This window comes from Mustela nivalis (genome assembly GCF_964662115.1).
Source record: "Mustela nivalis genome assembly, chromosome: 1".
Taxonomy (NCBI): Eukaryota; Metazoa; Chordata; class Mammalia; order Carnivora; family Mustelidae; genus Mustela; species Mustela nivalis.
In genome coordinates, this window is record NC_139020.1 from 64,428,885 (window position 1) to 64,543,959 (window position 115,075).

The 115,075-nt window shown below is 39.5% G+C and overlaps 2 protein-coding genes and 1 long non-coding RNA gene across 11 annotated transcripts; 2 read left to right on the plus strand and 1 right to left on the minus strand.

The window, feature by feature from the left end:
* Positions 1-841: 841 nt before the first annotated feature.
* On the minus strand, positions 842-58,821 carry LOC309842070. 3 transcript variants are annotated; one of them, XR_014299475.1, is made up of 5 exons: positions 53,569-53,601; positions 38,388-38,448; positions 11,330-11,497; positions 10,469-10,552; positions 842-1,020 (listed from the first exon to the last, which is right to left on the minus strand). It is a non-coding gene; the product is annotated as an uncharacterized lncRNA (long non-coding RNA). The 3 variants fall into 3 exon arrangements; XR_014299477.1 differs by lacking the exon at positions 842-1,020 and adding an exon at positions 58,699-58,767 and having other exon boundaries at positions 10,435-10,552; positions 53,569-53,610; XR_014299476.1 differs by lacking the exons at positions 842-1,020; positions 53,569-53,601 and adding an exon at positions 58,699-58,821 and having other exon boundaries at positions 10,435-10,552.
* TEX55 (testis expressed 55) lies at positions 58,662-79,749 on the plus strand. Of its 6 annotated transcripts, none has more exons than XM_082685857.1 (4): positions 58,662-60,340; positions 60,986-61,132; positions 63,359-63,421; positions 79,277-79,749. In XM_082685857.1, the coding sequence occupies exons 1-4, from the start codon at positions 59,090-59,092 to the stop codon at positions 79,283-79,285; spliced, it is 1,470 nt and encodes a 489-aa protein (XP_082541983.1). In that variant the 5' UTR covers positions 58,662-59,089; the 3' UTR covers positions 79,286-79,749. The 6 variants fall into 6 exon arrangements, with proteins under 6 accessions (XP_082541983.1, XP_082541984.1, XP_082541981.1 ...); XM_082685858.1 differs by having other exon boundaries at positions 63,362-63,421; XM_082685855.1 differs by lacking the exon at positions 79,277-79,749 and adding an exon at positions 73,199-74,102.
* Positions 79,750-83,639: 3,890 nt separating this feature from the next.
* On the plus strand, positions 83,640-112,432 carry UPK1B (uroplakin 1B). Of its 2 annotated transcripts, XM_082711597.1 has the most exons (8): positions 83,640-83,965; positions 95,086-95,173; positions 96,196-96,396; positions 98,843-98,917; positions 99,625-99,747; positions 102,167-102,346; positions 107,270-107,353; positions 111,636-112,432. In XM_082711597.1, the coding sequence occupies exons 2-8, from the start codon at positions 95,105-95,107 to the stop codon at positions 111,684-111,686; spliced, it is 783 nt and encodes a 260-aa protein (XP_082567723.1). In that variant the 5' UTR covers positions 83,640-83,965; positions 95,086-95,104; the 3' UTR covers positions 111,687-112,432. The 2 variants fall into 2 exon arrangements, with proteins under 2 accessions (XP_082567723.1, XP_082567724.1); XM_082711598.1 differs by lacking the exon at positions 96,196-96,396 and having other exon boundaries at positions 83,769-83,965.
* The last annotated feature ends 2,643 nt before the right edge of the window (positions 112,433-115,075 follow it).

Sequence of the window (115,075 nt, forward strand, 5' to 3'; positions counted from 1 at the left end):
AAGTATGGATGTTCTCATGGAAGCATTTGTGCATGGAGAAGGAAAATCCATGTTAAGAATAAGTTTAGGGCGCCTGGGTGGCTCAGTGGTTAAGCCGCTGCCTTCAGCTCAGGTCATGATCTCAGGGTCCTGGGATCGAGTCCCGCATTGGGCTCTCTGCTCAGCAAGGAGCCTGCTTCCTCCTCTCTCTCTCTCTGCCTGCCTCTCTGCCTACTTGTGATTTCTCTCTGTCAAATAAATAAATAAATAAAATCTTTAAAAAAAAAAAAAGAATAAGTTTATATTTTAGTGAAGACAAAGTGATGCACTCTCCATGATGAAGGTAATCAACCTGCCAGTGGGAAATCAGTTGATCACCCCAGGAAATGATGCCATAAGGGAGGCCCAATATTGGCTCTGCTTCTGGTAGTTTGGTCACCGAGCAGTGCCTATCGCTAGCCTGGCCTTGAGTGCTCTTCCATCTTGCCAAGCCCATGCATAACCTTGATCCCTGCCACCACGGTCACTGGTTCATGAGTCCACTGGGCAATGCCAGGAGTGGCTGGGGAAAGAGGCTGACTGGTATCCACAGAACATGTCACTCTATCCACTGGATTATTAAAATCCTCCTCTGCTGAGATTACCCTCTGGTGAGGATTCACATGGTACACAAACATCTTCACACTTTTTCCCATTCTCATCCCTCTTCCCCAGACTTCCCTGTTACCACTTTTCTAACCACGTTCCTCCTAAGTCCCTGACCATCCAGCCACACTGTTGGCCACAGCCCATCAATCAGTATGCAGTCACACACCTGGCCATTTCTCCCTCCAAGCAAAATAAACAACCAGGTGCACTGCTTAGAGTTTAACCCACTTGCTTACAGGGATGTCCCAGAGAGGGGCCATATATAGTATGGCAGTTGTCCACTTTGGGTTGGTACCTGTATATCACACAGAAACAGCTGTAAAACCAGGCTTGAGTTTTCTCTTGCTCAGTCAACTAGTCATAGAGAACTCCTCACGAGGCTGTAAGAACAGGCTGGGAAAGAGAAGACAATAAAGCAGGAGAAGAGATCATCGGCATTTGTACCACTTCCTCATACAATGTGCTTGTGCCTTCAGGGTCGATTTCATACCTACAGGGCTCAAGCACAGTCTCACATATACCACTAACCTTTGCAGGCAGGACAGCAAAGGCTGCTTTTACTAATCACCACCACCAACAACAAAAAAGCCTCTTAAATTTAGGGGTCCAAGTTCCCTTATCTTCAGCGGAATCTAGCATATGTTCTTGATCCCATTCCAACCCAGCAATGATCTATTTTTAACCAAATAGACACCGTAGGATTGGAAATTCATTCTGTGTCATAATTTAGCCACTTGCAAAAGGAAGCTCGGCGTTTGGTTTTAGAAAGTCCTGGCCTTGCAGCTAAAGGAAGTAAGGACTTCTTTCAGGAAATTTATAGAAGCTTTCAGGTCATTATGTGTAACTTGAACTGAGAATTTGAAGCCCTGAGCTCATAATTTTTGTCCCCTACTTTTTCCAGTGCAGTAGAAAACAACCAACCAATCCCATTTAATTTCTTACTTTGACTAAAATGTACTGAGGTTGCTAATACTTGGTGACCCAGAGTCTTGCCCTCTGTAGTTGATTACAGATATCTCAATATGGTAATTTTATTAACATTATTGCCACTTCATGCCACTGGAAATAGAGTCAGTCATTAGTGCTTTTAAATCTAATCAGAGAACCAATTCCATAAAATGCAAAAATCAATTCAGAGAACTCATCCTTAAGATTCTTTTCCTCTGAAGGAACCTGGGTGGCTCAGTAGGTTAAGCATCTTACTCTTAATTTGGGCTTGGGTCATGATCTTGGGCTCCTGGGATGGACCCCCATGTCAGACTCTGCTCTCAGCAGGGCAGGAAGTCTGTTTAAGATTCTCTCTTTCCCTCTATCCCTCTCTCTGCTTGATTCTCTCTCTCTAAAATAAATAATCTTAAAAAAAAAAAAAAAGATTCTGTTCCTCTGGAGCCACAGCTTCTGATACCAGCTTCTATATTGGTCACCACTCAACTGGAGAACCAGTAGGCTACACACACACACACACAGAGAGAGAGAGAGAGAGAGAGATCTAGATACAGGTCTAGATATAGATACAGATATAGACATAGACACAGAAGGTTTTATTGCATGGCACTGGCTTGCCCCAGAGTTGGGGCTGGCTCGGCAATTCTGACGTCCACATCATGAGCGTGCTACAGCTCCGTGGGCACAAGATAAAGCTCATTATTCGTAGTTAGGCCTCTCTGCACTCAGAGAAGGCCCACCCCTCTTTTAAAGACCTTCCAATGATTAAGTCAGGCCCACGCAGCATAATCTCTCTGATTAAAATTTAAAGTCAACTAATTAGAGGACTTTTATGATATCTGACAAATCTCTTTTTCAGCGGCACCTAAATTAGTGTCTGCTTAAATAACTTGGAAGAGGTGTATGTTGCTACCACCCTCCAATTCTTACATACTAGAAATGGAATTACAGGGACTTTCGTTCAGTTTTGCCAAGTTGAGATGTCAAAAGCTCCCGCAGAGCTACCAAATGAATGTAAGCAGGAAAGTAACACCTTTGGTTATATTTTTGAAAGAATACTACAGCAGCAGCATAGAAAATTGATTGGTAATTGGGCAGGAAAGCAGGAATTTCAGCTTGATACCATAATAATTCAGGCTAGATTTGATCAAGCCTGAACCAAGGCAGTGACAATAAAAAGGAGAGGTGGGGACGGGTCAGCAGAGAGACTCAGTAGAAATTAATGATTCAATGTGAGAAGTGATAGAGGATTTCCGGGCAACCGAATAAATGTTGGTACCAACCACAGAGATAAGCAGCATAGGAAAAAAAAATCAGATTTGGGGAAAAGATCAATAAATTTGCCTTTACACCTATTTAATGTGCCTATGAGATACCCAGGTGAAGTAAAGATTTCTGTTACAAATCTGTAGTTCAGACAAGTGACAGCTGCAGAGTGGGAGGCAGGAGTATATGCTTGGACAGAAGCCACGGTGAGAATAAGATTGTCCAGAGCAAGTAGAGAGAATGAGAAGCTGAGGAGAGTGCTTGGTTCACAACCCTCTTGTGGCTAAGGTCACAACCTAGTTTTCTATTGATGCTGCACCAAATTACCACACTTTTGGTGGCTTAACCAATACCAACCTATTACCCTGCAGTTCTAAAGGTCAGAGGTCCAAATGGGTCTAGAATCCAGGTGTGGTTAGGGAGGCTTTTCCAGCTTCTAGAGGCTGTCTGTACTCCTTGCCTTGTGGCCTTCCCCCTCCTTCTTCCACTTTTGTGAGGATTCCTATGACTCTACTGGGACCACCCACATAATCCAGGATGATCTTCCTATTTTAAGGTCAGCTGATTAGCAACTTTAATTCCATGGTCAATCTTAATTCCCTTTTGCCATGTGACCCAACATATTACAAGGTTCTGAAGATCAGGACTTAGATGTTTTGGGGACCATTAGTCTGCCTACCACATCTTCCCAGCTCACTCATCACATATGCCTCCAACTATCTTGGCCATTTCTATTTTCTCTGCTGACTCCTCCTCTGCTCAACTTTTAATGTTAAACATTCTCTTTTTCATCTTCAAGTGATTTCATCCATTCCCATGGCTCTGTATGTCATTTAAATGCATTTCTTCTGCTAGAATGTTGTTCTGCTCTTTACTCTATTTTTGGTTTCTCCTTCAAGAGGTCTTCCCTACTCGCTATGTCTATAGTGAGTCTCCCATCATTCACTCTATCTCTTTATGGCACTAATCATAATTTGTAACTGTTTGCTTATTTGTTTACCGAAGATTTCCCCAATTATAACTAAGCTCCAAGAAGACAGGCCTTATCAATATTCTCTTCCATTATACTTATCCCAGTACCTAGTACAAAGCCTAGTGCATAGGAGGCACTCAAAAAACTGTGTAGAATTAAATCAACCAATAAATGAAAGAATAAGCAGATGAGAGAAAGAAGAGCCTTTTAAGGAGGCTATGATACAAAGATCAGGGAAGTAGAAAGAAAATCAGGAGAGAAAAATGTCTCAGAAGCCACAGCTAAAGGAGTGCATTGTCAAAAGATCAAATAACATAAAAAGGTTAAGATGGATCAGGAGAAGAAAATCCCATTGAATCCTGGTCACTTGAGAAATTCCAATATTAAAGACAAGTCAGATTGGAGTAGGCTAAGGAGTATATAGGAAATGAGATAGTAAAGAAACATAAGCTCTTCTGGGGTGACTGGGTGGCTCAGTGGGTTGGGTGTCTGACTCTTGGTTTCAGCTCAGGTCATGATCTCAGGGGCATGAAATCGAGCCCTGTATCAGGTTCCACACTTGGCACAGAGTCTGCTTGAGAGACTCTGCCTCTCCCTCTGCGCACTCTCTTTGTCTCTAGAACAAATAAGTAAAAATCTTTAAACAAACAAACAGACAGACAGACAAACATAAGAAAGAAGGGTATAATTTGCAGGTGTTAGAGGAGAAAACTTAAGATGAACCTGATGTTGATTTTCTCCACTGGAAAAAAAGGACAAGGCCAAAATGTCAAAATCTTGGAGTAGGAGATGAGATGCTAGGTATAGTTTGAGAAGAGAAGTAAAAATGTATAAAAGTTATTGAAGGTATAATAGAAGTGGAAGAAACCAACAGTTTGAAGATTCAACTCAGGATAAAAGTGTTTCACTTTCCTTCAGCGCTTTAATCATAGTAAAGTTCAGCCGGTGCATAAAGGAAATGAAACAATTTCCAAACCCCATGGGAGAAAATGATACAAGGTTTAACGTCTGATCTCTTCAAATCACAGCACTGTAGGAAGGTCACAAGGCAAATGGCCAATACTTGTAGTCTTCCAGTAATGCCTTTAAACCATGAGGGTATTGCCACCACAGAGCCCTAAGAGACTGAGGAAGTACAAAGGACAAATTACAATTACATTGTCAAGAACATGGTTAGAGTCTGAGAGGGTCCAGAAAGGAGATAACAAAGTGAGCTGGGCCTTGAGGAATCCATTCCCCAGTCAGGTGAATTTAGATTCAAGTTACAATTCAGCGAGAATCTTCCTTCTTTGTGCCAGGCACAATCTACTCCCACCACCCCTTAGTAAGAAGAATTACGTTCATTGCGCAAAGGTTAAGTGACATACACAAGGGATACAATTCATCATCCTAGAAATAGTGAGGAATTGATACAATGTTCTTTCCACTCTCCCATTCTGCCAGTTATAACATAAATGGTTATAACATGCAGTCTGAAAGCAGCCTATCAGAAATAAACTATGAATAAAACAGATGCAGAAACACTGATACTGCCTATATTTTTCTACTGCATGCTACTCAGCAACTTTATATATTCTGAGAAATTATGTAGGATTCAGAGATAATTCTGTTTCTGGCCCTGTCAAAGCAGCTGGCGCCCATGTGTCCTGTTCCCTAACACCAATGGAGCCAAGCCACTTCTGAGAAATACTAAGGAATATTTGAGATGACCATGTGGGAGCTGCTACCTACTGATGGCTACCCTCTCAAAGGTAACACACAAGAAAACATGAAGACTGACTGGTATTTATGGTAAACACAACACCACAGTCTGAGAAATCTATTAAGACTGGGGCCACAGATCAACCCTTATCTGAAAAATAAGGCTCACGCAGCAAAAGTTCTATGAGAAACCCAGATCATCAAATTCAACTACATAAACTGAATAGCTCACCCCCTATCAAAAATTCAAAACTAAGAATACAGAATTTATAAACAAGTTGCCATAGGCTAACATGTCACTTGCCATAGATTCAACTTACCTGTGTCAAAGAGTGAAGACAGCTGTAGACTGTCCCTTTTTAGGGAGGCACGTGATGTCCCCCAAGAAAGCCTTCTGGTATGAATTTGAACTGGGGTGGGTTGGTGAGACTTGCTCTGGTTCACAGGAAAATTCACAGTACAAATCCTCAGGGTTTTGGGGACACTTGCGGGACTCATAGCCCCTGAGTTTGAATTCATCATCATGTCCTTTCGGAGTCCTCTGGAGACACCACTGCTCCAGGCGCATTAGATGTGGGAAAGGATGATCCTAATACCTTGCCAAGCCTGAAGATTCTGGAGGATTTTTAAGAGCTCAGAACACAGGCTTACCAGGATTATCCAAGACCTTAGTAACAGACTACTGTCAGGATATACAAAGTACCCTACTTCCCTGGCCTCTATGGGCAACCAACCATGCCACAAAAGATTGCAATGGGTGATATACCTAATAATGGTCATTTCAATATGACAAAAAGTAAAAACTAAAACAAAATGGTAAAGGGGAAACTAGTTAGATAGCATCCTTGATGTTTTACATGTTATCTCATTGAATCCTCCCAATTTTGAGGTATATATACAGTATTTTTATATTAGCAATAACCATCAGTTCCTCTCACAGCCCATTTTTGAGAAGCTATGCCCTAGTTTGGAGATTTAGGGGTTACAATCAATCCCCTCCCTTCACCCTCCCCCAGTAAGCAAACCAGAGTCTCCACAAATCAGAAAATGTAAATCTTTCTAAAAAACAGCCTTATTGAGATATAATTCATCAGTCATACAATTTGCCCATTTAAAGTGTACAATTAAAAAATACATAAATAAAATGTACAATTCAATGGTTTTTGAAAGTCACAGAGGTGTACAACCACCACCACAATAAATTTTAGAATATTTTCCTCCCTCCAAAAGAAACCCCATACTCATTAACAGTTACTCCCATTTCCTGCCCCCAACTCCTACCCATCTCTAAGCAACCACTAATCTACTTTCTCCCTCTATGTGTATTTTCCTATTCTGGACATTTCATATAAATAGAATCACACCATCTTTTGTGACTGTTTTCTTTCACTTAGTATAATTTCTTCAAGGTTCATCCATACTGTAATGTGTGTCAGAACTTCATTCCTTTTATGGTTAATAGTATTCCATTATATGGCTGAACCATATCTTGTTTATCCATTCATCAGTTGATGGACATGTGGCTTGTTTCCACCTTGGGCTATTATGAATAATGCTGCTATGAACATTCGACATAAGTGTTTGTGTGAACACGTATCTTCATTTCTTTTTGATATACAGCTGGTAGTAGAATTGCTGGGTCATATAGTAACTTTATATTGAAACTTTAGAGGAAGTGCCAGGCTATTTCTAAAGTGACTGTGCCATTTTACACTCTCCCCAGCAGGATCTGAAGGTTTCAGTTGTTCCACGTATTAACCAGCGTTTACTACATCTCTTTGATTCTAGCTATTCTAGTATGTATGAAGTGGTATTTCAATGTGGTTTTAACTTTCATTTCCCTGATTCCTAATAATTTGGAGCATCTTTTCATGTGCTTATTAGCTATGTGTATATCTTCTTTGAAGAAATGTCTATTTTAATCCTTGGGCCATTTTTTTTTTAAAGATTTATTTATTTACTTATTTGAAAGAGAAAGACAGTGAAAGAGAGCATGAGAGAGGAGAAGCAGACTCCCCATAGAGCGGGAGCCTGATGTGGGACTTGATCCCAGTACACTGGGATCATGACCTGAGCCGAAGGCAGTTGCTCAACCAACTGAGCCACCCAGGTGCCCCTCCTTGGGCCATTTTTATTAGCACCGCACTCTAACCAACTGAGCTAACCGGCCAGCTCTTGGGCCATTTTTAAATTGTATTGTTTATTTGAGATTCTTGAGACTTCCTGTCTTGAGTTATAGGAATCCTTATATTCTGGATACTAGACCCTTATCAGATAAATTATTTGCAAATATTTTCTCCCATTCTGTGGGTTGTCTTTTCACTCTTTTGATAGTGTCCTTTCATGTCCAAACATTTTTAGTTTTTTTTTTTTTTAAGATTTTATTTATTTATTTATTTGACAGACAGAGATCACAAGTAGGCAGAGAGGCAGGTAGAAAGAGAGAGAGGAGGAAGCAGGCTATCCACGGAGCGGAGAGCCCGATGCGGGGCTCGATCCCAGGACCCTGGGATCATGACCTGAGCCGAAGGCAGAGGCTTTAACCCACTGAGCCACCCAGGCACCCCCAAACATTTTTAGTTTTGATATAATCCAATTTATGTGCTTTTTCTTTACTTTCCTGTGCTTTTGGTATATTTATGAAAGCATTTCTTAATTTGAAGCCATAAAGATTTAGACCTATTTTTCTTTCTGAGAGTTTTATAGTTCTAGTTCTTATGTTTATGTCTTTCAACCATTTTGAATTAATTTTTGTATATAGTGTGAAGTGAAGCTGAAACTCCATTCTTTTACATATGGATATCCATTTGTCCCGGCACCATTGTTGAAAAGACTATTCTTTTCACACTGAATGTTCTCGCATCTTTATAAAAAATAAGTTGACCATAGATGTATGGATTATTTCTGGACTCACAATTGTATTCCATTGAATATACAGGTCTGATCTCATGCCAGAACCACACTGTCTTGATTTCTGTATCTTTGTAGTAAATTTTGAAATCAGGAAGTATGAGCTCTTCAGTGTTGTTTTTCGTGATTGCTTTAGCTATCCTGTGTCTCTGGGATTTCTACATATGAATTTTAGGATCAACTTGTCAATTTCTGAGGAAAAAAAAAAAAACTCCACATATAGCTGGAGTGATGATAGGGACTGTGTTGAATCTCTAGACCAATTTGGGGAGTACTGCCATCTTAACTATATTAAGTTTTTTTGATCTGCAAAAAATAGATGTCCAACTATTTATTTAGGTCCTCTTTAATTTCTTCAGGAGATACAAATCTTGCACAGAAATCATAAATGAGAGACTCTAGGAAAACACTTAGAGAAAAGAAAAAGCTGCCTAAAAACTTTTCAATTTCCTTAAGGCTGAACTACAGATAGTGCATATATATTCCATGAGATTCCTTTGTTTCCTTGTAGTAAATCTGTTATGCCTAATCTGGATTGAATGGGTTTGTACTCTGAGTAATCAAATGACCCTGTGCTAAGATATTACCTATCAAGATATGGAAGACTTTGGAAAGTTCAGAAAGGGTCTAAAAATCAGAGCACTTGTAAATGGCAGGGTTGAAGCTGATAGCAAAATCCATGTTTTTCCCTTCACCATCCTTTAAATTTTTGGATTTAATTGTTTCCCAATGTACCTTTAAGAGTTAGGCCAAACTGCAGACCTACTAAGCAACTATATATTGAATTTCACATCTGCCTTCTTGAGTAATTTTCCTTAAATGGCACTTCTAATTTTACATTTCACTCTCTAACTATGCTAATGCTTATCTTTCGGCTCTAACCCCTAGAGGTTTCCCTTTTTATGATTTTTCTAAGCTAGTCGTTGAAGCCTTGATTCCTCACACTCCAAGGATTATGGGAGAAATTGCTTTATTCTTGAATATTATGCTTCTATTAATATATCCCAACATCATGTTGGCTTTTAATAATAGCACAATTCTATGCTACCTCTCAACTTGCTCCAAAAAATTATGGACATTTGCAAACCCAGCTTTATACCAATCAATATGACAGTGTGGAAAAAAGGAAACACTATCTACACAGTTTCAGCAGACAGATTTTCTTCTCTTCTTTCTTAATAACAGTGGGAAGTCTTCTCTAGTAACAAATAGCATGGAAGAGACAAAGCCCAGGGAGGAGGGGCAGAAGCTGGAGATGGTATATTTTTAGTCATTTGATTAAATTATGGAGATGTGAAGTTGATAATTTATTGAAGGGGTACAGGGAAGTCTATGTAAATGTTTGCAGATGAATAATTAATGTGACTTTCCGACATCACTAGGCCTTTAATTAAAGCCACTGTGAAACAAAGGAAGAACCAAAGAGCATATTATTATAGCAGCTAATTGTAACTTTCCTATCCTAAGTAACATTTGGGAGTCCATGCTTAATTTGCATCTTTAAAGGAAGATAGACCATACCTAGGGTGACAGTTGTTGTTTTTTTTTTTTTTTAATTTCAGTTTAACTACTTCCCTGCAGATCAAAAATCTATTCATATATTTATGAAATCCCTCCTACTAAAATTTTACTCAGGAAGTTTTCTGTTTTACTTGTTGGTTTTGCTTTCTTTAGATGTTCCATTAATTTTCATTTTAAGGCCATATACTGATATCTCTCAACAATCTAAAAAGTAAAATGAATACTCACTTATTTGTGGAGCATAACAAATATCATGGAGGACAAGGGGTGTTAGAGAGGAGAAGGCAGTTGGGGTAAATTGGAAGGGGAGGTGAATCATGAGAGACTATGGACTCTGAAAAACAATCTGAGGGGATTGAAGTGGCGGGGGTGTGGGAGGTTGGAGTACCAGGTGGTGGGTATTATAGAGGGCACGGATTGCATGGAGCACTGAGTGTGGTGAAAAAATAATGAATACTGTTTTTCTGAAAATAAATAAATTGGAAAAAAAATGAATACTCAATTTTTTTATTGTTAATCACTTACTGTGTTATGTCACCAGCTATTGACAATATTTGATGGAACATCTGCTTGCCTATGGGGTTCTCCTTGTCCCTTTCATGTCTTATTCTTTAAAAAAAAAAAAAAAAGATTTATTTATTTATTTGAGAGAGAGAGAGAAAGAGAGAGAGAACATGAGTGGTATGGGCAGTGGAGAGGGACAGAATCTCAAGCAGACTCCACACTGAGCCAGATTTGGGGCTTGATCTGTCTACCCTGAGATCACGACTTCAGCCAAAACCAAGAGTCAGAGGCTTAACTGACTGCACCTCCCAAGAGTCCCGCATGTCTTACTCTTCACTGTAGAGAGCACAAGTAGGCAGAGGGGCAGGGAGAGGGAGAAGCAGGGACCCCACTGACCTGAGCCAGAGGCAGACACAACCAACCGAGCCACCCAGGTGCCCCAGCCCCTCTCCTCTCTATTGCCACTTGTTCTCATGTATTCCTTTTCCCAGGCTATCTCTTTGTACCTTACTTGACTTCTATTCTCATTATCATGACCGTAATACTTGGAGGAACACTGAATCCCTAAGAGCGAGGGGGCTCTGTGCCAACTCCAAAAAGATACTTCTTTGGTAGAGCATTTCATAAATATTAGGTATAAACTAAATATATACAAAGAACTGCTTGATGCCTTACAGTCCTTTTAAAAATCTATTTTCTATCATACACTGGGTTGGAAGTCAGGAGTTCTAGGCCTGGTTTTTAAGTTTTACAAACTGTATGCCCCTGGGCAAAGTACTTTAACCTTGGGGAGTTTCTATGTCCCCTTTTATAAAGTGAGAGTTCCTTAAACTCTCTAAAGTCCGTCTCAGATTTATAATGCCGTTGCTTATCCATACATACTTGTGGAAGGAAGTGGGAAGATCCAATTCTTGGGCCTTCCATAGGCATTTGCTTGGTGGTTCAAATAAATCTGTGTCTGGTGGCATTTCAGGCAGCAAGGAAAGATGTTTGAGGGTAAGAGGTCTCCCCTTATAAGAACACTCGTGGTCTGTGCTGCTGAGGCAAGCTCTGTAAATGGAAGACAGGGAAGAAAAAGGAGAAAGTTTGAGGTCACGGTCCCAATTAAGAGTGAGAGGCTCCAACAAGAGAAATTGTAAAACATGACCTCTTGCTTCCTCCTATGTTATGGGTCATGGAATTATCATCTAGAGTTGAGAACAACTTCCTGCTTTGTCCAGTCTCCCCATATTTAGCACCAATGCTGGAGCAGCCAAGCCGACCTATGAAAATGCCTGCCACTTGTAATTATGTATATAAGCTACTTGCTTTATTTATTCAACCCTCAATTAAGTGCTGTCACTTATAAAAAAATAAATAGTATTATAAAGTATAAATAAAAATTAGTAAGTAAGAAATAGTGGTAGAGTAAAAGTTAGATAAAGTGTGAGGTTAAGGCAGATAATATATGCCATAATATCCTCCAAATTTACTATGGGTCAGCCATAAATATGGCTCTGAGCTTCCTGGCAGGCAATGTAAAGAGGAACATAATCAGTTATAAAATACAGAGTCCTTAAAAGGTAAACAAAACAATAGTTTAGGAGCAGCCTAACTATTCCAGGTACCAAGAACAGAGAGAAATTTCTTCCTTGAGTACTCATACATAACGTAATATATAATGTATTAAATCATATCTTCAAAAGCATTTTTACAGTTAATACAATAATACATTTTATGGGAATATGCCTCATCTATCCTTCAACAGTTGTATACTTTAATGCCAAAGTTCAAAGCTTACCACTTATTTTTAAATTTCATGAAGTATAATAGTAATCATGTTCATCATTAAATATTTCAGATTAGTTGATGTCACTATAGGTTTCACTGATTAAAATATGAAGTTCTGTTCATCTACATTTAGTTTTCTGAGTTTGTTTAAATATTTATGTCAATAAAGAACTAAATTTTACTGAAATCCTAAAAGAAGGTTCTGGGAGGCATAAGTAACTTTCTCTGAAAATATCAATTTAGCATGCTTCTGTGACTAGAATTACACAGAAAAGCAGGGTTTTCAGAAATAAATAAACAACCAACCCTGTCTCAAAAGGGGTATAAAGAGAGAGAGAAGGAGAGAAGGAAGTAAACCATAAGATACTCTTAACTGTAGAGGGGTGCCTGGGTGGCTCAGTTAAGTGTCTGCCTTTGGCCCAGGTCATGATCCCAGCGTCCTAGGACTGAGCCCCACATTAGGCTTCCTGCTAAGCAGGGAGTCTGCTTGTCCCTCTCCCTCTGCTGCTCCTCTGTTCCTGCACTCTAGTGCGTGTGCACGCACACTCTTTCTCTCTCTCTCTCAAATAAATAACTAAAATCTTTTAAAAAAAAGAGAGAGAGAGAGACTCTTAACTATAGAGAACGAACTGAGGGTTGCTGGAGGGGAGGCAGGTGGGGGATGGGCTGCTTGGGAGACGGGGATTAAGGAAGGTACTTGCGATTAGCGCTGGATGTTGTATACAAGTGGACGAATCACTAAATTCTACACCTGACACCAATTTACCATATATGTTAACTAACTAAAGCTTAAATAAAAACTTGAAATTTAAGAAGAAAGAAATTAGGAAAGAATAGTACCAGGTAAGGGTTACACAGCTTCAAAATCAACCATTAGGGTTATGTTTTTAAGACAAAGTTTTAACCAAGCACCCTAAATTGACAACTTAAATACAATGTGGCACTATATGCTCTGTATTCTTTCATGGATCGCCCCCAGTTAGCCTCATGGACTATTTCTATTTAGTTTATTCCCAATTCCTTGGTCTGTTCAGGCTACTAAAACAAAATACCAGAGACCAGGTGGCTTATAAAGAACAGGATTTTATTTCTCACAGTTCTGGGGGCTGGGAAGTCCAAGATCAAAGTGCCGGCAGATGAAGTGTCTGGTGAGAGCTCACTTCCTCCTAGAATACTATCTTCTCATTATGACCTTGCATGGTAGATGGGGCAAGGATCTCTCTGGGGCCTCTCTTTTATGGCCTTCATGACCTTATCACCTCCTGAAAGGCTCCACCTCCTAACATCATCACCTTGGGGGTCAGGATTTTAACAAATGAATTTGGGGGGGGCGACAAAAACATTCAAACCATTGCATATACATATACACATTGTATACAGATACACATATACACACATACATAATACATAATATCACAAAGATAATATTAAAAATGGAAATAACAAAGAATGGTCTATCACACAATTCACAACTAAATGTCTTAACGTTACACAAGAAATGGAGGATTGCTAAGCTTCCCTATTGCAAAGCTCAGTTATGTCACCTTGAATCACTAGCACTGGACTTTTTTGTATACGCTTCCCAGGGATTACACTTCATCAGTTCCGTGTCAATGGAGTAACTCAGACAGACCAAACACAGTACTGTGAAGTGCTTCCTGCAGAAGCTGTTGTCTTCATATATTCAGATTTCTGAAGGCTTCTGTCACCTGACTATTATTTATTTATTTTATTCAATTCTATCCTATTTTTGTTGTTATTTATTTTTTCATCTATTTATTTATTTATTTATATTAGCCCCCATACAGTACATTATTAGTTTTTGATGTAGTGTTCCATGATTCATTGTTTGCATGTAACCCAGCGTTCCATGCAATACACACCCTCCTTAATACCTATCACTGGGCTATCCCAACCCACCACCCCCCTCCCCTCTGAAACCCTCAGCTTGTTTCCTGTAGTCCATAGTGTCTCATGATTTGTCTCCCCCTCTGATTTCCTCCCATTTATTTTTCCCTTCCTTCTCCTAATGTCCTCCATGCCATTCCTTACGTTCCACATATAAGTGAAACCATATGATAATTGTCTTTCTCTGCTTGACTTATTTCACTCAGCATAATCTCCTCCAGTTCCACCCATTTGATGTAAATGGTGGGTATTCATCCTTTCTGAAGGCTGAATAATATTCCATTGTATTTATGGGCCACATCTTTATTCATTCATCTGTTGAAGGGCATCTAGACTCCTTCCACAGTTTGGCTATTGGGAACGCTGCTGCTATGAACATGGGGGTGCATATGGCCCTTCTTTTCATTACATCTGTATCTTTGGGGTAAATACCCAGTAGTGCAATTGCTGGGTCATAGGATACCTCTATTTTGAACTTTTTGAGGAGCCTCCACAGTGTTTTCCAAAGTGGCTTCACCAACTTACATTCCCACCACCAGGGCAGAAGGGTTCCCCTTTTCCACATCCTCTCCAACGTTCATTGTTTCTTGTCTTGTCAATTTTTGCCATTCCAACTGGTATCAGGTGGTATCTCAATGTGGATTTGATTTGAATTTCTCTGATGGCTAGTGATGTCACTAAACTCTTAAACTTACCCTGGTTGACCCTACTGGTCAGGAAAAACTTCAGTTATTAAATGACTCTACCTGTCTACATTTTTCTAAATATGTCTCCTCAAGTGAAGAAATCAAAAGCAAACATAAAATATTGGGAATACACCAAAATAAAAAGCTTTTGCACAGTGAAGAAAACTAATTACAAATTGAAAAGGCAGGGACACCCAGATGGCTCAGTTGGTTCAAGCAGCCCACTCTTGATTTTGGCTCAGGTCATGATTGCAGGGGTGCAGGATCAGCTTGGGATTCTCTCTGTCCTTCTGCTCCTCCTCTACCCACCCATGCCCATGTACACACACTTCCTCTCTCTCTCTCCCTCTCTCAAAAAGAAAAGAAAATATAAGGCAACCTGTTGAATGAGAACAGATATTTGCAAATTATTTATTTGATAAGGGGCTAATAATACCCAAAATATATAAAGAACTTATATAACGCAACATCAAAAAAGCAAATAATCCAATTAAAAATGGACAAAGAACCTAAAAAGACATTTTTTCAAAGAAGACATACAGATGGCCAACAGACACATGAAAAGGTACTCAACATCACTCATCATCAGGGGTATGCAAATAAAACACACAACAAGATATCACCTTAAATCTGTCAAAATGGCTAGAGTCAAAAACATAAGAAATAAAAAGCATTGGCAAAGATATGGAGAGAAGCGAGTCCTTGTGCACTGTTGGTGGGAATATAAATTGGTGCAGCCACTATGGAAAACAGTATGGAGGTTCCTCAAAAAAATTAAAAATAGAAATATTATATGATCCAGGAACTCCACTAATGGGTTTACCCAAAGAAAATGAAAACACCATTTGAAAAGATACATACACCCTCATGTTTATTGCAGCATTATTTACAATAGCCAAGATATGGAAGAAAACCAAGTGACTATCAATAAGTGAATGGATAAAGAAGATGTTTATCAATGGAATGTATATGTGTGTTTGTGTATACATGTATACATGTATACACACATACATATACAGAGTGAAGTATTACTCAGCCATAAAAATGGGTAAGATCTTATCATTTTTTATAGCATGGGTGGACAGAGATGGTATTACGCTAAGAAGTAAAACAAGTCAGACAGAGAAAGACAAATACCATATGACTTCACTTTTATTTGGAATCGAAAACAAATGAATAATAAGCAAAAAACAGAAACAGACCCATAAATACAGAGAACAAACTGATGGTTGCCAGAAGGGTGAGGGATAGGAGGATGGGCAAAATGGGTAAAAAGGATTGGGAGGTACAGGGTTCCAGTTATGGAATGAATAAGTCATGGGATGAAAGGTACAGTATAGGGAATATAATTAATGGTATTGTCCTTAGTGTTATATGGTGACAGAGGGTAGCTACACTTGTGGTGAGCGTAGTACAACATATACACTTATAAATCACTGTTGTACACCTGAAACTAATGCAACATTTTATATCAACTACACTTCAACTTAAATAAAGCTAACTAAAAAAAGTTTAGCTTCTGAATTGATATGTGCCATAAGTGTAAAATATACACAGGACTTCAAAGACTTAGTATGAAAAAAGGTAAAATATTTCATTGCTAATTTTTAAATATTGATTATATGCTACAGTTAAAATATTTTGGATAGACTGGGTTAAATAAGATATGTTATTAAAATTTTTAAAAATAAGGAGATTTGTGAAATTAAAGCAAACAAACTTCTGAAACCTCCTTAACTAAAAGTTTAGGAAATTAGCACTTCATGTAAAAATGAGCTAAGAAAAAGTATCAAAGTAAACCCCCCCAAAATTAATTAAAAATGACAGAAGTTGAATCAATCTCTCTTTCTCTCTCTCTCTCTCTCTCTCTCTCACACACACACACACACACACACACACACTTCACATTATGGTTTCTCAGGTCTGAGAATAAGAAGTCTTTCTTTTAGCTGCTACCTCTCCTTCACACTAAGAACCATGAACTCATAAAGATCTACTGCAAAGAGGGTGCACAAACTCACTTTTTCCAAGAATTGAACTCATGAACCAAGTAGAGCTATAAAGGTCAGAAAATGCAAGATTGGTAAAGCCTTCACAGGATAAACTTGCGTATGCGATCTTCTCGTCAGCCTAGAAAATCCATGTTCATTCCTCAAGTCTCAGTTTACTTCCCCAATAGATAATACAATCAGAAATTTTGAAAGGTCTGGGATTTTACCCTACTTACAAGCTAAGAAGTTAGCTTCCTACATTTCGTGTCAAAAGACATGATATTGTTGGATCAGAGACAGAGGGCTTTGTTACTTATAGCAAAGTAGAGCCAAAACTTCCCATCTGTGCCAGTTCCTTGGGTCCTCCAAGTCTCGCAGGGGTGACACAGATGGGGCTAGAAAGTTGTCTATGTATGCAGTGGGTTGTATTAAGGAGAGAAACACTTAACTTGGAGATTCACCACTTTTATAGCAAGAAGTAAGCTATTCTTTGGAGAAAACATTACATTATGCTTGGGGTTGCTCACTGCAAATCCAACTCTGAGCAATCAACCAAGTAAAGAAAACTTGGGCCTATATTCTTGGCATAGCCAGCAGAAATATGCAGGAGCTCATGGGAACAGCCTCTGATAACCATCTTTATTTTTCATTTATATCATATTGTGCTTTAACTATTCATTTATATTTCCTTCTTTTTAAGCATATTTGAGCTCCTTGAGGACAGGGGCAGTTTGGTTTATACATTTTTCATCTCTACCTAGCTCATGTTTAGTACTTAATAGGGGCTCACCAAATAAACAATGGGTGTACTGACTAAAATCTACCCTGGTTAGTGACTTTTCTTTCAAGTATTCTTCTTGGTGGGAGAGTGCCTTTTTTTTTTTTTTAAGATTTTATTTATTTATTTGACAGAGAGAACTCACAAGTAGACAGAGAGACAGGCAGAGGCGGGGGGGGGGGGAGCAGGCTCCCTGCTGAGCAGAGAGCCCGATGTGGGGCTCAATCCCAGGACCCTGGGATCATGACCTGAGCTGAAAGCAGAGGCTTTAACCCACTGCCAACCAGGCACCCCTCCTCAAGGCTTTCTTGACTGGCCTACTCTCGTGGTTCAGGCTCTGTATCATATGTGTGGATACAGGCTAAACAGTTGTGACTCAAATGGAACATATATGTAGCTTTAACTTCTTAAAAGGAAATGCAATCTTTATTATGACAATAAAGTCCAAAAATTCTAAAGATTCTTTAAATGTAAGAGACAACTAGACTATACTCCCCGCCCCTGAATGAGATTCTTCCTCCCCCTTTGGTTCTTCCTGCTGATTACTAATGCCATCATTGTATTTGGGAACAAACTGATGGTTGCCGGTTGCAACTGTGAAGCTGCACTACTTTGCATTTAACTATCTACTGCATACTGTGCAAATGTGTCTTTATGTCCAGCAGCTCAGGAAGACTGGACATTCATGCTGATACTAGATGCCAAGGCATATCAAAAGGGAAAAGAAACAGAGAGAGGAACACAGACCTTGATTGGCTTTCATCAGTTGTAACTTACTGTCTGTCTTGCAAGCCCCATTTTATCGCAGTAGGGCCTTAAGCAGGGAGCCTGGCCATGGAGTTTCTCTTTTTTTTTTTTAAGATTGTATGTATGTATATATGTATGTATGTATTTATGAGAGAGAGAGCACACAATTGAGGGTAGGGGCAGAGGGAGAGAGAGAGTCTTAAGTGGATTCCATACTGAGCATAGAGCCTGACAGGGGGCTCCATCTCACGACCCTGAGATCATGACGCAGGCTGAAATCAAGAGTCAGACATTAACGACTGAGCTACCCAGGCGCCCCATGGATTTCCTCTTTTTAATCCACTGAGCTTTACTCCTTCTAATCCATACCATACGGTCTTCTACACCAGGAGTCTCAGATATGTTAGACAAGCATTTTGTCACAAGGTCTGCATTCTCACACTTTTTGAGCCACGTCTTTGTCATGCAGCAATCTCTCTGACGCTTCCACATCCCTACTCCACTTTTAAGGGTGATTACATTGTACCTAATTTGTCTCAGCCATTTCCGACTGCTATAACAAGACACCACAGACTAGGGTTGCTTAAAGAACATTTATTTTCTCACAGTTCTGGAGCCTGGAAGCCCACCATTAAGGTGCCAGCACAGTCGAGTTCTCATGAGAGCTCTCTTCCTCGCTTGCAGACAGTGGTCTTCTCACTCTATGGTCACATGGCCTTCCTCCTATGTGTTATGTGCTTGCAGAGAAAGAGAAAATTCTCTCCCTCTTGCTCTTGTTATACTAGCACTAATCCTATCATGAGGGCCTTGTTCCCACAGCCTAATCCAAACCCACATGTCACCTAAAGACTCCACCCCCAAATACCATCACATTAGGGGGTAAGGCTTCAACGTATGACTTTGGAAGGACACAAGTATTCCAGTAACACTACTGGATAATTCAGGATAATCTCCCATTTTAAAGTCAGCTGATTAACAAACTTAATTCCATCTGCAAACTTAATATCATCTGCAAGCTTAATTCCCCTTTGACATATAACCTAACATTCACAGGTTCCAGGGATTGGAATGTAGGCATCTTTGGGGGAACATTATTCTGTCTATCACAATGACTTTCTCAAAAGAAATCAACTCGTAAATAGCAGGCAAGAGCTAGAAAGTATTAGAGGGGTATGAATCACTACTTCTGATGTTTCCTTTCCAGAAGGATCTTACTGATTTTAATTACTGGTTTCTCTCTGCTCAGAAGATGTAAGGTGATTTATCTGAGTGGTGAATTTGGGAAGAATAAACTGGTCAGTCTTGGCTCAGAGCCTTCCTCCTTCTTTCTGGGAGTGAGGTGCTTATGGGAAGCACTCACTTCACTGCTCATCTGGGGACTGTGTCCCTGCTGGGGGCAGGTGCTGAGTAGAAAGTTGAGGTGAGATATACCCTAAGCCTGGGCTCATGAACTGGGGAGGGGTAAGTGGGGAAGACTGCTAATTCTGTGGCTCAATATCAGTAAGCCCATTTGGCTAAACAAACCTAAAACAAAATCCTCCAATTCGGCTTATAATATTATAATACAGGTAATACAGGTAATATTTTGCCCCCATCTCCCAAGTCTTCAATTTATTCTTAAACTGATCAGAATCTAGTTGAGAAAGAAGAATCCTTTTATTGACACTTTGTCATAGACCCCAAGAAGAAGCACTTAAGTCATGATACTGTTTATTTCCCCAGGATATCTCATTTCTCCATAAGTAACTGTTTTTTTGAGAACAGAGCTTACATGGGAAAGAGTGGACTATAGGTGTTGTATTAAGACTGCCTCCATTCAAGAAAGGGGAACCCTCCCACACTGTTGGTAGAAAGGCAAGCTGGTGCAGCCACTCTGGAAAACAGTATGAAGGTTCCTCAAAAAGTTTAAAATAGAGCTACCCTGCGACCCAGCAATTGCACTACTGGGTATTTACTCCAAAGATACAAATGTAGTGATCTGAAGGGGCACATGCACCCCAGTGTTTATGGCAGGAATATCCACAATAGCCAAAATGGAAAAGAGCCTATGGAAAAATGGAAAAGGCTCTATGGAAAGAGCCCAGATGTCCACCTACAGATGAATGGATAAAGAAGATGTGGTATATATATACAATGGAATATTAAGCAGCCATCAAAAAAATGAAATCTTGCCATTTGCAACAATGTGGATAGAACTAGAGGGTATTATGCTGAGTGAAATAAGGCAGAGAAAGACAATTATCATATGATCTCACTGATATTAGGAAATTGAGAAATAAAATACAGGATCATAGGGGGAAGGGAAGGAAAGTGAAACGGGACAAAACCAAAGAAAGAGACAAACCATAAGAGACTCTTAATCTCAGGAAACAAACCGAGGGTTGCTGGAATGGAGGAGGGACTTAAAAAATATATGATGCTTGCAAGGTACTTAACCTCTTATACCTCTACCTCCCACCCGTAAAACAATACTGGTTATTACTTCTTAGAGGTTTGTGTAGTAAGTGAGATGAAAGAAATAAAGCAACTTATAACAGTGCCCAGTGCATCGTATGCATTCGATGCATGCTATTTATTATTATGTCTTATACATATCTGGATCCCCTATTTTATTTAGCATAGGAATACTCAAAAAAATTTTTAAACAAAATAGGGTTCTTTGCAGCAAGGACTATATGTTATTTAGCTTTGTATTCGCAGGAAAAGCACAGGGCCTAGCACAGAATAGAGCTTAATTCACGTTTGCTGCATGAGAAAAGAAGTTGAAAACTGATGTAAGAAAATTGTTCTGCCATTTTGCTTTATTAAACTTAATGGCTAAAACTAGGGCTTAATTTCTACCTGGTCAGAAAGTCAACAAAATATATGCTTTTTAAATTAGTGACAAATTTGCATTTTGTCCAATTTTACTTTGAAAACTGTACTCCAAAGCATTTTTAATGATCGCCTGATGAAATAATGAGTCATTGCTGCTCTCTAGTGGAAGAAGACAAGTTGTGCAATATAGGTATTACCCTTAGCTAAGTGACTTCTTTAAAAATCACTTTTCTACTCAAATATTTCTTTCAAATACTTTTACACATTTTCAAAAACTGTCCCAAAACCTGCATTAATATTTCTGGTAACAAATTTGTTTGCATTCCCAGGTCTCTTTGGGAAATCAGTCATATCGAATACAATGTCTCACTTTTTAAAAATCTACACCAATTGTAATAAATTGCGACATAAATAGACATGTGGAAATTGCAACCAAAAAAAGGTCACAGTGGAGAATGCCATTTAGAAGTACAGCAAGTCTCCAGGGTACTTCTGTTGTGCTATTACTTAATTATTTGTGGTTAATCCCTCTGGTTTCTAACCAGTTTTCAAGCCACTTTCAGACCACTAAAGGGGGTCACAAATTTCTGATGCACCTGGGGCATCATCTCTGAGCCTATAGAATGTGCAGAAGTTGGGGAAGAGAAGGTTGGAGGAATATACCAAAATGAAAAAGACACAATCTCTCTATATAAAGAAGAAGGTACATGCCACAAACACCACTAACTAAAAAGGAAAGCAAACTACTGTCAGAACACTTTTCTATTGATGGCCCAAACTCCAAGACATGGGGGAAAAGGGAAGATTTGCTTTAGAAAGCCAGATGGTAAATGAATGGGCTCTTAAAGATGGATAAATCTTTAATAAAAATAAACAAAGGAAAAGTTATTTCAGAGTGAAAAAGTACAGATGAATTTTGGAAACAATGATTAGTCAAGTATGGTGGCAGTGGCAGGTGTATTCAGAAATAAAATCAGAAACAAAGACTAGTTACAAATCATGGAGGTCTTGAATGCCACACAGGAATTCTGAACTTTGACCTACCTGCTTTGAACAGTTATTGAAAATTTTGTGAGAGGTCACAGTAAGATCCACATTTTTAGAAAGTAACATTTACTAGAACTCAGAAGATAAACTGAACAGAGAAAGGCTAACATCGTGATCAGTTTGAAGGCTACTGCTAGCGCCCAGGCGAGAGAATCTGAACTCCAGCTATAACAGTGGCAATAGAGGAAAAACACCAATGTGTTTCAAAGAAAAACCAGTCATTCAACAGTGGCCTGATGCAGGGTATGAGGTAGGAGAGTATAATTAAAATAAGAGAGAATAAAGAAATCTTTGCCTCTTGAGTCTAGGCAGCTAAAGAGACATTAAAGCCAATGAGACAGAGACAGTCTGACATTCTCATTCGTTGTCTATTTGCTACATGTGGTTAAAAGAGTGGTGTTGGGACACCTGGGTGGCTCAGTGGGTTAAAGCCTCTGCCTTTGGCTCAGGTCATGATCCCAGGGTCCTGGGATGGAGCCCTGCATCGGGCTCTCTGCTCAGTGGGGAGCCTACTTCCTCCTCTCTCTCTCTCTGCCTGCCTCTCAGCCTACTTGTGGTCTCTACCAAATAAAAAAATAAAATCTTAAAAAAAAAAAAAAAAAGACAGTGGTGTCCTAGTATCCACCACTTAGGTGTGTTATAATTTATTATCTTTTAAATAAGGAAGAAAGGGGAGATCAAAAATATGTAAGTTCATAATCCAACTTTTAAAAATTTTTAATAAGAATCTAAATCACATAATGCCTCTACCATTAGGATTTTCATTGGTAAAATAAAATGATGAAACCATGCTTCATCATTTCTAAGGTCCATTTTAAGATTTAAATTTTATTATTCTTTTCTCCTAATTGCTTTAATTAGTTAATCGTGAATATGTGTTTGAGTTGACAGCCAGTGTACACATGATATTCTAGACAATCCTAAGTTTATAAAAAACAGGGAAACTGTCCACAAAGAGGTGAAAACATGTCATAGGAAGGTGGAAAGGCATAAGGTAACAGAATCCTACAGAGGAAGAGGAAGGCTAAAGCCCAAGGGTCCCACCTTGAGAAACGGGACAAGCACCCATCCAGTGCCCCAAGCCAGAAGAAACCTACATGTTAGCTTTAACACCTTCTCCTCAATACCCATCATTCCAACTGACAACACTTCTAACCCATTTGCTTCTCTCCATCCCCACCGCCATCTCTGTAACTCAGGTCACCATCCTCTCTTACACAAATAACGTAAATAGCCTCTTTTTAAAAAAAAAAAAAAAAAAAAGTTGGGCGCCTGGGTGGCTCAGTTGGTTGGATGACTGCCTTCGGCTCAGGTCATGATCCTGGAGTCCCGGGATCGAGTCCCACATCGGGCTCCCAGCTCCATGGGGAGTCTGCTTCTCCCTCTGACCTTCTTCTCGCTCATGTTCTCTCTCACTGTCTCTCTCTCAAATAAATAGGTGGAATCTTTAAAAAAAAAAAAGTTACTTTTTAAAAGTAACAGTACCAAATGCATGATTCAAAAAAATGTATGATACAAAATCTTAAGATTACCATGATGTGTATTATAAACATTTTCTTTCACCCCGACCCTCAGGGTCACAGTTCCCTTAATAAAAGGAAACCAAGCTAACCAAAGTTTTGTGTGTCCTCCAAGATACATTTTAAATATATACAAGCAGCACATATATATTGGTTTTCCTTCCCCATTCTATTCACTCGGTACCTTGTTTTGCCACTTCAGAATACATTTTGGAGATGATCTCATATAAATACATAGAAAGCTCACTCTTTATAACACTGCAATGTATGGACATACCGTATGTTAAATACATGTGTATGCTATTGAGATACTCTATAAGTATGTTACCCCCAACTTTCTGCTTACACAAAGCAACAATGTTGCAATGAATATCTTTTCACTCACTTTCTCACAGTTGCAATTATACCTGTGGGCTTACTATGTTTATAATATATTTAATCTTCTGTTTCTATGAATTAAATGATTCAATGCTTACATTATTTTATTTCTACTTCCTTTATACTCCTCTCTGCACTCCAACACCTAATTTTCATGGATTATAAGATTTCTTTTAGTACTTATCTTTCAAGTTTTAAATATATATTTCTATTTCATTCATTAGCTTTAACTTCTGGCTTCCGAATATTAAAAGGTGCTTAAGTTACTTTCCATTTTTCCTCCTGCTTCTCATATTTTATCTGTTCTATCATTTCCACCTGTCCAAGTTTATAAAATAGATTCCATTCTAACCATAACTCCCACTTTTACTTCCATCTCGAGCCTACATTTACTCATACTGCTACCTCGCTCCACTCCTTCTGTCACAGTTTTTCCGTTCATCCAAGTTGTTCAAGTTTTGCTGTTAGAATCTTGAGGAAATATCTGGGTGACTGGGGGGTTCAGTTCGTTAAGTGTCTACCTTTGGCTCAGGTCATGATCTCAGCATCCTGGGGTCAAGCCCCCTTGAGTCTGCTTCCCCCTTCTCCCTTTGCACCTCCCCCTGCTAATGCCGTCGCCCTCTCTCTCAAATAAATAACATTTTTAAAAAAGATAATCTCGAAGAAATCCATCTGCTGTAGATATTCATAGAAATTGTGTTTTCTAGGGGTTTTAATGTTCAAAGATATTTATTGTCTTTATAACTGGAATGATGATTTCACTGTGAATACACTCCTTGAGTCCACATTTTCTTTCCTTGAGGAATTTAAGGCATTGTTCCACTGTTTTCTAATGTTGATTGTTACTGTGCAGAAGTCTGAAGCATACTTTGTCCCAGGAAAGCTTGATACATAAAAGTCAGCACTGAAAGCATAGTTTTAAAAAAAATAAATGGTCCTTAAAGATTAAGACTCCTGCCGGGCGCGGTGGCGCGCGCCTGTAGTCCCAGCTACTCGGGAGGCTGAGGCAGGAGGATCGCTTGAGCCCAGGAGTTCTGGGCTGTAGTGCGCTATGCCGATCGGGTGTCCGCACTAAGTTCGGCATCAATATGGTGACCTCCCGGGAGCGGGGGACCACCAGGTTGCCTAAGGAGGGGTGAACCGGCCCAGGTCGGAAACGGAGCAGGTCAAAGATTAAGACTCCTGTACAATGAGGCAAAAAGATCAAATTTCATACATGGAAAGAATGTTTTCCTAGGATGAAGTATGCCTTTTCCATATATAGATCCAAGGCTTTGTTTCTAGGAAGAAAAATCTTAAATTATACATTTAAAAATTGATCTATTCCATTTAATCTGTACCCTCTGATGTGTTGGATCTTCTTTACCTTTCCTATCAATTATTTTTGTTTCTAATTCTTTTACTTTTTTCATATATTCTGTTTCATTTTTCATGCTTTTCTTAATTCTACCTATCCTCCTTGTCTCCAAAATGTTTTCAGTTATATCAAGTCTTCTTTTGGGCTAGTTTCAATGAGACTTTCATTTCTATAATACTTTCCTATTTCTTCCCTGGGTTCATTATTCAATTCCTTCTGTGGCCTCAGTATATCTTCCCTGAGTCTTTGGAGTTCTCTGGTTTGAGTTTTAATTTAGAGAGAGAATGCATGATTGAAAATTGTTATTATTTTGTTTTATCCTTTAATTCATGACAACATGCCTGGTCAAAGTTTTTATCTAATCCACTGTGACCCTTTTCCTAACAATAATTTTCTTTCTCCACTTATCTTTCTTGTTTATTGTTTCTTTCCTCTTTTGGGGGGAAGTGAGGGGTATACTTATATATATGATCCCTGCTGATTCCTTTTTAAATTACTGCTCACGTTTTAATGTGTTGAGTTCTTCCACTGGTCACTACTGGTAAGAGGTTTATAAGAGAAAGGAGCCAAGACCATGCTCTAGATTAGCAGAAATTCTTCCTGGATCATAATGGTGTTTCTTATGGTACAGGATTATGTGTTAACTTCTCTTTGCTTTCAGTTCTCTTTAGTCAACAAAGATCAGTAGCTCTAGGGTTCTCCCAGATGCAGCATCTTTCTTAACAAAATCTCTCTTAATACAATCTTTCTCTCCTCTACTCTATCTCACTGATAAATAAAATTATGGCTTATCAGTGTGATTCTCCATTCATTCTTATTGGCCTGCTTCTCATTTTTCTGAACTAGGTCTAGGGATGCTCCCACTGGCACACTGCCACTGTTCCAAATAAGTAAGTGTTAGGGGATTTCTTTTCCCCCTAAAAGTATAGCATCTCCTCAGGAGAACTTCTCCTTGCCAGTTTGGGCTGAAATAGGATATATAAGAGCATCTTTCTGTATCTTCCCATACTCCTTTTGACCATAACTATTGTCAGGAGTCCTTTCTCATATATGGTGGTTCAGGGATATAGATCTCACCTAGTGTTTTTCAAAGACTGAATTTGCAGTTCTATTTCCTGCTCTTCTTATCTTGCATCGATTTCTGAAAGAAGAGCGTAGTGCCATCTTTCCCTGGCCATTTTATAAATGGAAGTCTCTAGAACAGGATTTTTGGTTGTGGTTTTTTTGTTTGTTTGTTTTAGATTTTTTACTTTTATTTAAACTTTTTTTTTTCAGTGTTCCAAGATTCATTGTTTAGGCATTTTATTACTCTCCCCAACGCTGATCTACTCCTTAGACTCATTTTTTCCTTACAACAAAAATTATCTAAAATGCAAGTATGATGTCAGTACCTTGCAAGAAACCCTTTCATGACTCTGCATACTCTTTTATCATTTAAATTTCAGTGTATTTAGCTTATGTTATATTTGTTTCAGGTGTACAATATAGTGATTCAACTGTTCTGTATATTACTCCATGCTCATGAAGATGATGTATTCTTAATCCCCTTCACCTATTTCATGCATTTCCCCCCCTTCTACCTCCTCTGCTATCTTTTTGTTTTTTGGTTTGTCTATTTTTTCCCCTTTGTTAATTTTGCTTCTTAAATTCCATATATGAGTGAAATCATATGGTATTTGTCTTTCTCTGACTGCCTTTTTTGCATAGCATTATACTCTCTAGATCCACCCACATTGCTGCAAATGGCAAGATTTCATTCTTTTTGATGGCTGAATAAAAGCCTATTTTGTGTGTGTGTGCATGCGCATGTGCACACATGTGTGTTAGATCTTCTTTATCCATTCATCTGTTGATGGACATGGGCTCCTTCCATAATTTAGCAGTTGTAAATAATGCTGCAATAAATATAGGGGAACACATATCTTTTCAAGGAAGGATTTTCTTATTCTCTGGGCAAATACCTAGTAGTGTGATTCCAGGATCATAGGGTCTTTCTAATTTTTTTTTAAGATTTTATTTATTTATTAGAAAGACAGATCACAAGTAGGCAGAAAGGCAGGCAGAGAGAGAGAGGAGGAAGCAGGCTCCCTGCTGAGCAGAGAGCCCGATGTGGGGCTCAATCCCAGGACCCTGGGATCATGACCTGAGCCAAAGGCAGAGGCTTTAATCCACTGAGCCACCCAGGTGCCCCGGGTCTTTCTATTTTTAATTTTTTGAGAAACCTCCATACTGTCTTCCACAGTGGCTGTACCAGTTTGCATTACCACCAACAGTGCATGAGGGTTCCTTTTTCTCCACATGCTTGCCAGGATTTGTTGTTTCTTGTGTTGTTCATTTTAGCCATTCTGACAGGTGTGAGGTGATATTTCATTGTGTCTTTGATTTGTATTTTCCTGATGATTAATGATGTTGAGCATTTTCTCATGCATCTGTTGGTCGTCCATATACCTTTAGAGAAACGTTTGTTCATGTCTTCTGCCCAATTAAAATTGGATTATTTGTAGGTTTTCTGGTGTTGAGTTGTATAAATTCTTTATATATTTTGGATACCTTTATTGGATATGCCATTTACAAATATCTTCTCCCATTCCATTGCTTGTCTTTTAGTTTTGTGGTTGTTCCCTTCTGTTCAGACACTTTTTATCTTGATGAAGTCCCAGCAGTTTATCTTCGCTTTTGTTCCCCTTGCCTTAGCAACATACCTAGAAAGATGGTGCTATGACCAATGTCAGAGAAATCACTGCCTATCTTCTCTTCTAGGCTTTTTATGGTTTCGTGTCTCCATTTAGGCCTTTAATCCACTTCGAGTTTATTTTTGTGTATGGTATAAGAAAGTGGTCTAGTTTCATTCTTTTGCATGTAGCTGTGCAGTTTTCCCAATGCCATTTGCAGAAGAGACTATCTTTCTCCTATTGCATATTCTTGCCTCCTTTATTGAAGAGTAATTGTGGGCATATTTCTGGGCTTTCAATTCTGTTCCATTGATCTATGTGTCTATTTTTGTGCCAGTACCATACTGTTTTGATTACTACAGCTCTGTAATAACTTGAAATCTGGAATTGCAATACCTCCAGTTTTGCTTTTCTTTTTCAAGGTTGCATTTGCTATTCAGGGATTGTTTATTCTAGTTCTGTGAAAAATGTTCTTCGTATTTTGATGTGATAGCATTAAGTATGTAAGTTATTTGGGGTAGTATAGGCATTTTAACAATATTTGTTCTTTCAATCCATGAGCATGGAATGTCTTTCCATTTCTTTGTGTCTTCTTCAATTTCTTTCATCAAAGTTTTATAGTTTTCAGGTACAGGTCTTTCACCTCTTTCATTAAGTTTATTTCTAGGGATTTTATTTTTGGTGCAGTTGTAAATGGGATTGTTTTCTTAATTTTTCTTTCTTCTGCTTCATTATTAGTGTATAGAAATGCAATGGATTTCTGCACATTGATTTTGTATCCTATGACTTTAACTGAATTCATTTAACAGTTCTACTAGCTATTTGGTGGAGTCTTTAGGGTTTTCTGTATATAGTATCATTTCATCTGCAAATAGTGAGTTTTGACTTCTTCCTTGCCAGTTTGGATTTCTTTTATTTCTTTTTGTCATCTGACTGCTGTAGCTAGGACTTCCAGTACTATGTTAGATAAAAGTGGTGATAGTGGACATCCTTATATTGTTCCTAAGGAAAAGCTCTCAGTTTTTCTTCATTGAGTATGATATTAGCTGTGGGTTTTTCATATTATGATCTCTATCATATTGAGGTATGTTCCCTCTAAGCCTACTTTGTTGAGGGTTTTTATCAGGAATGAATGTTGTGCATTGTCAAATGTTTTTTCTGCATGTATTGAAACAACCATATGGCTTTTATCTTTGCTCTTGTTGATGTGATATATCATGTTGGTTGATTTGCAAATATTGAACTACCCTTGCATCCTAGGAATAAATCCCACTTGATCACAGTGAATGGTTTTTTTAATGTATTGTTGGATTCTGTTTGCCAATGCATATATATTTTAGAGAGGAAGAGAGCTGGCAGCAGAGAAAGAAGGAAAGAATCTTAAGCAGGCTCCACACCAAGGGTGGACCATGATGCGGAGCTCAACCTCAGAACCTTGAGATCATGAGGTGAGCCAAAATCAAGAGTCAGACACTTAGCCAACTGAGCTACTTGGGCAACCCCAAAATATTTGCCAATATTTTTTCGAGGATTTTTGCATCCATGTTCATCAGAGATACTGGCTCTTTTTCTTTTCTTTTCTTTTCTTTTTTTTTTTTTTTTTGGTGGTGTCTTTATCTGGTTTGGTATCAGTGTAATGCTGGCCTCATAGAATGACTTTGGAAGTTTTCTTTCCTCTTCTATTTTTGGAAACGTTTGAGAAGAATGAGTGTTAACTTTTCTTCAAATGTTTAGTAAAACTGTTGTTCAACATAGTATTGGAAGTCCTAGTCTCAGCAGTCAAATAAAAAGAAAAGAAAGGCATCCAAATTGGCAAGGAAGAAATCGAATTTTCACCCTTCACAGATAACATGATACTCTATATAGAAAACTTGAAAGACTCCACCAAAAAATGGCTAGAACTAATACAGGAATTCAGCAAAATCACAGGATATAAAATCAACCTACAGAAATCTGTTGCCATCGCTTCTCGGCCTTTTGGCTAAGATCAAGTGCAGAAATCTGTTGCCATTTCTACACACCAATAATGAAACGGCAGAAATAGAAATCAAGGAATCAATCCCATTTGCAATCGCACCAAAACCTATAAGATACCTAGGGAAAAAACTTAACCAAACAGGTAAATGATCTGTACTCTGAAAATTGTAGAACACTTACGAAAGAAATTGAAGAAGACACAAACGGAAAAACATTCCATGCCCATGCACTGGAAGAGCAAATATTGTTAAAATGTCTATACTCCCCAAAGCAATCTGCACATTTAATGCAATCCTATCAAAATAACACCAACATTTTTCATAGAGCTAGAACAAAACTTCTAAAATTTGTATGGAAAAAGAAAAGATCCTGAATAGCCAAAGTAATGTTGAAAAAGAAAACCAGAGCACCTGGGTGGCTCAGTCAGATGAGGGCCAACTCTTGGTTTCAGCTCAGGTCGTGATCTAAAGATTGTGAGACTGAGCTCCACATCAGTCTCCCCTCTAAGCAGGAAGTCTGCTTGAAATTCTTTCCCTCTGCCCTCTCTCCCCACTTTCTCCTCTCTCTCTCTCAAATAAATAAATCTTCCAAAAAGAGAGAAAGAAAGAAAAAAAGAAAGAATAGAGAAAGAAAAGAAAAGTAAGAGACATCACAATTCTGTACTTCAAGCTGTATCAAAGCTATAATCATCAAGACAATATGATACTGGACAAAAACAGACACATAGATCAATGAAACAGAATAGAGAACCCAGAAATAGACCCACAACTCCATGGTCAACTAATATTCATCGAAGCAGGAAAGAATAACCAATGGAAAAAAGATAGCCTCTTCAACAAATGGTGCTGGTAAAACTGGACAGCAACATGCAGAAGAATGAAACTGGACCACTGTCTTACCCCATACATAAAAATATATTCAAAATGGATGAAAGATCTAAATATCAGACAGGAAACTATGAAAATCATAGAAGAGAATACAGGCAGTAACCTCTTCGACCTCAGCCATAGCAACTTCTTACTAGACATGTTGCCAGGGGTAAGGGAAACAAAAGCAAAAATGAATTATTGGGACTTCATCAAGATAAAAAGCTTTTGCACAGTGATGGAAATAACCAGCAAAATTAAAAGGGAGCCTATTGAATGGGAGAAAATATCTGCAAATGACATATCTGATAAAGGATTAGTGTCTAAAATCTATAAAGAACTTACCAAACCCGGGGCGTGTGGATGGCTCAGTGGGTTAAGCCTCTGCCTTCGGCTCAGGTCATGATCTCAGAGTCCTGGGATCAAGCCCTGCATCAGGCTCTCTGCTTAGCAGGGAGCCTGCTTCCTCCTCTCTCTCTGTCTGCCTCTCTCCCTACTTGGGATCTTTGTCTGTCAAATAAATAAATAAAATCTTTAAAAAAAAAAAAAAGAACTTATCAAACTCAACACCCAAAAAACAAATAATCCAGTTAGGAAATGGGCAGATGACATGGATAGACATTTTTCCAAAGAAGACATCCAGATGGCTAACAGACATGAAAAGATGTTTGACATCACTCATCATCAAGAAAATATAAATCAAAACCATGATGAGGTACCACCTCACACATTTCATAATGGCTAAAATTAAGCACACAGCAAACAGCAGATGTTGGTGAGGCTGTGGAGAAAGGGGAACCCTCATGCACTTTTGGTGGGAATGCAAACTGGTGTAGCCACTCTGGAAAACAAAATGGAGTTTCCTCAAGAAGTTAAAAATAGAACTACCCTACAACCAAGCAATTGCACTACTAGATAAATAGGTAAATAGGTAAATACCTATTTACTGTACAACCAAGCAATTGCACTACTAGGTAAATAGGTAAATACCTATTTACCCAAATGATATAAAACTACAGATTCAAAAGGACATATGCACCCCAATGTTTATAGCAGCATTATCAACTATAATTAAACTACGGGAAAAGCCTAGGTGTCCATCAACAGATGAATAGATAAAGAAGATGTGGTATATATTTACAATGAAATATTACTCAGCCATCAAAAAGAAAGAAACCTTGCCATTTGCAATGACCTGGATGGAACTAATTAGATTATATCATGCTAAGCAAAATAAGTCAGTTAGAGAAAGACAAATACCATATGATTTCATTCATATACGAAATGTAAAAAACAAAATAGAAGAACACAGAAGGGAGGGTAAAACAAAATAAGATAAAAACACAGAGGGATGCAAACCATTACAAGACTCTTAACTATAGAGAACAAACTGAGGGTTGGTTACTGGAGGGGAGGTAAGTACAGAGATGGACTAAATGGGTGATGGGAATTAAGGGGAGCACACACTGTGATGAGCACTGGGTGTTACGTGTAAATGATGAATCACTAAATTCTGTTCCTGAAACCAATAATAAATAAATAAACGAACAAACAAACAAACAAACAAATGTTTGTAAAATTCACCTGTGGAGCCACTTTTGTTTGTTGGAAGTTTTTTTATTATTGATTCTATTTTATAGCTGGTAATTAGTCTGTTCAAGTTTTCTATTTTCTCCTGCTTCAATTCTGTTAGGTTATATGTTTCTAGGAATTCATCCATTTCTTCTAGGTTGTCCAACTTGTTGGCATATAATTTTTCAAAATATTATAATCTTTTTGTATTTCTGTGGTATCAGTTGTTATTTCTTCTTTTTCATTTGTGATTTTGTTTATTTGAGGCCTTTTTCTCTCTCTATTATGAGTCTAGTTAGAGGTTTGTCAATTTTGTTGATATTTTCAAAGAACCAACTCCTGGTTTCATTGATCTGTTCTATTGGGTTTTTTTAGTTCCCATATCATTTACTTTTGCTCTAATCTTTATTATTTCCTTCCTTCTGCTAATTGTAGGTTTTGTTTGTTCTTTTTCTAGCTCCTTTAGGTGTTAACATTAGATTATTTGAAATTTTTCTTACTCCTTGAGGCAGGCCTGTTTTGCTATAAACTCCCCTCTTAGAACCACCAGATTATGCTAAGTGGAATAAGTCAAACAGAGAAAATAAATTATCATATGGTTTCACTCATTTATGGAACATAAGAAATAGCATGGAGGACATTAGGAGAAGGAAGGGAAAAATGAAGGGGGAGAAATCGGAGTGGGACATGAACCATGAGAAACTATGGACTCCAGGAAACAAACTGAGGGTTTTAGAAGAGAGGTGAGTGGGAGTCTGGGTGAGCCTTGTGATGAGTATCAAGGAGGACACAGATTGCATGGAGCACTGGGTGTTTAATGCAAACAGTGAATCATGGAACACTACCTCAAAAACTAATGTATGGTGACTAACATAACATAATTTAAAAAAAAAAAAAAGAACCACTTTATCTGCAGCCTAAAGATTTTGGTCCATTGCATTTTCATTTTCATTCTTCTCCATGTAATTTTTCATTTCTTCTTTGATTTCCTGGATGACCCATTCATTGTTTCATAGAATGTTATTTAAACTCCACATATTTGTGCTCTTTCCAGACTTTTTTCCTATGGTTGATTTCTAGTTTCAGAGCATTGTGGTCAGAAAACATGGATGGTGTGATTTCGATTTTCAATTTGTTGAGATTTGCTTTGTGGCCTAATATGTGATCTATTCTGGAGAATGTTCTGTGTGCATTTGAAAAAAATGTATGTTCTGCTGCTTTAGGATGGAAAGCTATGAATACATGTGTTAAAATCATCTGATCCAGTATGTCATTCAAAGTTGTTGTTTCCTCATACGTTTTCTGTTTGGAGCATCATCTGTCCATTGACACAGTGGAATGTTAAAGTCCCCTACTATTATTATATTACTATTTATTAGTTCCTTTATGTTTTTTATTGCCTGTTTTATGTATTTGGGTGCAACCATGTTGGGTGCGTAAGGGTTTATAACTGTTATATTTTCTTATTGGATTGTCTTCTTTACTACTATATAGTATCCTTCTTTGTCTTAGTCTTCTTCTTTGCTACAGTCTGTTTTAAAGTCTGCTTTGTCTGCTCTAAGTATTGCTACCCCAGGTTTTGGGTTTTTTTTTTACATCCATTTGCACGATAAATGTTTCTCCATCCCCTCATTTTCAATCTGCAAGTATCTTTAGATCTAAAATGAGTTTCTTGTAAGCAGCACATAAATGGACTTGCTTTTTTATTTTTTTAATCCATTCCATCACCCTATGTCTTTGATTGGAGAACTTAGTCTATTTACATTCAAAGTAACTATGGTTAAGTATTTTTTATTGTCATTTTATTACTTGTTTTGTAATTGTATTTGTAGTTCTTCTTTGTTTCTTCTCTTGCTCTTCTCTCTCACAGTCTGCTAGCTTTCTTTAGTGATATACTTGATTCCTTTCTTTTTTTCATATCTATGACTAATTTTTGATTTGTGGTTACCATTAGGTTTATATATGACATCTTCTACATATAGCGATCTATAATAACTTGATGGTCACTGAAGTTTGAGCACATTCTTTACTCTTCACGCCCCTACATTTTTTGATATGCAATATCATGTCATACTTTACTTCTTTTTATTTTGTGAGTCCTTTGATTTTTACAGATACACTTATTTTTACTGCTTTTGTGCATCCTACTTTTCTTACTCTTTGTCTTTGTTTATGGTCTTTCCTTTCCACTCAAAGAGTCCTCTTTAACATTTCTTACAGGGTTGGTTTAGTAGTCATGAACTCTTTCAGCTTTTGTTTGTCTGGGAAACAATCTCTCCTTTTATTCTGAATGATAGCCTTGCTGGGCAGAGTATTCTTGGCGGCAGACCTTTTCCTTTCAGCACTTTGAATCCCACCCCCTTCTAGCTTGTAAAGTTTCTGCTAAGCAATCTGCTGACAGCCTTATGGGTTTTCCCTTCTATGTAATTGTCTTCTTTTCTCTTGTTGCTTTTAAAATTCTCTTTATCACTACTTTTTGCCATTTTAATTACTATGTGTCTTGGTATGGATCTCTTTGGGTTGACTTTGTTAGTGGTCTACTGTAGCTGGATATCTATTTCCCTCCCCAGATTAGGAAGTTTTCAGTTATTATTTCTTCAAATAAATTTTCTGCCACCTTTTCTGTCTCTCCTTCTGGGATTCCTGTAATGAAAATGTTATTATGTTTGATAGAGTCACTGAGTTCCCTAACTATATTCTCATTTTGTGTAATTTTTTCTCTAATCTGCTAAGCTTGATTACTTTCCATTATTCTGTACTCCAGGTTTCTTTTTTTTTTTTAATATTTAATTTATTTATTTGACAGAGAGAGAGAGAGAGATCACAAGTAGGCAGAGAGGCAGGCAGAGAGAGAGGGGGGAAGCAGGGAGCCCCATGCGGGGCTCGATCCCAGGACCCTGAGATCATGACCCGAGCCAAAGGCAGAGGCTTAACACACTGAGCCACCCAGGCGCCCTTGTACTCCAGGTTTCTAAGTAATTCTTCTGCTTCCTCTAGCTTTATGCCATCTAGTGTATTTTTAATTTCATTTATTGTGTTCTTCATCTCTGATTGCTTCTTTTTTATGTTTTATGTGTCTTTGTTAAGGGTCTCACTGAGGTTCTCCAGTTTTTTCTCAAATCCAGTGAGTTTTTTTATGAACATTACTTTAAATTCTTGATCAGATATCTTACTTACATTCATTCCACTTAGGTCTCCTGCTGTCGTTTTATCCTGTGCTTTCATTTAGAACATATTTCTCTGTCTCTTCATTTTGTCTAATTCTCTGTGTCTGTTACTATGTGTGTTAGGGCTATCATCTCTATCTCTTGCTCTTGAAAGTAATGGCCTTATGAAGAAGATGTCCTGTAATGTCCTGCAATAAAGTGTTCCCTGTTCACCAGGACCTGATGCTTCAGGGGTATCTCCTATGTGTGTGGTGTATGCCCAGCTATTGTTTCTTGGCCACTTTTTCCTTCAGACCAGTCATTTGCAGAGGTTCTCTTTACCTTTTATGGACAGCATTTCTTCCCTTACCAGTGTGGGGCAAGAAGTTTTAACAAGGAGAGCTCTGGTATGCTTGCAAAATGAGACCCTCCTCTGCCACCACCACTACCACCATTGGGACCAAGGTTGCATAAAATGCACGTATCAGGAGATGCAAGGTTTGCACTGATCTTCTGGGGGAAGGGACCTGCAGTGCCCAGACTGAGACAAACATGACCAGAAAGGGTGGATTCTGCAGAAGTATATGCGTTGGGGGTGGTGTAAGCAAGTTAGGTAGTAGAATGTCAGTGCCCCACTGATTACACTGTGGAACAGGGGAGGGATAAGGCACTTGCCAGTTTCTTTGTTCCTAGAGAATTACCTTCAGACTTTCTCTGAAATGGGTAAATAATTCTCCTTCCCATATGCCCCAGGTGTTTCCACACTGCTGCTTCTACACTGTATCTCCATGAGCTATTTGTTGTCCTGTTTCTTTAAGGCCAAGGACTCAACTTCTTGTTACCTTCAGGGTTTTCCCAGAACTGAGCACACTGATTTTTAAGATTCCAGGCTTTTTTTTTTTTTTTCTTTCACATTTTGGGGGTTATTTATTGATTGCGAGTCACATAGCAAGAGCGGTAGCAGGCACTATGGTCACTAAAGCACTGAGACAGAGCCCTACCCACAAGGAGATCACTATGCCATAGGCGAGAAACACACGTTTTTAAAAAATCAAATACTCGGCATATAGTGTGGATAGTCTGTTTCATGAAGCTGTTGGGAGAGGTAGGGGGTCAGTGTCCAGGCTAAGGGACTCCCCATCGTGATGCTCACATGGTGTGTCCTGCTTCAACCATGAGGCCACACTGGTCCTCCCCAGTCTGTGCCTTGTGAAATTCTTGGAGCATCCTTCTGCCTCTAGATCTTCAGTCCAAAATGAAGACACTGACACTTTGCCTTTGGGTTTCTCAAGGCTCAGTCATGATAAGGCCTCCACTCACAGAGACTGCAAAGTCAGGCCAGGAGTTGATAGGAAGCTAGTTGTTCTAGACATGGCCTAGCACATTCTTTATCCTGAGGGGCTCAGCATGCCAAGGCTTCCCAGCAGAAACCATGCATCTGAAGAAGTGTCAAGTCGAGTGCTGGTGGACGTGTTGTGAGCCGAAGATTCCAGGTTGTAAGTGCGACTGGTTGTAAGAACTCATGAAATTAAGCACCTCCAGTTTTCAAGCCAAATATTATGGGGATTCATCTTCTCAGTACAGGATCCTCTGTGATAGTATGTTTCTCACGCTTTCCAATGCCCAGGCAACCCTCTCTGCAGCAGATGCCCACATCTCCACCCTTCCTACCTTTGTCAATATGGTGTCGCCTCTAATTTAGTTGTGGAGTTTATGCTACCAGTCTTTAGGTCATTATTTATACTAATTTGAGTGTTATCTAGTTATTTACACTAATGTAATTATTATTTAGCTGCATCCATGGGAACAGGTGAGCTTAGGGTCCTCTTACTCCATTATCTGGGCCCCCCTCTCAACTCTCTGATCTGGCCCCCCGTCTATCTCTCCTCTCTCATCTATTTTTCTCCAGCTCCCTCCTACTCAGTATTACAGCATAATGAATTTCATTTAATTATTCAAACTCTCCATGATCTGTTCTGCCTCCAGGCAAGCAACATGCTCTTCTCTCTGCCTGAAATATTCTTCTGACATTGACCATTCCATTTACTTCTTCACTCTTTATAACCCTTCAGAATCATAACCCTTTTAGAATCATAATCACGAGTTACTTCTTTATTGTTTACTAAGCCCTATGCTAAGCACTTTATATTAACTCATTTATTTTCACAGAAAACCAATGAGATCAGTAATATTATTCTCCCTATTTTAAATATGAGAAAACTGAAGGTAGTAAAGATTAAGAAATTTGTCGAAGGTAACAGAGCTAGTAGATGTTGCACCTGCATCTAGACTCTCGCACTCCAAAGGTCCTACAGCAAATTGACTATACACAACACTACTTTTACGTCACTGCTCCTCTCCCCTCAACTTTAATTCAAGTGTCCCACTTACATAAACCAATACCTGTTTGTACATCTCCTGCCATAGCTCTTAACACATTTTTATAGTTACTTGTTTTATCAGAAATCCTTTCTAGAATATGAATTTCTTCAGGTTAAGAACTGTATCTATCTTGTTTCCTTTTGTATCTCCCTTGCTCAATAAATATAAACATATATATATTACCAGTGAAATTTTTAAAATATATTTTCCAGGATCAAGAAATGGGAGAGTATAAAAAGAAGTCAGTATCATAAAAAGCCCTTCTTTCAGCTAAGTCATCAGAGATAATAACTACAATTAGTTTTAAAATCTAATAAGTAACTCACCACTATTAGAAAAGTAGTCCCACCAGAACAAAAGTCCCACCAGAGACATCCCTCTTTGTACCTGAGAGAGGTGAAGAAAAAAAGATTCTATGTTGTGATAACATTATAATAATAGACAAATCCCATATTTTATAATTAAAAAATAGCTGCTTTTAATAAGACATATTTGAATACATGATTTGAGTACAAAATATTAGGTGGGAGCCATTTCATTAGACTACTTAGTCACACAGGAAAAATTTTTTAAAAGTGATTTATCTGAAGCTAACACAGTTTAGATTTACAGAAGACCACCTAACGGGATGGGAGCACCATGCAGGACTTCTGACCTTGTTTGTCTCCTGTTTTACTCCTTGTAGAAAGTCATCTGCATCAATTTCAACAAGTTATCAGAAAAGTAGCACACTCATCCAATCTTTCTTAGTAAACTATAGTTTCTCTGCCATAATCAGTAATGAGTTAAAGGTTACAAGCTCTTTGAAGATTAGGAAATCACAGATACATTGAGTCTCTTCACTAAGAAGATGGCATTTACTGGTTTTCATCAATAGATCTAAATCTCTGAGATCTAAGATTAGACAATGTTTTCTTAAACATAACAAAAAAAAAAACAGGTCATAGAAAATCATTAAAATTTAATACCTATGTATGTCAAAGGATACCATGAAGGAAGTAAAAAGACAACACACAGCATGGGAGAATATATTTGTAAATAATATATTTCATATGGGATTTATATCTAGAATACATGAAGAATTCTTACAACTCAAAATAAATAGACAAGTAACCAATTTAAAATGGGCAAGGATTCTGAATAGACATTTCTCCAAAGCAAATACACAAATGACCAATAAAAACATAAAAAAATGTTCAACATCAGTAGCCATCAGGGAAATGAAAGTAAAATCCACAAAGATATACCACTTCATGCCCACTAATAAGGCTGAAATAATAAACACATAATAATAAGTGTTGATGAGGATGTAGAGAAATTGGAACACTCATATATTGCTGATGGGAATGTAAAATTGTGCAGCAATTTTGGAAAAGAATTTTTGTGCTCCTCAAAAGATTACACAGAGAGTTATCATATGACCCAGTGGTTCCACACCAGGTATCTAGCAAATAGAAATTAAAATATATGTACACATAAAACCTTGTACATGAATGTTTACAGCTGCATTATTCATAATAGCCAAAAAGTAGAAACAATGTGAATGCCCATCAACTGAAGAATGGATAAACAACATGTGGTATATCCAAATAATAAAAATCATTTGACACTAAAAAGAAAATGAAATACTGATACCTGCCAAATTGTTGTAGTTTGGAAACATTATGCTAAATGAAAGACATGGGTTTTATTGTATCATTCCATCTTTGTGAAATGTCCCAAATAAGCAAATCCACAGATACCAAAGATAGAATGGTAATTACCCAGGTTTGGGGTGACATGGAGGAGGAATGAGGAATGATTACTAATGTGTATAGAATTTCTTTTTAGAGTGTTAAAAATACTCCAAAATTAGATTGTGGTGTGGTTGCAAAACACTTAATATGCTCTGAGTTAATCTTATAGTATATGAAATACATGCTAACAAAACTATTTTTAAAAAAATACATAATTAACAGGGCTCCTGGGTGGCTCAGTCGTTGTGTGTCTGCCTTCCCCTCAGATCATGATCCCAGTGTCCTGGGCTCAAACCTGGCATCACACTCTCTGCTCCATGGGAGACCTGCTTCTCCCTCTTGTGCTCCCTCTGCTTGTGTTCCTTCTCTCACTGAGTCTCTCTCTGTCAAATAAATAAATAAAATCTTTTTAAAAAATGCATATTTAAGGGGCGCCTGGGTGGCTCAGTGGTTTGGGCTGCTGCCTTCGGCTCGGGTCATGATCTCAGGGTCCTGGGATCGAGCCCCGCATCGGGCTTCCTGCTCCGCAGGAAGCCTGCTTCCCTCTCTCTCTCTCTCTCTCTGCCTGCCTCTCTGCCTACTTGTGATCTCTGTCTGTCAAATAAATAAATAAAATCTTTAAAAAAAATGCATATTTAAGTATGTTTAAAACACTTAGCCTTGGGGCACTGGATGGCCCAGTCGGTTAAGTGTTCAACTCTTAGTTTTGGCTCAGGCTGTGGTGATCTCAGGGCTGTGGGATCAAGCCCCACATCAGGTTCTATACTCAGCACAGAGTCTGCCTCAGTTTCTCTCTCCCTATCTGCCTCTGCCCTTCCCCCCCACACTTACTCTCTTTATCTCCCTCTCTCAAATAAATAAATAAATCTTTAAAAACACTTAGTCTCATGCTTAAAGAATAAGACACCAAGCAAAAGGAACAAAACAAAACAAAAACAAGAAAAACATTATCTTCCCTAGTCCAAACCACAGATTCTTTTTTTTTTTTTAAGATTTTATTTATTTATGAGAAAAAGAGAGAGAAAAGCAGGCCCCCCAGTGAGCAGGGAGCCTGATGCAGGACTCGATCCTACGACCTGGGATCGTGACCTTAGTCAAAGGCAGGCCCTTAACCATCTAAGCCACCCAGGTGCCCCAAACCACAGATTCTTTTTTTTTTTTTTATCACATAATGTATTATTTGCTTCAGGGGTGTGGGTCTGTGAATCATCCGTCTTTCACAATTCACAGCACTCACCATAGCACAAACCCTCTCCAATGCCCATAACCCAGCCACCCTATCTCTCCTACCCCCACCACCCAGCAACCCTCAGTTTGTTTCCTGAGATTAAGAGTCTGTTATGGTTTGTTTCCCTCCTGATCCCATCTTGTTTCATTTATTCTTTTCCTAATCCCAAACTCCCCACATTGCATCTCCCCTTCCTCATATCAGGGAGATCATATGATAGTTGTCTTTCTCTGATGGACTTATTTTGCTCAGCATAACACCCTCTAGTTCCATCCACGTCATCGCAAATGGCAAGATTTCATTTCTTTTGATGGCTGCATAGTATTTCATTATATATATATATATATGTACATATATATATATATATATATATATATATATATATATATCACACCTTCTTTATCCATTCATCTGTTGATGGACATCTAGGTTCTTCCCATAGTTTGGCTATGATGGACGCGGCTGCTATAAACATTTGGGTGCATGTGCCCCTTCGGATGACTACATTTGTACCTTTAGGGTAAATACCCAGTAGTGCAATTGCTGGGTCATCGGGTAGCTCTATTTTCAACTTTTTGAGGAAACTCCATGCTGTTTTCCAGAGTGGTGCAATGCACCAGCTTGCATTCGCACCAACAGTGTAGGAGGGTACCCCTTTCTCTGCATTCTTGCCAACATCTGTTGTTTCCTGACTTGTTAATTTTAGCCATTCTGACTGGTGCGAGGTGGTATCTCACTGCCCAAACCACAGATTCCTAAATAGGTTTAAGGATAGGCAAAAATGATGCCTTGAACTCAGCTCAAAGTTGCTTTCACTTTGTTTTAGTCACAAAACAATAAATAAGAAGGCTACAGAATATAAAGGAGAAAAGATGCAGGAGCCTCCCCACTAATCCTGTATATCATGGATGCACACTTAAATTTATTGATCTTGGTAGTCCGTACAGAGTTAGATATTACAGGTCAGAGGATCATAAAACTATAAACTCCCTGCCTAGTATATTATAACCTCAACAGCCCCAAAACAACACACAAGAGACCTGATAAACAAAAGAGATGTTTCTTTAAAAAGGCTGTTTAACAACATTAAAAGAAACATATTAGGAAGAAAGTATAACTGAATCCAATCAAGAAAGAATGAGGACTCAATATTGGAAATTCAAAAGGAAATATAAACATATATGGGGATTGAAATAATATTGTAAGAAAATACTTATGCTCAATAAATTTTAAATTTGAAAGGAAATGCAGTATTTTTCTAAGTAAAATTGAATTTTCAAAAAATTTTTAAGGCTTAAGTGGGTAGGAGAAGAATCAATGAAACAAGATGGGATTGGGAGGGAGACAAACCATAAGTGACTCTTAATCTCACAAAACAAACTGAGGGTTGCTGGGGGGAGGGGGTTTGGGAGAAGGGGGTGGGATTATGGACATTGGGGAGGGTATGTGCTTTGGTGAGTGCTGTGAAGTGTGTAAACCTGGTGATTCACAGACCTGTACCCCTGGGGATAAAATATATATGTTTATAAAAAATAAAAAATTAATAAAATATTTTTTAAAAAATTTTTAAGTAGAAGGAGAAAATTTAAGTAGACCAATAACCATAGAATAAATTGGAAAAATCTATAAAAGATTTGTATACAATACAATCATACTCTCCACACCCCAAAAAACCAGATCATGTGATTTTATAGGTGAGTTTTAACAAATCTAGAAGAACAGATAGTTCATATACAAACACTCTCGGGGCAAAGAAGAGGATAGTAGGTTTCTTTCTTTTTTTTGACAGACAGAGATCAAAAGTAGGCAGAGAGAGAAGCAGGCTCCCCACTGAGCAGAGGGCCCAATGTGGGGCTCGATCCCAGGACCCTGAGATCATGACCTGAGCCAAAAGCAGAGGCATAACCCACTGAGCCACCCAGGTGCCTTGGATAGTAGGTTTCTAAAGTCATTTTATAAAACTAATATAATACTGGTACCAAAAGTCAGTAAATATAAAACAAGAAAAGGTAACAACAGAGTGATCTCACTTGTTACTAGAATATAAATGTCATAAATGAAATATTAGCATACCTGGTCCCAGAATTGTATTAAAAGACAAACAGAGGATGACCAAGTAAGAACTATTCTAGGAATGAATTATTGACTTAACACTTAAAAATCTATGGATGTAATGTGAATAAATTAACAGATACAATCATATGATCATCTCAATAGATTCTATACATGATTTTATAAATTTCAAAAGCCAATTAAAATCTTTGGTAAAATGGAAATAGAAAGAAAATTCCTTATCATAGAAATTATTCTGTGATCTACTCTTATTCATATATCAGAAACCAAAATTAAGCATTGTACTTAATGCAGCATTCCCATTATATTCAGGAAAAAATGACATCTGTAATCCTCATAATTATTAAACATTGTTTGACAGTCCTATTCAATATTAGGAAAAAAAGAACTAGAATATAAACATAGAGGAAAATTATCATTACAATTGTCTATCAAGAAAAATGAAACTAAAAAAAAAAGAAAAATGAAACTATTCTGAAAATCTATTTAATCTAATAAGAAAATAAAGATGGCAGGATAAAAGAGAAATATGATTATCTTTCCTACAAATTAGCATTAGCTATTTAGAAAATATATTGGGAAAAAAATATCCAATTCACAACAACAATAAACATCATCAATTACATAAGAATAACATTTTAAAATAAATATACTCAACATATAAGAAAAAAATTCCAAACATTACCAAGGGACATAAAAAATGACTTTAATAAATTTATGTTAAAACTCATGGCAACTATATTTACTTGCTGAATGTTGGGCACTGGGCTGAATTCTTCATAAATAATATATCATTTACTTACCTCAATAACTCAGTTGAGTAATTATGTTTCTCTTCTCTTACAAATGAAGACACTAATGATCACAGTGGACAGATCATTTTTCTAAGGACACACAGCCTTTAAATGGTGAGGAAAACATTCAAATCCAGTTCTGTCTGCCTCAAGACCTAGGCTCACAGTCATTACATAATACTAAAGAGATTGAAAAGTAAAAAGGGTAGAGGAACCAATCAGGTAACTTAAATGATTTGGAAAGTGCAGGGAAAATGAAGAACGTATGTTGTGCCTGAACTGGGTATGGGCTACTCACCAGGCAATTGTTGATATGTGGAACTATGGGCTCAATATTTTCTAATTCCTCAAAAGAAACTAGATGTGTGATGTGGATATACAAATTGCCATTTTCAAAACTTTAAGGGGGAAGGTAGGAAGTGATGTCAGTAAAACTGACAGAGTAGCCAGCTCCAGGATTCATCTTTCCATAAAAACAATGAAAAAATGAATGGAAACTGTCAGTCAACTTCTTCAGAATTCTAGAAAAGAGACAAAGGTAGTAGCAATCAAGTGAATGCTGAATAAAGGAGGCAGCTAACAAACAGTAGGAGACCAGTGCAGCATTTTTATTTGTCCTTGCTCTCTGCTTCTCAACTCAGCAGATGTCCAATGGATCAAATATCTAGACAGAGGATAAATAAGAAAATACTGGACTTGAACAACACTATAAACCAACTAGATATAAGAGACATATAAAGAATATTCCACCCAACAATAGTAGATATAATTCTTCTCATGGAACATTCTCTAACATTCTCTGTACATTAGGACCCAAATCAACTCTTAATAAATTTTAAAAGATTTAAATCACACAAATAACTTCTCTGAAAACAATGGAATGAAGCTGTAAGTCAATAACAGAAGGAAACCTGAAAATTTCACAAATATTAGAAAATTCAATAGTACACTTCTAAATAACCAATGGGTCAAAGAACAAGTTTCAAGGGGAATGTAATGTTTTGAGATAGAAGAAAATACCTTGAGACAGATGAAATTGAAAATACAACATACAAACTTATGGGATGCAACAAACTAAATGCTCAGAAAGAAATTTACAGCTAGGGCCCTGAGATGGCTCAGTGGGTTAAAGCCTCTGCCTTTGGCTCAGGTCATGATCCCAGGGTCCTGAGATCGAGCCCCACATCAGGCTCTCTGTTCAGCAGGGAGCCTGCTTCCTCCTCTCTCTCTACCTGCCTCTCTGCCTACTTGTGATCCTATTCCGTCAACTAAATAAATAAAATCTTTTTAAAAAATTAAAAAAAAAAAGAAATTTACAGCTATAAATTCCTATACTAAAAAAGAAGAAAGATCTCAAATCAGTAACCTAATTTTACATCTTAAAGATCTTTAAGGAGAAGAGTAAACAAACCCTAATTCAAAAGATGGAAGAAAATTCTATTTTCAAAAATAGATCAGATATAAACTAATCAGAATTAATTAACAAAATTAAAAGAAAAACAATAGAGATGATCTACAAAAGTTAGTCCTTTAAAAAGAACAAAATTGACAAATCTTCAGGTGGACTGAAAAGAGAGAGAGAGAGAAAGAGAGAGTGGTAGTAAATAACTAAAGCCAAAAATGAAAGTGGGGACATTATTACCAATATTACAGAAATAAAAAGGATTATAGAGAATTTTATGAGCAACTGTACAGAAAAACCAAACAATTGTAAATGGGATTGACTCCTTAATTTCTCTTTCTTCTGTCTTGCTGTTGGTGTAGAGAAATGCAACTGATTTCTGTGCATTGATTTTATATCCTGACACTTTACTGAATTCCTGTACAAGTTTTAGCAGTTTTGGAGTGGAGTCTTTTGGGTTTTCCACATATAGTATCATATCATCTGCAAAGAGTGATAATTTGACTTCTTCTTTGCTAATTTGGGTGCCTTTAATTTCCTTTTGTTGTCTGATTGCTGAGGCTAGGATCTCTAGTACTATGTTGAATAGCAGTGGTGATAATGGACATCCCTGCCGTGTTCCTGACCTTAGCAGAAAAGCTTTCAGTTTTTCTCCATTGAGAATGATATTTGCGGTGGGTTTTTCATAGATGGCTTTGATGATATTGAGGTATGTGCCCTCTATCCCTACACTTTGAAGAGTTTTGATCAGGAAGGGATGCTGTACTTTGTCAAATGCTTTTTCAGCATCTATTGAGAGTATCATATGGTTCTTGTTCTTTATTTTATTGATGTGTTGTATCACATTGACTGATTTGCGGATGTTGAACCAACCTTGCAGCCCTGGAATAAATTCCACTTGGTCGTGGTGAATAATCCTCTTAATGTACTGTTGAATCCTATTGGCTAGTATTTTGTTGAGTATTTTTGCATCTGTGTTCATCAAGGATATTGGTCTATAGCTCTCTTTTTTGATGGGATCCTTGTCTGGTTTTGGGATCAAGGTGATGCTGGCCTCATAAAATGAGTTTGGAAGTTTTCTTTCCATTGTTATTTTTTGGAACAGTTTCAGGAGAATAGGAATTAGTTCTTCTTTAAATGTTTGGTAGAATTCCCCCGGGAAGCCGTCTGGCCCTGGGCTTTTGTTTGTTTGGAGATTTTTAATGACTGTTTCAATCTCCTTGCTGGTTATGGGTCTGTTCAGGCTTTCTATTTCTTCCTGGTTCAGTTGTGGTAGTTTATATGTTTCTAGGAATGCATCCATTTCTTCCAGATTGTCAAATTTATTGGCGTAGAGTTGCTCATAGTATGTTCTAATAATAGTTTGTATTTCTTTGGTGTTAGTTGTGATCTCTCCTCTTTCATTCATGATTTTATTTATTTGGGTCCTTTCTTTTTCTTTTTGATAAGTCGGGCCAGGGGTTTATCAATTTTATTAATTCTTTCAAAGAACCAGCTCCCAGTTTCATTGATTTGTTCTATTGTTTTTTTGGTTTCTATTTCATTGATTTCTGCTCTGATCTTTATGATTTCTCTTCTCCTGCTGGGCTTAGGGTTTCTTTCTTGTTCTTTCTCCAGCTCCTTTAGGTGTAGGGTTAGGTTGTGTACCTGAGACCTTTCTTGTTTCTTGAGAAAGGCTTGTACCGCTATATATTTTCCTCTCAGGACTGCACCCAAAACCATAAGATACCTAGGAATAAACCTAACCAAAGAGGCACAGAATCTATACTCAGAAAACTATAAAGTACTCATGAAAGAAATTGAGGAAGACACAAAGAAATGGAAAAATGTTCCATGCTCCTGGATTGAAAGAATAAACATTGTGAAAATGTCTATGCTACCTAAAGCAATCTATACATTTAATGCAATTCCTATCAAAGTACCATCCATCTTTTTCAAAGAAATGGAACAAATAATTCTAAAATTTATATGGAACCAGAAAAGACCTCGAATAGCCAAAGGGATATTGAAAAAGAAAGCCAACGTTGGTGGCATCACAATTCTGGACTTCAAGCTCTATTACAAAGCTGTCATCATCAAGACAACATGGTACTGGCACAAAAACAGACACATAGATCAATGGAACAGAATAGAGAGCCCAGAAATAGACCCTCAACTCTACAGTCAACTAATCTTCAACAAAGCAGGAAAGAATGTCCAATGGAAAAAAGACAGCCTCTTCAATAAACGGTGCTGGGAAAATTGGACAGCCACATGCAGAAAAATGAAATTGGACCATTTCCTTACACCACACACAAAAATAGACTCAAAATGGATGAAGGACCTCAATGTGCGAAAGGAATCCATCAAAATCCTTGAGGAGAACACAGGCAGCAACCTCTTCGACCTCAGCCACAGCAACATCTTCCTAGGAACAACGCCAAAGGCAAGGGAAGCAAGGGCAAAAATGAACTATTGGGATTTCATCAAGATCAAAAGCTTTTGCACAGCAAAGGAAACAGTTAACAAAATCAAAAGACAACTGACAGAATGGGAGAAGATATTTGCAAATGACATATCAGATAAAGGACTAGTGTCCAGAATCTATAAAGAACTTAGCAAACTCAACACCCAAAGAACAAATAATCCAATCAAGAAATGGGCAGAGGACATGAACAGACATTTCTGCAAAGACATCCAGATGGCCAACAGACACATGAAAAAGTGCTCCATATCACTCGGCATCAGGGAAATACAAATCAAAACCACAATGAGATATCACCTCACACCAGTCAGAATGGCTAAAATCAACAAGTCAGGAAATGACAGATGCTGGCGAGGATGCGGAGAAAGGGGAACCCTCCTACACTTTTGGTGGGAATGCAAGCTGGTGCAGCCACTCTGGAAAACAGCATGGAGGTTCCTCAAAATGTTGAAAATAGAACTGCCCTATGACCCAGCAATTGCACTATTGGGTATTTACCCTAAAGATACAAACGTAATGATCTAAAGGGGCACGTGCACCCGAATGTTTATAGCAGCAATGTCCACAATAGCCAAACTATGGAAAGAACCTAGATGTCCATCAACAGATGAATGGATCAAGAAGATGTGGTATATATACACAATGGAATACTATGCAGCCATCAAAAGAAATGAAATCTTGCCATTTGTGACAACATGGATGGAACTAGAGCGTATCATGCTTAGTGAAATAAGTCAAGCAGAGAAAGACAACTATCATATGATCTCCCTGATATGAGGAAGTGGTGATGCAACATGGGGGCTTAAGTGGGTAGGAGAAGAATAAATGAAACAAGATGGGATTGGGAGGGAGACAAACCGTAAGTGACTCTTAATCTCACAAAACAAACTGAGGGTTTCTGGGGGGAGGGGGTTTGGGAGAAGGTGGTGGGATTATGGACATTGGGGAGGGTATGTGCTTTGGTGAGTGTTGTGAAGTGTGTAAACCTGGTGATTCACAGACCTGTACCCCTGGGGATAAAAATATATGTTTATAAAAAATAAAAAATTAAATGCTGAAGAAAAAAAAAAAGAAAAAGCAAACAAACAAACCAAAAGAAAAAAAAAAAACCCAAGAGATAACCTAGATGAAAAGGACAAATTCCTAGAAATACACTACCAAAGCAGACTCAAGAAGAAATAGAAAAAAATCTCAACAGATCTGTAATACATAAACAGGTCCAATCAGTAACCAAAGACCCTCCAAAAATTTAAAAAAAAAAAGAGCTAGTAATATATGACCTCACTGATGAATTCTACCAACAACAATTTAAAGAAAAACTAACACCAAGCCTTCTCAAATTCTTTGAAAGAATAAAAGAGGAGGGAACACTTTTTAACTCATTCTATAAGGCAGCATTACCCTGACAACAAAACCAGACAATAACAATAAAACTACAAACTAATCTCTTATGAATATAGATATAAAAATTCTCAACAAAATACTAGCTAATTGAATCCAGAAACATACTAAAAGCATCACATCCTGTGACCAAGCAGTATTTATTCCAGGAATGTAAAGGTGGTTCACCATACAAAAATGAATCGATGTGATATCCCATATTACTAGAATGAGGGAGATTAAGGAGGGCACATGATGTAAAGGACACTGGATATAATATAAGTCTGATGAATCACTGACCTCTACCTCTGAAACCAGTAACACATTTTATGTTAATTAACTGAATTTAAATAAAAATTAAATAAACAATTCAAAAAAACAGAATGAGGGAAAAAACACATAATCACCTCAATTGATATATAAAAAGAATTTTAGGGGTGCCTGGGTAGCTCAGTGGGTTAAAAAGCATTTTAAAATTCCAATACCTTTTCCTGATTAAAAAAAAAAAGTACTGAGAACAAATCAATGGAACTAGAAACTGGTTCTTTGAAAGAATTAATAAAATTGATAAACCCTTAGTCAGACTTATCAAAAAGAAAAGAGAAAGGACCCCAATTAATTAAATCATGAATGAAAGAGGAGTGATAACAACCAACACCAAAGAAATATAAACATTTATAAGAACATATTATGAGCAACTATATGCCATCCAATTTAAAAATCTGGAAGAAATGGATGCATTCCTAGAGAAATATAAACTACCAAAACTGAAACAGGAAAAAATAGAAAACCTGAACAGACCCATAACCAGTAAGGAGATTGAAGTAGTCATCAAAAATCTCCCAACATACAAGAGCCCGGGACCAGAAGGCTTCCCAAGGTAATTCTACCAAACATTTAAAGAAGAATTAATACCTATTCTCCTGAAACTGTTCTAAAATATTGAAATGGAAGGAAAACTTCCAAACTCATTTTATAAGGCCAGCATTACCTTCATCCCAAAACCAGATAAAGACCCCACCAAAAAGGAGAATTACAAACAAATATCCTTGATGAGCACGGATGCAAAAATTCTCACCAAAATACTAGCCAATAGAATCCAACAGTACATTAAAAGGATTATTCACCATGACCAAGAGGGATTTACTCCTGGGCTTCGAGGTTGGTTCAACATCCACAAATCAATCAATGTGATACAACACATTAATAAAAGAAAGAACAAGAACCATATGATACTCTCAATAGATGTTGAAAAAGCATTTGACAAAGTACAGTATCCTTTCTTGATCAAAATTCTTCAAAGTGAAGGGATTGAGGGTATATACCTCAATATCATCAAACCCATCTATGAAAAACCCACAGCAAATATCATTCTCAATGGGGAAAAACTGAGAGCTTTTTCCCTAAGGTCAGGAACACGGCAGGGAGGTCCACTATCACCACTGCTATTCAACATAGTACTAGAAGTCCTAGCCTCAGCAATCAAACAACAAAAAGAAATAAAAGCATCTGAAATGGCAAAGTCGTCAAACTCTCACTCTTTGCAGATGATAAGATACTTTATGTGGAAAACGCAAAAGACTCCACACCAAAACTTCTAGAACTCATACGGGAATTCAGTAAAGTGTCAGGATATAAAATCAATGCACAGAAATCAGTTGCTTTTCTATACATCAACAGCAGGACAGAAGAAAGAGAAATTAAGTAGTTGATCCCATTTACAATTGCACCCAAAACCATAAGATACAGGAATAAACCTAACCAAAGAGGCAAAGAATCTGTATTCAGAAAACCATAAAGTACTCATGAAAGAAATTGAGGAAGACACAAAGAAATGGAAAAATGCTCCATGGTCATGGGTTGGAAGAATAAATATTGTGAAAATGTCTATGCTACCTAAAACAATTTACAAATTTAATGTAACCTCTCTCAAAATACCATCATTTTTTTTCAAAGAAATGGAACAAATAATCCTAAAATTTATATGGAACCAGAAAAAAACCAGAATAGCCAGAGAAATGTTGAAAAAGAAAGCCAAAGTTGGTAGCATCACAATTCCAGACTTCAAGCTCTATTACAAAGCTGTCATCATCAAGACAGTACAGTACTGGCACAAAAACAGACACATAGATCAATGGAACAGAATAGAGAGCCCAGAAAGAGACCCTCAACTCTAAGGCCAACTAGTCTTTGACAAAGCAGGAAAGAATGTCCAATGGAAAAAAGACAGCCTCTACAACAAATGGTGTTGGAAAAATTGGACAGCCACATTCAGAAGAATGAAACTGGACCATTTCCTTACATCACACACAAAAATTAAACTCAAAATGGATGAAAGACCTCAATGTGAGACTCAAATTCCTTGAGGAGAACACAGGCAGCAACCTCTTCGACCTCAGCCACAGCAACTTCTTCCTAGAAACATTGCCAAAGAAAAGGGAAGCAAGGGCAAAAATGAACTACTAGGATTTCATCCAGATTAAAACTTTTGCTTTGGAGAACAGTGTGGAGATTCCTCAAGAAATTAAAAATAGAACTTCCCTATGACCCTGCAATTGCACGACTGGGTATTTACCCAAAGATACAGATGTATGAAAAGAAAGGCCATCTGTACCCCAATGTTTATAGCAGCAATGGCCATAGTCGCCAAACTGTGGGAAGAACCAAGATGCCCTTCAACATATGAATGGATAAGGAAAATGTGGTCCATATACACTATGGAGTATTATGCCTCCATCAGAAAGGATGAATACCCAACTTTTGTAGCAACACGGATGGGACTGGAAGAGATTATGCTGAGTGAAATAAGTCAAGCAGAGAGTGTCAATTATCATATGGTTTCACTTACTTGTGGAGCATAACAACATGAAGGACATGGGGAGTTAGAGAGGTGAAGGGAGTTGGGAGAAACTGGAATGGGGGGTGAACCATGAGAGACTATGGACTCTGAAAAACAATTTGAGGGGTTTGAAGTGGCGGGGGGTGGGAAGTTGGGGTACCAGGTGGTGGGTATTATAGAGGGCATGGACTCCATGGAGCTCTGGGTGTGGTGAAAAAATAATGAATACTGTTATGCTGAAAATAAATAAAAAATAAATTTTTTTAAAAAACCCTAAAAAAAAAAACTTTTGCACAGCAAAGGAAACAGTCAACAAAACCAAAAGGCAACTGACAGAATGAGAGAAGATATTTGCAAATTACATATCAGATAAAGGGCTAGTATCTATAAAGAACTTATAAAACTCAACACCCAAAGAACAAATAATCCAATCAAGAAATGGGCAGAGGACATGAACAGACATTTCTGCAAAGAAGACATCTGATGGCCAACAGACACATGAAAAATTGCTCAACATCACTCAGCATCAGGGAAATACAAATCAAAAGCACAATGAAATATCACCTCACACCAATCAGAATAGTTAAAATTAACAAGTCAGGAAACGACAGATGTTGGCAAGAACGCGGAGGAAGGGTAACCCTCCTACACTGTTGGTGGGAATGCAAGCTGGTGCAGTCACTCTGGAAAGCAGCATGGAGGTTCCTCAAAAAGTTGAAAATAGAGCTATCTTATGACCCAGCAATCACACTACTGGTATTTACCCTAAAGATACAAATGCAGTGATCCAAAGGGGCACATGCACCCAAATGTTTATACCAAAATGTCCACAATAACCAAACTATGGAAAGAACCTAGATGTCCATCAACATCTTATTTATTTATTTGATAGACAGAGATCACAAGTTGGCAGAGAAGCAGGCAGAGAGAGAGGGGGAAGCAGGCTCCCTGCCGAGCAGAGAGCCCGATGCTGGGCTCGATCCCAGAACCCTGAGATCATGACCTGAGCCAAAGGCAGAGGCTTTAACCCACTGAGCCACCCAGGCACCCCTGGAATGAATTCTTTTATCCATGGAATGGATAAAGAAGGTGTGGTATATATATATATTATGGAATACTATGCAGCCATCAAAAGAAAGGAAATCTTGCCATTTGCGATGACACGGATAGAACTAGAGGGTATTATGCTGAGTGAAATAAGTCAATCAGAGAAACATAATTATCATATGATCTTCCTGATGTGAGGAATCTGAGAGGCAGGGTAGGAGGTTTGGGGATAGGGAAGGAAAAAAATGGAACAAGATGGGATCAGGAGAGACAAACCATAAGAGACTCCAATCTCACAAAACAACCTGAGGGTTGCTGGGGAAAGGAGGGGTATGAAGAGGGTGGCTGGGTTATGGACATTGGGGAGGGTATGTGATATGATGAATGCGATGATATGTGTAAGCCTGACAAGTCACAGAGCTGTACCCCTGGGGCAAATAATACATTATATGTTAATTAAAATAATAAAAAGAAGAAATGCCACGATTCAGCAATTCACTTCTATGTATATCCCCCCACAAAGAATTTGAAAACAAGTACTCACGTACGTGCACACTAATGTTTATAGATGTAGTATTCACAATAGCTAAAAGTTGAAAAGAACACAAACGTCCATCAACAGAAGAATGGATAAAGAACATGTGTTATATACATTATAGTGGAATATTATTCAACCATAAAAAGGAATAAATTATTAAAACATGCTATAATATAGATGAACCTCAAAAAACATGTGCTAAATAATTCAAAATCCAATCACCAAATACCATATATTGTATGATTCCATTTATTTTAAATATCTAGAAGAGGCAACTCTATAAAACAGAAAGCAGATTTATGGTTTCAAAGGACTGTGGGGAGGGGATAATGGGGAAGGACTGTTTAATGGGTATGAGGTTTTCTTTGGGAGTGATGAAATGTCTGACTTGACAGAAGTAGTTGCACAACATTGTGAATGTACTAGATGCTACTGAATTGCATACTTTGAAATAATTAATTTTATTTTACGTGAATTTCACCTAAAAAAAAACAAACCAACATGATTTCATTTGGAAATATATTCAACTATTAGATCCCTCTCTCTTCTCTAATAATGTTAAAATAGCAACTAAGCGTCAAATGTTTTAAAATATATATAAAAACTTAATGGAAGGGGCGCCTGGGTGGCTCAGTGGGTTAAAGCCTCTGCCTTCTGCTCAGGTCATGATCCCAGGGTCCTGGGATCGAGCCCAGCATTGGGCTCTCTGCTCAGCGGGGAGCCTGCTTCCTCCTCTCTCTCTCTCTGCCTGCCTCTCTGCCTACTTGAGATCTCTGTCTGTCAAATAAATAAATAAAATCTTAAAAAAAAAGGGGGGGGGACTGTATTAGTCTGCTAGGACTTCCATAAGAAAATACCCTCCAGACTGGATAATTTAGAACAATAAAAATTTATCTTCTCTCAGATTATCTCTCACAAACTAGAAGTTCAAGGTCAAGATGTCAGCATATTTGATTTCTCCTAAAACTTTTCTCCTTGGCTTATAGATAGCAGCCTTCTACCTGTGTCCTCACATGGCCTTTTCTCTGTGTGAGCACCTCTTCTTTCCTTTCTTCTTCTTATAAGGTCAACAGTCAGATTAAATTAGGGCCCCACCTCTATGTCTACCCCTAGGCATATGGTTAATCACCTCTTTAAAGGCCCTACCCGCCCCCCAGATGCCTTTGCAGGGGTTAGGGCTTCAACATATGAGTTTGGGTGGAACACAATTCAGTCCACAACAGAGATCAATGAAACAACATCAGCTAGTCAGACTCGCACACATCCTCAGCCTAGAAGGTTTTCCTTAAATTAATATTTAAATTTAAACAGTTCCAAAAAGTTTTTTGTTGATGTCATCGTTGGAACTGAACAAAACTATACCAAAGTTACTTGGAAGAGCAAATATATGAAGTAGACACAAATTTACAGAAAACAAATGAATTTGCTCTATGAAATATAAATGTATAATACAGTAATGTATACTACAACAATAAAAACAGTCTGAGATAAACACCAGAACAGGTCATATCTTTCTTGATAAAACAGGAGTGAAATGCCCAGAAATAGACTCAAGTATGTACCAGAGGGTGTTATATGGAAAAGCTAGTATTTAAAATCAATGGAGAAATAATTTGTTTTTTAAAAAAAAGGCACTGAAATATTTAGATAACATTTTGCAAATAATATTAGGTTAGATTTCTATCACAAAGCATCTACCAAAATAAAATAGGGAAAGCTTTAAGTGTTTAAAAAACACACACATACCTACAAATACATACATATGAACATGCCAAGTAAAGAAGTCCTACAAATCAGTAAGGCAAACAATCCAACATAAAAATGGGCAAAAGATGTAAACAGGCACTTATCAAAAAAAGAGATCCAAATGGCCAACAAGCATCTCTAAAAGGACTCAACCTCATTAGTCATAAGAGAAATACAAATGAAAACTCCAATGAGAACCAACAAACCCGGAACACCCAACAATAAAAGGCAAACATGCAAAGTAACTTGAACTCCTTTATGTATTGCTAGTGAAAGTATAAATTGCTTCTACCATTTTGGGAAACTCTCTGGCAGTATTTACTAAAGCCAAATAGAGTCTATCCTATGACCCAGGAACCCTATACTCTGGTATATTACAGAGAGAGAAGCACTCATGTCCACCAAAAGACATATACAAAAAAAATACTTCATAGTTCCAAGCTGTAAACAATCTAAAGTCAATCAACATCAGAATTGATCAATAGTTTGTGGTATAATCATACAATGGAATACTGCTCAGCAATCATAAATAATATTTACTACTACATGGTGAGTGTCCAGACATAATGATGAATAAGAGGCCAAAACAAGAGTCATATTGTCAGATGTTCAAAAGCCAGAAAAACTAAGCAATGGAAGCAAAGATCAGAACAGTACAGTACTTAACTTTGAGAAGGGTATTCACTGGGTGGGGACACGAGAAACTTGCTAGAGTACTGGAAACGGTCTATCTCTTGATCTGGGTGCTGTATGTGTAGATGGATACATAAAAATTCATCAACCTTCACATTTTAGTGTTGAGTACTTAACTCTATGTAAGGAAAAAGGAAGTACACACATACTGAAGAGTACTAAAGGAAAACATAGATGGGGAACATTTATGTAATCTTAAGAGAAGGGGAAGGTCTTTGTAAACATGACCTCAAGATAAAAACTAGAAAAATGAATTTAACTTCATAAAAATTTTAAAAATGAAACTTCTACATGGCAAATAAACTAGGAAACGTTTTTGCAATTATATAACAAAGAATTAAAATTTTAATATGTAGGAAGAATTAAAAATTTTTAATATATAGGAAACTCTCACAAATCAATAAGGAAAGACAAGGGTATGGGAAGGACATTTACCAAATACAAAAATAAATAGACGTTAAACACATAAAAAGAATACAAATTAAAACAAGATACTATCCTTCACTTATCAGACAGGCAAAAATAAAAATATATTCAGAATAGTGTTGGTATAGGGAAATAGCTCTCTCAAATATTACTTGTGGAGCCACAGAATGGCAAACTTTCTGAAGGGCATGTTAAAATATAGTATTTTCCAAAGACCAGAATGAGCACATTTCCTTAGCCAAACAATTCCACAAGTAAAAATTCATCTTAAGGGGAAAAAACAACATGACAAGCTTGTAAAATTTCTGTACAACGATGGTCAGTGCAGCACTGCTAAAAGCAACAAAATAAATTCATATAATAGATCACGTATAAATTCTAAAATAGCCACTCTTTGTGAAGCACATATGAACTAATTACATGTATTATCTCATTTGGTTGTCACAAGAACTCTGAGAGCTATTATACTATTCCCATTTTCATCTGAAGATGAGAAAATTGAGGTTCAGAGAAATGAGATTTGCCCAAGCTCAACAATCTAGTGAGTGACAGATACAGAATTAGAATAAACTTGGTCTGACTCCAAAAGCCAGTGTTCTTTAATTTAGATTACATTTATTGACAAGGAAGAACATTTATACCACAGTGTTAAATGAAAATGTAGTTTATAGAACAATTGCACAGTTTGATTCTATTTTGTAAAATATACGCATAACTATAGCTATTAGACGTACAGACGTGAGTGGGGAAATTCTGGAAGGATATATGTTAAAATGTTAATAAATGTTCTTCTTTGGGTGTTTGGGGAATTTTTTTTCTTTGTGTTTGTTTTTCTTTTCTACAGTGATTAAATTCAACTTATAAATAGAAAAACAAGTCTATAAAATCAATGCCTCTTTGAAGTTGTAAATCATAGCCTATTGCCTATTTTACCAGAAATGTGGTCTATTTCCTCCAGACATTTTTAAATAAATAAGGATCCTTCATACACTTAAACTCAATAAACACATCTTGAGCATCTACTACGTTCTGGGAACTATTACATAAATGATTTTACTTCGGTGTACCTAGATTCTCCTATTTGCTTCTAAGTATGGCTTCAAGGGTACCCACCCTTCCTCTCATATCTTGATCACAACTATCTGCATTTGAATTTTAAGTGTTATCTCTTATTACTGAATGGAATTAAACCCATACTAAAAGCATATCTGGTATGATACGACCAGTGGTTGGCCTGCCTCAGTGATTTCAGGCTTTGCAGAATCAGATAAATAAATGTCTCATCAGACACCACCTCTGTACTGCCCCCACTCCCGAAAGTAGGGGGCATGCTGGCCTGAAGTGGATTCTTAAAGTTTATTTCAAAACTTTACGTGGAGGGCCACATCTCACAATCCAGAGCACAGTGGCCAACACCATCAGGTGCAAATTCCCCCACTTGTTATACGGTCCTTTACCTTTCTCTCCCCCCCCCCACCTTTCTTACTCCCTTTCTTTCCGGAACCCTGGGTCCTAACCCTAACTCTCCCTTCTGCTATAAGCCCATCAAATGGGGGTGATTTTAGAGCCCATTCTCACTGGATCTCCTCTCTTCCCTTTAGACCTCCACGTATGTCTGATTCAGAAAACCAACAAGCAAACTATACAAAACGACTTCCCCCACCCCGCCCAACACACCCTCCGTGGGACTTGCACAGCCCCAAGTTTCCGCAGCCAAGACAGCTCTTCCAAAGGGGAGGGAACCAGCTGCCCACTGGTCCCTAGAGACAGAGAAGGAGGTGATCCCGCAGCAGTGATCGCCCAGGGGTCCGCGGTGGTGACGGAGGGGAAGAGAGCAAATCTCTCGTCTCTACACTCTGACTGCGAGGAAGGATGCATCGGGCTTTGCTAAGGGGAGTGTTAGGGGACTAAACTCGGCCTGCCACCACTGAAAACAGCACGGGCACTGTTTGTACACGCAGGACTTTTCAAATGGTTTCTTAAAAATTTAAAAAAAAAAAAAAAAAAAAAAAAAAAAACAAGGATTTGGCCACATCACTACAATACCGGTTCGAGTCTAAAGCAGACGGCGCAGCTCGCAGGGGCATTCCCTGGCGCCGCGCGGGGCACGAACCCCGCAGTGCCGCACCACCGCGAGGCGGCGGGAGCCGGCGGCTCGGAGCGCGGATCTGATTGGACGGCGGCCGCGAGCGCCGAGCGCGTGTGCTGCCTCCCGGTGGTCGGCCGCAGCCTCCTCGGCTAACCCTGCCGTGGGGATTCGAGGCGAGGTACCTGAACGTTTTTCGGTTCGCACGCCCGCTGGGAGCTTCCACACGAACAGGCGGTGGGTACAGTTCTGGGGCGTCGATTCACAGAGGCCGGAGCCTAGTGGCTGGGCGGCGGCGACCGTCGCGTGAGGTCATCACCTCTTGTCACGACCAGAGCACCCGCCCTGCTCTCGCGTCCCCACTGAGCGTCGGCGGACGGGGCACTCCTGGCGGCACACAGAGCCCGAGGCAGTTCTAACTCGGGCCAGGTGGCGCCCGAGCACCCGGAAGAGCTGGCGCCCAGAGGCCCGAACAAAGCTGTGGGCGGCAACGTCGCCCACCCTGTGAAGGTCACCTAGGAGACCAGGTCGGCCCCACCCACCGCGTCTGGCAACCTAGACCAGCCAGGGCAGAAAATGGAAGAGCCTCCCGAAGAGGCTCCCGCAGAATCCTTGGCACCTGAAAGCACAGCCAAGTCCCCAGATGACAGCCACACAGATGGCCAGGAAGACAACTGGCAGAACCAGGATGAAGAAAATGTAGAGGACCAGACTGATCCCAGAACGGCTGAGCAGGCTGCCCAAAGAATGTCCGGACAGACTGACCGCAAAGGATCTGAACCCACCGGGCTCCAAGCTTCTGATCAAATGGATCTCAGGGGATCCGACCACGCTAATGTTGCTCAGCGTAGTGCATCTGATCAGGACGACCCAAGAATGTATGCACAGACAGACAGGAGGACATCTAGACAATCCAGTCGTGTACAGGTGGAAGAAACTGACAGCCAGATGTTTCTACCACGTGAACAAAGAACTTCTGAGCAGTCTGAACGCAGGAGGTCCCCCCACCAGGCTGCAAGCAGAGATTACGGGACGATTGACCGCAGAATGTCCAGCCAGACTGAGCCAAGAGCTTATGAGCAGAGTCACCATAGATCGTCTGTCTCATCAGAACAACGAGCCTCTGAACAGATTGGCCACAGAATGCCCAGCCAGTCTGACAACAGAACTTTAGAACAGATCGACAGCAGGTTGTCTGGCCTGGTCAAACGAAGAACTTCTGAAAAGATGGACAGCAGGTTGTCTGGCCTGGCTGAACGAAGAACTTCTGAAAAGATCGACAGCAGGTTGTCTGGCCTGGCTGAACGAAGAACTTCTGAAAAGATTGGTCATAGACCATCTAACCAAGCTGAACTCGTACCATCTCTAAAGACTCACCAAGATGTGTATGAGGAAGCTGCTGACCAAGCTGACCACAGTGCCGATCACCTTTTCGTTGACAATGCTGACTACAGCGAGGAGATGGAACACTTAATGGCTGAAGAGAATTACTACAAGGACTACCTAGCTAACTATGGAGCACCTGGCCAGTATGACGACAGAATATTTGCCCAGTTTGGTGACATTAAGGGGTACAAAGAAGCTGAGCCCAGAATAGAACCCTGTGAATTTGAGACCAAAGAAACCACCGGTGACAATTCTCCAGTTTCAGTTGAGACTGACAATGAAAGTGAGACCTATCTGCCAACCTTTGGCTCGTTTAGTACCAGATTCACCAGTGATTTGCAAGCAAAAGACCAAGTCTATTCCCAGAGATTCCCCTATATCTCACCCAAGTTGGACTATATCATCAGTCAAGAAAAAACTGAAGCTGTAGAAACCAAGCCTGTAGGTTAAAGGGGCATTTGATAACCACCTGGGGGACTGGAGGCCAAGGCAAGGGCCTGTTGTGTTGGTATGGGGGCAGGGAGAGGGTACATGTTGAATCAAAGATGAGGAATAAACCTGCCTATTCCATCTTTGAGGAATAAACCTTATTCCTCAAAGATGAGGAATAAACCTGCAGTTGATTCAGGAAGGGCAGGAGATCCCAGAAAGGCAGGAAATAGGGTGGGAAGTAGATTTGCTGTTCTGCTGCTACAGGAAGGGCATTCAGGAAGGATCATGAGCCAGGATTCAGGAGACCTGGGTTTCAAGACCTAGTTCTGCTTCCTGCTCTGGGGCACTAAGTCATTTCCCCTCTATGGGATTCCTCCAAAGGAAAGGCTTTTGGAATCAGTTGGAGATCCCTATGAAGGGAAAAGTATTTGAAGTAGATTGGAGATGTGTAAGGTACGTCCCGGGACTTGAGGTGCATTATGTTGCCAGGGGGACCAGTCAGGTTTGTCATCAGAGTGTGTCTTTTCTCCAGTTCCAGGTGTTCAGGTCCCTCCAACACCAGATTCCACCGATAATAACAACAATAACAACAGAACTTCCTGGGTCTTTTCAGTTTATTAAAGACTCTCTGGTGGGGGGATATTTCTATTTCAGGATGATGTTCCAGAACACCAAGAAGGAAGGAAATCTTTTGGATACAATCAAACTTATAGGAGGCAGTTCCCTCCTATTGTATATGAAGATCCTTATCAAGTTTCACTACGATACATGGAGAAGCACCACATTCTGCAAATATTCCAGGTAAACCTCTCAACCCTGCTCTTTAAGAGTGAGCTTTACAGGGATTACAATGTAAAAGACAAACTTGGACCTGGCTCGTAGAGGTACAAGAATAGGACTTTGTTATAAAAAGGATATAAACTCGTTGAGAAGTCAGTAAGTGCACTGAAATGTGTTAACCAAAAGCGGTAAATGAGAAATATCAAAGAATGAGGGTACCTGGGGGGCTCAGTCAGTGGAGGTAGTGTACCTTAGGCTCAAGTCAGGATCTTGGGGTCCTGGGATCAAACCCCACATCAGGCTCCTTGCTCAGCAAGGAGTCTGCTTCTCCCTCTCCCTCTGCTTCTCCCCCACCTCATGCTCTCTCTCTTTCAGATAAATAAATAAGTAAATAAATTGGGGGGGCGAGACAAAAAACAAAGAATGCTACTTACTGTAATATGAAGCCCTTCAGGGGATTAGAGGTAAGGCAGGTTAGTTGATAGGGAAAAAAGTTGGCCAAGGCTTAAAGCTTGAGTCAGACTGGGAAGGAAATATTGGCAATTGAAAATATTGACAATTGACAAAATATTGGCAATTGAAAAGGCAAGAAAAAAGCTTTTTCAGGCACAAATATAATACTTTCACAAGATGACCAATCTGGGACCATCTAAAAACTGCATTTCTTAGGGAGAAAAAGAAGTAGTTGAAAGTTGCTTTTAATTCTTGAAGTTACAGGGATGCCTGGGTGGCTCAGTTGGTTAAGTGGCTGCCTTTGGCTCAGGTCACGATCCCACTGTCCTGGGATCGAGTCCCTTGCTTGGCAGGGAGCCTGCTTCTCCCTCTGCCTCTGTCTGCCACTCTGTCTGCCTGTGCTCACTCTCGCTTCTCTCTCTATGACAAATAAATAAATAAAATCTTTAAAAAAATAAAAATAATTCTTGAAGTTACAAATTTCATTGACCTCAGGATATGGGGCTGGAGCCTCCTTGAAAGTGTGACGTTTTCTTGGTCAGTAGAGAATTAGAAGAGATTATCACATTTATATAATTTTTTGTTATTTGGTGGGTTGTTTTTGTTTTTCCAAATATTTATTTTTATGTTAATATTATTACCCACCAAGGCACAAGTATCTATATCATAATGTGTACATGTAGTAACGTTGTGGTTAGAAAGGTATAAAATAAAAATGGTCTACCTCAAATGAAAATGTGCAAACTGGGAGACAAAAAAAATTTAAACTGGGAAAGTTTAAGTTTCAGGAAGTAGGGTATAGAGGCAAGAACACAAATTATGCAATCTGTTAGCCAAAGCCCCAACCTAACCTTGCCAATTCTCATCTTTGTGATTTGGGGAAAATTAATTAACTTCAGTGAATCTTAGTTTCCTCATATAACACAGAGTGATTTTACTCCACCCTGCTCTATGCCTTTTCTTTCTTAAAATATCCTTTTGTGGGAGAGTGCTAATGGCTGGGTTTTCTGGCTTTAATGAGAGAACTACAAATTATTAATGAATTGAAGAAAGTAGAAATCAAATCATTTTATAAATAATTTCCTTCATCTGTCAAGGAAAAACAATACTTGAAAATACAACATAATTATAAGAAAAATTAGTTATCAAGTATGTGCTCAATAGAAACATATGAAATATGTAATTGGCATGGGTGCATTAAATGGATATTAAATATTTTATACCAGAAACTTGCCCCACGGTTATTCCCTGCAAATGAGACTTCTGCTTACTTTATTATAATTTTTTGAGTTATTAAATAACAACAAATTATGGAAGTGAATTTTGAAGTTTTGTATATGCTTTCTCATTTATTATTATAAACATTAAACATCTTTTTCACCTTTTAAAATCAAATACCTCACAAGGAAGTTTCTATGTAAAGACATATCGTGTTTTTAATTTACTCAAAAGATTTTTCTTTTGAATAAAGATAAAGCGATTAATTCATTTATTTCTCAGGCTAGCAAATCACAATTCTCAAAACAAAAACTTTGTCTAAAACTTTCTCACTACTTGTTTGATCTTGAAAGCTAGAAAAATGTCCATTGCTATTTATTATGAAATTTTTATTCTTCTGTATTTTACTTTAATTTGTCTTGTTTTATCAGTAGTTAGAAAGAAATTTGTCACTTTGTAGAAATACATACATCTCTTTAAAAAATTATGGTGTTGGGTTAGTGCAAAACGCAGCTTCAGCTAGAACCTCACCACTTCAGCTCAAACCATAATGTGATGCCTCATGCTCTCTCTCAGCAGATCACTGAGAACTTAGTCTATGAAAAGCCAGAAGACCCCCTCAGTTTTATGCTGTGCCAGGTATGGAATAGGAGAAAGAGAACAAGCTTTTAATTTTATTTATTGTAAAATGCAGCACACATACATGCACCCAAAACAAAACATGTCCAACTCCATGGGTTATCATGAAGTGAGCACTTATAAAATGTTGAACGCTAATGTCTTTTTAGCATTAGCCATATTCATGGGTAAGTAGTAACATCTGCAGCGTCCATCTGCTTTTTCCTGATGACTAAGACAGCTGCATACCTTTTAACTTGTTTATTGGCCATTTGGAAGTACTTCTTTTTCTATTGTTTGTCTTTTTCTTACTCACTTGTCACAGTTTTATATGATTTCTAGAAGGATATGAGCCCTTTGTTGAGTTTCTTGCAGGTTTCTTTTCCTGCTCTCTGCCTTCCCTTTTAATCTCTTGAAGGTATCTTTTGATGAACAGAAATTCTTAATTTTTTTATTAATTTTTTAATTTTTTTATAAACATATAATGTATTTTTATCCCCAGGGGTACAGGTCTGTGAAGAAATTCTTAATTTTGATACAGTTACATTTACAACCTTTTTAATTCATGGTTAGTGCCTCTGGTGTCCTCTTTTGGAAGTCTTCTTAGTCCAAACTCCTGACATATGACCCTTATATTATCTCATAGAGAGCTGTAGATTTGCGGGGAGGTGGCAGGGGGTTAAACTTACTTTATTTTGCCTTTGACATTGATATCCAGTCACTTCAGAATTGACTTTATGTAGGGTGTGAGGTGGGATCAAGTTACATTTTCTTTTCTAAGCAGACATCCAATTAACCAAGCACCTTTAGTAAAAGGACGGTACCTCCCATACTGCTTTTTAGTTAAGTTTGATGGTATATTTGTTTATCCTTGCTCCATACAAGACTGTCTTAATTTTGTATACCTTAAAATAAGTCTTTAAGTCAATCAGAGGAAGTCATCATATCTTACTTCTCTTTAAAAATACCTTGTTATTCTTAGGCCTGTGCATTCCCATATCAATATTTATCAAATCACAAACACATACACAATTAGAAACACACACTGATGAGATTTTTACTAGGACTGTGCTGAATCTGTAGATCAATTTGGGAAGAAGGGATGGCTTGAAACAGTATTTCTAATCCTTTATCCTCTGCATTTACTTAGGTCTTTAATTTCTCTCAGTACAGTTATTATTTGCACGAAGATTTTACATATTTTTGATAGACTTATTCATAGGCATTTTATCATTTTGATGCCTTTGTAAATAGAAGTTTTTGAAATTTCAGGTTCTATATGCTGGCATATAGAAATACAGCAATTTTTTGCTGATATTATATCCAGCAACCTTACTGAATTCAACTTATTAATTCTAAACATGTATTTGTAGATAGTGTGGTTATTTCTACATATATAATCATATCATTTGCAAATAGTGAGTTTTATTTGATTTTTCTGATCCTTATCCTATTTTTTCCCACTTGTCTTATTGCATTTATTATGTATCTTCTCTTTGCCTCTTCAGATCCACCTTTTTTCCTTTTTTACCCTATAAAGTAGCTAATCCATACAGACTAGATCAACAGGCTTTCATTCCTTCTGACTTCCGGATGGGTTAAACCAATGGGAAACTTTGGAGGATGATTGGGCGGAGGAAAGAGAGTGAGATCAGGTTTATTTCCCTGGTCTTTTCCCTTATGACCTATCTTGAGTTGTCTGGAGGTCACTGCTCCTCTCAAGGCAACTTTTTACATGACTTTTGCTTCTGAATTCCAATAATGTCCCCTCCTCTTGACCTTCAAGGTTAAGAGGTTATCTCCACTTTTACTGGCTTTGGATTATTGTGTTATCTTCTGTGACTTCCCTATGCCTAACTCTTTTGAATGAACCCTTTCTGAATGAACCTTTATTGAATTCTATTTTGAATGTGCCGTCTATTTTCTGTTGGGACACTGACTGATAAACTACACTAGTTAGGGATCTCCAGTAGAATTAATATTGGATAGAAGTAGCTACAGTGGTTCACTTTGCTTGCTCTTGATCTTAAAAAAAAAAAAAAAAAAAAAAAAAAGTTTTCCCTATTTAACCGTTAAGTATGATGTTTGGCGTGTTCTATAGATACTATTAACCATATTAAGGAAGTTGTTGTCTTATTCTGTTTTCTGAGAGTTGTTCATCATGAATCATTATCTTTATCAGATTATTTTTCTATATCTATTGAGATGATTGCATGATCTTTTCTCCCTTATTCTGGTAATGTAATAAAATATGTCTATTTTCATTTTCAAAACTTTTCAAGCATACATACAGGAAATTACACAAGTCAAAACTGTACAACTTGACAAATTACCACTAATTTAATAGACCCATGAAACTACTGACTACATCAAGAGATAGAATGTTACCAGCTCATCAAATCCCATATGGTGCCTGTTTCCAATCACTACCATTTCTTTTCCACAAAATAACCACTATTCTGACTTCTAGATTAGTTTGGCTTTTTTTTTTTAGATTTTTATATAAATGAAATCAAATATTATGTACTATTTGAGGGCTGGCTTCTTTTGAGCAACTGTATGTTTATGAGATTCATTCATCTTATGCATACTCATTCCTTTTCATTTCTGTACCCTCTATTCTGAGTTAGACTTTGGGTTGTTCTGAATAATGCAGCAGTGAACATTTGTATTTACTTCTTGGTGCATATGTACATGCATTTCTATTGGTTTCATACCTAGAAAGAGAATTGCTAAGTTGTAGGGTATTCACCTAAGTTCAGCTTTAAAAGATGGCTGCCCAAAAGTTTTCCAAAATACTTTGATCAGTTTATACTCTCACTTAAAGTGGCATTGCTCTGCTTTTCTTCATGTTTTTTATGTGGTGCTTTGAACTTCTAGGAACTGTGGGCTCATGGTCTTCATCATATTTGGAAAGTTGTCAGCCAAATGTTTCTTCAGACATTTTTCTGTCTCAGCTTCCTCCTCTTGGAACTCAGTTACACATATAATGGGCCCTTTGAAGTTGTCTCACAAGCTCACTTGATTCTCTATTAAATTTCTTCCCTCTATATCATTTTGGATACTTTCTATCACTATGTCTTCAAGTTTACTAATCTTGTTTTCTGCAGTGTCTAAATTCCCATTAATAATAAAGTATGTTTCTCACTGCATACATTATAATTCTATAGTTTCATCCCTAGGAGTTTAGTTTGTGTCTTTTCTAGAGTGATGATATCTCTACTTCACTTTTTGCACATAGAGAATACAGTTATAATAACGGTTTTAATTTTCCTGGTCTTTATATGCTTGGTAGTTTTTTTTTATTGAGCTGTAATTGACACATAACATTGTATTCATTGTAGGTATATACCTGGAAATTTTTGATTTGTATAAGATACTATGAATTTTGCCTTGGATGGGTGATAGAATTTTTTGTATTCTTGTAAATATTCTTGGACTTTATTTTGGGGCCCTGCTAATTTACTTGGAAACAGCTTGATATTTTCAGATTTTGCTTTTAAGATTTTTTAGAGGAGCAGAAGAGTTTTCAGTCTAGGGCTAATTATTTCCCACTTCTGAGGTAAGACCCTTTTGAGTATTCTACCCAATGCTCCATGAATCATGAAGTTTTCCAGTTTGACTGGTGGTAATAGGCACTATTCCTGTAGATCAATTTGCCGAGGCCTCTGCTAGTTTTCTCACACACATACACTGATTGATATTCAGAGGATAACTTGAAGGGGGCTTTCTGCAACTTTCCAGAGTGCTTTCTGTACCATTCTCTCATCTCTGGCACTCTGTCCTATGTACTATAACTGTCTTGGTTTCCCCAGGATCTCAGCTTTGTCTTCTCAACTCAGGGATTTACTGAGTTCCTCTTGGGTTCTTTTTCCCTACACTAACACCAGGACATCTGAAAACAGCAAGGTACATGCACATTTGTGATTATTATGTCTTTCTGATTAATTGACTCTTTTATCATTATGAAATGTCTAGCTTTCTCCTTGGTAATATTCTTTGCCTTGAAGTCTATTTTCTCTGATATTAATACAGCCAGTCCAGCCTTCATATCTTATAGTTCACTTGGTATATATTTTTTTCATCCATTTATTTTCAACCTATCTATGCTTTATATTTGAATTGTGTCCCTTGTAGGTACTACATAGTTGGGTCTTTATTATCTTTTCTGATATTCTCTGCTTTTTAATTGAGCCATTTAGAACAAGGGTAGGCAAACTATGGACCACCTAGTTTTAAATGGCCCGTAAGGTTAGAAAGAATTTGCCATTTTAAAGTGGTTGAAGAGGAAGGAGGAGGAGGAGGAGAAGGAAGAGACGAGAGAGGAAGAAGGAGAAGAAGAAATGACAAAGGAAGAAGAAGAGAAATAAGTTCAAGAAAGGAAAGGAAGAGGGAGATTCCATAGCATCAACAAATAGTATGTGTTCTGCAATGCCTAAAATATGTAGTATCCAGCTCTTTTCAGAAGAAGTTTGCTAATCCCTGGCTTAAGCCATTAGCATTTAACCTAATTATCAGTATGGTTGAATCTAGAGCTCTCATTTTTTTGTCTTTTTCATTCTTTTCTTCCTTTGTCATCACTTTCTCTTAGATTATTTGAATAACTTCAGTATTCTACTTTAATTTGTATATTGATTTTTAGCTATGCCTCTTATTATTTTTTAGTAATTGCTCTAGGGATTGCAATATGTATTGCTAACCTTCCACAGTATACAATTAATACTTGTATTGCTGCACATGAAAAGGAAACTTTATTATCATACAGAGTCCTTTAGTCCCATCTATTCTTTTATGTTAAAGTTGTCATATCCATCACTTTCTATATAAGTGAAAACTCCCACAAGTCAATTATTTTGGCTTTAAATAATCATATGTATTTTAAGGAACTTAAGAGAAAACAAAAGTCATATTTTACATTTATCTACATAGTTTCTGTTTCTAATGTTCTTACTTCCTTTGTGAATTTTTGTATTTCTCTCTGAAGTTATTTCCTTTCAACATAAAAAACTTCTTCCAGCATTTTTAAAAAAGATTTTATTTATTTATTTGCAGACAGAGATCACAAGTTGTTAGAGAGGCAGGCGGAGAGAGAGGGGGAAGCAGGCTCCCTGCTGAGCAGAGAGCTCTCGATGCAGGTCTCCATCCTAGGACCTTGATCCCAGGACTCTGGGATCATGACCTGAGCTGAAGGCAGAGGCTTTAATCCACTGAGCCACCCAGGCGCCCCCTTCCAGCACTTTTTGTACTGCAGCACTGATGGCAAAGAACACTCTTGGTTTTCTTTCACCTGATAATCTCTGACACATTCCTTCTTGTAAAACATTTTTACTGGCTATAGAATTCTGAATTTACTTGTCCAGCTCTTAAAAAAGTGATTTTACTCATTCCTGGCCTTCATGGTTTTGGATGAGAAATCCACAGTCATCCAAATTGTTGTTCCCTTCTACATAATGGGCCATTTTTTTCCTGACTGCCTTCATAATATTCTCATTTTCTTTAGTTTCCAGAGGTTTTACCATGGTGTTCATTGGAATTTATGATTTGGGGAGTTAGCCGAGCCACTTAAATCTTATAAATTTATATCTTTCATCAAATTTTGGAAGTTGTCTGCCAGTTTCTTCAGATATTTTTCTGCCCCATTCTTTCTCTCTCCCTCTTTTCCTTTTAATACTCAAACTAACTTTATATTAGACCTTGATATTGATATTATCCCACAGATGCCATAAAGTTCTCTTCATTTCTTTCAAATTTTCTTGCTCTCCAGGTCAAATAATTCCTTGGCTCTATTTTCAAGCTCACTGACTCTCTGTCATCTTTATTCTCTATTAAGCCCATCCAGTGAATTTTTTTTTTTAATTTTCAGTTCTAAAATTTCTGTTTGGTCCTTTTCTTTATTTTCTACTTATCTTCTGGGATAGTTTATATTTTCTTTGATTTCCAGTATATTTTCCTTGACTTCGTTAAACATAGTTATAATAACTGCTTTAAATGCCTATCTGATAATCTCAAATTGGATCATCTTGCAGTTGGCATCTGTTGATTGTCTTTTCCATTTGTTTTTAACATTTTATTGTGATAAGAACATTTAACATGAGATCTACCATTTTAACAAATTATTAAGTGTACCTTACATTATTATTGACTATAGGTACAATGTTATATAGTAGATCTCTATAGCTTATTCATCTTACTTAACTGAGACTTTCTGCCCATGAATTAGTATCTCCCCACTTCCCCCTCTCCCTAACCATTGGCAACCATCATTCTATTCCTTGATTCTATGAATTTGCACTTTATACCTCATGTAAGGTATACATGTATACCGTATTTGTATACATGTATACTGTATTTGTCTTTTTGTGACTGGTTTATTTTACTTCACATAATGTCTTTATTCATCCATATTGTCACATATCGCAAAACTGTGTTCTTTTTGAGACTGACTAGTATTTCATTATGTGTATATACCACATGATCTTTATCCATTTATCTGTTGATTGACATTTAGATTGTTTCCACATCATAGCTGCTATGAATAGTGCTACAATGAACATATCTCTTCAAGATCCTGATTTCAACTCTTTTGGATAAATAGAGCATTCCCAGAAGTTGAATTGCTGGATCATATGAAGTTCTATTTTTTTTTTATTTTTTTGAAGATTCTCCATACTGTTTTCCATCGTGGATACACTATGTTTGCATTCCCACCAATAGGGGGCAAAGGTTCCAATTTCTCCACATCCTTGCCTACAAATTAATGTCTTTTTGTTTTGGTAATAGTTACCCTAACTGGTGTGAGATGATGTCTTTTGGTGGTTTTGATTTGCATTTCCCTCATGATTAGTGATACTGAACATTCTTTCATATACCTGTTGGTCACTTGTATGTCTTCTTTGAAGAAATGTCATTTTCAAATTAGGTTATTAGTTTGTTTGTTTGTTTACTATTGAGTTTTATGTGTTACAATATGTATTTTGGAGATTAACCCCTTATCAAATAATGATTTCCAAAATTTTCTCCCATTCTGTAGGTGGCCTGTTGACTCTCTTGATTGTTTAGGTTGCTATATGGAAGATATTTAGTTTGGTGGAGTCCCACTTATTTAGTTTCGTTGCATGTATTTTGGGTGTCGTAAGCATGAAATAATTGACAAGACCAATGCTATGAAGCTTTCCCTCTACATTATTTTCTAGGAATTTTACAGTTTCAGGTCTTATATTTAAGTATTTAATCCATTGCTAATTATGATTATTATTTTTCTGATTATTTTTTAAGGGTCCAATTTCATTCCTTTGTGTGTAAACAGTTTTCCCAGTACCACTTGTTGAAAAGAGTTTCCTTTTCCTCTGTTTATCTTTGGCACTCTATTGAAGATCAGTTGACTGTGAATGTATAGATTTATTTCTGGGATCTCTATTCTGTTCTATTGTTCTGTATATCTGTCTTTATACTGGTACCATATTGTTGTTTTTATTACTTGTTTTTATTACTATAGCCTTGTTATATATGGAATAAAGAAGTGTGATGCCTCTATCTTTGTTTGGCTTTCTCCAGCTTTATTTGGTTATTCAAGGTCTTTTGTGGTTCTATAAGAATTTTAGAGTTCTTTTTTTTTGCTACTTCAACATTCACCAGAGGAATATGACTGAATTCAGTCTAAATCACATACTATTCACAATATTCAGACTATGATCTAAAATTATGCTACTTACAAAAATACCTGAAAATACAATCCATTTTTAAGTGCAAAAGATTATTTTTCTTCTTCCTTCTTGGTTTTGATATCTTTTCTTTTCCTTGCCTAATTGCTCTGGCTAGAACTTCTAGTACTATGTTCAAGTGGCAAGAGTGGGTATTTTTGTCTTGTTCCTGAACTTAGAGGAAGAGCTTTCAGGTTTTCACCACTGAGTATGATGTTAGCTGCAGGCTTTTCATAAATGGCCTTTCTTATGTTGAGGTAACTTCCTTCTATTCTTTCTTTTGAGAGTTTTTATCATGAGAAGGTGCTAAATTTCATCAATTTTTTTTGATCTTTTAAGACAATCATGTGATTTTTATTCTTCATTTTATGAATGTGGTATATCACAACAGTTGATTCTTGTTCATAGTATACAGGTGTTATTTGCAGTATTCGTTTTGTAAGTGCTTATTCTTGCATATAGAAAGCAGTTCTTACTTTTTTGTATAAAACACACACATTTAAGGTTTTATCACATAAGTCCAACTATGTGGTATTTTCACTTATTTAGTTCAAAATAGTTTCTAATTTTCATTATGTTTCTTCTTCAACTCATGGGTTTGGGGACATTAGTTATATAAACTACCAAATACTGGATTTTATAATTGCCGTTTGGTTAATGATTTCTGAGTCAATTGCACTTTACTCATAAAACAAGATTTCAAATATTTGAAATGTGTTGACTTGCTTTATGATGCAACATATGATTAACTGTGAGTGAATTAATTGGTGTTGAAAAAATTTATTCTGCAATTATTAAAATATACCCATTAGATCAAGTGTTCTAAATACATTCATTAGATCAAGTTTGCAAAATATGTTGTTCAAGTCTTATAATATGGTGAATTTGCTTGTCCGCTTTAGTTCTGTTAATTTATGCTGTGTGTATGTAGTTACAGTTATGTTATTAGGCATGTATGAATTAGGATTCTTATATTTTTCTGGTAACTTGAACTTTTTATCATTAAGAGGCATATCATGAACTCTAATGACTATTTAGTATTATAATAGCTATATCAGATTTATTTTAGTCAATTTTAAATGATATAATATGCTTATTGCTTTTAACTTTACTCTGTCATTAAGTTTTAGATGGCTTTCTTATAAATAGCATGGAATTTTTTATGTTATTCAAATCTGACATGCTTTTAATTTTAACCCATTTATACTTGACATTATTAAGGATATATTTGGGTTTACATTTATTGTCCAACTATATGCTATTTGTTCTACCTGTTCTGTTTATTTTCCTCTACTTTTTTTTTCTTTTTTCACTCTGTTTTCTATTAGTTCAGAAGTTATATGCCCTGAATTTTTTTTGTTGGTTTCCCATTAGGGTGATTTCAAAAAATTGATAGACCTTATATTTTTAGAGTAGTTTTTAGGTTTACAAAACAACTAAGCAGAAAGTACAGTGAGTTATCAGTTACTTCCTTCTCCTTTCCCCATTTCCCACCCCTAGTTTCCCCTGTTGTTACACCTTGAATTGGTGTGGTACATATTTTAACAGTGATGAGCCAATATTGATATATTATCATTAACTAAAGTCCATGGTTTACGTTAGAATTCTGTGTTGTGAATTCTATAGGTTTTGAAAAATGTATATGATATGTATGTGTAATTATAGTATCACACATAATAGAGTCACTGCTCTAATAATTACTTTTAGTATTTTTTAATGGGGGCACCTGGGTGGCATAGTCAGTTAAACATCCGACTCTTGGTTTTGGCTCAGGTCGTGACCTCAGGGTTGCAAGGTGGAGCCCTATGTGGGACTCTGCACTCAGTGCAGAGTCTGCTTGACACTCTCTCTCCTTTACCTCTCCCCAACTCTGCTCTCTCTCTCAAATAAATAAACAAATCTTTAAAAATATATATATTTTAATGGTTCCCCTGAAATTACAACAGGTACACTGGACTTACCAGTCTGAATTATTTGTAGTAGGTCACTACAAGGACTTTTGTATTTTAAATGTCTATATATTTTAACCCCACAAGATATGGTAATTCCAAGTTGACCAAAATTGCAAGTGGAAAAAATTCTTTTTCATTCTCTTCAGGTACAGGAAATGATAGAAAACAGAGACAAAAGTGAAACCTACAAAGAATGAATTTCTCCTCAGCATTGTTTACAACCCTCAGTATCAACACTATGTTCTGTCTCTCACTCTGAAAAATGATTTTTGAATGGTCATTGGTAGTGACTCTGCCTAGATATGTTCTTAATTTTTAAGTAAAGATCTATAGGGTATCTACTTCAGAAATTCACATGATAGTTACAGATACCTCTGGCTAATCATACAAAATATATGCATGTTAATTTTATCAATGCATTGGTATTTCAGACTCATTCCTCCAAAGCACTGCACAATAGTCAGTTTACAAATCTCAAGAAGGATCAAGAAAATAATATGACCAATTTATATACATAGTTCTCATAAAGCATACAAATCTATCATATCTCCAAGCTGTTTATAAAATTTTCCATCAGAAAATATGTGGAAAATAATTTTTATAGCTCTTTTTCCCCCCTCTCTTAATGGAAAGTGATTGTTGTAATACCTCCAACATATTTTTACTGTTTTCCTCTTTAACCCTGCCTGTTATATTCTGTCATTAGTAGATGGAATTTAATCTAATCCTAGGGATAGCTTGCCTCTGGTTTTTAACCTAGAGCAAAATTCAAACATATTATGCTACTATGTACACACCTGTGTGCATAGTACCTGTGGGAAAGGCAGAATCACACTTCCTCATTACCTTTATCCCCTGAAGAGTATCGACATTATATAGACTGTGTAACCAGTGGAACTGGTATTTAAAATCAAAAGCCTTAACATGGTCTGTCTAGTATGAGAGTATCTGCCCAGCAATCATAACTGACATGATCAGCTAATACTATTTTTGTAAGCTGAACCTTTTGTTTAATTTCAATTGGAATATTAAACCAGATTTGATTCTTTACACTGGTGACTTGGTGTGATTATGTGGTTGCATCACAATGAATTTTCATTTAAATGGTCAAGCACAATCCTACTTCTTTTATGCCTAAATTCATTTCTAATAATTATACAATTATTAGATAACTTCTGCTGATAACTTCAGAGTTTAATTAGTTCCTTCAATTGCCCACAAATTGTGCATGTTCTCAGTCTCAATAAATGTTCTCCACTCAAGAGAGGCAGCTTGTCTGTTGATTGTGGGCCAGCAAAACCAAATGAAAGCTGGATAACTTAAGGGAAAAATTTGAGTGACATGACTGAGGTTATAGTCAGTTGGGTGAACAAAATAACCCAAAGATTATTAGTGTTTGAAAACTTGGATGTTATCAGTAACATCTGAAACTAAGCATTAAATTTAGTTCACTGGTTTTCAGCCCTACCACCAGACAGATTGACTATACTTTTCAAAGCAGAACACTTCAGACCAGACCACCCCAGTCATTTCAGCCCTTCTCATTGGCTTCATTGCACAACTGTCATTTTGACCTTTTGCCAACAAGGCATTGAACCAGAGGGGATGAGATTGGTATGGCCCCATAATCCTATGTGGGCACATATAACTGAAAGGAGAAGGAAGATGGGAGATCAGGTTCACTTTCAGTGACTCGGGCTCTCTACTAAAAGAACTGTGTAGTGTAGATCAGTCAGCCAAAAGTATATTCTGTTCTTAGTCCCTAAGTGGTAAGAAGTAATCTCAGGCCCCGGGATAAACACTAAAAGTGAGAATCTAGGTGAAACAAGCAGTCGGCTAAGAGGGGAAGTGGAGTCTCAGAGAAGGCCTTTTCTGAGTAGCTAACAGAGGACATGGATGGCCACATGGAAGAAAAATGTCATGGGAAGTAAGTTTCAATGTCAGAACAACCAGAGGTCAAAAGATATGATCTCCCTTGAAGGAGTCCTCCCAGGATTCTTCTAAAGAAGTTGTTCCAATAGCTATGAGGTGTGAGTGTTCCAAGTGTTAAATGAGATAACATGTAAAAGCACTTAGAACAGTGCCTGGCACTGTTAGCTGTTATTATTTTAATGCTATTATCCACAATATTAATATTCCATCTTATCTGAGGAATCCTAATGACCCTCCCTCACTGCATTCCCTGCCTGCCTGATCTCACTGTAACAGAAAGCAAAGCTACTAGACCAGTTTTCTTGGGCCTGTTTCCTCCCCTCTTCCATTTAAGGAATAAATGTGAGACATCATTTATCATTAGGGAAATGGAAATCAAAACCAAGATGAGATACCACTTCACACCCAGTAGGATGGCTATAATCAAAAAGACTAACCAAAACAAGTGTTGACAGGGATGTGGAAAAATTAGAACATTATACACTGTTGGTGGGAATGTAAAATGAGACAACCACTTTGGGAAACAATCTGGCAATTCTTCAAAAAGTTCAATGTCTTATTATCATATGACTCAGCAATTTCTCACCTGGTATATACCCAAGGCAACTGAAAATCTATGGCCCTACAAACCCTTGTACACGCTTGTTCCCAACAGCATGCAAAAGAACCATAAAGTGGAAACAATACAAATACCAGCAATTGATGAATGGATTTTAAAAATGTGATAATTGACAGATAAATGGAGAAACAAAATATCATAAATACATACGAAGGAATAGTATTCAGCCTTATAAAGGAAAGAAATTCTGTCACAAGTTACAGTCTGGGTGAACCTTGAGGGCATTATGCTAAATGAAATAAACCAGCCACAAAATGACAAGTAGTGTATAATTCCACATAATGTATCTAAAGTAGGCCAGAGTCATAGAAACAAAGTAAAATGATGGCTACCAGGGATTGGGGGGAGGGAAAATAGGGAGTTGTCTAGCAAGCATAGAGTTTCAATTTTGCAAGATGGAAAGTTCTGTACATCTGGTGCGCAACAGTGTGTATGTACTTAATATCACTGAGCTGTAAATTTAAAAATGGTTATGATAGTCAATATCATGTGTGTTTTTTGTCGCAATTTTTAAAAATGAAAAATGGAAAAAATGTGATATATATACAGATATATATACAGTGGAATATTTGTTATAAAAAGGAATGAAGTCCTGATACACATCTATGACTTGGATGAACCTTGAAAACATTCTGCTAAGTGAAAGAAATCAGACACAAAGGCCACATGTTATATGATCCCATGTATGTGAAATGTCAAGCATAGATGAATCTATAGATATAGAAAATAGACTCGTGGATGTCAGAGGCAAAGGAGGAAGGGTAATGGGGAGTGAATGCAACGAGGATGAGGTTTCTTATGGCGGTGATGATGACGTGCTAGAATTAGATAGTGGTGATGGTGCACAACTCTGGTCTAAAACCCGCTGCATTCTACATGTCAAAAGGGTGGGTTTTATGGTATATGAATTACATATCAACAAAGCTGTTATTTAAAAAAGAATAAATGTGGACGTTAATATTTTTAAGTCTAGTTTATGACAGAGGAGGGTAAAGGAGAAACTCAGAATCATTAGGAACAGGAATATCTGAGCCCTCCAGGAGAATTAGCTATCTCCTCCATTCTTTACAAATTCCCTTGTTTTACTCTTCAGTCTCTTCCATACGCTTTATTTTTTTTAATTAGCCTCCTCTTATTTATATGTACGTGTACATGTGTGTGTCTAGCTTTATTGAGCTATAATTAACATACAACATTGTGTAAGGTGCACAATGTAATTATTACAGATATATGTGTATACTATGAAATGATTTCCAAAATAAATCCTATTATTTCTTGACTTACTGTTTTACTTACCCAATCTCCTCCACTTGCCTTCTTCTTTTTCTTATGTAATCAGTGTGAAATATATATAAGTAAGTATGTAAGTGCAATTATGTCTGTTATGTTTTTGTGCTCATGTATCTGGATATATATTTGTTGACAGAGATGTGGCCAAGTGTGGTTCCAGGGATCTGTGTATCTATGCTTGAATCTTCATGTCAGTTGTTTGGGAATAATGGAAGGCTAAAACTCAGAATTGTGGGGTTGTTTTTTTTTTTTCATGTGTGGCAAACAATACTAGTGTTCCAGTGCCTTATTAGGCTCTCCAAGGGCCATTTTTTTCTTGCAGCATTGGCAGAATTTGCAATACCCTAACATCAGAGAGAGTGGTAGGGTGGCCTGTTGTTATCAACAGAGAGGAGTCTGTAGGCAGAATTAAGTTGTCTAATTCTGTGTTGTAGTTTTGCTTAAAAAAGAAGGAGCAGTTATTTTCAAACTCCATTAAAATTACAGTAAAGATTTACGAAAAGAAGTAAATCCATCTTGATACTCAAAGCAGAAGAGACAGAAACCAGAGATTTTTCTGATTTCTGAAAACAGAAAGCAGATAGGACAGAGCAGGGCCGAAGTTCCACCTCAAAGCCCGCAGAGGAGAGAAACGTTTTTCCAGGCAGAGCCTCAGAGCCAAACGCAGTGTGGGCAGACATGGGAGAAAGGAGTGAGCTATGAGTAACAAAGGACTCCTCCTTTCTCGTGACCTTTACACTCCGTTTGTCACCTACCCCCACAGCCACATCATGTCATCACCAAAACTGCTCCAAAATGAAATCACTCATAGAGTCAAATGACACATCCAGATAAGATACTGAACCTGGAGAATTTATAAGGAAGATCTGTGCCTAATTTTTATATTGAGAAAAAAAGTGGGCATAATTTTCCAACTTCAAAAATGTCCAACCCCAGATGGATCAAATAAATTATGACACATCTATGCAATAAGATTCTATGCACCTGATTAATGTTGCTGGACTTACTGTTTAATTATTTGGATGGTATAGTTGGATCTACTCCATACCACATAGCATCCATACATGTACACAACTGTACATATATTCTAAAGAGATAAGTAGGAAAAGACAGACTGAAAGAAATAAAAGAATTGGGAAATACAAAATCTTGAGTTGGAAAGCCCTTTTTAAGCATAATGCCAAAGGTGAAAATCATTAAGGAAAATATTTATGTAAGTGACATGAAATATTCTAAAAGTATGAAAGAAAGTTACCAAAAATGTAAATGACTAATCAAGAATAATAATTGTGGTAAACATGGCAGGTCAATATCCTAACTATATGACAAGTTCCCACAAATCAATTTTTAAAACCATAAATACTCCCAATCAAAAAAGAAGGCCAAGAATAAAGGGACAGTTATGGATGAAAACATGTAAATAGCCAAAGAAATATAAATTTAAAAAAATTAGATACCAATTAAATATTATTTTAGACAAAAAACTTTTTAAAGATGGTGACTAACCTGGCTTAAAGTGGAGATAAATGGGCCCTTTATCATACTGTTGTGGAATGTTTGTATATTTTACAAACTTTCTGGAAATCAGTTGGATCACATGATTCTAAACACTTTAAAACAAACATGCTTTTTAGTCAGAAGCTCTAATTCTAGGAATTTACACCAAGGAAAATAATGAAATGTGTTTAAAAATGTATGTATAAGAAAATTCACAACATTATTTTATAATAATGAAAAATTGTAAATCTGAATTTTCAACCTTTGGGATTCATTAAATACATAATAACATATTCATATGGCAGGATATAATATATCCATTAAGATTATATTGTAGAATAATCCCATAGGGAAATGTCTGTATCATATTATAAGTGAAAATAACTGGTTTAGATGACTTTAAATAAGTTATGATCCCAATGATGTGGGGGGAATTCAAATAAGAAAGATCAAAAGTGCCATAAGAGCAGGGATTCCATCTGTTTAATGCCTGCTGGAACTGTACCTGACACATAATAGTACCTCAAATAGTTCCTAATGAATGATGCTACACCAAAATCTATATTGTGTTTATCGCTAGATAAGGGAGTAAAGTGATTTTTATTTTCTGCAATGCACATACATTCATTTTGTTATCAGAGTAGAATAATGAATATTTTAAAAGTTGAGAATAATTTAGAGCAATACATAAAGAAATACAGATTCGTTCATAAAACTGGCCCTTTGGCCCTCAAGCATTATTTAATGCAATGGTTGTGAGGGTTTTTTGATTTGGGTTTTTTTTGTTTGTTTGTTTTGGGGAGGTTTTTCCACCAGGACAAATAAATCTAATTCACCCTAAACCTTCCAAATCAGAAACTCATTCATTCATTTTAAACTCTTCTAGTTTCAGTGAGGCAGCGAAGGCAGAGGAAGAAAAGCAACAAGTAAATAAACAAGGTAATACCAGCCTGATTATTTTTATGAAGGAAATAAACCATGTTTACATGAGCAAGAATAACTGGAGTGGAGAGGGCAGGCCACTCTCAGATAGGCCTTTAGGAAGGACAAGGAGGCAGCCCAGCACCACCGTGGGAAACGGATTTCCACTCACCGGAATGGCAAGTGTGCAAGCCATGTGTTTGGAGCACACACAGGATGAGAGTCGTGCTCAGTGAAGTGGGTGAATACATGAGCAACTAATAAGCCACGGCGAGGGGCTTGGATCCTACTCTTGAGCACAAAAGGAAGCCACTGAATGTTTTTCAGGAAGGGAATCACAAAGGCTGATTTATGTTCTTAAACGTCCTCAGGACACTTCTGATTAAAAGTATAGCTTTACACTGCATCACAGAATTTTCTGCCCCCAATATCTAATAAAATAAATAAAAACTTTACAAAATCAGAAGTATATATACTTACTAAATCAAATTAAGAGAGGCCACAACCTAATTCACTGCTCTTCAAGAGCTGGGGGCTAAGGAAAGAAAAAGAAATTTCAGGAGAAACTTCTTCAGGAGAAAAGCAGAGAAACACACTTATACTTGTAAGAAGACAAAGACCTGGAGTTCTTGCTATTTTCCTTGAATCTAAACAATGTGGCTCTTTTTCACTGTTGAACTTTCTAACCATGAAGGAGTGGGAATGTGTGAAAGGCAAGGAGGAAGGGGCTGAGCCCTGATGGTGGTTTCAGAGCCAGATTCAGAATCCAGAGCTGGATCCAGCTCTTGAGTTTTCTAATGCAACTGGTCAGACCCAAGAGGAGACAACAGTGGGGACTGGGAAGGAGCAAGCAGAGAACTAGGGGAAGCCTGGAAAAATGCGGTATCATGGAAGCCAGAAGAGGAGAGTAGTATGAGAAGAATGGAGTCATCAGCTATTCTAGTTGTAGCTAAGTGACCAGATCAAAGGAAGACAAAGAAGTGTGTACTGGAATGAGCCAAACAGAGGTTGCTTGTAACTTGACAAGCAGCTTCAATTGAAAAATGGTAAGAGTGGGGGTGAGATTGAATTTGATTGAAGATTTACAGTGTTCAGTAGCTTAAAATGTTTTAAAAATAGTTATAAAACAAACTAGTTGATTAGGAAAAATGCAATCATCCCAGATGCTGAGACCAAAGGGAATATTTAGACCTCTTACACCCAACGTGGGTAATTGGGTACAACATCCTGAACAAAATTTCTGCAGTAAACACAACAGGCTTCATAGATTTGCCCCTTAATACTGGCTATCAGAGATGTTACAGAGGCATTTCTTCATTGGGTGAAAAATTGGGCTAACTGGTTATTTTATTGGAATATAGTTATTCCGTGTCATCATTCCATATAATAACCATAACTGGTTATTGAAATGAGCTAATGTCCTGTCCAATTATAAGAGTCTATTAATAATAGGATGTCCCTTTCCTGGGAGAGGGCTAGGTTTGCTTTAAGAAGTTGTCTTGTGAGGGCGCCTGAGTGGCTCAGTGGGTTAAAAAGTTGTCTTGTGGTGGCCATAGTCTAAAATATGAACTGAGTTAAGCATTTATCATCTACAGGAGTTGACGAGAATATGGGAATGTCAGTGTTGAGCAAGAGGAGGGCTGAGTCAGAGAGAGGACCCATTAAAGGCCAAAGAGCCTGAATTCGTATATTTCAGTAAAATTTGCAGAGAGAGTCAAGACCTGGTAGAGAAAAAGCAGTGTTCAGAGGCACTAGAGAATTGGCGGATCTAGGCACTTTGCGCACATAGTCTGCAGGTTTGGCTCAGTTATTTCCAATGCAGAAGCTGAGCTCTGATTCGTGACCTCCACTCCCCAAGGAGCTGGTGTGCTCTGGCAGACTTACTTGTGAGCCAGTTTTATAGGCAATATCTTCTCACATATCCCACAAACAATATTCTACTCTCTATTCACCTCATTAACTAGTTAATAGGGAAAAGATCACATTAATAACTTAAGATTTTTAATGTCCTTTTCAAAGTTACACCAATTGTCTAACTACACTCAAACAGTATAGCCTAGTCTTTAAGAGTGCAGACTAAGAAGACAGACCAAGAGGAGTCTTCACCCCTCCATAGCTCTGGAATCCTGGGCAAGTTAGCCACCTCAAACCCCCCTGCCCTCATCTATAAAATGGGGGGTCATAATAGTATACATTTCACAGGGCCACTGTGAAGGGTAAGTCTTATAGTGCCTGGGACTTTTAGAAGAACTGAAAATATGGCAGACAAAATCATGTTTGAGAAAACTTTTTCCATGAAACTGACGAGTGGAGCAAAAGTCTTTAAGTAACTCGCATTCCTAACTCAGAACTTCCTGAGGGGCCACTGCTCTCCCACCCAGCTGACACCGCAACTTCCTCCTTCCCCCCAAACAAAGTGAGCGGTCTGTTTAGGGAGAGGAGTGATTCTGAAGTTTACTAGTCCAGTAGTCCCCTGTCCCAGCGAAGAAAGAGAGAAGCCCCATGGTGGTTGGAAAGCTTGAGCGAGCGTAGAGAACCAACATTGTGTAGCTCAGGAGACATCCAGCCACCAAGTTTGTTAACTTGCCTTGGAATGACCACAGAAAAGGAAAAAGCACTGGAGGGTGATGGCACCATGGGACAGCAGGTGGACAGGACAGACATACTCTTCTTTACCTCCAGACGCCTGAGAGGCACTAATGGTGGATGAGTGGCAATTACTGTCTGAAAAGTAATCTTCCTTTTCCTAGCTAGTCTTTTGTTTTTTTGTTACGGGCTTTTGTGTACACATTATCTATTTTGAGAAGATTCATGTTTATTCTCTCCCCACATAATCCTAGTAATAGAACATAAAATGCCTAGGATATGAATGGAAACATATCCTCTTGTTTGCTTCCTTGCTTCTTTATCACAAAGACTTCTAAAAGAGCACACTTTTAATAATTTACATGTTTCTCTCTCTGTAATGGTAATAGAGATCCTTTGTAGGCATAGAAACTATGAAAAAAAAAGAAAAGAAAAGCCATGCAGATCACATCACCCAGATATAATCCTGTTGATATTTACTTTACATTCTTTCTAATTTTTAAATTCATATATATATATATATATATATATATATATATATGATTGTGTGTATATTACATACACACACATATGCATACATCAAATTGTACAAACTATTTACAACCTATTCTTTTTATTGTTAGCCCTTAGAAGAGTGCTTGGCACATCATGAGTTCTCAATATATATTTGTTGAATAAATGAGCGAACATATTTCCACATCATTAAATTTTTTCTATGGCATCATTTTTCACAGTTGCATAGAATTGCACTGTGTGAATGATTGTGCCCTATTAACCAGGCCCTAGAGAGCTGAGGAGGAATAAGGCCGTGAGGGGACACACAGATGCCCCGTGCAGGGCCCCCTCAGCAACGGGGAGTGTGCTGCCCAGCTGCTGGGAGTACTGGCAAGCCCAGCCTCCACTGTCAGCTCCCTTCAGGGATAGTCTCAGCTACTGAAAGCCACCTTCCCAGGGCACCTATACCTAAGACTGTTCACAGAGAGGCCCAATGCAGAACAACCTGGGCCGGCCATCTTCTTCTGGAGCTTTCTGGATGGAGGGAGGGGGGTGCCTGAGACTTCCCACCTGCGTGGCAGTTTGTCTTCTCTGTCTGCCCAATCCTATTTCTTCCCTCTCCTTCCAAAGGCGTTAATCGCAAGGGCATTCCCTAATAAATATATTGCGCACAAACTTGGTCTCAGAGTCTGCTTCCTGAAGAACCTAACTTATAGAGATGACCCAGACCCAGGAGAACAACTGAGTCTACTGATGAAAGCACTCAACGAATTCTAACATTACTGCCATCACGCATCCTTAACTGCAGGCTAAATAACTACTGTATGCCCGAATCATGATATGTTATGCAGATGTCAACAGAAATGTTCTTGGTGCTGGGTATGACACTCAGTGGCTCCAGGGGAAGGGAAGAGGAGGGGAGGGGAGGGAGAGGAGGGAGAGGAGGGAGAGGAGGGAGGAGGGAGGGGAGGGAAGAGGAAGGGAGGGAGAAGTGGGAGGGGAGGAAAGCGGCAACATTAGTCTTATTAGTCTTTAGACTAATCGGGCAATCACTCTCCCCCTAAAGGTAAAAAATGCAGGTTATAAAAACTGAAACCAGACATGGCCTTGGACAGATAGACATGCACCAGCATATGACTATGAGTGGTCAGGACAATAAATAGGCCTTTGAAGGCACAAAAACAGAAATAAGAATCAAATATTTTAAAAAAAAATTAAAACAAAAACAAAAGCCCTGAGTAGTATGTGTTCCAGAAAAGCCCAGAACTAGGAGAAATCCAGAGGAGTGATGAGCTAAGCCCTGTCAAGGTGTTTCCATCTGTCAGAATCGTACATTCCAAAGCAGCAGAAATCTACGGTCCAAAAACTTCCTGTTACTTCCGGCCTCGGGGAGGCAAGCTCAGACAGCATCAGGCTCAGCCCATGGGAGATGCCTCCTCCCAATCACAGACCACTGCTCCTGGTCCAGGAGGCTCAAAGAATTGGTGCTGGGTAGAAAAGCACGTCAGGCCAGAACAGCTTGCAGAGGAGGGCCGGCACAGCACAAGGAGGAGGAGAAGGAAGAGAGGGCAAGGTGAGTAGACTGATCTCACTCTGCTGGGAAGCCAACTGCACTCTCAATGGGTGGGTTGCCTTCCTGGGAGGCAAGCTGGGGTCTGAAAGGGCAAGGGGAAGATGATAATTTCCTCATGAATAGATCTGTCCTTTTTTATAATAAGACTACTATAACACCTTTGTTCCCTTTTACTTTAAATGGTACAAATTGCTTTCTTAAATCATTTGATATTGTCCTGTTCTCAGAACTGAGGTTAAAATTCTGGGAGTATTATTCACCTACCCTGATTTCAACCTCCAATTTCCTGACAGAAAGGCCAAGACAAATCCAAGCATCCTGGGAAAAATTTTATCTCCTGATTAAAATTTCAGACAGACCCCTGTGGACCCCAATTTCCTGGTAAAGTCAGAGAACCAAAAAGAAAATTTAAGGAGGAGCATCTGAGGGGCTCAGTGGGTTAAAGCCTCTGCTTTCGGCTCAGGTCATGATCTCAGGGCCCTGAGATCGAGCCCCGCATTGGGCTCTCTGCTGGGCAGGGAGTCTGCTTCTCCATCTCTCTCTGCCTGCCTCTCTGCCTACTTGTGATCTCTCTCTCTCTCTTTCTGTCAAATAAATAAATAAATCTTAAAAAAAGAAAGAAAGAAAGAAAGAAAATGTAAGGAAATGGGCAATGTTCTTTCTTAATAATGTATTAGGGAGAAACCTCCTGGTAGTCTTGTCAGAAATCATTTGATCCTGCCTACTCATAATGGGATTTGTAAGGCAATTTACTCATGTTTCTTCTCTGCAAACAGTTCTGATTAGCAAATGTGTCAGTTGAAATAAGTCAACAAATTAGCTTTATCTATGCAATGTTATTTTTACACAATTTATTTTTACTCTTCACCAATTAGTTGATCTACAGGATCCACAGGTCCTAAATATATTTTTTGTTCTAACAACATTTCTACATGTAATATGAATTAAATTTCAAATAATGCTAGTATTATTTTATGTAAGTTTAAAACCCCACTTGTAATTAGTTTCAAAGATTTTGAACACATTTTGAATTTCATTAATTTCAATGTCTTTTTAAATTAAAGACGAAGTTGACTTTTTTTTAAGATTTTATTTATTTATTTGACAGATCACAAGCAGGCAGAGAAGCAGGCAGAGAGAGAGGAAGAAGCAGGCTCCCCGCTGAGCAGAGAGCCCAATGCGGGGCTTGATCCCAGGACCCTGGGATCATGACCTGAGCCGAAGGCAGAGGCTCTAACACACTGAGCCACCCAGGTGCCCCAGTTGACTGTTTCTTGATATATACATATATATATATATGTATGTATTTTTATATATTTAAATAGTTTTCAAATCTTGTAAAGAAATGGTTTTCCTTTTGATTAGTCTTCTCAACAAGGAGAAACTTCTCATTTTGCTTTCTGCTCCAACAGACTTTTTTCCTTTCAGTTACAATAGACTTAAAAAATCAACTCACTTACTTTTTTTTCTTTTTAATTACCTGGGAAGAATAAAGACTTGTAAATCCAAAGGGGAATTTATACACCATTTAGTTAAGAAAAACAAATGAAATCTCAGAATTTCTTTTTGACCTCTCCTGCTTTGCATTCTTGCTAAGAGCAAACATTGATAAGCTCATGCAGGCTGCCCACACCCCTGATGTTCCCTAACTGGGGCAAAGGCCAAATTCATGAAGAGGTGCTCTAATCTTACCTCCCAGGAGTCTCTGTAGCATTCTTGCCCTGGGGTTTGGCTCCTGCTGGCATGGCCCATACTTAGGGTCCTCACTTGGCTGAGAATGCCTGAGCCATTGCTTCCATCTTAGTCCGGACTTCAGGTGACTGAATAACTCTAAGGTGAACGTGACAAGCATCAGGAGTCTAGAGGAGTGCTCTCCAATAGAACTCTGTGATGATGGAAATTCTATAAGACAGTCAATAACTACATGTGGCTGTTGAGCACTTAAAATGGGGCTAGTGCAACTAAAGAATTGAATTTCAATTTTATTTAATTGAGCTAGTTTGAATGAAAATAGCGACATGGGGCTTCCAGTTACCATATTAGTGAGAACAGGTTTAAAGCTTTAATGGAAGAAAAACCAATGGATGTTGTGAGCCCTAGGTGTCATGGCCATGGAAATGAGCACCTCTTTTCATCATTCCCAGGGACTCATCCTACCCTAAACTTAAGCAGACCAGCAATTGTTCTGATCTAAAATCCCCACACCCATCTTTCTTCTCCCCCCTAAGTCATACAACTGTAGACTCTTGTCCTGGGTTTCAAGGTCAGGGGTGAGGCAACAGCACAGCCTGTTTCTTATTTCTTCCTCTTCTATTTCTCTATTTTTTTTTTCTTTTGTTAATCCAAATTTCTCTAGAGTGAGCTAGAGGTTAAGGTGTGGTTTGCGTGTTCTCTGGTCCAACAAACTTGAGTGAGGAAAAGAGGTAATGAACTTGAAAAAATGATCTCATGCTTGGTGGGAGAGTCTCACTTCTTTTTCTTCTGCTTTGAAAGTAGTTTGTTTAGTGAGCAATGGTTTTTAGACTTATTCAATGTGTCTGGAAACATCAACATTATGGATATGAGTAATTTTTATAAGAAAACAAACTGAAAGAGGGCACAAGAAAAAAAAAGAAATAAAACTCTAGCCTTTTCAAACATTTGCATTCCTTAGAGCAAAGGCGCTTCTGGGATGTTGAGCAATTTAATATATCATCATGGTGCCAGGCCATTGGGCAGTTTTCCACAGGGTGGGGCTCACAGAGGCTATTCTTGAATGTGGAAAACATTTTGAGGCAAGCCGCATACTTTCAGTCAGGGGTGATAACATTCTTGAAGTGGACAGCCGCTACTTGGCTCTCTGTCCTCTACCAATCCCACCTTTTAAAATTCTCCTCATCCCATTTGCTTTTTTGCTATCCCTGCCAAGTTAAAAAAAAAAGAAACCTAATACCTCTGTGGGAAGTGCTACTTTGGAATAACATGGGAAAGTTTCCATAGACTCCATATTTGAGAGAGACGATACATTCTGGAGGCTACAAGGGAAGGTAGGAGGGAAAGCACATCATATTGTCAGGACTCAGTCTCTACCCACAAAAAACAGACCCAACACCCCAGATCATGAGTTAGGTTAGTCCACTGAGACTCTACACTCCTTGAGTCTCTTTCTCCCTCACGTGTCTTTCCTCTCCGTTTGGAAGTGTAAGGAAGGGTTTTGATAAAATCATCCACCATGAGGCATTGACATTGAGGACCCGTAAGACTCACCATGCCTCTTTTATGTGGATGTACATTCCAATCAGGAGCAAAGGAATGATTCTCTTGTGGATTTCAGAAAATAGAGAACAGAGGGAGGAAGACTGAATGGAGGGCAAAGACTGGAGGCTCTCTCCTTGCCAGCTTTGTTTGTATGGCTCCCTTCATGGCTTAATCTGTAAGAGAAAAGAGCAGGGTAGGGCATGGGATGGTCTCTCAACTTTAAAGAAACATAAAGGGAGGTGGTGTCTACCTAAAAAAGGAAGAATGATTAGTGACAAACTCAATAAAAGTCTTTTAAGAGTCAGGAGATCAGGACTTGAATCTTAACTCTGCAAACAACACATCCGTGATCTTGAACAAGCCACTTCCCCTCCAGGAGCCTCAGTTTCCTCATTTGCACAATGAGAGGACTGACTACAAAGCCTCTACATCTTCAGCCAAATGAAGACACAATTGTTTTAAGGAAATGGCTCACGTGGTTGCCGGGGCTCACAAGCCCGAAATCTGTAGGGCTGCTGCAAATTCAGGGAAGTAGTTGATGCCACAATCTTGAGTCTGAAATCTGCAGACGAGCTTTCTGTTTTGCAGTTTGGGAGCAGAACTCCTTCTTCCTCCAGAAATCAGTCTTTGCTCTTAAAGCCCTCAACTCACTGGAAGAGGCCCATCCATGTTGTGGGAGTAATCGGTTTTCCTCAAAGCCTATCGATTTAGATGTCAATCACATCTGTTAAGATATATTCACAGCTGTGTCTAGACTGGCATTTTACCAAACAGCTGGGCACTGTATCCCAGTCAAGGCCTTAGAGAACACCCTGGTTTATATTCTGTAGGTAGACTGGTGTCATCTGTTTCTCTTTTTGTTCGCTCTCTGGGCCTGTCCTCTCTGGTAAGGGCAATATATTTGTAATCTCTCTCTCTCTCTCTCTCTCTCTCTCTCAACAGCCATTGGTGTGAAAATTTGTCAAAACTTTTCTTTTAGGGCACCTGGGTGGCTCAATGGGTTAAGCCGCTGCCTTCAGCTCAGGTCATGATCCCAGGGTCATGGGATCGAGTCCCGCGTGGCATGGGGCCCCTTGCTTGGCAGGGAGCCTCCTTCTCTCGCTGCCTCTGCCTTCCTCTCTGCCTGCTTGTGTACACTCACTTGCTCTCTCTCTCTCTCTCTCTCTCTGGAAAATAAATAAAACCTTTTAAAAAAGAAACAAAAAAAACACCAAAAACTTTTCTTTTAACTTAAATAAATTCATTAGTCTGCCCTGGTGCACAGGCATCCAGAACCTTCAAAGAACTCGGAAGGATGAGCCAGGCCTGATGGCTTTCTTTCCTAGAAGTCACGTTGCTTCTGCTCCAAGTATGCCAAGAACCCCTTCCCAGATGCTCCTCCAGCTTTCTATTAAGGAAGTCGCCTGTTTTCCAGGAAACTTTCCACACAGGTCATTTGAACACAGAAACGATGTAATATCATTGTTCACATTTTGAGCACAGTTTTCCAACTTCACTCTTGAGTATCTCCTAACTCCCTGGAAACTACCTTCTAGCTCAGTACTTTTCCCACATCTTTCGTTTCTGTTAGTTCTAGAAGTTTGGTTGGTAGCCACTCTGGGGCTTACCATGAGGCTCAGGAATTCAGAGTTGATGAGGGAAAGCTCTCCACTCTTGCTTCAGCCAAATTTTGATCTGCTTTTATATATTAGCATCTCATATTAAAATCACATGTCTTTTGAAATGTGGCTCTGTGTTTTAAAACAAAATTGAATCACCAGTTTTAGGTGTTTTCCCCATTCAAGTCTGTTGGCTTAGTCTATCTACTTCAAGAAATTGAGGCAAAGGTAAGGAAAATGAATATTGGTTGGGTAACTAATACTGTGCAGTATTCACCTATATTCTCACTGAATTTTCACAATAAACTTTTGAGTTAGTTATTGGGATACCCATTTAGAGATGAAGCTCAACAAGATTAAGAAACTACCTGAGCTCACAAAACTGCTAAGCAGCAGGAATGCTTGGGTGGCTCAGTGGGTTCAATATCTGCCTTCAGCTCAGGTCATGATCCCAGCATCCAGGGATCAAGTCTCACATTGGGCTCCTTGCTCAGTAGGGAGTCTTCTCTTCCCTGCTTGTGTGCTTGCGCTCTCTCTCTCTCTCTCTCTCTCTCTCTCTCTCTGACAGACAAATAAAATCTTTAAGAAACAAAAACTGCCAAGTAGCAGAGCAGAGATTAAAACCCAGGTCTGTCCAAAGCCCCTGCTCTTCCCACTTCACTGTACTTTCTAACCTGTTCTGCAATAGAGGTCTCGGCAAACAAGTCACTCATATATTAATTCATTCATTCATTCTAATACACATTCTAAAATCTACTTCGTTGGCCTTTGGTTTAGCAAAATTATTTACTGAGTGCCTACTATGTGTCAAGCACTGTGCCACCTTGGACCTAGAAAAACGAATGAAACAGGGCAGTTAAGCCTCTGTGTCTGGCTCAGCATCTCCTCCTGCTTCGAGACTCTTGCACTAAGGTGCAGGGAACCCTTTGTACATTGATACCAGGAGCATGTGCCCATGCACCGCAGAGAATCTTGGGTTTCAGGTGGACATCACCTCACAGCCCGGAGCAGAGGCACTAGAGCTAGCCAAAGGCCCAGGGATGGAGCCCAGGGTCTGGGTGTTAACTGTTCAAGAATGTGGATGGAATGTGGAGAGGTTCCCTCCCATACAGACATGCTGCTTGGTACCTGACTCTGGCCACACCCCAAGCACAACTGGGGAGCTTTTTTCTTGTCCCCAAGAGATGATTCCCCACCCCACCCCATTAATCCTTCCATGGAAAATAAGAAGAAATACACATGGGTAAAGCCTGTAGATCCCTACAGCAGAGCACACCCTACGCAGAAGACAGAGGGAAGGTAGAGGGGCTGCTTCCCCTCTACCTGGAAGATGTTACCTCCTGGCTAGGTCCTTGTGTCACTGGTACATAAAGCAAAGCCATAGCCCAATTTCCTGCCCTACCTAAATATGCCCCTGGTTATTAACCATAATTTCTTGGGTTTATAAACAAAGAGTGTTTGCCAACCCTTCCCCCATCTTTTATCTCAGTGATCACAAAGACCCTGTCAAACACATTGTGTTTTACCCATTTTATAAATGAGGAAGTAGACAGTGAGTGGCACTGCCCAGGGGTATACAGAAAGGCTGCGCAAGAGTGGGGTTGGAAGCGTGGCATTCTGATCCCAAGTCCAGGGCCCTCACAGACCACAGCCACCAGGCCACAGCATGAGCCACGAGAAGCCTACACTCAGTTTCCTAACCACCATCTCTCCTGACATTTGTGACTATTTGGCAGATGCAAGACATATTTTAGGTCCCCCAGACACTGACCTAGAATAAAATACAGGTGACCAAGGAGAGGCTAAGAAATGTCTACTCCCACATTAACCTGCACATGTGCACCTTTTCCTTCCAAGAATTTCAGACCCTAGGAGTGGGTGAGAGAAATGCAGGTTTGGGGTACATCTAAACAAATTTTCTGGGAAAACATGAGAGTGCAGAATTGGATTTGGGGAAAATGGAGACATACAAATGCAGTGCCAAGGACCCTAGGAGACAAGAACCTGGAGAAGTGAGTGAAGAGAGGCCCAGTGATTCTGACCTTGGCAAAGGCAGATCATCCAAGCAGCAAAACGGACCTATTCTCTCTGCTTGAGTGTTGGTAAGGAAATGAGTCAGGTGTTGCTTTTTAGATTAGCTCTATGACAGGTCTTTACACACTGTGCAGTGTGTAAGGAAATGATCCGAAGCCGGGCAGACCTGGGTTTGAATCTCAGCTAAGATTGATTATCTATCTATTTATTTATTTATTTATTTATTTGAGAGAGATATAGAGAGGGATAGCTAGAGAGAGGGTGGGTGCATGTGAGTGGGGAGAGGCAGCAAAGGGAGAGGGAGATGCACAACTCCCCACTGAGCAGGGAGCCCAACATGGGGCTCCATCCTGGGACCCTGGGATCATGACCTGAGCCAGACACAGAGGCTTAACTGACTGAGCCACCCAGGTGCCCCTTAATCTGAGCTTTTGCATTATCTGACAATGTGCCCTTAGGCAAAGTAAGCATTCTCTCAAGCCTCCCTTTCTTCATCTGCGAAATGGCAAGAAAACAGATTCTCCCCTAGATGTTCCAGGAGAATGGCTCTGCTGACAGCTTGATTTTAACCCAGTGAGACTCCCTCACACTCTGACCTCCACTTCAGATGTTACATTTGTGTTGTTTTAAGCCACTACGTTTGTGGTAACTTGTTACAACAGCTGTAGGAAACCAGTACAGATTTCAGCAAAACAACAACAACAAAAACAATCTCTTGGATCTGTTGAGAGATGAACAGAAACGCCTAACACGAGCTGAAGGGGTCATAAGCGCTCATGAAATGACAGCTTTCAACATCATTTTGTTATTTGGGAAGACGGAAGTGAATTCCTAAGTTATCATGTGCCACTGATCCTCTGAAGACTGAAGGAGAGGAGAATGCACGGGGCAAAAGGAGAAAATTCTAGCTGTCAGTGACTAGAGCAGGTCATGCCCATCACGGTATCCCTGCCCTTCCTTAAGTCAGCCCGCCATCAGGCGGCCACCCCAGCACTTCGTACCGCACGCCCGGCTAGATTTCCTCCCTTCATTCTTCCTTTTGCTCAAAGCAACCCCTCATCTACTCCTCCTCCTCCTTTCCTCCCACACTTGACTGCACGGTCCCCGGTCCTGACCGACAGCCCTCCCACAGAGTACTCCTTTGTCTCCTTCCCCTTTATAAAGCTCAGTGAGGTTGGTCGTCTTTGGAAAAGTGTGTTAGGAGGCTCAATGAGACACCAGGACCAAATTCCATGTTCAGAACCCCTTCAGCTCCTTTCTGGACCAATAACGCCCCTCTTGGGTGGCCTGCCTCCCCTTTTCCTTAAACCCCTCGTCCTGTCTCCCCTCTTATTCGACCGCATACAGCCATTTTTGCTTGAATCCGCGTTGCTGCACTCTCACTTTAAATTCCTTAAAGAACAAGTTGCTTTCTTTCTTTTAAACCCAACGAATCAACGCAAACAAGCTGTTACCCAGCAAATGGGTGCCTAATCCGTACTGGCCAAAATGGTGCTGCTCTTGGCTTCTCCGGGGTTTTTCCCTTTACTCTCTATACTTGTGTTGTCTGAACTTTCGCCTTTCGCCGTCTATTTATTTTTGTCTCTAGATGGTAACTCAACTGGTCAGGAGAAAAGTCTGTACATACCAGTCAGGAACTTGACAATGTGACTGGTCTGGTCACTGGAGAAAAGATCTCCCTTGGTGGAGTTTGTGCATTAACCCCTTCAGGGCGCTGAGGCTCAGCTCAGTCTGGCCTGTGACAGTTACTGCCAACATTGCAGGAAAGAACGAATGCCATTTCCAAGCGGAAACAACACAGGAAGATCTTGTAACAATGGCGTGATTTCTTCTAGTCGCTCAGCAAACATTGATGGAGGACCTACAATGCTCCTAAATCTGGGCGCAAAACACTCATGGATTTTAATTCTTTCATTTCCCACAGCGGCCCAGGCAAATGGGTAAGGGAAAACAGAGAAGTTGAGATGATGTAGAAGGCTGATAATGCTTAGAATGTAACAATGAAGTTAAAACTTTAGCAAGGGCTAAGTCAAGCAGAAGACTTGCCTTCCATTGATTCCCGATACAAACTGGGATGTTAGCCAAACTGCCTCAGGTATTACTTCATGGTCACCTTGCTCTTCGGGGTCTCTGCTCCCTGACTTTTCCTTTCCCTGGAATGTCGGTGAGCCCCACCTTCCTCCCACACTGCCCTACATCTCTAGTTTACTTATCAAAACCATACACATTCTGCAAGGCTTACATCTTCCCTATTCAGAACTGCCGCAGCACTTAGGGTCTCAATAGATGGTAGTAAAGTTATTTAGGAAATATCTTAGCTTCCCTACCAGAGCATAACATCCCAGACTACAGCAATCTACCTTAGCGACCTTAGATTTAGTATATGAATGCAGGAAGTAATTAGTTACTTAGATCAATACCACAGTAAGAAATCAGGATGGCTTTTCTGAAGGTATTTTAAGTACGAAAGCTAAAGTAATTGACCCAAACACTTACCCTCAAGTTCCTTCCAAGACTCCTCAAGGAGAGAGAGGCCCACTTACTTTTAGTACCATACCAAGCACTACACCTTGTAAATAATTTCTGGGAGCCAGTGTGGGCTGGTGGATGAGCTTGGGCTCCAGAGTCCCTCAGACCAAGGTCTCCAGCCTCGTTCTTCCACATACTGGTTGCATGACCCCACGGATCTTAAGTACCTAAACTAAAGCTTCAGTGTCCTCACCTGCAGAATGAGGCTCCTCACCTTTTTTTTCTTTTTCTACCTAATTGGGCTGTGAGTGTGTGGGGGAGAAGCACTGAGGAGAGCAGCACATGGAAGGAGCTATACGCCAGCCCCTCTTCTCCCACTCCCTGCCTGGTGCAACAGGGTACTTTTTATTTTACTTACTTTTTTTTTTTTTCCAAGTTTTAATTTAAATTCAAGTTAGTTAACGTATAGTGTAGTATTGGTTTCAGGAGCAGAATTTAGTGAATCCTCACTTACATACAACACCCAGTGCTCATCTCAGCAAGTGCCCCCCCTTAATGCCCATCACCCATTTAGCCCATCCCTCACCCTCACCAACAACCCTCACTTTGTTCTCTATAGTTAAGAGTCTCTTGCGGTTTGCCTCCCTATCTGTTTTTGTCTTGTTTTATTTTCCCTTTCCTTCTTCTATGCTCCTCTGTTTTGTTTCTTAAATTCCACATATCAGTGACACCATATAATTGTCTTTCTCTGATTGACTTATTTCACTTAGCATAATACCCTCTAGGTCCCTCCACATCAGTGCAAATGGCAAGATTTCTTTTATCTTTAATGGGTGAGTAATATTCTGGGGTGTGTGTGTGTGTGTGTGTGTGTATAAATAAATATGTATTTAGATACCACATACCACATCTTCCTTATCCATTCATCAGTCAATGGACATCTGGGCTCTTTCCGTAGTTTGGTTCTTGTTGACATGCTGCTGTAAATATCAGCGTGCAGGTGCCCCTTCAAATCTGTATTTTTTTATCTTTTGGGCAAATAAGCAGGGTACTTTTTAAATTGCCAACTATTTTTGAAGGTAAAAAATATTCTGATAATAATGGTTTTTAACAGATGCCTTTAACATCTGCCTGCTCTGCCCATGGGTTTGCCTTTTGGATTTCGGTTCACTGTGACCAAGGGCAGGAAGAGCCATGCCAGGACCACTGCCCAGTCTTCCCACGTCTGCCCTTGCCGATGCCCAGAACCTCAGTTCATCACACAGATGTGTGCAATCTGTGTATTCCACATCTTTTTTTTTTTTTAAAGATTTTATTTATTTATTTGACAGAGAGAGATCACAAGTAGGCAGAGAGGCAGGCAGAGAGAGAGAGAGAGGAGGAAGCAGGCTCCCTGCTGAGCAGAGAGCCCGATGCGGGACTCGATCCCAGGACCCTGAGATCATGACCTGAGCCGAAGGCAGCGGCTTAACCACTGAGCCACCCAGGCGCCCTGTGTATTCCACATCTTAAAGGACAACTGAAAGTCATCAATCAAACTCCAGCAAGCTTTCCTTTTTTTTTTACTTCTCAGTAAAATTACGGTTAAAAAAAAAAAAAATGCAACAATTCCTGAACTTAGTAACCAAATTTCCGCCCCTGCTAAATGATTGCCTGACTTTGGTTTGAACGCTTCAAACGCGAGAAGCTGATCTGCAATGGTGTGAGGTAGGCATGTCGTGGAACCAGCGTCACTTGTCACCTGGTCCCACTCAGTTGTATTCTTCTCCACTGTGTCTCCAGCTTGTGCCAAATCCTGACAATGGCGAAAGATGACTCCACTGTTCGTTGCTTCCAGGGCCTGCTGATTTTTGGAAATGTGATTGTTGGTGTAAGTATTTTTCAGGAAACACTGTTCCTTCTGTAATCACAGTTTTGGGATTAATCAAAAGTGAGAGTTTAAAAGAAAATAATGATCTAATTACTGGCTTCCTCTCTCTTTTCTTGATTCCAGGAAATGTGTTAGTAAAATATGTTAGCTAAAACTTACAGAAATAATCATATGTAACTAGGTAATATGTTGAAAGATCATGGTTTAAAAAAAAATAAAAGGTTATTTCCCTCCCAACTTTCAAATACAGAAATCTGAAAGAAGCCACGTTCACCACAGTCAGTGTCGAAACATTCCCACCACATGCACATTTTGGTGTTCCTTTCCTACTTCACCTTGGTTTGATTTCCACAGAACTATTCTGTTAAGGCTGTTGGGGACAGATGTTTGCATTCCTTATCATGTCCTTATCATGCAGAGGTCAGTACCAGGATGCGACAGTGGCTCAGAGTCCTGACCGTGTGGGCTCGGTGTACTGACAGAGCACTGGAGAGAGTCAGGATCACTGTCTCTAAGCCAATCCTGCCTCCATCTCCACAGGACTTTGGACAAGTCACCGACTTTCAAGGCCAAGAGCCCTCATCCATAAAAGGCAGGGTGTGGGAAAGATAACCACCAAGGTTCCTTGGATCTCTGGCACTGATGAGTACGACCAGGACTAGTTTCAATATTACAATTCAGGAATTTGAGGGAAGGGCAGTGGAAGAAGGGCTCTGAAGTTATCTTCCTACAAGAAGATATTGTTGAGTGGTTCATGCCCCAAGAACTCTAGATGGTCTAAAATTGCCTGGGTCTTTTCCCAAATAGCAATTAGACAGAGGGACATGTGGGAGGGAGCATGCAAGTTATTAATAGGATGGAAGGAACTGTTTGATTTCCTCGTAATGCATTTAAGTCCATGGCTTTGTGCCTACGCAGGGACAGAGTGAGTCTCTCTCATAACCCTCTCCCCACACTTCTGCACCCCTTTCCCAATGCTGCTCTCCTGACCACCAGCCTGATAGAACACCCTTTGCCCCCAGATGTGCGGCATCGCCCTGACTGCAGAGTGCATCTTCTTCGTATCTGACCAGCACAGCCTCTACCCACTGCTTGAAGCCACCGACAACGATGACATCTACGGGGCAGCCTGGATTGGCATGTTTGTCGGCATCTGCCTCTTCTGTCTGTCCGTTCTAGGCATTGTAGGCATCATGAAGTCCAACAGGAAAATTCTTCTGGCGGTGAGGCCTTAAAACTCTCTACAGTTGCCTCCTGGATTGATTTTGATGGACTGTTTTTTCTTCCCTGAGACAGTGACTTGGCTTGTGGGGGAGGTAGGAGCAGAGAGAGCCAGGTGAGAGGTGAAAAGGAGGTCAAGATTTGCCCTGCAGTGAAGCTTACCCATGTGGGGGGCAAGGATGTCCTCCACTCTTGCAAGTCCAGAAGATTCCAGTACAGAGAACCCACAGGGGAACAACCTGGAGGTGACCCTGTTGAGTATTTTCCAAATCCGTGCTTCTCTACCTGGTGTTGGCATGCCTCCAGCAGGTATGGCCAGGATCTACCTAGGCCAAGGGAGAGACAGACTGAGAACATGATCATTCGATTGTTTTTCTCTTGACAATAAGTAGTCTCAAGTATGATTTTAATATTAATCAGTCATTGACATTTTAGGATATAAACTACAAAATATGCATGAATTTTTAAGAGAAAGCGTGTGCTTTTTCAGACATTTTTGAGCTCAAGGATGATGATTTTGTATAATGACCTGCATTGCCCATATTTTGCATTCACTCTACTTTTCAGGGACTCTAGAAAACCTTGGTGCACAGCACTATAGAGTACAACTTCAGCTCCTAACCCTGTGCCCCACAGGCAGGCTTCTGCCCTGAGCCACAGACAGCCAGGTCATGCCTTGCTTTGTAGATGGAAGCAAATGTGCAACCAACAGAGCTAAGAAACCTTGGTATTGATATTGGGTCTAGACCTCTGTTCTCTGCCCCCATGCTCAGAACAATGGTTTCTCACACTGTGATGGGGTCCCACACCCACTCCCCACCCTGAAATAACTCTCCTATCCAAATGTCGCAGGACCTGAGTTACATCTTTACAAAACAAGCCCAGCAACCTAAGATGCTTGTTGGTTTACTTTTCCTGCGATCTAAATATTGTCCTGGCACCCAAGGAATGCAGAACATTTACATTCTCTGATTCCTTCAGCATGAGTTATTTCCAGGGCAAAAGCACCCACTTTTTTCAGGCATTGGAAAGAATGCAGGGAAATGGAGAGGAGGGGCAGGTGTCTCCAGAGACAAGTTTCACCGGCATCCCGGTCTCACTTTGGGCCAGCCTTGTATACCTAACACAGCTGAGAGAGAACATTCTTCACTGTGCTCTGCAAAGAGAAGGAGCAAGGCACCTTCCCAGGAGCTGATGGAGAAAACTCCTGCACCCGGAGACTCCTTTCTGAAGTGTCTCTGAGGGGTTTCCGAGCCTCTTTAAGGAGAACCATCAAAGCGCTCTCTCTCTCTCTCTCTCTCGCTCTCTCTCTCTCCTTTCCTCTTTAAAAGATTTTATTTTTAAATAATTTCTACACCCAATGTGGGTCTCAAACTCATAACCCCGAGATCAAAAGTCACATGCTCTAGGGACTGAGCCAGCCAGGTGCCCCCCATCATGAAAGCTCCTGACAAAAAACAAGTAGCAAATGTTATGAGGCCTCTGGCTAATCAAAGGCCATAATCTTTCTGTGACTAGTAGCTGAGTCATTTGGGCAGCCCAGGGTCCTGCTCAGCGAGCCGTCCCTGCCCAGGGAGAGAGCACAGTTTTCCTTGCCCTCCCCCACGTACACCGACAGCAGCGCCCCTTCCCTGGGAGAACCCAGGGACCCGATGCGAATACACAAGGCTGAGGAAAGCAAAGACAGACCCTTGTAAAGAGTTCCCATCCCAGAATCAGAGGCAACTTGCTGTTGAGATATTTTCCAGTCATAAATAGAGGCAGAGTGGTGGGGAGGCATCGTGTGAAAGTGTGTGTGCACCTGTGCGAGTGTGGACACACAGACACACGACGGCGACACACAGTGGGGTGTGCTCTCCTCGCCTGCCCCATACCTGGGAACCGGGGGGCTGAGGGATGAGAGCCAGCGCAGGCCTGCGTGCGGGGAGCCTCCCGCTCCTTTCCTGGGAGACTGGACGCTTGGCAGGAGGGGCGATGGGTGGTAAACACAATCCAGTTCATCTTGTCTGACAGTTTCAGTAAACCATAAAGAAAATCTCTCTCACTGAGAGGGAATTTATGAAGCTCTATAGAGCGTCTGATCCACCAAGACGGTCTTGCCGGCCAGTGAACGATCACGTGCAGGCGCGCATCAGTGCCTTCGCTTGCGTGTTTTTCTCAGTTAAAATAGCAATGTGGACAAGACATTTCTCACTGGGCTGAGAAAGCTCTGTATTCAATAGTCATTTGTTCTCTGGGCATAAGGAGGGAATTGAGCAGATTAGCACCTGGTACCAAGTCTTGCTCCAAACAGCTGATCCATGAGGGTTTGCTGAATAATTTCATTAATGATTGGATACTTTGACTTAGATGAACATGCTGAAAGATATAACAATTATTTTTTTAAATTCTCTCTTTGGAAATAAATGTAATTCTTTTTTTTTTCCCCCCCACTTGTTTCCCTTCCAGTATTTCATTCTGATGTTTATAGTATATGGCTTTGAAGTGGCGTCTTGTATCACAGCAGCAACACAACGAGACTTCGTGAGTACAGTCACAAAGAGCACAGAGTGGAAATGATCATAGGAGTCGTCATTGTCATAACAATATAATAGCTGACATGTATTAAGCCCTTACTCTGTACCAGGCATGCTAATATGTCCATTAATATTAAATATACAAGTTTCCTTAATCCTCATAATAACTGCATGAAATAGGTATTATCACAATGGTCACTTTATAGATAAAGAAATGAGACTTGAAAAGGTGAGGTAACTTGTCCAAGATTACACGGCTGGTAAGTGAAAGAGGAGAATCCTGAGTCCAGGCAGAGCAACTCCCGGGGCGCAAGCTTGTACTGCTCTGCTCTTCCCACTCGGCGGTGGCCATCAGCTCTTCCATAGGATACTCAACAGTCCACCACATCTAAGACTTCCTCTCAACTCAGCATCTTGTTTTCTCTCCTTTTCTCCACTGCCAAGCCTAGGCCACCGTAAAATGCCTGCCCACCCTGGTCTCACTGATTTGTCTGAACATGGGAAGAAGGGAGTAGGAAAACATCTCCCTTCATGGGGACTTCAGCCATCCAGAGCCTCACACCCATCCCACCCTTTCTTGGGGCCTCTACAGACAGTTTTAGGCCGGGAGATAATGATCAGTGCCCCTAGAGACAGGCAAGGCCCATCACATCATGCTGCTTCCTTGTTGGGTGGGCGGGCTAACTCGCCTTTTGTTGTCTCCTCCCACCCTAGTTCACGCCCAACCTCTTCCTGAAGCAGATGCTGGAGAGGTACCAAAACAATAGCCCTCCAAACAATGATGACCGATGGAAAAATAATGGAGTCACCAAGACTTGGGACAGACTCATGCTCCAGGTAAATGCCTGCTGCCTCGGGGAGATAGCATTCTGTACCTCAGCCAGTATCCAGGAGTGAAGGTATGGATGGCAGTGAAGTTAAAGAATGGGGAACACAGCCTCTAGGGTGGTTTCATTCAAAAAGAGATTGGACTGGGGCCCCTGCGTGGCTCAGTGGGGTAAGCATCTGACTCTTGATTTCAGCTCGGGTCATGATCTCAGGGTTGTGAGATAGAGTCCTGTGTTGGGCTGGGCATGGAGCCTGCTTCAGATTCTCTCTCTCCCTCTCCCTATGCCTCTCCCTTGCTGCTCACATGGAGTCTCTCTTCTCTAAAAAAAAAAGAAAGAAAGAAAGAGAGAAAGAAAGGAAGGAAGGAAGGAAAAACGAAAAGAAAAAGAGACTGGACATGGGCGAGTTTCATTCATTCTCATTCATTCTTCTTATCTATTCCTCTTGTGTGCACATCACTCAGTGGGACCCCTAGACCCTAGATCTATATTTTATTTTCGAGCTATGATGTTGATTAACTTCCATTTAGGGATAATGACACTGCTAAGAAATGTAGATAAATCACATGCACTATCTCTTAGAACTCAAGCATCATTTACACTGGAAGAACAAGTTTGCTTCCTCCACATCACAGTGAACTCAAGGGGCAATTATTGCCTATTTTTCTTATTTAGTACCAATGGGCTAGTCCTGCCAAGGACCATGGGCTATGACCTGACTTGATTGTCCACTTTTCTGTCACTGGCCATCATACCTTATATACAAGTTTACCTTAAATATCATCAAAAATCCAAGTCTTTCAGAATATCCATTGTTACCCCTGAATTTCCTTATGTATATGAATCTATCCCTAACTAAACCCTAATCTGACCCAACTCTCACACTGTCCCTGCCTCCCCTTCCCCTCTACTGGCTCACAGTGCACCATCAGCAAACTCCTTTGTAGCCTCTGTTCCCTCTTTGATGTCTCTTTACCCCCTATTCTCTATCACTTCCTTCATTTATCTGAATATGCTCATTCCAATAATTCTTTTTAGCCCATTAGGACCTCCAATTCATTGCCACGTTTTTATTTTCTACCTACTCGTCTGATTATAGGTCATGTACTTTTTCCACTCCGTTAGCAAGAGCTAAGCTCTTCAAGTAAAAATGCAAACACCCACACATCTGAAAAATCTTCTTACCAACTTCTAAAACCCAGTCTGAACTTAACCATTTTCCCTCCAAAAGGCTCAGATCAAAATACAAGAAAAGTATTTCCCTAGCCAAGGAATTTTCAGTGGCAAAATAGAATCTGCTTTAAAGACAGCTGATTTGGAGCACCTGGGTGGCTCAGTGACTTAAACATCTGTCTTTGGCTTAGGTCAATATCCCAAGGTCCCAGGATTGAGCCCTGTGTTGGGCTCCCTCCTTGGCAGGGAGTCTGCTTCTCCCTCGGCCCCTCACTCTGCTTGCGCTCGCTCCCTCTCTCTCAAATAAGTAAATAAAATTTAAAAAGAAGTAAAGACAGCTAATTTACCATCAGATTTGTCTGAAAGTAATTCATTCTGAAAGTTGAGAGGGGCCTGTAATTTTAATTTCTTCCCTTGAAACATTTTAGCAGAATTTCTACTAAGGAAGGAAATGGATACGAAGAATGTTTTATCTTCTGTCCTCAACTCTATCCAGAGTGTAAGGATGTTAGCTATGTGTTCTGTTCCTTGATCTTCCTCTCCTACGTAGAGGCAGAGCTATATGTCACCAGGTTTGGATTATTTTTTTCCAGTTTATTTTCTCCCATTATAAATGTAATACACAATTACTCTAGAATATGTTAAAAGTACAGAAATGTAAAACAACAGGAATTACTCATTACTTCTTTACCACTAAAGATTTTAATTTTCTGACTCTCAGTTTGCTCATGTGTCATATGAGAATAATCATACCTCCCTCACATTGCTGTATCAAAATATTAGTATTAATAATTAATTAATTTGTATTGATTATTAATATTAATTAACATTGATTAAATAATTAATTAGTATTAATGATTGACCCTTAATAAGTAAGGGCTTACTATGGGACAGGCACTGTACTAGACAGGTTGGGCACATTAGCTAATTTCATCCTCACAGGAACTCTGAGGACCCTGGACTGTGAAGGAAACAAAGTCATATTTTACAGTGAAGGAAAGTGAGGCGTAGGAGGGAGCTGAACTTATCAGAGGCTTCAGAGCTCATTAGCGGCTAGTGGAGTAACAAATGGTGAAGTATTTTGTAAGTTTTAAAATGTACGTTATCAATACCCTCCACTCTCATTTGGGGAATTCTAGGAAACGTAAAATATGGTACATTTTCCGTATCTTCTTTCTCTGTAAAATCTCAGTTGCTACACTGATGGCTGTAGCAAGCAGCATGAAGAGAATTTTGCATCTCTGCTCTGCTGACAGGACCACTGCTGTGGTGTCAATGGCCCGTCAGACTGGCAGAGATACACATCTGCCTTCCGGACTGCGAATAATGATGCCGACTATCCCTGGCCTCGTCAGTGCTGTGTGATGAACAGTCTGAAAGAACCTCTCAATGTGGAGGCCTGCAAGCTAGGAGTGCCCGGGTACTATCACAAAGAGGTGAGTCCCCTCTGCCCAACACCTGCCAGGTTTTCTGCTCTTTATGAGGGAAAGACTGGTGAACTATAGTCGTAACGTCTCATGAAGGATTCTGCATCATTTTGCCCTAAACCTCAAATCAACTATTTCCTTCTCTGTCAGTAAAATGCAGATGCTAATCTGTGGGCTGTTCTGGAAAAATCAACATTTCTTTTTTTTTATTTTTATTATTTTTTAAGATTTTATTTATTTGACAGAGATCACAAGTAGGCAGAGAGACAGAGGGGGAAGCAGGCTCCCCGACGAGCAGAGAGCCCGATGCTGGGCTCGATCCCAGGACCTCGGGATCATGACCTGAGCCGAAAGCAGAGGCTTTAACCCACTGAGCCACCCAGGAGCCCCGAAAATCTACATTTTAATAACAGAACAGGAGAATGGTGATAGCAAAGCCCAACTTTGTTTAAATGCAAACTGTTTGTACAATAGAATATAGACTTGGTACTTGAAAAACTCTTTTCACTACCCAAAGATTGGTTCTCTTTTTGCAAAAATGTAAATGGGGGCACCTGGGTGGCTCAGTGGGTTAAAGCCTCTACCTTCAGCTCAGGTCATAATCCCAGGGTCCTGGGATCAAGCCCCGCATCAGGCTCTCTGTTCGGCGGGAAGCCTGCTTCCTCCTCTGTCTCTGCCTGCTTCTCTGCCTACTTGTGATCTCTGTCTGCAAATAAATAAATAAAATCTTAAAAAAAAAAAAAAGTAAATTGGAGGGGGTGAATACAAAAGGAATGTTTTGTTAGTGCCAGAGCTGTGGCAATTGGTGACGGTAAATGCAATAATGATATAACCACCCTCATTATTCCATGGTGATATAGGATGGTCTTAATAGAATATTAAATTAATGATTTGGGCAGAAGGCAGTTTACATACAGATGGTTTTTGAGAAGGTATTTCCTGATGGAAATGATAAAACGAACCTGAAAACTAACATTTGTTGTGTACTTACTAAAACCAGGTATCGTTCCAAGTGCTATATGTGTATTAACTCATTTAAGGCTCAAAGGTAGGGTTCAGTATGATTCTTATTTTACAGATGAGGAACTGAGACACAGAGGTTTAAGAAGCACCTTGCCCAAGGTCACTCAGCTAGTAAATAGTTGAGTCAGGATTCAAACCCAACCAGTCTGGCTCAGGAGCCCAGACTATAAGCCAAGAAAAAACTTGGAAATATTCCCAAAAAGCCTGAGGAGAATTCTCCTATACTTGGAATCAGCCTCCGAAATGCCTCTACTGTTTTGCGAGTTACCACTTTGAGGGAATCTGGCTGTGTGCCAGGTCATCAAATATTGAGAAATGTCAGACTCCTTAATCTGTGAGTAAATACTCCAAAGGGCACATTCAGAATGAAGGACACTGAACAGCTGATCGTCATGCCGTACCTAGGAGGGTTCCTGGACTAGGACTGGTTGCGTTCATCCAGAAAAGGACATGGGTATGATGCAGATTATTTTGCAGAGTCCCTCAAAGCCACCCTTTTTAGCTTTTCAGCAACTGTTGCTGCATCAGTTACATTCAGACTGCTGTAACAATTAACTGTGCTCGTCATTATCACAATATGCAGTATAATGATCACTCTCAGGAGAAATAAATACTTTCGGTATTTCAACCTTGGCACAGGCCCACACAAACGTATCTCGATTGGATTGGATTGTGTATAGAGTGTATCATCTCTGTGAAAGGGCAGGAAAGGGTATTTGTCATGAAATAATCAGCTGATCTCCCTTGGACATGTAATGTTCTAGTAGGGAGGAAAGTCCCCATGCGTTTTGACAATACTTCCCACCTCCTCCCCTAGGATTCCTTGGTCTCACCCGTGCTTAACATTTCTACTTCCTCTCCCCACTAGCTGCACAACTACAAACTTACCATCACGCAGCCCTACTCCCCTGCCAAAGTCCTGCACCTGGAATTCTCTCTGTCCCTGGCTCCCTGTGCTCCTACTCCCTCAATCTCACTCATTCTTCACCCTCGACACCTTTCTGCCTCTTCCTCTCTCAGTCCCCCAGATTTCCACACACCACTGTTCTTTCTGAGTCATAGGTCCTGCTACTTCTCCTATAGCAATCCCTTTCCACCAAGTAAAATATGGCCCAGTTCTTCCTATATTTGACTACTGTTATTGCAGCCCTGAGCCATATTGTAAGTATTTGCTCACAGATCTTTTCTGCTCACTATCTTTTCTGAACCTCCCTGAGGACCGTGCATTACTTAATTCTACATCTTCAGTACATCTCATACTGCCTGGCCCAGAGCCAGCACTGAGAACTGTTTGGCGGGTGGGTGGTGGAAGAGGGGGAATGACTCTCTTTTTCACATCCATATTGTAGTTTTCGAAATCTACATTGCATAAATGAAGGCTAACAAGATTTTAGGGATGTCCTCATAGGTGTGGGGGAAAATAGAAACTAACCAGGAATTCACACAGCATGTCAGTCGCAGATACATATGTTCTTACTCATGGTCCAGCTGGCCCAGAAATACTGTGTGCAAAATCTGATCATTGTACCTCAGGAACATTATCACAGAACTGAGGAAGATCAAGGAAACCAGCACAATCATAAAAGAAAAAACAAACAAACAAAAAAACCCAAAAAACACACCCTCTGAGCAGGAACTAAATTAGAAGAGGTGAAAAAACTGGGGCTTTTGTCTGTGAGTTCTAAGAACATGTCTGTTTTGTCACTGCTGAATGCCCAGCCCAGTGCCTGGCACCCAACGTAAGTGGTTTCTATGGGTACCTTTTAGGACAAATGACCCTGTCCAAGGATTGTTAGGAGGATCCGTGAGTAATGGATATAGGAGTGTTCGTGAACTATTGTGTCACAGCTATTGTGTAATCATTACTTCATGTCGGGCTCCATTCATTCTATCAAAATTTATTAGGTGCCTACTTTGTGCCAGGAACTTGTGCTAAAGATTCAGCCACGAGCACACAAAAAAATCCCTGCCTCGTACTTGCACTGTAGCATGGGAGAGAGACACCAAACAAGTTACCAAACTAATACATGATAAATTCCTGGTAGTGATAAATGCCACGAGCAGAAGTAAAGCAGGGTGAGTGTCTATGGAATGACAGGAGAAAGAGTGTTTTTCCCTATGGTGGTCAAGAAAGGCTTCGTTGGGGGATACTTGCACAGAGTTCTGAATTAAATGGGGAAATGAGACACTTAAAGAAGACTGAGGAAGAGAGTTCTAAGCAAAGGAGGCAGCAGGTGCAAAGGCTCCGAAGTGGGAGCATTCTTAGCTTTTTTCAAGGACATCAGTGTGGCAAGGTCAGAATCAGTGAAGGAAGAGTTGAAGACTGGGATGCTTTAGATTTTGTAGGGCTGGAATCTGTATGGAAGGATACCCTCCTTAGGAAAAACAATTAAAAATTTGCATACAAAATTAGGTAGAGGGGCTTGGAATGGTCTTGTAAGTAAGCAGCCCTGAAGCTTAAGCTCATTAGCTTTACAGGGAAGCAGCCTCTGGAAGAGGACACTGGGCTCATAGAGAGCGGCAGAGCCACGTCAGACAAGTCTGGTAGGCCATTGTGAGGACTCAGAATTTCATTTTAAGGGTGGTAGAGAGCCATTTCTTTTGAGCAGGGATTTGAAGTGATCTGATTTCTGTTTTACAAGCATCCCTCTGGCACTGTATAAAGATAAGTAGGGTGCCAACCGTGGACTCAAGCCCCAGAGAGACCAGTGAAGAGGCTGTTGTAGTAATTCTGGAGAGAGACCGTAGCGGACCAAGGCGGGGGCCGGAAGTAATGAGTGTTTGGATTTGAGATGTATTTTTAAGTAGACCCAAAAGGGTTTGCTTAAGTATTTGATGTTGGATAAGAGAAGAACAGTTAAAGATAATTTCAGATTTTTTTACTTGAGTGAGTAGGTGAATGGAGATGCCTGTAACGTAGGTAGAGAAGAGTAAATAGGAGAGAAATAAAGGCTTAGCAAAGTCAGGGGGCATAAGTGGGTTAACAAGGGCCTGGAACAGGGTTCGAAAGATGGAACCTCACGTGGTCACCTATAGCCTCGGGGTAGGGGCTAAATTTCTAGGTCAGCCTTTTGAGGACATTTCCCTCTGGGACTCAGTGGCCCATGGAACCCCCTGGCTGCTGCATTCACTAGACTTCTCCCAGAGCTTTAGCACAGGTCACTCAGAGGGCAGCTCTAACCTCATGCGTGTGTTTTACTCCAACACTTTGCATGGTGACTGGAACAGAGCCTGCCATGTATAAAAACTCACTGGATTATGGCATGCATCAATGAATGATTTGATTAATCCAAAATGAATCATTGGCACACACACCTTGGCTTCTCAAAGTCTCACTGGAATCCAATAAAGATATGCTGAAATTTGATAGCAAATGAGAATTTAGACAGCATCAAACAGGGGTTCCTTTAATGGTTAAAAAAAACAACAACAACTTTGATATTTATAGATCAGAAGCACTTTCATTTAAGAACAAACAAACCAAAGGTACCTCTGCCCTCAAAAAAATAAAAAATCACCGAAAAATTCTGTAGGGAGAGAATATGTACTCAAATTTTATTACGAATACTTTATATTGTACTTTATGCTACAATTTTTTAAAAAAGAGAACATATTGCCCACGTATTCAATATGAAAAAACATTAGCCTAAAATAGCAGCACCTATGTTAGACTGAGTGATAAAGACACAAAATAATGTGATCTAGAGTGGTTGTTGAACGGACTATTTCTGTTCCCTCAGCAAAGCCCTGATGATACCCGCTGTCCATGGGGATGTGGAAATAGCCTGGGTATGTTAAACTAGACTTTGGGATAGTCTTGATCCACGTAGAAATCTTCCTTCCCACCCATCCCTTACATCTTCTTCTCTGGTTCTTCTCTCACCCACGTGGAACCACGTGCTCCTCCAGGGGTGCTATGAACTCATCTCTGGACCCATGAACCGACACGCCTGGGGGGTTGCCTGGTTTGGATTTGCCATTCTCTGCTGGACAGTGAGTATTTCCCTGCACTTGATAAGGAGAGAACTTGAGAAGGCCCTGGTTAACCCAACCATGCTAGACAGTCTGGGAACAAAACCTCAGACCTGAGGGCGAGGCAGGAAGCTGCAGGCACCAGGCCAAGGACTGTGGACTCCGTGGGCAGGTGGGGCGTTTATATCTCCTCCAGGGGAAGGTATATGCCCTACCTGCCAGATCTACTAGCTAATGGGGGAGCACTTGATTGCCTCCAGCTCTCTGGATCTCATTAATTCATTAATTTATTATACCGAAATACCACTTCCTGGGGAAGCTTCTAGAAAAGAATATACCTGGGCCCCAATCTCTGAGATTCTGATTCATTGGATCCAGGGGCAGGACCCAAGCATTTAAAAAATCTTTTCTTTCCATATAAGTCTACTTTGCTGTCAGGATTAAGAGCTGTTACATTTGGGAAGCAGGTCTAAACTTTTTTTTTTTTTTTAATTTTTTTTTAATTTTTTATTTTTTATAAACATATATTTTTATCCCCAGGGGTACTAAACTTTTGATTTCAGAACCCCTTTATACTCTCAAAAATTACTGAGGACTCTAATAAGTTTTTATTTATGGGGGCTATATCTATTTATATTTATCCTAATGGAAATTAACCCAGAATTTTTTTAAAAACTTATTAATTCATTTAAAATAATAATAATAAAATAATAATAAAGGGCGCCTGGGTGGCTCAGTTGGTTAGGCAACTGCTTTCAGCTCAGGTCACGGTCCTGGAGTCCCGGGATCGAGTCCCGCATCGGGCTCCCAGCTCCATGGGGAGTCTGCTTCTCCCTCTGACCTTCTCGCCTCTCATGCTCTCTCTCACTGTCTCTCTCTCAAATAAATAAATAAAATCTTTAAAAAATAATAATAATAATAATAAAATAATTACATGTTAACATTAACAATGTATTTTTATGGGAAAAGTGACTATTTTCCAAAACAAAAAACAGAAAAGTAGCACTGTTTTACATTTCTAAAAAGTACCTTCAGTGTCTGGTTTTAACAGAAGACAGCTGGTCCTTTTATTTGCTTCTTCACTTAATCTGTTATAGTAAGTTGCTTAGGCTGAAGGATTTGAAGAAAATCCACCCTCACGCTGATAGGTAGCTGAAAAAAAAAAAAAAAAGGAATGCTTTGATAACCTTATCTAAAAGTAATTGTGAATAATCTTCTTTTGTACTACACAAAACTTGACAACTAGCAGGTTCTTTTTTTTTTTTTTTTAAGATTTTATTTATTTATTTGTCAGAGAGAGAGGAGCAAGAGTGAGCACAGGCAGACAGAGTGGCAGGTAGAGGCAGAGGGAGAAGCAGTCTCCCTGCCAAGCAAGGAGCCCGATGTGGGACTCAATCCCAGGACGCTGGGATCATGACCTGAGCTGAAGGCAGCTGCTTTAACCCACTGAGCCACCCAGGCATCCCAACAAACAGCAGGTTCTTAAGTGTTAGTTGTGATGTGGAATCTAAAACTATGTCAACAAACTTTTCAGAGTCTATTTTATTAAAATACATTTACATCAGTTTGTCTTACAATTTACATAAATCATTCACCCATTCATGATTCCATAACATCATGCATTGGTCATTTGGGAAAATACTGGTTCACTGCGTTATGCTGATCTTCCAAATATTGGCTGAATTCTTTATGAGATACCAGGAAATCTGTTGCCACATTGGAAAGGACCTTTATCACGAGAATGCTATCAACCCATCATGACAGAAACAAGTTGCCTAATTTTTGCTTGAGCACCCAAATTTATCACTGGCAAGAAATACTGTCAGTTGTTTTCCTCGAAGAGACAGACTCACTGCGTAAATTTTTGAGAAAATGTCTGTCAAACATTCAATCTGAATAACTGTAGCTTGTCTATTAGTCATTTTTTCAAGTAAAAATCACATTTCATGAAAAAATGGCTAGTTCAGGGGCCTCTGGGTGGCTCACTCATTAAGCGTCTGCCTTCAGCCCAGGTCATGATCCCAAGATCCTGGTATGGAGCCCCATGTCAATGGACTCCCTACTCAGCAGGGTGTCTGCTATTCCCTCTCCCTCTGCCCCTCCTCTCCCCCCACTTCCCAGCTTGGTGCTCTCTCTCTAATAAATAAATTAAAAAAAACATTTTTTTTAAAAAGGCTATCTCAGTATACAGTCAAGCAATCACACAAGTGCTTTTCCTTAAGACAACCATTAGATTTCAGTATGCAACAAAACTGCTTTATGCATACTTTCCATTGCAAGAATATTAAAAAGATATATATTCAGGAGCGCCTGGGTGGCTTAGTTCATTAAGTGCCCAACTCTTAATTTCCACTCTGGTCATGTGATCTCAGAGTCTTGAGATCGAGCCCCCCATGGTGGGCTCCCCCTGTCTTTTTCCACTCTCCCCTCTCTACTGCAGTGCAGGAGCACACATGCACTATCTCTCAAATAAATTAAAAGAAGATTTTATTTATTTATTTGAGAGAAGAACAAAAGAGAACAAGGTGGGAGAGGTGCAGAGGGAGAAGCGGACTCCCTTCTGAACAGGGAGCCTGACATGGGGCTTGATCTCAGGACTCCAGGATCATGACCTGAGCCAAAGGTAGACGCTTTACTGACTGAGCCACCCAGGCACCCCAATAAATAAATCTTTCAAAAAAAAAAAAAAAGAGATGAATATTCAAAGGTAAACATTTAATAAAATTAGTATTTCTTACTGCTTCATCAAAAACAATCTCAAAATTCTAAACTTCTAAATCACTTAAACTCCCTTTTTTTTTTTTTTTTACTGCAAGTACACAGCTATGAAGAATACACTGACCACTGACACAGTTTAGTGCCTCTACTTCGAATCCTAAGACGCCAGCAGTTTTACCTGCCCCTGCTTTTGCACCGTCAGTGCAAATGTGGAAAACAGTGAAAAGGACAAATAAATCTTAACATTATTATGCAAATGGCCTTGACATCAGGCGCACCCATGAGGGTCCCTTGGGTGTGTTTGTGCACCACGGTTTAGGAAATGCTGGGTTTGGTGTGAAAAGCTGAGCGAGGCAGGAAGGAAAAGTGAGCTCCTTTGAGAGGTCTTCTGTGGTCCCTCACCCACCCTCAGGAAGTCCCACGGCGCCCCACCCTGCACACATGCGGCCATGTCTCCATCACTCCGATATGACGTATTTGTCTGCTAAAAACCGGGGATCCAGCTGCCCTCTGTATCCCGAGGGCCTAGCTGAACACGAGCAGGTGCTTGATAGTTTGTTGAGTGAATGGAAAATGGTAACACATTTCTATGACTTGAATGGTAACAACTTCTATGAAGTTTCTCTTCCTGCCATGCTAGCAGGAACTGTGGGATACTATTTAAAGGTTCTAAAGGATCTTAGCACTCCACACCAGCTGAAACTCTTGACATTTCCACAAGCATCAAGTGCACTCTGAATCTAGTAAGCCCCCCTGAAATTCAAAAGAGGGAAGCAAAAGGAACTAAATGTATTGAAGACCTCTGTGGACAAGGCATCATGTCCGATACTTTCAGCACTAAATCCCCCCAACAGTAGCTAGGTAGAGAGCCAGTCTCCTTACCCTCTCTGTGCCTTGGTCTCTTTGTAGGATTCTGAAAGCATTCAGGGGAGTTGTATGTATAGCCTTCAGAACAGTGCCTGATGTACAATAAGTTGTCAATAAACATCAAGCATTCGTGGTAATAGTATTTCTTCCTCATTCCGTCATCTAACTCTGGGTCAGGTGAAGAATATTATTGTTACTTTTCAGAGGCAGGGAGGAAGTGTCAGAGCTGCAACAGAACCCAGATATTCTAACCTTCCTCACCTGAGGCAGAAACCTTCAGTTCTGTGGCATTCTTCAGGGACAGCCATTCCAGGTCACAAGCATTTTGGGGAAAATAGGGGGTTCTTGGGAGAAGAGGTTCAGTACTAGAAAGCAAGCAAATTGTACCTTCAGATAGTACATACAAGAAATAGGAATCCACCGGAAGTTCATTGGCTCTGATGGGAAGAAGAAAGAATTTGCCCCAGGGGCTAGTTCAGCACAGACATGAGGGGAGCAGCCCCAGCAGACAGGAAGTCTAGGGTGCCTTGGTGCAGGGAAGTGGGGAAGCTATCTCCGAGCAGCAGGATAGTAATCTCTGCCCCTTGAGGTTTCTTAAAGCAAGATTACTCTTAAAAATTCAGGATCATCTAGGCCTGAGTGAACCTAACATCCCCCCACCCCCAAGTATGAGTCATTTCTAAAACAATTCCTTTTTTTTTTTTCCTTTCTATTCTAGTTTTGGGTTCTCCTGGGTACCATGTTCTACTGGAGCAGAATTGAATATTAAGAACAAAGTGTCACCACTACACTACCTTCCTCCAGTGACTCTGGGCCCAGTGCTGCAAGCGAGCTCTCCTGGTAGAATTGACGTCTGCGCTCTGCGGGGGCCCTGTGCCTCTTACTCGAACTGGCGAGGTAGAGGTGTACCCCTGGGCTTGCAGCATCTCAAAATTCTCACTAGGGTTTTCAGTCTGGTCTAGGGTACTGCAACATTTTTATAACCAGTAGAAAAGGGAGACTTTGGAAAGTCAATAACTACTTCTTCTATCCCTGCCTATTTTTAATTTGAGGGCAAAAAGACTTCCACAAGAACCTGTGTTATCTCAGCAAGCCAAGTCTGTATTTGCACAGCAAGGTTGCGTGCATTTCTCCCTGCTTTCTGAAAGAGACTTGCAAAGGCTTTCATTCTTCTCAGTCTTGCCCACGTGAGAGAATTAAGGAAAAAATTGCTGAGCGAGATCTTTGGCCTTTGTTCTATGGTGGCTTCCATCTACACAGATTCAAGTGATTCCCTTACTGCCATCTTAGAACTATTTTGTTCTTCAGAACAACGCCCAACCTTGAGTTAACAGTGGTTGAAACTTCCTCTCAGACATGGCAGGGTGACCCGTGTGTTTTAAGCTCCCTTCTCCCATTAATTCCTTTTACTGTCAAAATATTTCTCTCTGAATTATGTTTCTGTTTGTGCTCCTGAAAGAAATTCTTACAATTCAATATTTGTCTAATCTTATAAATAAAGATGGCTTTTAAATATGTTCATTTTCTTTTGTTTTCACCAGTTGGCATAATTGGTCACATAGCAAAACGAGTGTTCCAGTGGAAGAGTCTTTTAGGTTCATGGGAATTAATGTTTAGGCGATAGAAAATGCGATTGGGTGAGGTTTCCTGCTGGATGCCCTGGAACTTTGCTGTATGGTTTTGATGGTTGGAAATTCTAAATTGACTTGGACTTTTCACTCTGCTTCACTTAGCCCAGTAGTGGTGATGGAGCTCCAGCTCCTCAATCCTTTTCCTCCTGCAAGGGAAGCAACTCGAACTTACAGCTGTGAATGATGTATCCTATGAAGGAAGTATTGGTTTTCTTCAGGGTCCTACTCACAGCCAACTCTGTCACAAGGAGTGCCCCTATCCCACATCCTGGTGAGTGAGGCTGAGCCCCCGGGCTAGGAAGGGACAAGGGAGGAGTGGGGTGCGGACACACCTCTGCCATGCACCTGGGGAAAAGCTGGGACAGCGCCTGATCTTAATTCCCAGGACATCGGACCAAAGGTTCCTGTCCTGACACTCATCCAACCGTGCCCCTCACCGTGTCTCTCCTGGGGAGTGCTTCTGCTGTCAGGGTAAATAAATGACATCTGCACTTAGCTGAGAAAGTTTTCTCCATGGTCTTTTAGGAGAGAAGGAGAGGGAGAGAGCTTACACTGGGCCAGGCTTTTAAATGCCTCCCATGCATTCTGATGTCTTTTTCTTTCGCTGATAACCAGATTTTCCAGTGCCTCCTGCTGTCTGCTGCCTGAGCAAAGTCTGCCCCAAACCCACTTCTGACTTCCCCTCTAGGGCTTCGTGCATGCTCCCCAAACTCTATCTACCCACAAAATTCCATTCTCCTGTTGATTTGATCTCGGCTGAGTTAAGGGAGAGGCTTTGTACAACTAGTGAGTGACAACTAGTTCCCATCTCTCTTCATCTTCTCTGTGGATTTTTCATTGATAACTGAAAATTGATCTCTGGTTGCTGGAATCCAAGGCAGCTGTAGGAGCAGGAAGAGCTCTCATGGGCAAGATGGCCCTCCTGCTGCTCTCTAAATCTTACCTCCTGCATTTTCTACCAAGAAGTACCTAGAAAGAACACAGGCCTTTAATCAGTGCTCCTTGTCCCCTCTCTAGCTAGATTCCTAGTGGAGCCTCAGCCTTATCTTCAGAGAAGGTGCAAATTCCAGTGTAAATGTGGACAGGTTTTTGATCCACCCCCAAAATCAAGTAAGTCTCTGCATGCAGGTACCCACTATGTGCAGGCCCCCAACACGTGGGAGGATGTATCTTCCAGCTGAGACAAACCCAGGCCCGAGGACCCCTCTGCAGAGAATCGGCCATTCAGGCCCCTGCGCTTTCTGCTCCAGGGTCTCCAGTTTAACTGCAGAGCAATTTCCGCTCTGCCTAGTTTCTGCTTCCACCCCTTTCCACCTGCCATGGCAGCCCAGCTCTCCCCTTCTGGAAGTGGGACTCACAGTGAGACTCGAACCACCATTCAGGGCGACGCCCAGGTCCAGCCTCAACAATGCCACCTCCAGCCCCGCTAGACCAAGGAGTGGAAGGCACGCAGGGAGCCGGCAGGTTGTTGGGTTCAAGACCCACGAAGACAAAGCCATCTTGAGAAAATGCCACTTCTCCAACAGACCATGGGCCTGCTTATCAGGTGCACAAAGAACGATTACTGCCTAACACCCAAAATGAGTCAGGCTAACTCTGGGGTAGGTGTTACTGGGTTGCAATGCCAGAGGGTCATCATGGTCTCTTGGTTGGCTCATTCCTTCCAGGTTGCCACTCAGGCTCCTGGCGGGCTGTGTCAGAAAGCCTACTGCTCAGGGGCACCTGGGTGGCTCAGTTAGGTGGCTGGCTCTTGGTTTTGCTCCACGGTGATCTCAGGGTTTGGGGATTGAGCCCCCTCTGGGCTTAGTCGGGGAGGGGGGTCTGTTCAGGATTCTCTCTCTTTCTCTCCCTCCCACACTTAAAAATAAATACATAAACCAAGAATGAAAGAAAAGGAAGAAGGAAGAAAGGGAACGAGGGGGAGGGAAGGAAGGAAGGAGGGAAAGAGAGAGAGAAAGAAAGAGTGAGCCTACTGTTCAGGTTTGTAAGCCCTACATCTTACTTTGTACCTGAGCGGGATACACAGAGAGGCTCGGATTCTGAAGAGTAGACAGGTACTTCCTGGCTACTGATGAAGAAGAACTAGAACAGATAATGGTCATGTGAGTTTGAAAATCCAATCACCTCTCAAACCTCCACCCCGCCCCACCCCCACCCATCCCTGACAAGCCCAGTAGGGCCGAGAAACTGGAAACTCAGCTGCTTTCTTATCTCTATTGATTGAACAAGTGTTTCTCCTTTGGTATCTAATATTTCCTTTCCTTTGTCTTTTCTGCTTTACCACACCCAGATCCTTATCACCTCCTATGAGTGAGGCTGAAAAAAAAAAGAAACCCCGCCGAAGGCTAGTTGCAAGCTACAAGACTAGTTGCAAGATAGGGAGTTTGCTTTCATGTGTGAAATTTTTAGAAGGCTTGAGTGGCCCCATCTCATGAGATGTACAGACATCTTGGGAACAGGCAGCATTGCTGAGAAATGCAGAGTTCCCAGACCCTCCTCCAAGCAACCCTTCCCACAGTGCCCAGCC

What these genes read in the sequence shown, in the direction of transcription:
- TEX55 (XM_082685855.1), top strand. Translation starts at nt 59,090, where the DNA reads ATGGAAGAGCCTCCCGAAGAGGCTCCCGCAGAATCCTTGGCACCTGAA. An exon ending in AAGCTGTAGAAACCAAGCCT is followed by an intron (nt 60,341 to 60,985) that starts GTAGGTTAAAGG and finishes TTTCTATTTCAG; the next exon opens with GATGATGTTCCAGAACACCA. An exon ending in TCAGTTTTATGCTGTGCCAG is followed by an intron (nt 63,422 to 73,198) that starts GTATGGAATAGG and finishes CATTCTCTTCAG; the next exon opens with GTACAGGAAATGATAGAAAA.
- UPK1B (XM_082711597.1), top strand. Translation starts at nt 95,105, where the DNA reads ATGGCGAAAGATGACTCCACTGTTCGTTGCTTCCAGGGCCTGCTGATT. An exon ending in GGGACAGACTCATGCTCCAG is followed by an intron (nt 99,748 to 102,166) that starts GTAAATGCCTGC and finishes CTCTGCTGACAG; the next exon opens with GACCACTGCTGTGGTGTCAA. An exon ending in CCGGGTACTATCACAAAGAG is followed by an intron (nt 102,347 to 107,269) that starts GTGAGTCCCCTC and finishes GTGCTCCTCCAG; the next exon opens with GGGTGCTATGAACTCATCTC.